Below are 144,179 nucleotides of genomic sequence, written 5' to 3'. Positions count from 1 at the left end.
CACTTATTTTTATCTTCAAATCGTTCAGAAGTGGTGTTTTCAATACAGAAGCCTTCGAATGAGCAACCTCGCTCGCTCATCTCGGTGCACGCCTAGCTGCGTGGGTGGCTCATAAGTGGCTACTACCTCTGTGAAGGTAGGAAATGGCGTTGGCCAGGAACTGGTTACCGCTGCTATTAAGCCTACACGTTCGTCAAGATATGTGTCCTGGAGGTGTGATAAATTGCAGTCTCTTTTCCTCAGCCTTTGTGGAAGAGCATGAGCTATTTTCCAGCCCCCCTTTTTTTAAAGCAACTATGTTGGTAGAGTGAGATTACTTTCGTAACATCTCTAGCTGCTCTGTATTTGCAGTTTGGGAAGGAGCCATAACTCCCGAAACATCCAATCAAGGAGCGGCCCGCTGACGTCACCTAAACCCAGCACCTTTCGCTAAAGCCTATGTAAAAACTATTATTGTACACTATTACATATACCAGTTAAATAAATATGATGCTGGGACAGTTAAGACCTGACTTCGAATAAAAAATCTAAAAGCCGTCCTTACACGATTCAATTATTACAATGAAACAGAATTTATGACCCAACAAAATCAACAATCGATAGCCGTTGGAGCAACGTTCTTATTGGAAATCTTGAAAGGTCTGGAATTATTATTGTGAGTCTCATTTATCGCACACCGTATTGAAAAACTTCGTCTGCTGACGTCACGATAAATGTTCCCGTTGTTAGGTTAGGCATATCAGGTTTGGTGTTTTAGCATTAATAATAACCTCTCTGGTCAAGCTAATACACTTAACCTAACATGCCTAACCTAACAACGAGAACATTTATCGTGACGTCAGCAGACGAAGTTGCTCAATACTGTGTGCGATAAGTGAGACCCAAAATGAAATAAGTAGATTAGAGGTAACAAAGACACGATAATTTTATTTCCAAAGGAAGATGTATGTCAGAAACTCAAATAATGTGATGTATTTTCTCGTTATTATAAACACAATCAGAGACACTACCACACAAAAACTGTGAGATCATAATGACAAAATAATTACACAAAATGAGATTTCCACAAGCATAGGGCAGGGCAGGTAGTTGTTTTTCATTTTGTTAATTTGTTTGAACTCCAATTTACGATCAACAAAAAAATATATACTACGGTTGGCTCGCAAATATAATTTATTAGCCTATCACCACTCGCTGCTGTATAAATTTACAAACCTTTTTTGTTGTATGATTGCAATTAAATAAATACAGACAAGAATGTTCCACCGCTCCTCATTTCTTTTTTTGGATGTTAAGCATGAATTCGAGAAGAAACATGACGTGTGCTCTGACGTCACTTCTTTTAAGCGTGGAATTCAGTGTGTTGTTCCTGGTTCATTTGATAATGTGCGACCAGCTTAACTCTCTTGCTCATGCAAGCAGGTTCGCTAGCTAAATTATCACAGTCAGATGGAGATGTTCCGAAAATATTTTGAACGCAAAGTAGCTGGAGAGGCGTTTTTTTATTATTATTACTTGACATCTCAAGGATAGATATTTAAGGACATGGGGTGCAGTTTCACATCAAAATGGCCGGGAGTATTGGGGAAATAAAAGAAAAGTCCAGTTCTAGTACTGTGTAATTTATACAGCGTAATTGTGATGCACTCGTTCTAATATTTTGTAGATTGAGAAAGCTTTCACTTTCACTTAATTAAACAAAGTAATAAAAAATCTACTCGAAAATAATGTCGGTCGAACTGCACCTTGGATAAAAATGCTGAATAAAGAATCTAATTTCCGCACTATAGAGTGAGACTACTGTACACTGGAATGCACAAGAATTGCTCGGCAAATTGTCCAAGACTGTTTTCATTAAGTTGCAGAGGTTGTCAGCAGCTTGTTGCGCGTTTTGTTTAATTTTTTTAAGCTCTCACTGCGTGAAACAAACAAATGAACATGGCGATGGACAATTTGCTTGGCAATATTTATGCATCCCACTCTACATGATTTCTCACGTTACAGATATAAGCGTATCTAAATTCGATTATTAAACTATCATAATCAGTACGGTACTTCAAAAATTTCCAGTAACGAATTATTTAGAATAAACATGGGCAAAGGAAGCTATTTCGGCCTTAAAAACCAGCTAAAATCCCAATACATAAAAAAGGAACACCAAAGTTAAACTCTAGAATACTGATGTGTGGCTCAGAATGCTGGACCTCTTTCTAAAGGGAAACAATCTATACTTTGAATCTTTGAAAGTTCTTAGAAGAGTAGATGGCCCATTTTGTGAGAACAGCGTAAGTTATAAGTAGACCTAGGATTTTTAGGTTCTAAAAATTGTGCTTTTAGGTTCCTAAAATAGGCTCTAAAAATCCGAAAATATGTTCTAAAAACCTTAAATTAGGTTCCAAAAATCCTGAAATAGGTTGCAAAAAGACTTAATTTGGTACAAAATTTCTGAAGAATTCTGATTAGATACAATCGTTAAAATAAAAAATCACAAGAACCGTAATAACCAAATATTAATTTTCTAAACAAATTCTCATTTCTTTACATCATTTTCAAAATTATCTACAAATTATTGTAATACTGCAGTTGTGCTGTTAGAAAATGTTACTTGTTGATATGAAAAATGAATTACGTATGTATAAGTTGCTGCACAATATCAGAGTGGCTACTCACTTGGAATTCCTCGAATTCCGGGAATTACACGTGAATTTGACTCCGGAAATTATGCGTGAATTATTGGCTCTGGAAATTGTTCATGAATTTTGGCGGCAAAACATGAAATAAAGTACAAGCGGATTTTTTCTCTATTCCAATTTTTTCTCCGTAGACGTGAAAAATTGCAACTTTTATTAATCCAAATCCCAGTAAATTTATATATGTTTATAAATGCCCTGAGGCAAGTTTCTCTCAGTTTAGCTTTTTTTAGGAAGAAAAAGAAAGCTAAATGGAAAATAAAACTAAATTTTCTCAATCCGTTTACTTTGTTAGTGTCTTTTACAGAACAATCTATCTGACAGACGGACGATTATTACAAAATAATATATCTTGAAGTTGATTAGGTAAATTTTTTGGTACATTGGAATCATACAAACCCTTTATATTGTCAAAATGTGTGTGAAAGGGAAGGTGAGAGTCGGTAATACGTAGGGTTGGAATAGAGAAAACATCTGCTTGTATTGACAGTTTACTTTATCTTAGTAGGCAAGACTTAGAATTAAGAGTCTATAGTGCAGGGGTAAAAAGTATGGGGGAACTGTCCTCTTTCTGATGCCACTGTTACCTGCAGATAAAACATGTTTCAAACACGCCAGTCGTTGAATTATTTCACCACCAAACCTCGTAGATATAAAAATCTGGTAAAACCTTAAAAAAGGTTTAATTTAGGCACATAAACCTAAAATAGGTTCAAACAAGCAAAATAGGTTATTTTAGACACTATAAAACTTCGTCAGTTGTTTCGTTTTTTAATGAAACTCTTATATAGCTTGTTATTTCTTATTTACGTGCAAATGGAAAAAGATAGGTTAAAAACCTGAAATCCGAGGTCTAGTTATAAATCATGAACTACAGAAGTGGTGAAAGAAATCAAATTAACAAGACTGAATTGGGTAGGACACATGTATCGAATGTTAGAGAGCTCAGTATGTAAAAACTGACATTTCCAGGACCTGTTGGAAGACCAGTAGACCACCTATGGATACACTGTGTTCAGGAAGACCTGTAAGTGTTAGCAGTTAGGAGCTGGAGAAGGACTGGTCCACAGTCAGGGTTCCCTCACACTTGGAAATCTCGGAGAAAATCATATAATATAATTGAATTGATCAATAAAGCACGTATGAAGGACTCATATATGCTCTTACCTACTGATAATAATAATTACAAGTAATATGCACTAATAATTACAACTTCAGTAACTTGCTTTACGCGAACCAACTCAAGCCGACCTCCGAAGCGAAGCGGAGTGGTTATCAGAGGGCGCTACGACGCCAGCGGTCCCGGATTGGAATCCCGGCTGGGTGATCTTTGTAAGTGTAATCAATTTCATCATATCATAACTCATCCTCTTCTTCGCGATTAGACAAAAGTAGCACGAAATCGAAGTAAAATAAACCCAACCAATAAATCAACACACCACCTCAAAGATATAGTGGATTGAACAGATTTCAATGTTTCATCTGACATAAAATTTGTTTCTGGACGCGGAACCCATAAATAACCGAGATATTTGATCCCACAGTATGGCACACATAAGTAAAAATAACCTCCTAACCCGGACTACTCATTATTTTTTATTCGAAAACACCGGTCATATGCACACTCAAAAGCAAAAACAACACGCAAGACCACCAAACTTACAACTCCTAACAAAACGCACGTCAAACCAAACAACCTAACAATGTAAGATAATTAACATCAAATCTGACACTCCTAACTAAAGAAAACAGATTATATCTGAAGAAAAATCATAGTCAAGAAATATACATACCTTGAAAATATGCTTGTCAAATGGCACAAGAATACGTCCTGTACGTACTATAAAACACAGCCACGGTCGTTTTCCAGAGCACTTTCTTTTCAGTCTTTTAATGAAATAAAGTTGTATGCAGACGCATAAAGCAAGAGAAAATGTGGAAATTCTAAGAGTATTGAACCTAACATTCCTAATCCAAGAAAACGTAAAATTACTGTGAACTCTACTCTGCAATCACTCACGTACGAAATTCACCTGCACGAAAGATTATTTTTCTTCTTCTTCTTCATGCCCCTCACCGCTTGTAGGTTAGCAGTCTTGGCCAAAGGTCTAAAAACATTGATGTCTTGAATATGAGCGCACTGTTATTAACATCACAATATTGTGTTTCACTTCACTTCACTTTCACTATAACACTCCAATGGTGGAGGGTAGTATCAAAAATAAAGCTCACACTGGCAGGGAAAACTATAGAGGAGCCACATAGTAGAAGGGGAAGGGAAGGAAAGCAAGAAGGGCAAACCTGCACGAAAGATAACAGCACCACAGCAAGGTCAATGATGTCAGGTCAGTACTGTCATCTGTTAGCATCTGATACCCAAAATAATCACTGTGTAATAGCTATAAACTCAAACAACATAACAACATGCAACTTGCTTTCCAATATATTTCTAATTTTATTGTAAGTCATGACGCACAAAACAAATAACATTTTATAAAAAAAACCTCCAAGTAACAATGTACAATACATAATTTCCCACATATAGCTCATATCACGTGGAATTGGCAACGACGTAATAAATAGTACACTCACCTCACTTAGTACTCCGGCAGTTTGTTTCTTTATAGTGTAGCATATTTGCAGAAAATACCGTTCAACCTACAAGTGTATCAATATATACTGTATAAAACTCAACTTATTACTAACTTCGTTGACCCTGTACCACATGAAAGCACCCATTACTTGGGTATTACTTACATCTTCGCGAGCTAAGAACAGAAAACGTTCATAAACAACGCAAAAAAAAATCAAATTTCTAGCGGGGGCATGGAAAGTCAGGAATACGTTTTAGATATATGTTTCTTATGATTACAGAATAATTGATATTGTAAATTATGTTTGTCGAAAGTATTGTACAGTTGTGTTTCAAATGATTCCGTGCGCGGTAATACAGTTTGAAAACTCCCACTAAAGCCTGTAACTTTATTTCAGTCCTTAATTATATGCCCAAAGATGTTATTATATTCTTGAGTTAGTTTTGTTATTGCTGTCAGAAAGTTGTTGTTGGGTTTGTTTTTAAGTCCACTTTTTGCACAGAAGCTAATCGGAATTGGTAACGTCTTCGCCTTGTAATCAAGGGGTCCCGGGTTCGATACAACTTGGAGGTAAAGTCCGCGCGTTCATTATATCCCAGCGGTTAACAAAGGGAGCGGTACTCTTTGTTAAAAGAAACACCCAAGTTGGCGGTTTTCTTTTGAAGTAGAAGCAACAAACTGGAGTAGGAAACCGATGTTGCCAAATTGAAGAGATAAAGAGGAAAAGAAGGAAATTGTAAGGAAAAAAAGAAAGAGAAACAAAATTAAAGAATATGGAAAGAGAAAATAAATACAGATAAAGATTAAAAAAGAAGTGTTTAAGGGTATTATCGAAGGGGGGGGGGGAGAAATATCCAACTCTTACATATTAGGCCTTAATTGACACCGGGGTTCTGGGGGATTCTGAATTAAACGTGGGGGGGGGGGGCAGTATACAACTCTAGGTCTTACATTATGGCTGGTATTTTAGTTAGAGGGGGATTGAACATTAAATTGAGGGGGAATATCCAATTCTTGTGTATTACTATTGTCTTAGACTGTTGCGGAAATTCTGGTGTGGAGACTGAGAATTAATTTTTTTGGAGGAAGCAATGCTGTCTAAAACTAGCATGGAAATTTTGGTGTATTGTATTAAATTTAAAGGAGGAAATAGGAAGCTCTTGATAAAGTGTTAAATCTTAGATTGTCGAGAGATTTCTGTAGTGGAGAGAGAGTTCGAACATTAAATTTTGGAGACTGTATTTAGCGATATTGTACGGTGCGTCCATTTCGATCTGCAGCCGAGAGATCGGGAGAAACGTGGCGGGCGGCGCTGACGGAGATGCCGACATTTGAGGCCTGTAATGCCCGCTTATTTTTGTGGACATCTTGCAAAACGAGCACTAACCTGTGTTATAACACGCAAAAGTTCTTCTGTAATTCTTCCAAGTTCCACCCTTATATACACAAATAAATACGCTGTTAAGTGCCAAAAGAATAATAGGGCCTATATTTTTTGAAGACACAATAAATTCAGAGAGGTACCGCACACAAATACTCGCGCCGTTTTTTCAGTTGTTATCAGATAATGAGAGACAATATGGGTATTTTCAACAAGATTCGGCCACAGCCCATACCGCCGCTGATTCTTTGGACGCTATAAGGGAGGTGTTTGATGACAGAATAATTTCAAGAGGTTTATGGCCTTCACGTTCGCCAGATCTTACCGTATGTGACTATTATTTGTGAAAAATAGAGTCTACCGAAATAACCCTCATAGCATCGACGAACTAAAAGACAATATAAGGGCAGAACTAGGAAGAATTACGGAAGAAGAACTTTTGCGTGTGAATCAAAATTTCATCAAACGATGCCAGGAATGTGTGAATGTAGGTGGACATCACTTTGAACAACTCTTATAACACAGGTTAGTGCTAGTTTTGCAATATTTATATAAATGTCTGCATATGTCCATAAAAATATGCGGGCATTACAGGCCGCAAATGTCGGCACCTCCGTCAGCGCCGCCCGCCACGTTTCTCCCGATCTCTCGGCTGCAGATCGAAATGGACGCACGGTATGTAGTACACGTTTTCGACGCCAAACGTGCCAAAGGAAGAGCTGGAAAAGACAAAATATCTCGGGATCTTAAGGAAGTATTGACACCCCATTAAATTAATATTCTTGAAAGCCTGCAAAGAAATGGGTGTAAACATTTTCTTGCTTGCTTCACACGCAACCATGTGTTGCGAGAATGCGTGTTGGCGCTTTACTGAGGTGAATGTGAAGTTTCATACTATAGCTGCATTACAAGACACAAGCGATATTCTCGATATTCATTAATAACATCACTTCTTAAAATATAATGCTTACTGTTGGTATACTGCTTAATGTAAAGCAGGTGCATCATTTGGGACAAAAATATGTCGAATCCGTATTTGTAACTTGTCACAGGAAAATTTTAAATTTTCACTGAAGATAAAATCCAAGTAATTATTGTTTTGCATTATGGTTTGTTACTAAAATAATTATATTTACCCGAGGAAAACTGGGGGTGAGTTCTTTGAAAGAGGAACCCTGTTATATTATCGCCCTGAGGTTAAGAATTTCTAGCTAGGGTTCTGTAATGTCTCGTGAAACAAATTGAATCTTCCATACGACTGGAGCATGTTATTTGGTTTGCCAAGGTTGAATTGTCTATCTTTATCTTAAGTTGTGTAACAATTTGTGTTAAATACTCAAATTGAGTTTTATTAACAAACTCAAAAATACTATTGATATGCATATTTACATATTTTAATTTACTACATTTAACCAATCAATGTGCTAGCTTTAAGTTTTTTCGAAAATCGAACAATCAAAAAATATGGACAATGTAACATGGTATTTCATTCAAATAGACATCAACTATTACACATTCATCCAAACTATTTTCGGGGGTTTATGAACGATTTTAGGGGTGGTCTTGAGTGATGGGCACCCCTGTTTAGGGAATAAGGACAGATCAAGTATAGTGTTCTGTAAAGCTAAGAAACAAGTTACTTTCGGTAGACACACTGTCGTAATTAAATACTTTGTGGGGATTACGATATGGTTTGAGGGCGCGAATGATGTTTTGGGGGGGGGCACATGATATAATCTGGGGGGACGCATGACATGATTTTTGGGGCGAATGCGCCATTGGCTTTTGAGGGGGTGGGCACCTCTGCTCTCCATGAAGGAAATAATATCCTGCAGTTTTGTCTTCATACTTAGGATTTTCACTAGCAGCCGTGAGTGATAACTTGCATTATGCAAAGTCTAAGGAAAAACTAAAAGCACAACACTATAACAAAGCAACAAAACAGAACAACACAACACAACTAGTTAAAAAATCAACCCCGCACGTGGTTATGGCGCAAAAATAACGAGAGCCGCCTTGCAACTACAAGAAATGTAAAGAAAATGTGGCAACAACGTCTGAGTGCATGCGCTTATCGGGAGCGGCTTGGCTATTGTTTGCTATTGTTGTCAGTGTTAAGTTTTATAAAAGGGTTGCCGATGGGGACATAATAAACGCGCGGACTATACAAAGTGGTTCTGGTCTCACTTTAAACTGCGTATGTGTAGAAGTGGAGTGTGTTTGGAGCCATTTGCATACGTTTTTTTTTATGGTTTTGATTATTGTTTGGCAATACGCATATGCTCCAACTTCTCAAGAAGAGCAGGTATTATTAACTTACGTATATTTCAATATATAAAATATTGTTTATCAATCTTGCCCCACCCTCCAAATATCTTTGAAAGTGACGCTAATAAGTAAACGAAATTGTTAGGAATTTATGACGTTTTATGAAACGTGATTGAGGGGAGGGGTACACCACACAGGTAAGCTCTCTGACTGTAAAACTTTGAATTGGTGTCTTGGCAAACGTAATGTATTTACTCGATCGGTGGGAAGTGTAACCCGCGTTCCAACCTCCCACAAACTGAATGAGGGATACCACCCCAATGGGCGTACCCACTGAAGCAGAATGAGGTAACCACCGCAGGTGGGGAGAAGGTGTCGGAATGCGACCTTGCCCAGGCGCGCCGTTTCTTCGGTTCAAGGTCACGCGCTGTTGCTGCCCACGGTCCCCCACACCCACAGACTGCCCTGCGCTGTCAACAAGTGTGCAGGCGGTGATTCTTTCCAGCCTGCGAGCTGCTACTTCTCCCATGTCAAGTGACGCACTCGGGTGTGATTCATAGCGAGAAGGAAAGAGTCTCAATGGAAGACCAATGTTCTTGGTTCTTGGGAGTTTTCGGCGGGGTCCTTTTCCAGGTATAGAGAAACTTCGCGAATCGCTGGGTAAGGGAAGATAACCAGGATGACGAATTGAAAGAAACATGATTTTTCCCTCTTAGTTTCCAGTAAAAATATCTTCCCGCAGTAGTTGGTTCTCCAGGTTAGTCTTCTATCCAGATTTTTTTTTTTAAATTTGTAAAGTTAGCTCCAAAATGACGACATATTAGATCTTTGAAAATGTTAGGGATGTCGCGAAAAATTTCGGCAGTGTTAGAACACTGGTCTGCCTTATTCAGCTAGTCAGTTTCATGTTCCTGATTCGAGTTAATTCAGATTAGCGGTGTTCAAAAATGCATGCGAGTGAAACATGAAATAAAGCATCTGGTTATTTACGCTTCAGTTTGGTAAAAATAACGTTTGAGGTAATTCATTTTTCAAGCAAAGCGTAAATTAATTAATAAACACACACTAACATACACGTTCAGGCCCTACTTCAAACTGTAGTTTCAGTCCCAATCCGCTTTAAGTGGATTTAAATACTTTTTCACTTCTGGTATAATTTTCACGGTAAACTTCGGTAAAATTATAATTATAATTTTATTCCCTCTTTGAAACCCAAACGATACTCGTTTCGATTCCGAATTACACTTTTTTTCTTCTTTTTTTAACATGGGCCTATAGCAATTCCGTTTCAAAGCTCTGTCCCAGCCGTTGCATCGACTATTGGTTAAAGTGTTTGTATGATAAATTTTTAGTCATTATTTTGCATCTCTATCCAGAATGATTTGGAGGGCCTCCCCGTAGTCGCCTTTTAATCAAGAGGTCTCGGGTTCGATGCCCGGTGGAGGCGCATAGTGTGGTTCTGATCCCACTTTAAACTCTAGGACCAGTCCCGATTATTCTTTCTGTGCAGAAAGTTGACTTAAATCACAAATTAATCAAGAAAGATTTCGCATTTCAGTGGCGAGTGGATAGCGGGAGGTTTAGGGTGTTTCGTTTCTCTCTGACTGGCCGACTCCCCCTCCTTTACCCACGGGGGTTCATTTTCAATTTACAGGTTTTAGAATTTCTCATTTGAATCGATCAACTTATAGCCCTTCCCCCTCTGAAAATAAGTTAGTTCTTGTTCTTGTTCTGTGGTTCTTAAACGATGTAGTACTGTATCATCATTGTAATATTGGTATAGACTTCAGTGAAGTAGGTATGCTTTTTAAAGACAATTTCATGCATGTAGGCTGTTCTGAGCTGGGCCTATAGCTGTCGGGGATCTAGCAGAGAAACCGGTCACTTTTAAATGTTAAAAATAGCAAAATTTTAATGTCTACAAGATTGTTCTGTTTTGGGGTGAAAATTCCCACTCTAAATATAAAGCCAAATAGAAAAAACAAAGCGAGTCTTTTTCTCCCTTTAAACCTTTCTTTAGAGGCTCATGGGGAGTAGTTGCCTTTTCTCAGTTTCCTGTCCCTTCCGACGGCAACTTTGAGGAGCACTTTCAAACATTTTGCCATCCCATCACAATTAACATACCGCCCGAAAGCGGTCTCCTACTTCCTTCCCAACAGGCATTCCTTCCAAGATTTGTATGGGAAAAGGCTTAGAGGAGTCCCAAAGGGTCCCTTTCCTGAAAAATAGAATCGTCCAAGCAACTATGTCACCTCAGTCACCTTCCCCGAAGCTAAAGAAACGGGGCTGCGCATGGAATCACCCAACATCACGCAATTTTCAAAATAAAAGGAATATTCTCTGCTTTGCAGCAGAGTTGCCAAACATCGTTATTTAGTCGGTCTTTACCAAGAGGAAAGCTAATACCCCCTCCCAAATTTTTAATACTTCAATTCGCTTATCAGACTCGTTATATAGATACGTACGACAGTGAAGAAAACATTGAAACCAGGTCCGAGAAATTAAGATATTTCTTTGCTTTTTCATGCATACGTAAATTCATCATTCGACCCTCCCCATGTTTTACGATCTTGCGTTGTAATCAAGGGGTCCCGGATTCGATTCCCGGTGGAGAGAGATACTGTTTCGGACACCACTTTAAACAGTAGTTCGTCCCGATTAGCCTTTCTGTGCATAAAGTGGGCTTAAAAACTCAACTACATGTAAGGGACTACAGCTCCTCCCGATTTTTTTAGAAAATACACATTTTTAAATGAAAGCAGTAAAAACCGGCCCCCGTGGCGGAGTGGTTAGTACATCACGCTACGACGCCAGGGGTCCAGCGTTCGAATTCCGGCCTGGGCATGGCTGTTTGTAAGTGTCCATTCATCAATTTCATCATATCATCACTCATCCTCATCTTCGCAATTAGCCCAAAGTGGCAGAAAAGCGAAGTAAAAAATAATCCAAGTCAATTAATTGAAAGCAGTAAAATAACTCATGAAAAATCAAAGTGTTGAATGCGAACCCGGTTGAAACAACCCCCCTAAATTCCATTTCTTCTTTGAACAACTTCTAAAACTAATGTTAATGGGCTTGCAATCAAGGGGTCCCTGTTCGATACCCGGTGGAGGCGCATAGTGGTTCGGATCTCACTTTAGAGTGTAGGCCTAGTCCCGATTAGCTTTACTGTGCATAAAGTAGACTTAACACACCAAATGAATCAATGAAAACGAATGTTAGAAATAGTAAAATGGTAATTACCAAATATTTTATTGTTCTCCCTATTCGCAGAATGAAGCTGTGATATCCACCTTTACAATTTCAGCCCCCTCCGAAGAAAAAAAAATCCTGCGTACGCCAGGATCGAAAAGTAGTTTCAGTGAAAGCTGCTTAAGACAATTCGAATACAATATAGTAAATGTTAGCATTCTTGTGTGTTAATGTGTAAAAGTTGATTCTTACATTTTGTTCAGCGTGTGTCCTGTGTTGGCAAAGGAGAAATACGGCAACCATTTTCCAGCTATAACACAGGAACCGTTTGTTTTCTTTATGTTAATGAATTTCTCATCATCGAAGAACGTGCTCACACAATCCGATTTTCCTAACTCCAGCGGTTTGACATTTTCAATGAATGAATCACGCTATGATGTCAAGGTTATGAAATTCATGTAAATATCGTGTGGGTTTTCCTCTTGCTTTGCATGACTAATTCAAAGTAATTCTTTCTAAATCCGTGGTTATAATCACAAATTAACAAACATGAGCTTCTGCGGTGAACGTCATAATTATGCTCACGCAACTAGAGTTTTTCAAAGTTGCATTGCACGGCATGCAACATTCATCCTCGTTTACGCCGTTGCCCTACAAGCTACGTACTTTTTAGCATCGCCTATAGGTGGCAGTATGTGCGCTGTGGCGATTCGGCCCAGGGACTTCATCAAATGGAACTCACGGATCCAGGTTGCGTGGGAACCAAGAAAGACTTGCCAGACTGAATTTAAAGTAGTTTCCGGCTCAGAACTTTCCCACTTTATCTTGGGAAGTTTAAATGTGTTATGCCTTGAATTAGTTTTAGTGATAAAATAAAGAGCTTCAAATAAGTCCAAGGATAAACTACAATAACCTGAATGCATATTCATGCAAGCAGTTCAGTAATTCACAATTAATGTGATTTATTCAATGCACCGATGTTAATTGATTAGAAGACGTTGACATCTTCGCCAGGGTATCTATTATGGCCCAATGAGGATCCACTGACATGAACACAGACCGGTTTCAGGAAAAGTCTCTTCTCTCTTGCTATTGACCTATTTCTCCAGAACCCATTGTCATGTCGGTTTTCCATTAGGACGCACGGACAGAGGGGGATGAATGAATAAAAATCTGTTTTTGTGGCAAGGGAATAAGTAGGACAGGACATTGTAGGTTCTGGGCTCGTGTTTTAGCCTGGTCAGGGTACGTAGATAGATAGAGCGTCCCTTTATCTAATCACCATTAATCGTCACGATCAGCGAAAATTGGCTGGGAGAAAACCAACGTCTAATAAGAAAATGTAAGTTACTAGAATATTTGGCAAGTCTCAATTTTTCAAGATTTTAAAATAATTTCAATTGGCATGATATGAATTATAATTAATAATTTTCTTCTCACAAATATTAGTCAGTTTTCTTGAAGTGGCAACATACCTAGTAAAAAAAATACGAAAGTGACTGACCTGGAAGTGATTATAATCCCTCGATGTAATCTGCTGCTGCGAGAACATGGTTCCAAGCATCGGGCAGGCGCTGAACACCGTTGACCACCAACAATCATATTGTTCCTGGTGCGTAAACATTATTAGGGCAATCAACAAACACACCAACCACATTTCAACTGCTTCCGATTCACCAACATGAATTAATGATCTGCAATACACGTAAACTCGTTCAAATAGCTCTCCAGAACACGTTCGTCCTCTGTCACACGACCACTAGACGAGAGTATTCTAATGTTGCCAGTTCACGAAAAAAGGCCTTCAAATAAAGGTTCAGTGTGATTTTGCGAAATATGGCTTTATTTAAGAGCTTCAAGAATGAAAAGAAAACTCACAACAAGCTGTTAACAACTTCTTCACCAGCATACATAAAAATCCATCACTTAAAAACACATAGGATGTAAGAGAAAAATTAATGAAATTAGTCATGGACAATTTGCACGGTAATGCTCATGGATCCCACTATACAACATATGTTTTACACATATGCAACATGGAGCGACGTAAAATAGGAAAAAACATACACAACATGCTAAAACTAAATTGTGTACGTATTCAAAGTTTATTCAATATATATACATATACAACATATATTATTTAAATACCTTACATTACAGAAAACAATCATATTGCGAGCAAGAAAATTTTTACATCCAATTTTTTGCAAACTGAAAACAATATTGATTTAATAGGGTGCAAATAATTTCACGGGGCGCCATAACATTATCTTTTTTACAACTTTTTTAATTTAGATCGTTCGGCGTTCGGCGTCCAGGACGTCGGGACCTCCAAGATACTTATAGTATACGGGCCTCACACCAGCTTCCGTGACGTCACAGGACTAGTCAACTATAGTCATTTTATAGCATTTAACAAAGTATATTATAAGAGTATAATATTTATTTTTCTGACTGAATCGTCCTTTCTTATTCCTTCAGAACGTTGCTTTCACATGAAGAACATTTTAAATGTTATACGCCAAACGGCATTACAAAATACGTGAATAATGTTGATAAAAGTAAAATCCATTCTTTACCGTTCTGCATAATGTACCTTCATTTTTCAAATTACCATGGTCAAAAATGCGATAAGAGATAAAATTTGATCCTACGTTGATACTTACTCTAATTTCGTAAAGAATTATCATCGTTAATATATAAATGCTGTGGAATAAACACTTACGATTCAACTTATGCATGCAAGATAATTTTGTAAAAGTTAGGTTGAGGAAAGAGCTTGTAAGATTGGAATTTGGTATTAAATAAACATACCAACTTTGGAAACTGAATTTCCGTGTGTAACTTGAATACATTTTTAATTTTCTATAAATCTGGTAAAAATTTGGCTGCACAAGTTTGACTGGTTTGGTTGAAGGTTAGGCTTCCAATTTCTTAAAATCATGTTTCGTATTTTACATCAAGCAAAGAGAGAAAGTGTGCACATACTAATGCAGCAAACGTACTAGCCTAACCTATTCGAAATACCTGGATGCTAAGAACACTAACCTTAAATGATCTAACAGTAATTAAAGCCTATGAAAATGGATTTACGATCACACGGAAAATGGGAATATTAATGCAAGCGACTTACTCTAATTAAGAAGTCCAAAGCAAAAAGCAGGAGAACGCAATAGACCTCATGATGTATCATGAGAATATTGGTAGAAGAAATTCGTATAATTTATAATTATATCCCTTTTCGGTAGACAAGCTAGATATGGTAAAAATCAAGAGACAAGTTGTTTTTCAGGATACGGGTAAGTTTTAGGAATATCAGCGTATATTTCATTCATCCCTAACAAGGACAATTCATTTGTAACTGTACCTGGACATGTATTGATATCGTACCATGCTGACATATAAGTTCATATTTATATTGCCCCTTGTACTTGGGATATTTAGAACAGGTTGAGATAAAATCTCACTCTTCTACTTTTATACAGAGTATAGGAGCAAATAGGTTACATGAAATCACAATGACTGACTGTGCAAGTGTACGAAACGAATCGTTATTCAGATTCTTTACAAAAAAATTTCACATTAGCAACTTCTCTACAGATTTTCGTCCTACATTTCAAATTACCTTAAATGTTGGTGACACCACTTACTGCATCGCAATAATCATAAAGATTTCTTCCTGTCTTCGACAGAAATAACCGACAAAGAGAAAATATAACATCCATTACTGAGTACAAAGGTATAAAATTATCCACAATGTATTTGTGAAATAAGTTATTACATAGAATTGAAAGAGGTCGTAAAATTCCATTGATGTAGGTATGTACATTATATTTCATTCACGTGATCTATAGCTATCATCAAGATTGTAATTTTTGTAAACTGGAACATAGCTTGAAGAAGTAAGTGAATACTCCTCTACTGTGACTAGATAGTAAATTAGATGATTAAGACGTGACTTTTGAACTACATAATTTCAGACAACTTATGAGCAATAATACGGACATATGAATAACTATCGACATTTTTCGTGTTGATTAAAATAATATAATTAGTAGTTACAAGTTCGGCATCTGTGTAATTAATATTACCATACACAAATTCTTAAATGTATTTCGCGCTGGTTGAACACACTTTTTTACTACCGTGTAATTAAATGTATTACATATAAACGCATACATTTACTTGTAACTGATCAGGACATAACTAAGTTTAATTTGCGATAATAAATTATCATTCTTACTGTGAAATAAATACATTTACAGGAACTCTTTTTAGAACAACTCGCACATTCAAATACACGTATTTCGCCAAAACACACGGCGAATCTTTTGACGTCATCAGGTTGCGGCCCGTATACGGAGTATACACGAAGTATACGCATCTCGGATGCCCCGGCTGACTCCCACCGGTCCCTAGCTACCGCCCTGAACTTGATAAGACCGAAAAAATCAAGGATTGCGAGCGAGAAAATTTTGCGAAATATATTTTAATTTGCATAAAATTTGAAATCGAGGGGGCAATTGCTCCTGTGCCCCCTGCACGTGCCCTTGGCTGTCAATGGTTGCGTCACTGGTCACAGAAGGCAGTTGCTTGACATTCTAATTTAAATGATTAACTTTCCAACTTTTCACCAATAGCTGGACAGGGGTATTGTTTTGTAATTGTGCTAAAAATGTGTTTAGCAATTTATTGTTTGTGAAAGATTAATATAATTGCAGTTATAATTCTTAATTTTCCGTAGCTTACGTGTTAAAAAGTTTTTTTTTTTCAATTTTATTTTAGTAGAGGTGTTTCCTATTAAGTTATGTTTTTTCCTTACAGAACAAATAAGTACCTGCAAAAGTCCTCCATTACCCGAGTGTGCGCCGTTGGAGGTTTCTTCGTATCAATTCCTGTCTTCTTAACTGGTAAGCGAAAGCGTTAAAAGTCAAGAATTTTAATAATTCATATTTTGTTTTTTTTAATTATCTTGACACAAACTGTCAAACTTACATGCAGTATAATATGTATCATCTGTAGACAGTAGTTCCATATTTTTAGGGGGAAATTTTGAGACAAAAATTTATTCATGTGTAAATCAATATTTTTGCATTTATGCATGGATACAGTGGCGGCGATTGAGTGCTAAAACGGGAGGAGGGGGCATGAACAGTTTAGTCTCTCTTGATAGACAAGGCCATGGGCGTAACTTGGAACTTAACTTTGGGAGGGCCACGAACTTCAGGCTTAACTTTTAAGGGGGCAGAGTCGAAAAGTTTTTCAGCCCATAAAAATAGTGTCCAGGATTATTTGCTAAATAACTGTTGCATTTGCAAAATCATAAATATTATTATTTATTACTTAGCTCCTCAGGTCTTAGGATGTTAACAAAAGTATCCTTAATGTTAAAAAAGTATCCTTAAACTTGTAAATTGTAACACCCCTCTTGCCCCCGCCAAGTTACGCCTATGGACAAGGCTTTATCATTAAGAGGACATAGTACAGTGGCAAAAAGTAGGGGTGCGGGCACCTGTCCTTCCCTTAGCGTCGCCACTGCATGGATACATCTATATGCAGTAATATTAGTTAGCTCTCCTATTGAGGGTAACTCACTTGCTTCTTATCTCTGTCGTCATTTGAATTGTTTATAAGAGAAACTGCATCTTAAATTGTACTTGTATCTTTTAATGTTGCTCATCATAATTGTTTCTGCAATAACAGACAGATAGGTGAAACCCAGTTTTGTTCTCAAGTGATTGATTTTAATTCCTGTGACTTCTTATGAAGCATTGCAATATTAAATATAGGACCCCCCCCCCCCCACAAAGCAAAAGGAGTGCAATCAGAAAAGGGGATGCAGCATTCAGAGGAATTGAATTACCCATCCCCCTCACATAAATAAAATACCCTATGTATGGTTAATTGATTGATTGATTAATTTGGTGTTTTAAGTCCACTTTGTGCACATTAAGGCTAATTGGGACTGGACCTACAGTTTAAAGTGGGATCAGAACCACTATGTGCCTCCACCGGGTATCGAACCCGGGACCCCTTGATTACAAGGCAACGACGCAACCACTGCACCATTGGGGAGGCCTATGTATGGTTAAGTCAATGAAAATGTTCCAAATGTTAAAATTATATATAATGGAGGATATTCAGCAAACAACTTCCCCAACAATTAATTGTGTGAAATCACATTCTGATTCCGCTGCCATATTTTAGACAAACAGATCAGATCCTGTGTTGAAAACATGCTGGGATGCATTGTGCATATGATTTTATCCGAAGTGATTCAAGGTATGATCATCATGATCATATGAGGAATGTGTACTTATAAAATGTAGCAAATTTCTCACTGTAAGAAGGTTTCTCAAACACTTTCCGTGACACATGTGAATCTGTTTGCCAGATTTCATGCTGTTTCTTCCCAAAGTGCACTGCGTGATGACATCAAGTTGAATAACATCCATTATCCTACAGATACATTTATGCTCACCCTCAAAAGGGTGAAGAAGAATTTGATGTAAACACAGCAACAGAAATCAATAAGTATTGCAAAGATGGCAGAAGCTATAGAATTTCATGTGCCATGTACAATTATTTTATGTTGAATATAATGTTCCACTTTTAATAGTCAATACAATATTATTAGTATGGATAATCGTCCTGTAGATACAAATGCAGCAGTGGTTAGTTAGAATGGCACAAGAGAAGGGGACTAGGAGTAAACTAAATATCGGCTAAACACCCTCCCCAAATGAATGTACATTTTTCTTGTGGTATTTATATAGGCTTTGAATAAATAGTACGACAATCTCCACCAGAACCATTTCATTTAAGGAAATCATAAGAATGAAAGAGTTGCAACTGTTAATCAAACAACTGAAAATAAATTAACTAGATGAAATCATCTGCTACTTGTAATCAGCTGTTAATTTAATCATGTGAATTCGTCCAACTGCACCTGATTTTAAACAATAAATTACTGGCTACAGACACAGAGATGTACTAAATGAAAGCTGATCTCAAATAGAACTTAACTTCAATAACTGGTACAAATTGGAACTGAATGGCCTACTACTTGTAATCATATAAATGTGATCAGATGAGGAACAATGTTCCATGTGTAAATAATTCCATCTGCTTCTTCTAATATTTATGTGAAAGGGATATGGTGCTAATCATATTACTTTGTAGAATTGGGGAATATGTCGACCTTTATCTCCATGTCCCCTGTGTGCATTCAGGTATGATGCAATGCATAGACAATAACTTTAATACCTCCTTTTGCTGCAGCTGACAGACTATTCACCTGGCTTTGTCTTGATTTTCATAGTTCACAGCAAATTACTAAGGAAGCTTTCAGACTAAATTGACAACTGACAAGCAACATGTCCAACCTGTCACTTGGGTAAGAAAGGTAGCAAATATTCCTGTAGGTGAGTGTTTAAGTGAGAACTGTCACTCGTCGCTTTGGTCTGAAATCTTCCTAAAACTGAATGTGCTTTTCTAATGTCCTTACTGTGTCTTTGTGCAGAAAGATATTGCCACCAGTAAAATCTATAATTACTCTTTTAATTGATAATATGGGTTTACTGTGAACATAAATAAACAACACCCCTGGTTTTAATTTTAAGAACATAAAATATATCTAAAAATCAATTGCCAATAGAAATGTCCCTACATAAATTCATGCTAAGTGATTATAATACATATATACATACTCCTGTGTCAACCTCCCTGGTGGAGTTGCTAGGATACCAGGGGTCTCCAGTTCGAATCCAAGCCTGGACATGGGTGTTCTTTGCGAGTGTCCCTTCATCATTTAGATCCTATCATCACTCATCCCCATCGTCGCGATTAGCTAAAATTGGCAGAAAAACTACAAATAACAAAATCCTAATCAAATATGTACTCCCAAGAGTTTATCTGGATTATATTTCAGGTTCATGAACATTTCAAACACTTATTATTTTCATTAGACAGTAGACATATTTATGAAATTGTAAGTTAGCATAAATAAATTATGGAATAAACAATTTACATTCTTCTGTTTTCTACATGATGTATACTTTTTTCATTGCAGGTATCATATTGTATACGTTCATACAGTTCCATTCTACACCCGCTATTATCACCAGTGTATTTATTGGTCTCGGTATTATATTCTGTGGATGTGCCATGGTCCATAACGTGTTTGTTTGGCAAAGGGTAAGTTATCCTAATTTTTTCAGCTACCAAATTTCCTCTGAAATGCTCTCTCTCCAAATGGCTCAAGATGCAGATCTTCTATTAAATCCATTTTCTTTTTTTACTTTAATTAAAATATAGCATCATCTATAATGTCACTAAAGCACTAACACCTAAACAAATATTGAACTTCCAAATCACTAGTGAGGAACAAGTCATCATTCACATGCATTCATTTCCCTGCAACAATCTTCTGTTACGTTCCTGGCTTACAATGAAATTCCCCATGTTGCGACCTCCTTGATAAAATAGGGTCATTCCATGGGGGTCCCTGCTCGACCATCTTCAATTTTGATGGAATTTCTACGGGTTGTGCATATGTATCCCACATGAAGACCTGTAAAGTTTTAGGTTCATAAGTAGTGTTATAATTTTTTTCAAGTAATTCATCGCAATATTCGTATTTGCTGTGGCACTGAAAAAGTGACCATCAGAGAAGCAGGCCTGGCACCCCAACCAAACTACTTATGAATCTGAAACTTTGCAGATCTCCATGTGGGATACATATGCACAACCTGTAGATGCTTCATCACAATCCAAGAGGGTCGAGACATATCTGAATTCAGGCTACTTGACATGGAATGACCCAATAGTTAACATATCACACACACTACTATACCAAAGGTTCTGTATGTTTGACTCCTGGGCAAGACATAGTTTTGTCATTGTGTTTGTTCCTTGTCTATGTCATTAATTCACTTTCATTCCCATTGTCGAAATTATAATCTAGAAGTAGAAAAGCAATGTAAAGTAACTAAAATAGAAATTTCCCTGGTGTCTTAACTTTTAAAAAATATTCAGTTCTCTAAAATAAGTTCTCTTACTGCTTCTGAAGTTTATAGAATATGAAATAATAACATATTTTTAATATAAGAGATGGAAATGTCAGTTTAATTACTTAAGCTTGGAAATCTAATTATTCAAATATGCTTTTTTGTTAATATTCAAGTTTTTAACTTTAAAAAAATGTACACTTTTTAACACAATTGTATTTTTATAGCAGAAATTTGTTGCATGCAAGTACAATGCATGTTGTTCAGATTTCAGTTTCTCACACAGTTTTATACAAATATCAAAGTATCTTTTTACATGTTTTCCCCCTGTGAATCCAGAATTTCCCCCTGTGAATCCAGAATTCCCAGTTTCTGGGAAATTTTCCTCCTGCAACAACACAGCCATTGGGGATATGGCAGAGGACAGTAAGAAGTCAATTGTCTTCAGCTGAGGGAATATCAAAGAATCTGTTGTAAAGGGTGTATTGTGCAGATGCTGTACAGTGGTATATCTATGGAAAGATTACCCTGACCACATAATTTAGCATGCTTGAGAAGCAGAGTTTAAAGGGAGCCAGGATCACCTCCCCCATCAGGGGATTAAACAAGCTAGGGAAAGCTTCTTACGCATTGATGGGCAAACAGTTCAACTATTTGCCAACTGAAAATAAAGAAATGCCTGAATCAAAGATTGATTTGGACTTCAAGAGAGAAAAATAAAACTTTCTAAAACTGTGGCTGGGTCATTTGTAATACCTTTGTCAGAAAAGTTCCAGGACTGAGCTCGTAAAAAATTATTTATTCAACTTAGGAACTAATGGTCCTAGGTGTTGTCAAAATAGTCCCCTCGGCTATCTATACACAGCTGCCACCGTTTCTGGACGTCATGGAAGCAAGCAGGGGAAGCTTCATCTAGGATGCTTCTCAGCACATCTGTCACAAAACTGTTTGGATTGCTACCAATATATTCATGACACTACCCTTTCAGCGGTGTTTGCACAGATGCAAATGTTTCAGGACGTCAATATAAAGGTTTTTGTTTATCGTTTATCCTTCAGGCAGATATTCATGGTGCACCAAACCTTTAGCATGAAAAAATGGGATGAACATTGTCTTTGGATCATCTTGCACTGAATCTTGGTCCTTCCGAAACCTTTTTGCCATTCAAAGATACGGCTTCTCAATAATGCCTTGTCACCAAATGCTTGCTGTATCATATTCCATGTTTTACTAGGGATTTCCCAGCTTAACACAAAACTTAATGTTAACTCTCTGCTCGGAATGCATGTCCATCACGGCACTTGTGTAACTTCCAACTAAATGCGCCAACAAACCAAACAGTGGGCTGCTAAGCACAGCCCTGCCACCTGGTGTGTTTACATGGAAACACTTCCAAGGTCATTTCTATTCAGAACACATACCAGGTGACTGAATAACACCCATTTCTTGTGTTTGAATATCGCAGGTAAAGAATAAATAAATCAGTCCTGGAACTTTTCTGACAAAGGTTGTATAATGAGAATTCTGCTACCAGAATATCTGCAGTCAGCAATGCCTTTTTTCTTTAATAGCAAATAGTGCAGGTTTCATTTCTTTCCCAACTCTTATATTGTGCACGTGTTGAAGAAAAATATTTTTATTAATTTTCTTTGTTTATAGTGAATATGAAAAAATAATGTTAATTCTTTCGATACTGGAATTAAGTTTGTGGAAAAATGTCACTGCAAAACAGAATGTTAATACCACTAATCAAATAGGTATCTGAATGTCATCTTTTATTGATTTTCTTTGTATGCATCAGTTTATCCTAAGATAACAAATTGTGTACATATTTGTTACCTTCTGGAACAAGCTCACGCAATTCACGCCTATTTGTTTTACTCATTTTTACTCTGGAATCTTCCACCTGCAATACAATATTCTTCCCAAAAAGTTGTCATCATGCATGCAGTGTTAGAAGTGGGACTTCATCTTATATAGCATTCTTACTTGGAAATGTGGGAATTAAGAATGGATGTTTGTATAAACATATTTTAATTTTATTATGTTATTAGTATTATGAACATATTCTATGCACACAGTTTTAGGAAAACAAATTTCTAAATATATTTATTTGTTCTAAGGCATGAAATATTTCTCATTTTATATCAAATCTGTACACTATTGTTTATTGTTATCAGTATTGGTAAATATATCATATCAACATGTCCTCACTACGAGTATTTTGTTCTTTCAGGAGAAGACAAATGCAGTACGATCCACCATGGTACAGCATTCAGGGAGTTCACCTCTGGAGATGAAGCCCAGTCATGCTCGAGATCCTAGTGGAAGCATCTCACCAGGAGTAGTCCCACCAGCGACGTTAGATCTAAGTTCTGTGTCCCCAACAACACCTCATGAACTTTCAACATTAGTGTGATAATTTTGGCACCTTAGATGCAGCACTGAATTATTTTTTAAAAAAATATAGTTATATGGCTTTTTTTTAAAAAAAATTAAGTGACAACATATATGCTGATACATCGTACAATTGTTAAACAAAATGTACATCTAAAATAACAATGTGCCAATATTCAGTTCTTTCCCTTCAATTTGTATAATGTGTGTCCAGATAGAAAATAGTATTACACTTAACCATGCTACAAAAAATAGCTAGGTATTATTAGAGCGGTACTGTGGACTTACTTATTTATAAAATTGGTGTATTTATTCAAGTAGTTTGCACCCTTTTTTGACTAAATTTATCGTAGCTAATTGAAGGTACTAAGTGAAATTTGTGGAAGATACATTTTTATCTTCTATTGCAAATCTAAGATGTACATCAACATCCCTTTCACTTTAAAATACCATCTGACACCAGTTAAGAGCTGGTAGTTGTGAAGTGTAGTGATAAAATTTCTGCCACAAAAGTGCAAGGCTGGTAACGGCATCTATTAAGTACATTTTTTAAATGTTCTTCCTTCAAACTCCAGGGGAACAGCCTATTTGGTGGCGCAAGGCACTTGAGTAAATACTGTATTTCTAAGAAATTTTGAAAATATACATTCCAAGGTTTCCACTTCACACTTTCCCACTGCTACTCACATTTTTGGTAATACATTTGACATAATATTTAACTTTAAAAATATAGATATATATTTTTGTGAGACTTCTTCAAGCTATCATTTTCATTTCCATGCTGCGTAAGAATGCTGGCATATATCTATTTACAATAGTGTAGTGGAAGGTTTCTTACAAGAAATTTAATAAATTACAGAAAGAGATCTTTACGAAAATTGGGAATGCTTTAACTGATGTGATATGTTTATTGATAAATATTAATCTGGTAGTTGAAGGAACTGTACTGTTTTCTTAAATTGTTCATGGGAATCACATCAGAATGATTTTTTGTTGTTTTCAGTTTCCTGACGTATGTTACTGTTACATGTCTCTTCAGAAACTTATTGGAATTAGGGCTGAGCTGAAATCATGTAGTCCCTGCCAACGCCACTTGAAAGCTGCAGAAATTTTAAATTATTCAGTATAATAGATTATATTGGAATCAACAGAATTCTTACACACACACACATGCTTAGATAATAATGTGTTCATTTATTAGCCCCCTCCCTCTAGTAAATGCTTATATCTGTACTTTTGAAAAATAGCATCCTAATGGCATTAGGCATGCAATGCAAAAAGACAGGTTTGAACCGGTTAACACAATAAACTGGACAATTTGAATACTGTCTGAGTATTCAAGTAGAGCATTTAAATCCCAGCTTGAGGGGTTAAAGCTGCCAATATTTATCAAGATGAAAATATCTTTGCTCCACACTTAACTGAAAACTCCATTTCAAAATTGGACTTGTGAAAGTATGAGTGGCATTTAAACCTATCCAGACTCTAAGATGTGTATAAGCTGGTATAAGTGATTACATTTGAACAGGTATTTTCTATGGCCGAGTCAATGGCAATGTATCTCAAAGTTAATCCTCATATTCTGGGGTCTGGGTAAGCCAAGTGACACTTTCACAGAGTATAATTATCTTGAAAATAAATCAAAATGCATTATTTTAATTAGTTTTGCACCAACATTGCATGTAAAAAGTGGATTTCACAATTAAATTACGGTTATTCCATTTGCCTCAAGTGTAATTCTTTGAATATTTTAAAGCAAAATCTAGTAGATAGATTTGGTATAATCTCAATGCAATGTTTATAAAATCATCTGAACAATTTGTAATTGTTACAATGTTCTATTGGTATTGGTATATATTTTTTAAAATTTTATGTTGCTTTTCTGCCACTTTTGGCTAATTGCATTGATAAGGATAAGGAATGATTAAGTGCAATTGATATAGGGACACTCACAAAGAATACTTACGACCAGGTTAGGACTTAAACCTGTGAACTTTCGTGGCAAGACCGAAAGTGGACCACTTAGCATGCATGCTTGGCCACCATCCCAGGTTGGTATTGATAAGAGAATATATATCATTTCAAAGGGATACCAACTCAGCCCTATTACTTTCCAATACACAACTCTACTATCATTGAAAATAGTTTTGCAATTATGTCGTACAATTTAACCTTTAAAGTCCCATGGTGCTTATGCAGTTTTTACCTCTGTCCCAGGCCATTTAAACAAGTTTTGTAAGGTTTAGCAAAAATCGTTATAGCTTCCTTCTTATGGCAGATAATTTAGTTATTTAGTTATCGCCTGGTCGATAACCCGAGAGAATCTATTCATCATTCGTCGCCAGGAAAGCTTCAAGTCTTACTTCAGATAATTTAGTGAAACAAGAAACATTTTACTAAAAATAAAATGTACTTTGACATAGAAAAGACGAAGTATTGCTATCTGTATGTATTTGTTATTATTCGTCGCTTCAAATGTGAAAATTGAAAAAAAGAAGACAAAATTTTGCCTCTCCCCCTTCCCTGTCGAGACATGGGACAAGAACAAATTCTTGTCCTATTTGCAACCACATGTCTACGTTATAATTCAATATTTATTTTGTTCCTAATGCCTTTTCCCATCCGAAGAAAAAAAAAATGAGAAAGAAAGAACTGTGGGACTGTAGGCCCCACACTGCCCGCTGCCATGTCTCTGGAAGAAGTTCTTCATCCTCTGAATCGCCAGTTGCTGCTGACGTCATTAGGGAGTTGAAAGAGCACCAGTATCGCTGTTGATGCATATCGACTCTTAGTTTCAAGTTCCATTCACTTCGAGTCATGAGCATAGACAATGAACAAGGTTGCAAGGCGATGAAAAAATGTTCTGTTCCATCGGTCAATGTATGACCGATCGGGACTGTGGTCAAAAATGCCATCAGTCAGCACATGACCGATCAGGACTGTAAAGGTTGATACTTGAATGCAATAAAACAAATAAATCCTGTCTGAATATCCATGCATCTATAGCACCTTCTATTGGGACACTGGGATGCAAATTTTTCACATAAAAAAATTGGAATGCATTATTTACTATTCCAAACAATTCCTTGATGTTTTTGTTTCACTTTATATGAATTTTCCCACTGAATGGAGTTTGATTTTATAGTATTAAAGAAAAAAGGAAAAAAAAAAAGGTAAAGTGTTCCCCTGTGCTTAGCACCACGCCATGAAGGCGTATAGGGGGTGTGGGGGTAACGCCCCACACTTTCTTGATCCGGTCGTGAGTGGAGGTGATGTGATCAGCATCACGCCCCTGACCGCCTTTAACTCCCAGGGTTTCCCCCAGGTACCCATGTTATTCGACGCTGGGTGGGTGCCGGGACCGCTTCCAGGTAGTAAATTTTATGACATAATTCAAAATATATTTCTGACTGTCACAAGAGTAACGTGAACATGTCCATATAGAACAATATCAAATACTTTAGTATTAGCTTTGCCCTACACTATATATTTTTCTTCTATTATCTGTCCACCTTTTAGAATAAATTTTATTGTCAAACAAATTTACACATTCTTATCAGAAACAGATATCTACAAATCTGTGTCAGCAAAGATGTTGTCATTTTGAACTTGTAAATTATATAAATATTGCTGTGTCTTTCAATACAGACAGCTGTGATGATTAATTGTGTGGTTTATTGGCTACACAATAGTTACAGAAACTTCCATAAACATCATTTGGCATGCAATGCCATTGGTTACTGGGGAAGAATGATGCTATGTGTTGTTTACAGCTTATGTACAGAAATCAATGTGACCAGCCACAAGTAAATGTACATAAAAATGTATGTGGCTATTTAGATTAAGTTACATATTTAAAACTGTGTAAAGAGCAACGTTATAAAACACCAAACTGAGAATTGTATGGAAAGTGGGACAAAATGAGGTCTGTTCTGGTAAATTATATTTTCAGACGTGTGTTTTATTGAAGCACAAGAATGTTATTTTTTTTAAAAAAAAACAGGATGCTTAATGGAAATATTAAAAAAATGCAAAAATTAAGTATTTGGATTTTTATCTTTTGCTAGTAGAATATCTCTTGCTATCCAATGAAAATATGCATGTCAAGCCCTGACCCCTCAGAGCTGCTGCACTATGGAGTTTAGCAACTATACTGCTCAAAAAAATTAGGAGATCAAAGGGAAACAGCCATGACCCCCTAATTGTTTTGAGCAGTGTAGTATAGTATTGTTATCACCTTTATATGTTGCATCTTTTCTGCTCAAATTTCTTATTATATATTTATGAAATTATGTAAGAAATTATATAATCCAAAACTAGCTGGTTTTGTAAATTAAAACTTAAGCTTCCTTGATTAAAGGTAGCAGCATTAACAATATATATAGTAATAATTTTATGTAGATCATTAAGTGTTCCAGTACATCATAAAAAAATATGATCATGTGGTAGAAAGTATTTCCCTTAAGCATCCTATTATATCAACCTAAAATTTGACAAAAAATATGTATGATCTGGCATGGAGAGCTACCTCACTCAAGATAGACATTAAGTATAAAATGTTGGTAACACTGCCAAGTCTTATTTCACTCAGAGAAAATAAACACTATTTTGTAATCCCAAATGTCTCCCTGGTAAAAAGTTGAGATTGGTTCTGATATGTAAGAGAAGTGTGATTATTTTGTAATTCTATGATATTTGTACATTAATTTTTAGTAATATATTTGTTCATTTTTAAATGTCTGCATTTTCAAATTTAATTTTTAATTTGTCATAAAATGTACATATTTCTACAAATTTCAAAAGTCATTTAAAAGCGACTGGGAAATTGCATTTGAATAAGTTTTATAGTTGAAACCCTAGCACTTCATGCAGCAGGTATCTTTGACAAACTGGCACAACCACAGGGGGGGGGGGGGGTGCAATCTATTTGGGGGGCAAACATTGATAGCCAAGGGCACCTGCAGGGGGCACAGAGGGGCGATTGCCCCCTCGATTTAAATTTTTATGCAATTAAAAATACATTTCGTAAAATGTTCTTGCTTGCTTTGCTCGCAATACCTGCTTTTCTTAGTAGGAGTAGGCCCTGGGAGTTGAACGATCTAAATAAATAAAGTAGTAAAAGAGAGAATGCCATGTCGTCCCGTGAAATTACTTACACCCTATTAAATCAATAGTTTTTTTCAGTTTGCAAAAAATTGGATCTAATAATTTTCTGCTTACTTCACTCACAATATAATTATTTTCTGAAATGCATTGTAATTTGCCACCGTAAGACCTCTATTAATTGATTTTGTCTTGAATGCACGAACAGTTGTTTGGAAGAAAAGGAACGGTCACATTTGAGATACTATTAACATAATTTTTGCTGTTGGTTTATTATGAACTTTGAATACATGCTCAATTTAGTGTTAACATGTTACACATTCATTTTCTTAATTTACGCCACTCCATGATGCATATGTGTAAAATATATGTTGTACATAAAGTTATATGTACAAAAATAATTATACTCAGAATGTATTCATGCATTTTCTGGCTTTCGAAAATACAGTTTGTGGGCTTATTTTCCATTATTAGTTTACGTGAAATTGAATTATGAAAAAATATTTAAAATCGTCTATTCCAACACAAATCCATTAGCTCCGGCTTCTACCCCCTTTTTGCGTAATATACGAGGATAATAATGTCTTTTGATACTACTACTACTAATAATAATAATAATTAAATTATTATTATTATTAGTACGTTTATCCTGGTACTTGCCCCCCCCCCCCCCAAGACAAAAAATTATGGTTGCGTCTCTGTTCACAAAAATATAATTCACAATACTACTAACTAAACCTGAACCTGTGAATACTCAGCAGTGCATAATTGCACCCTTTAGTGATATATAGGCTTAGACAGTACTCTTTTTCTAAATAATAATAATAAAAAAATGTTTGACTAAAGATGTTAACCATTACTTTGAGGTAATTATTTCACATATTTTTTTCTCTTGCAATTTAATTGAGTGAAAAGCTAAACTCTTATCTCACAGGTGGACCAAGTTTTTCAAATAAAATCTGCACATTCTAATAGTCATTACTAGTGTGAAGAATTTGGCGTATTTTATTACTTTGTAGTAAAACATAGGATTAAATGTTTCAAGTTCATTTCATGGAGTTTCTAGTACTAAAATGCATTTTTATAATGCCTAAAAATGCCTCTTCTGCAATTTTGCTTACTTCAGCTTTTTTTATGTGCCTTTGGCTTTCCCTATATTGAAGAAGGTAAGCCTTTGTTTATGTTGAACTGACTGAAATCTCATATTCGCAAGATTTGACGGTTGGAAAGGATGCCAGATCTTTGGAAACTCCAAATGTCACTTCATCAGGGTAAGCACACTTGTTAACTGGTCAGCAACTTGTACTTGGACAAGATGATTCATCTGCTTTGTTGTGTGTGGAATGAAATAAGGTAGTTATCTATGGAGATAATTGTGTGTTCCGAAAATATGCCAAAGGACAAGTTGACCAGACGTGAATTAATTAACCCTTAGTCGACGGGGCTAATTTCCCCAGTTTTGCCTTAACACTGGGAGTTTTTTCAAGCTGGGAAATTTGAAAATTGGCCAAGATTTGAATATTATTTTTTATCTTGGAAACTACCAATGCGAGTTATACAAATGATACCTTGTTTTGTCAGTAAACACTAGGCTACAATCCTATGGTCCAAAAACCTTAACTTTCCTTTACCAAATAGAAGAAAGTAAATAAATATTTTTTTTCCCATAAAATTTGAACTTCATCAGGCCCCCCACGTAGGCACACCGGGACATGAAGGTTCAAAACATTACCTGTACATTGCAGGGGCATGCCGTGACCTTTCATGCTAGGCAAGTGATGGGTTAATTTTTCTTTCGGTTAATTATAACAATTTTAAATATAATATAGGGCTGCACACATCCCTACTCACAATAATGTGCATAATGGTGAAATATCGGGCTTGAGTGTGTGAAGTGCATACATACAGTAAAATCAAATCTTCGCTGCATGGTTTATAAAGAAGAAAAACAGCCTCTCGATATAAACTTGTAAATTTCAACCATGAAGAAAATAATGATTTACTTGATATTTGAGGGCACCTGTAAATTAAATTCATTCTTTTTTTAACTCTGAAAATAATAAACATCCTACTAGCATAAAGTTTCGATCTTAAATAAACGGATGGATTTCGGTTTCTTACTAGGCAAGAATTATGAATTGTCTTCAGTTGGATGCAAGCACAGATGTGATTCTGGGAACATTCATGTCTTTGCACTGCATTATAAAAATTGCTCAAGTCACTGTAGCTTGTATAGTTCCATGTTTCTAAATTTGTATTGAACAAAACACATGGCCAACAAAATAATTTATTAAGATCATTGCTGCCACATAACCATATAATATTGTTGTACTGAGATGTTTTAAACTGCCTAATGAAAACTTTCCCATCTTTCTTAGTTGGTTTGGTTATGCACAGTTCAGGACATGGTTGCTCATGATTCACAATCACAAGCTCCAACTTTACACCATATGTTCTCGAACTGAATGGGTTTGAAAGAAGGTCCCTAATCAAGGCCTTACCTGCAGCACTGCAAACGATGGCTCTTCTGGTATGTCAACCATGGCAGAAATGTTCAATGTAGAATCATAGTTTTACACCAGGTACAAAAACACGACACAAAGAACAGGAAAAAACAGCACAATATCACAGTAAAAAACAACACGCATCCGCAGCACCCACGCTTCTATAAACCTTACTTTTCACCCTACCTGAAGTGTTACATACCCTACATATTTCCGAGTAACTGACCACATGACTGATATGTTCAAGTACCGGCTGTGATTTCATTTCTTATAAATAGCATACGACTGGTGATCACTGGCTAACTTCATCAAGTAATTTGTTGATTACTATAGAGTTTCAAACATGAAAATCGTACCGTGTTAGGTGGTGCTACGGATGCACAGAAAATTCTGTAAGTTAGCAACACTTGTGGCCTGTGTAGACGAATTCTTTCCAACACCCTTGCCAAAGACAGATGCGGTCCTGGTGTTGCTTGCTCTCGGCCTTTTTTCTTCGTAAACGGGGATGGACAGTGTCCATGCAAGAACTGCACAAGTCACTCGAAAAGCGGGGAGAAAGGCAAGCAGTCCTCTTCTTCTTACGTGGTCAGTCATGCCGCATTGCCCAGCGTCGTCAAGGGTGTAGTCGGTTTATGTTTCAAGCCAAAATAACAGAAAATAGAGGAAATGAAAATTCTGCAATATCTTATAGTAAATAAATTCCATTCTAATGTGTATAAAGGCATTGAAAAACTCGAACTTAAGATATCAAAAGTGTTTTAAAAAACAACGCAAGCGGCGCTTGCCCCGCCTTTCCTTACCGCACGCTTCTGGTACATTTAATATTAACTTACGTTTTGAGAGTATCGAGGTAACTCCTGCGATGTTTCGGGGTGCAACTGCTCCCTTCCTCAGGCTGCTCACGTTTAGGTTATGTATAAATCATAACCACGTCGAACTCTCCACAGGTTCAGGATATAGGATTGGTAAAAGGTGTATGGTTAAAAAACAGTAAAAATCTAAAACCCATTACAGGTACATGTCAAAATACCATGTCGTTTTCCAAATTAGAAATGTCCTGTGGGGGGAGCACGACAAGGATATAAGGGAGGGGGTTCCCAAGATGGGGCTCTCCGAACATATCCTTGACGAAGGCCATGTAATCGCCAAACGGAAAGTTCTTAGAGAAGAGGTAAAACCTATAAGAAGAAATGTATATGAAGGGTCGTACTATATATGAAGGGAAGAGAGAATAAATTAAACAGGGATGACGGGAATATCGATGAGATGTGGGGGAAGATGTTCAAGAAATGGGATAGGAAGGAATACATAAAAATAGGATTTAACGTAACCCCGGAAGAAGCACGGAAAGCTCAAACGGAAGTGGAATTCATGCTGGACTTGACGTGAACGGGAATGGAGGAGGGGAGAGGGAGGGGAAGTGTCCAACCTCGCGCTCTACGAGGAAACATTGGAGTATTGCAGTGCACGCGGACCGTGGCTATTCATAGTTTGAAAGTTTTAACATTACAAGGAGCAGTTTCTAATTGGGAAAACGACATGGTGTTTTGACGTATACCTAGGGTGACCAGACACATACATTCAAAACAGAGGACAGAGCATGGTGAAAAGGAGGACAAAGTCATAAAAAAGAGGACACCGCAAAAAATGGCAACTCATTTGCCATTACTCATAATTACATTAATAAATAAAGTACCAACAATTTGCTGACATATAATTCTGATGAATTTTTCAATAATTTGAAATTTCCACTTGCCTTTAAGCAACAAAAACAATCTCCAAATCTATTATTTAACACATGACAATCATAACTAAAATATCTATACTTTGAAGCACATAATTTTACACTTTTTCCAATTCTTGGATATTAGAATGCAATATTCCCATAAGTGAATGCAAATGTAACAAGTAAGCTTCGCTTAAACTTATTTCCAAGAACCTAATTTACATTTTAGGTAGTTTAGATTGGATCAAGAAATATGATATTAATAGCACGAACATTTCTAGTACTCTTTCCAGCAGCAGGTGATACTGACAGCCACCTTACACTTTACCTCATAATCGATTCTTCCATTCCTTAAAAACTGGATATTTTCTTGCAACACCATTGATGAATTTACACTTTCGGTTCGTTATCTCATAAAAATAAATATGACTTATTAATCAAAATTCTCACTACACGCTTCTGTATCGAGTATGTATGACTCAAAAATGCCCCCCGACCTCTGGCGGAGGGTCCCAGAGGTCCCGGGTTCAAATCTCAGCCTGGGCATGGGTATTCTTTGAGTCTTCCTTCATCAAAATCATCATATCATCGCTCATCCTCATCATCGCGATTAGCCAAAATGTCAGAAAAGCGAATTAAAATAAATCATATCAATCAACCGAAAAGGAACTGCTCAGATTACATGTGTTTCACAAGTTTCAGATTGCGAAGCAACGAGTTAGAATAATACGTACTAATGACTAGAGGTGTGCGGGACAGAACTTGGTTTGGTCGGGACGGGAAATTGTTTTAAATCCCGACTTCCGGGATGGGAAAAATTCGCAAATTCCCGATGAGGTCAGGAAATGTTCTGAACGAGGAAAAAAATTCCAACGCTGTGGAAATCACGAATTTTACACTTAATTCTTATTATTATTATTATTATTATTATTAAGCTAACAATTTCCGAGAAGTGTCAAGACACTTACAATGCTGAAAACATCAAGAATTAACCACTTTTATAAATTACCATTTGGAAGTTCTGGACTTCTCGGAATCCCGAAAAGTCTGGAAATCATTTCTGGAAGTCAGGATCGGGACGGCAGATTTTTTAAACTGATCCTGGTACCGACTTTTCTGGGTCCCACACACCCTTACTAATGACTCAGTCGGGAAAGTCATCGTGTTCAGCTCCTGTGCTAGGTGAGCATTGCTCGAATACTTAACGTGCCCCAAGTGATGTGATGATCGTTATGTGTGGAAACATTCCCTGTGGAGCACATTTGTTACGGTCGATTCTCTACTCTTTCCAAAAAAGGAGGACATTTACAGATTTCTAAAAAATCCGCCCGGACGCCGGACAGACACCTAAAAAGGAGGACATGTCCGGATAAAAGAGGACGTCTGGTCACCCACAATGTAATGGGTTTTAGATTTTTACTGTTTTTTAACCATACACCTTTTACCAATCCTATATCCTGAACCTATGGAGAGTTCGACGTGGTTATGATTTATACATACCCTAAACATGAGCAGTCCGAGGAAAGGAGCAGTTGTGCCCCGAAACATCGAAGGAGTTACCTCGATACTCGCAAAACGTAAGTTAATATTATTTGGCCTAGAAATTAATTTGTGCACCTGGACAAGAGATGGCGTAACGAGAGTATCATCCCACAGTTCCGTGTAGCCACACATGCGTTGAAAACTCCTGTCAGCGTGCATCGTTCGTAGTATAGGGCAGTTGATTGACGTGTCAACAACAGCATTTTGTAGTCAACTGAACATGGCGCAGTTCGTGCCAGATAAAGTGTTTTAGAGGGGTGTTCTGCTTCATTACTTTAACATGCAGAAAAGTGCTACCGAAAGTCATCGTATTTTGGTGGAAGTGTATGGTGACCATGTGCTAGCTGAGCGAACGTGTCAGAAGTGGTGATTTTGGCCTGGAAGACCAAGAGCGACCTGGACAGCCAAAAAAATTTGAAGACGAAGAATTGAGAGCATTGCTCGATCAGGATTTGTGTCAAACGCAGGAAGAACTTGCAGAAGCATTAGGCGTTGATCAAACAACAGTTTCCAAACGCCTCAAAGCCATGGGAATGATTCAAAAGATGTCACGTTGGGTTCCACATGATTTGAAAGACAGAGACGTTGAAAGACGAAAAACCATTTGCGAATTGCTGCTTCGAAGACAGAAAAGAAAGGGGTTTTTGCATCGCATTGTTACTGGCGATGAGAAGTGGATCCATTACGAGAACCCGAAACGAAAAAAGGCCTGGGTGAAGCCAGGTGAACCAGGTCCATCACAACCGAAACGAGATATTCACTGTGCAAAGGTTATGCTGTGCATATGGTGGGATATGAAAGCTGTGGTGTACTATGAGCTGCTGCAACCGGGTGAAACTATTAATGGAGAACGTTATCGACGACAATTAATGCGTTTGAAGCAAGCTCTGGCCAGGAAACGACCAGAATGGGAGAACAGACATGATAAACTTATTTTTCAACATGATAACGCTCGCCCACATGTCGCAAAACCGGTCAAAACCTATTTAGAAAATGTCGGATGGGAAGTTTTACCCCACCCGCTGTATTCACCAGACGTTGCTCCTTCGGACTACTACTTGTTTGATTGCATGAATAACGATTTGATTGGACAGCGGTTCACTTCTTCAGAAGATATCGAAAAATGGGTCTCTGACTGGATCGCTTCAAAGGATGAGGACTTCTTTCGCCACGGAATCTGTAACTTGCCTGACAGATGGGCGAAAGTGGTGGCTCGCGATGGACAATATTTTTCTTAAGGTATTTATGTATTTTGTGTTTGAACTACAGCTTCAATGTGTGCGTAACAACTGCACGAATTAATTCCTAGACCAAATATATATATATATATATATATATATATATATATATATATATTAAACTTGTGAGTAATTCGCACAACCTTCATCATGTTCTGGTACATTGCCTCATATATGTTCCATTCCCGTGGAAACAATTGTGCACTTGCTGCTGATAGTTTCGGAGGATAAAATTATATTATAAAAGTGTGCTTCTTTTTTGGCAGTAAATTAAAAACTCTTCATTATTTTCAATATCTCAGAAACTATGAATGCTCAAGTTGAAAATTATATCGTTTTCCTCAACACAGACTAGGTTAAAACCTATGGTTATGGGCATGCATATTTCATTTTTGACAAAAACACAAAATGTGAAATAACACATTCTAATTGGGGCTGAGCCGATACCAAGGGTATCGGTTGATATTTTTGCACCAATACTAGGTGATATCATTGTCTTTGAGTCGCTAGAAGTGTGGCGAAAACCAAAATTTGTTCCTTTTCAAAGGTTCATTCACCTTTTCCAACTTACCTTTGGCTTTGAAAAAATAAATGAAAAATATGTATTTGTGCATTTGTTAGTTGAACATGGACTCAAGTTCTGTGAACGGCAAGTACGTGATAAAGAATCCATACACAGATAAGACTCGCGGTCAAGTATCACGGGTAACGTGAAATTATCCCCATAGGAGTTCCTTTGAAGTCTACCAGGCTTTGTTCCCACAGATGCAGTCTCGTGTAACAATAAGGTCCCGGTGCCAACAACGCACCTGGTGTATTATGGATTATATCTCTCCTTAGATACCTCCCTCAGACAAACCAGTCATCTCCCACATGGTGGACGTGTCGCAGACATAGTACGTAGAATATTCCTGGAAATTCAAATGCCTGGGCTAATCCCCTTTTCCTTTCCAACTTTAGACTTTTGTTTGTCCCGACCTGGATAACTGGGTTTCAGCAGGCATGTTTCGACACAGGACGCGGCAGGGAAATAATGTTCTTTGAACGACAGATGATGGCAGGTACTTTCTGGAACGTGTAGTGGTGGGTTTGGATGTTCCTCCACGCCAATGGATAGAACTATGCAATTACTTTTTTCCTTTAGAAATGATTTGCCGAAAGTATATATGTCGAAAGTAAAGTCACGTCAGAATATCACTGTACTGAAGTCAATCACCTGTTATAGAAGCAAGAGACTGGTTAGTTATCATTTTCTCCTCACATTTCATTTACAAATTTTTATTCTTTGTTAAAGGACCAGAAAGAAACGAGATTGGTTTAACATTACAGCTTTATGGTTAGTTTTAGACTTCGGGTCCGGCCAGGGCTGGTAAATCGCCAATTATTCTTGTGTTCACGGATGATTTAATGTTAATTTGGGAAGAGTCATCCCTTAGTTATAGAGTAGGTCGAAGAGGCATGATCTCATTTTTCAACATTGGGGGGTAGTTCGACGACGACACGATTATCTCGCTCTTAGCTTCTTATAATATTTCTCTCATATTTGAAACATCTGATCGATTGTCACGGATCTAAAAAATACTGTAAACTTGAGATGCATCATTGCAACAGAGCACACACACAGATTATATATATATATTCTTTATTTTAAATTTGAATTATACAAGTATCAGTAATCGGTTCAAAGTGGTTCGGTTCTGAAAGGTGAGGTGCATTTTCCTACCCTGTTTTGTCATGAAATGATGTGAAATTAACGGCAAAATACGAAATAAGACTCTTAACCTTTAAACAGCCAAGCCAGTTTTCGAAAGTAACCCCTCTCTCACCGCAGCCTTTGTGTGCGATTTTCAAATTTTTACTTATTTCAGAAAAACGTTATATCTCGGAGACTATTTGAGCAATCTACTTCGGATAACTTTTGTTTGAAAGCAAAAACATCGGAGCACGCGACCGTGTACAATCCAGAAAGCCCAAGTGAGAAAAACTGGGTTGGGAGGGGTCAAGTCCCCAAATTTCAATGAAAAAAACAAACATCTGGCGTTCTCCCGTTATTTTGCAAAAAGGGCGCAAACTTTTGCATTGTTTTCAAAGAGTAGACCTTTTGCAACAAAGTGAAACTTGTTTCAAGTCCCTAGTTCTCATACAGGCTGAAATATGACACAATATGTACAATCCTGCATTTTGGCTAAAAATAGCTAATTTGCATATTAGAGAAAGGGGGGGTTTCTTCCACATGACATTTCAAACTCTTATCTCAACATCTGTCAGTGTTTGCACCCTCACATACAAGTATGAAGGTCCTAAAAGCACGTGAATGTTGTAATCGGCACTATGGGTCATATATGACTCATTGGCTGTTTTCACCTATACTTTCTATGGGTCATATATGACCCATTGGCTGTTTAAAGGTTAAACCCGAAAAATAATTTGTTTACCGACGCAACACTTTCTGAAGTTTGAATTATCCTGTGAGTTATGCAATTTACGGAAAATTGATAATTCTGCTGTAAATATTTGAGAAGCAAGAATGGGCCCCTTTATAAAGAATAAACTTAATACTCTGCTAACTACATAAATGTGGTATTAGAAGGGTTAAAATATAAAAAAAGAAAGTTAAAAATTGTACTTACGTATGTGAGTATATTGTTCCTCCTGTAGAACAACGTTTCAGAGATTGACTATCTCCTTCTTCAGGTTCATAAAAAAACTAGGTACTTGACATAGTACTGCGTCAAAAATGTAATATGAGGATTGTGGTTAAGGGTTGGTTTGGATACATTTAAAATATTATGTTTTTTTCTATTAGAAGTACGTAAAAAGCATGTCGTTCCCTAAGAAAACTTGTACAATAGACCTATTCACAGGTAAAAAGTTAAAAATCAAAAAAAAACCTGCTTGAAAAACAAAGCAACTTGCAGGTTCGGCCATTCCTACCCAACTGTGCATCCTAATCCACATGAAGGTCAATTCTCCACAAGTGTTCCCCTCCCCTTATTACGTCACAAATCCAACGTAAATTCACGTTCCTCCTGTGCAGCTTGCATAACTTCCGGAGTGACGTGGAAACCGATATTGGGTTCAATCTTCCAGGCTTTGTCCCATTTTTTGAGGAAATTGATCCACCCTTCTTCCAAATTTCCTTCGGATATACAAATAGAGAAATGGATAAGATCGCAGGGAGAGCACAGAAAATTATTAGGAAAGAAACCAAAAAAGAGGATGGGGATCAAAAAGAAAAGGAAAAAATCGAAAATAAGAAGGTAAAGTACGTTGGCATCCCTTACCATCAAATCGTATCGGGAAAAATCGGAAAAGTAACGAGAGATTTCGGAATCGTTTGTGGGATGAAAGCACCAAAGAATGTAGAAAAATACTTTACCGATTATAAGAAAGGAAAGACAACTAGGGAAATACCGGAAAAACAGAAGGGGGTTTATCGAATAGAATGTCAATGCGGAAAGGAGTACAGAGGACAGACGGGTAGAAATATGGGTAAAAGATGGAGCGAGCATGAAAAGGATACAAGGGAAAAAGTTCCCAAAACGGGTCTCTCAGAACACATTTTGGAAAGTGGGCATAGAATCGCAAAAAAAAGAGAGATAATTAGAAAAGAAGGGAGGAAGTTAGGAAGAAACGTGTATGAAACAGCGAATATTTGTAGGGGGGGAAGAATAATCTTAATAGGGAGGAAGGAAATTTGGAAGAAGGGTGGATCAATTTCCTCAAAAAATGGGACAAAGCCTGGAAGATTGAACCCAATATCGGTTTCCACGTCACTCCGGAAGTTATGCAAGCTACACAGGAGGAACGTGAATTTACGTTGGATTTGTGACGTAATAAGGGGAAACGAGAAAATTAAGGGGAGGGGAAACACTCTTGGAGAGAACTGACCTTCATGTGGATTAGGATGCACAGTTGGGTAGGAATGGCCGAACCTGCAAGTTGCTTTGTTTTTCAAGCAGGTTTTTTAGATTTTTAACTTTTTTACCTGTGAATAGGTCTATTGCACAAGTTTTCTTAGGGAACGACATGCTTTTTACGTACTTCTAATAGAAAAAAACATAATATTTTAAATGTATCCAAACCAACCCTTAACCACAATCCTCATATTACATTTTTGACGCAGTACTATGTCAAGTACCTAGTTTTTTATGAACCTGAAGAAGGAGATAGTCAATCTCTGAAACGTTGTTCTACAGGAGGAACAATATACTCACATACGTAAGTACAATTTTTAACTTTCCTTTTTTATATTTTGGATTTGTGAGTAACACGCGACCAACCTACAATATGTTAGAAGGGTTATGTTTCTTTTGTAATAAGTGGTTTTAAAATTTTGGATTATGTTCACAATTTTAAAACCAAAATATAATTTTGTATACCGCTTTTGGATCAGAAATTGACCGTTGTTGTAGGTTTTTTTTTTATGTATTTACCAAAAATATGTGACTCTACCTATGACCAAAGAAACCTACTTTTCATTTATCAAGTAGAAGAGGACAAAAATTTGATACTTTTAGAGAAAAGAAATATTCTAATGTAAAATGCGAGCTTGTTTTCAGTGGGAAATTTAAAATTTCCTCAAGTTTTTCCAAAAATAATTATATCTCTGAAACAATACATGCTAGAGTTACAAAATATAGCTTTTCTTTCCAGCATATATAAAAAAATAGATTTATCAAATAAAGATGGAATTTTATAGATCTACTTTTTTTAACAAAATTTCAACTATCAGGCCCCAGATGGGCAATGCCGGGATGTGAAGGTTCAAAATGGTACCTGCATATTACCTGCTATGTTTTCCATTCTTGTGGCAAGAATTGCACATTTGCTGCTGATACTTTCAGAGAAAAAAGATAATTTCTAATGTAAAAGCAAAGATTTTTTTGGAGGGAAATTGCCTCCCTACTCCTAAATCTAGTCAGAATGATATTAAACTTTACTAATTACTAACGAGATACATCAATTCTCAAATGGCACTCAAAACATGTATCTCCAAACGTTTTCTGATACACAGGGTATTCCCAATGTCACACAACACTGGTGTCCCAGCCAGCATTTAAGGATTAAACGCTAGATTGCTGCAGAAGATTGTTTTTCCACTGATATTCATGGTGTGAATCTTCGTGTGGTTTGCCTTCCCCGTTTTCTAGATATTATCAATAGTTTAATAGACTTTCATAGAAAGAAAAATATTGAGAATATCTATGCAACAGAGAAAGCAAACCACACAAATATTCACATGAATGCTCTAGAAGTAATCCTGAGTACTGTAATTTTTAAGACTTTGAAACATACCAGTTTTTTGAAAGGAGAGTAAAATTCAAAAACATCTGCCATGACAATTCCTAAGGGTCCAGTTGAGCCTTAAATGCCTAGAAAAATAAAATTGTTGAAATTTATCCTAGGTGTAGGTTAGTTAGTCTTTTCATATGACAGGTTTCAATTTTTTTCATGTGAGCATTGACTGCATAACATGGCCAGATGTTGGGCCCACCTGGTACTGCCCTCTGACATGACCAATGTTGCCAGTACACCTTGTAATTTTGGAAAAACACACATTTTTATTGCCATAACCCCATTAATCGTCTGTGATGATAAAATGTATAATAATTTATCATTATTTTTTAATTCTATAAATACCCAGAGACCAATGATACACATCAAAAATTATTGGAAGCGACTCCATAGTTGTCTTTTATCCATGTTTCTTTTTACTTCATACCAAAACTTTTTTACATCTCGGTAACTTTTCCTCATACTGAATGTTCATGTAGACAATAATTTCCTTGTTTAATGTTTAAAAATTATCCACATAGACAAAGTTAAGTTATGTTCTAAGACTTGGGGGGGGTTAAAAGCTGAGGCTGTAAAGGGGCACTCAGCACACATGAGGACAAAACACAGTGCAACACCACACACAGTCCTACAGAGGATTATACTTGCCGTAGGTCTATAGTTCAAATCACAAACCCTGACACCTTCTGTAAACAAAACCACCTGCATGCAGAAAGCATTGCAAACTCATAGAAGTAAAATAATCCACACGAAAATCCAGCGTTGTTACAGGATTCATTACGTAAGGTAAAACAATGGCAAATTTGTAGTATGGGATACGCTGCCGCAAATGACGTCTCACTTTAAACCCAATGCTCTTTCTTTTTTTACTTATTACTTCACCTTTATGGTTAACTCTTTGCACCATTAATCATTTCCCATAAATTTGGTTTCTTTCTTTGAATATATTTTACTTGCATTTTTTAGACAAAATGATATAACATGGTAATGTATATTTCTAAGGTTTGATATAGATAGGAGTGTATTTGAAATTTGTTTGTACATTTTATGTAAATTGTATCTTATGTAAATAAAATATATAATGGGCATAAACAGCCATATGCATTGCTGTAAGTCCAATAAATATATTGATGATGATCAAAACAAGACAAAAAGTTCGTAAATTTATTGCGGTTGGAAACTTTGACAAGCATCCTAATAACGATTTTTGTTCCGCCAAATATAGTGCACTTCGTAAAATAACTTGGTGACATGGCAAGGCAAGATAAGTGTGAACATTTTGTAGTAATATAACTTTCAATGAGCTTAGAGATTTGTGTACATAATGATATTTTATAACATTGGTTATTTTCTAAAAATAATCATGTGAACAGCAAGGAAGTAGTGCAACTTAGTAATATTGCTTGACTTAGCCTTAGAAAGATAACATGCCGAGTTCTATGTGTGAGGGAAAGTCTCCGTTTACTCAGAGCTTGTTTTCAAAACACCAGCAAGGACAGCCTTTGAAAAGGGGTGAGAAACAGATTCTACTCAATATACATGTAACGTTCTGTCAGTGGTATCCTGAGAAACCAGTAAATGAAGTGGTTAAGTTGGTGTGCAGTGGTGTGTCAGTGTCTGCAGTTTTAAGGGTTATGAAAGAGAGAATGACCGGGAGAGTAACAATGTATGCGGCTGCATATTCGTCTGATGTTTTGAGAGCGGGTTCTCACATTCAGAGGCTCTTATACAGTGTGTCCGTAAAGTCATGGTGCACTTTTGACCGGCCACAGGAAAGCAACAAAACAAGATAGAAATGTGAAATCTTCACCAAATAAAACAAAAACTCTCCAAGTTTCCGTACTATGATGCGCAAGCGTGTGCGCACACAGCTGATGACGCAACACCACGAACTGCGCAGCAGCGGATCTGCCCTCGGCCACGCCAGTCTAGATGTGGACTGTACAGAAGCGCTTCGTTGTACACGCGACGATATTTACGTTGCACTTTCCTCACGGATTCGAACTTCGCAAGCCACAGAACACACTGGACTTGCCTCTGTACCGTCCACATCTCGACTGGCGTGGGCTAGGGCTGATCCGCTGCTGCGCAGTTCGTGGTGTTGCGTCATCACCTGTGTGTGCACACACTTGCGCATCATAGTACGGAAACTTGGAGAGTTTTCCTTTTATTTGGTGAAGATTTCACATTTCTATCTTGTTTTGTTGCTTTCCTGTGACCGGTCAAAAGTGCACCATGACTTTACGGACACACTGTATAAAATGAATAGGTGCGGCGAACTATGAGTGTAACAGCAGATGATTGCGGTCATGGATCAGCTGACGCGGAGTGATACATCGAATCGGTGAGACAGTTTGTTTACAGAAGGTCTCAGGGATGGTGATTTAGACCTTAGATGCCAAGAGCCTTGCTTGTCTGCAGCAAAATGCAATCCAAGGTGTACCACATGGACCCTGTTGACAAATGAATTTGTCATTTGCAGATAAGCTTCCTTTTCTAACGGTGGAAGCTGCCCCGGCGCCCACCCAGCGTCGAATAACATGGGTACCTGGGGAAAACCTTGGGGGGGTAAAGGCGGTCAGGGGCATGATGCTGATCACATCACCCCCACTCACGACCGGATCAAGAAAAATGTGGGGCGTTACCCCCACACCCCCTATACGCCTTCATGGCGTGGTGCTATGCACAGGGGAACACTGTGACATCAGAGGTTTACAGGCTTGCGGAAAATGGAGGTGCTATGAAAAGATCTTCTCAAAGCCCTCACGGATCTTGGGTTGCATACTAGTTTTCTTTTGAGAGATCACAGTATCGAAGCATGGTCTCCTTTGGGCACACACATCCTGTATAAAGTAACACATTTGATACACTATTGTTATTTTGTTTTTTTAATATATTTCTCAATGTTAATCCCATTGCATTTGTATGTCAAACTATAGATATCTGATTTCATTACTGAATCTTTGTGTGCTTTGTATTCTTTTTCCTGGTTTGCATTCAGTCTCAATTAGAAGAGACCAGATCCGGATCATGAAATTCCTGGGTTACTGAAATCTATGTACCCAGTTCTGAAAACCTGATCCAGTCACCTGGTTCTCACCAGATTTGGAGAGTATTTTCAGAAGTGGGTAAGTTAGGTCCATACAATTTTGGCCAAACCTATATTCAACCTCCATTCACATCTTGCTGCTTTTTCTTGGGGATCAACTCTGTTCAACAAATTGTTCAGCCATAGCATCAAGACCAGGTTGTGTGCTTAGCCTTTGAAAAACTTGGAGAGTTACAAATAGTTCCTGTAACAGGAAGAATATGACATGTGATTTCACTTTACCATGAAACACTAGAGGTAGAATACATTCGCCAGCATATACATGATACACGGTAAGGAGCTTTGTTCAGAATGGAGGATATTTGGAATTTGTGACATGTTTGTTCTGCATATAGTGAACCTATATGAACTAAAGGATACGTAAAGAAGTTGGAAGTGTGATTGGATCAAAGCTTTTACCTATAACTGCGAGCATAAATGCATACACATTTGTACTGTAAAATAGCAAAATAATTTGCACCTCATTTTGTAACTGATCAGTTCCATCTAATTATTCTTCATAGTCACAACGTAAGTAACTCTACATCATATGGACTAAAGTTGGCCCCCGCATCTGGGATCTGGGGACGTGAATATACCATGAGATGTGCAATGTACAATTAATTGAAATAAAACAGCCATATTTATTTAATAGACCTACACTATGGTTTGGTCAGCTTATCATTATATGCAGTAGCATATACTGGGTTCAAAACTTGGGCTATCCAATCATATTATAGTGTTCAAATGGACAAATATTTGCAGGGGGGGGGGCTCTTTTTCGGTCATTCTTTGGTATTTTGTAGTGATGTGACATTGTGATTATAAATAAGCCAAGGAAAGTATTTCATGCTTATTTATAAAAAAAAATAGGGGCCCATATTGTGAAATATTTATGTAGGTCTTGAAGCCAGAATAATATATTAATATATAATAAACTTCTTACCTTTAAAACTTCATTTGAACAGGAACTCCATTCTTCTCCTCTTCTGGGTAAATTTCAGCATCATGCTTTTATAAAATGTATCTATAGATCGTTCATTATGTCACTCATTCTAGTTCACAACACAGCACATATGCCATTCACAAAAAATATCTATAATTCACGTACTAGCTCACCACAATGCACTCACGATCCACCTTTAAAAAAAAACCGTGCACTAAGGAATCAACCTTTCTTCAACATTCTCAAACGCGATTTCCATTCGAACTACTCTACTTGGTTATTTTTAAATGCAGTCACGAACCATTTCTGGTCAGCTAACACATCTCCAGAACTTTTCCTCACTTTCAGAGGTCAACGGTCTCTTGTTGTACCGTCTGCAAGTGTTCATTGGAAAGTTATGTTCTTGGCCCAGAGGGTAATTTCTTTAGAGGGAAATTTCTCTGTCATAAAAGCAACTCTTTTACTCTTTCCTCTAATAGTTTCGCTCCAAAATTCCCAATTACTACTTGGAAGATTCCACACTGGTAACAATGAGTTCGCAACACTAACGGCATCATAGAAGGAAGACTGCCATCTCACTCAACACACGCAGCACCTGAAGATTTCAAAGAGAGCGGGCAAGATTGTCAACTCCTAAGAAATTAGTGTAACAACTTGTAATAAATAAGTGTGCCAACTCCTGAAATGTCATCATCTTATTGAAATGAACAATTTTATGCACATTTTCCGATCGATTTTTTCTTCTCTTCTGAGCCTGGGCTTCGCAGGTAGCCTAGATAGTCTGGAATATACACCTCTGATTATATGCTTCATTCACTCACAATTCAAAACCAGAAAACATACTTGGTTTTTCTTTCTTTTTTTGTGTTCCAAAAATGGATGATAATAGGATGGAATTAATCAAGGAACATCCATGCCTAGGTTAGGACTCGAACCTGTAACATTTAGCACAACCATGAGTAGATCACTCAACATTTGACCAACTATCATGATGTGACATTTTATCCTGTTTGGTACAGATGTATAAGAATTTATCAAGATGAAGTGAATGAAAGAAAATTATTATATCACTGTTCACAGATTCTGTTTTTCAATTCCTGATACTTAATGTTGTGAAAAACAAACTAATGTTCCAACCTCAATTTTTTTCATCCATTTGAAGCAAGTCCATTCCTTTTCCTTTAGTTTCAGCATGCAAAACAAGTACCACATTGTTCAATGCAATGCAATGCGGGCTGAGTTTCAGCAAATGCTGCTGGTCTACCACATAGCCTACACTGCTCCACACAACTTAAGGAACACCAAGGGAAGAGAAGGAAACACACAAAATCAGGGTTCACCCTGTGTACCATTTTGCTGGTCATTTTCGTTAAAAAAAAAAAAAAAAAAACTTTTACCATTTTGCTGGTCATTTTCGTTGCATGTTGCATCTGTACCTTATTGGTGTTCATAAGCCCTGATCAAGAGCATCATCCCAAACATGCTCGATAGGATAAAGGTCCGGTGAGCATGCAGGCCTCTCAATATGGGTGATGTCTTCCGTTTCCATGAATTCCCAGACAGTATGTGCATGGTGCCTGCCGAGCATTGTCATCCATAAACAGAAACTCCTGATCAAATGCTCCATGGAAATTGTGAACATATGAACACAAAATGTTGTTTTTCTCAATTTCTGATGGGGCTGAACCATCATCAACCCCTCTCTGCGTATGTCAGTATAGCATGACAAAGCTTAAACAAACTTGGAATGATGATGGGCAAAATATATATTTTATTGTAATGTTATTCTCAAGATTTACAATATTCTCTAATACTCTACGTACTTGCTCTCATAATCCCTTGGTGTTCCTTAAGTTTTGTGGAGCAGTGTAATTTACACTTGTAGGACAAAATCTCTTGATGTAAGACTACTTGCAACAAAAAAGCACTGATAAATAAATGTTCACAAAACTTTTCTTAAAATGATAGAAACCTCTGAGTGACCTACTGTGCATGCACACGTCACCTTACTTGAGCCAAATCAGCTGAAAACTTCAAAATTTTTGGAATGCCAAAGCACTGTAAAACCGGATATTTCAGGGTTGATTCCATTGTACTTGACCAGATATGCAAACCCCCCATCCACTTTCAGTTTCTTCCCCCATTGCTGGAAACCAACATCAAGCCAAGGGAAAGTCATCTGGCAAGAGGAAAGATGTCACAAATGAAGTTCCAGAAGAGCCTGTGGCAACTGCAGTTGGAATATTTGGTAGTATTATGTTGCAGTGAAGATCAGATGCATGTTGACAATGTATTTCTAATGTTTTATGGTGCTTGTATTGGAATAGAAACACTACAATGGTTTTAATATGTTTCTGCCTATAATGTTTCATTGCCAGATCTTTGGAAATGATCAATCTAATGTACCCTTTATAGAAAATTCATACATCCACAACCTGAAATATGGGCAATCAGTTCTGGGTATTTTTGGAAATGGGTAACCAGATCTATAAATTGTTAGCCACCCCTAGTCTCAACTTCTCAGAATAGTCCTGAATATATAGGTCTATCTCTTGCTGGCCAGTTTTAGAATCTTTTCTTTATCATGCTGTTTTTGTATTGTGTTGAAACACAATGACCTTGGAGTATATACGTGGAGAATTATTGGGTTTCTTTTTATCACTGGAGAGGTGTATTGGGATTGGACCTACAGTTCAAAATGCCCTGCTGGGAAGAGAGAAGCTCTTTTGATTACAAAGCAATAACCACTAACATTTTAGACGATGGCAATTTGTGGGAAAGTATATTCAAAGCTTGTGCTCCACACACACTCATTTGCTGGAACACAGTTATAACACATGCACATTTATTTAGACTGACTCTTAAATGGTCCACCATTATGTATGATAACATAACACATAGACTACTTAGATGTGTTTTCTTTTATTCTATAAGGCTCGCTTATCCACAAAAATAAGAGCATTTCTCATGAACAGTACATGAAATAGTTTCCAACACACAGTTCACACATTTGGGTTTCCTTTATTATAATTTTTAAAAAAGCTTCTTTTCAAGAAAACAAAAACCTCAAAGGATGATAAAGGCATTTCAAATTGACATTCATGCTAAGGCATTCACTGTAGCGTGTGTACTTTTTATTTTCCATTAGACCCTTGTAACATAATTAAATGAATTCAGCACAATGCTTCGTTACATCACCCACTTGTTAATTTCACAGGCAGTTTTTAGGCATACAATTGTTGCTGATTTTGCACAGGAACCTCACATTACATAATAATTTCAACTGCAAATATAAGTCATGTAGTCAGCATCTAAGTTGGCCTATGTAATGAACAGAATATTATATATATCTTTGTATAATCAACTAAAAATGGATACGTGAAATGCAACAAAAGAAATGTTGTGCCAAAACTGAATAATACCAAGCTACAATATATGATGATGAAGATTCCAACATACATTAATTGTTTTTCAGGTGATGTTTTGGTATTCAATACTACGAAAAAGCATAAAAATCGCTGAATACTTTCTATACTTTAATATGGGAATAAAACATACTGCATGGATAATTTGTTGCCAATAATTTATGCCCTGTACATAGAAAATGATTTTTTTGAACCATGTAAGTTCATGCAAATGCTTGAATATTTGTTCCAAGAGAAACATTGACTATTTTTAAATATACTTTTAGAATCTTTTAAATGGAATGTTAAAAACATAAGCTGGGAGTATAAATTCTGATGTTCTGTACGTGACATACTTTAGTAATTAAGAGCATAATAAATGATATTATAACAAGCATTTTACATTAGGAGAACAGTTGCCAATGTCATTTGAAATACTGTAACAGAAGTTATACTGGGACGATATTCTAGGCAGACAAGTCAATAGGCTCGTAGGACCGTAATATCAAAGCAGCATAAATACAACAAATAAATAACACTAACCACCTCCTTCACACGGACCACCACAACCTAAACAAACAAAAAAACAGACAGGATTTCATCATGAAAAAGAGAGAATCTGAAAATCCAAGAAACACAACTCTACCAACAAAATGGTATATATCAATTTCAGTCCTTAAGTTGTAAAATACTCCCTCAGTTAAGTCGTACACAAAGATGTCATTATCGCAAAAGAGTGGCAACTGTTACATAAATACAAGAAAAATCATTCACAGTGTGTCAGCCAATCAGTGTCTGAGGATATTCACTTCATTGTTTTCTCTACTAAATCTTTCTTTATGAACATGACACAACATAAAAAAATGTCCCCAGATAAACAATTATTACATACCAATTTCACACAAGAATTTTGTATTTCACCTAACATGTGGTAACATGTAATACACTACATACTACATGGATATGATTTTGACCTCAAGTATATAAGGATATTTACACAGTGCATCGCAGTCATATGTGTATAGCAGCAGCAAATTGTCCTTTTTCTTTTGCAAGGTGAAACTGTAGCATCAAAAACACTCCCTGTATGTAGCAACTGATCTGAAAGGGTGTCTACACCAGTATTGTATTCAATAATACAGAAATTACTGAAAGAGATGCATAAGTTCTCTTTCACAGGAAACTTAAGGGGTGGAGAGGAAAACTGTACACAGGTTAACAAAGAGTCTGAGCTCACTAATTTGGTGTTAGCTTTGTGATGTTTGTCGATTCTGAAGTAACCTTTCCACTGCTGCATTAATATCTCCAAATGTTGCGATCAGTGCTGAAAAATGAAAAAAAAAAAATCACTTTTATGAACTTTATAATTTATAATAGGGCTGGGGCAAATTAATAGGTACTCTAGCAGTATTCGCTGCTACAGGTCAACTTTCCTTTTACCAATCAACCTATAATAAGTCTGTACTTTAGTATAAAATTCTATCATTTTTTTATGAATTTCATGGATAAAACATATATTTCATATGCCCTAGTTCTGCAAAGCAAATGTCTAAATAATATTTTCATTTTTAAAGCAAACCCATTACACTCATCCTCCTGCATCATGGATGTGCAGTCTAAGGCATCATTCTTTAGGCTCCAGCTACGGGATGCATGCAAGTTCGAGTCTCACAGGAGAACTATAACTTTTATAGAAGAGGTAAATGAACAAACAAGTCACGTTCTTCAGGGACATTTGACATTTCATGTTGGTACAAGCAAAAAAAATCATATTATTCCATTCCTAATTTATAATAATGCTAGTGTGGTTTTTAATTGCAAATGTTAATACTCTTACAAATTCTTGCCAATACGGATATCTGAACCTTGTTAAAAAAAATGGCATCGATTAAACAGTTATCTACCTAGTCGTGTCATAAATACTGACAGAAAGTTTGAGGCAGTGTGTACAACCGGTTTTCAAGGTTGCGGCCAACCTTCCTGTGCAAGAGGCTGGAGTGGGCCATTGTGAGTTGAGTTGTCATAGAGCAAGTGTGTTCGTAAAAGTGTAGCTTATGGAGTGGGGCGATTACGAAAATCGTGTGGCAGTAATAGCGCTTCATAAAGTGGGTCAAACAGCCCCCATGATATTCAGAACACTTAAAAAGTTGAATATCAGCAAATCTTTCGTGTATCGGACCATCAAGCGATTCACAGAGACTGGGACAGTTGATGATCGCCCAAGGCAAGGCCGCCCACGCAGCGTACAAACCAAAAAGTTAGTGCAAGCAGTGGCAGCCCGTATTTGGAGAAATCCTGTACGAAAGCAGGCAGTGCTTGCTCGTGAGCTGAACATTCCCAAAATGTCAGTGTCTCGTGTGTTAAGAAGTGATTTGGGGTTGAAGGCTTACCGGCAAAGTACAGGTCACTTCCTCAATGCACGTCTGAAAGAGCAGAGGGTGATAAAAGCAAAATGCCTCCTGCAGCGTTACGCCAACAATGGCCACAGGAAAATTCTTTTCACAGATGAAAAGATATTCAACATTGAGGAAACTTTCAATCGCCAAAATGACCGGGTGTATGCGTCAACATCCCACGAAGCTCGGGAGAAAGCCCCGAAGATCCAGAGGGGTCATCATCCGGCCTCAGTCATGGTTTGGTGGGGCATGGCGTATGATGGCACCACCAAGCTGCATTTTTGTGAAAAAGGGGTGAAAACATCAGCCAGAGTGTACGAAAATACTGTGTTGAACTCTGTTGTGAAGCCTTTGAGTGACACTTTGTTCAGGAACCAACATTGGACCTTCCAACAGGATTCCGCACCAGCCCATAAGGCACACTCTACCCAGGAGTGGCTCAAGAGCAATGTCCCGGACTTCATTGCTCCAGCTGATTGACCTGCTAGCAGCCCTGACCTCAACCCGTTAGACTACAAATTTTGGTCAGTGCTTGAGGGCAAGGTCAGAGACCTGCACAAGACCCGGAGAAAACCCGTCTGCGAGGAGGCGCGCCTACAATAATATGCAACATGCACATCAAGCCCAGGTGTTCGACATCGCGCAAGCGAGCTTCACGTCCCAGTTTTGCACAGGCATCAATGCCTGCCAGGTTTTTCTATTACCCGGGTCTTAAGAAGACCCGTGAGACTCGATGTAGTTCTTGCAAGTAGACGGCGAGCACTACTGTCCGTGTTGCCAACGGCCATTACATTTCACTATGCATGGAAATATTCGAATTTCTGCTAGGCGCAGGTGCCTTGAGGTTGTAGAATCATTGGCGTAGCAAGGGGTGAGCGAAGTGGGCGACCACCCTGGGCCTCGCGCATATAGGGGTCTCGCGTCCTATGAGGTTGATACGAAAAACGTAATAAATGGAAGTGAGAAAGATAGAAAAGGCTAATTTTTGTGAGCAATAAAATTTAGAACTTTTTATCTGGCTTTATATTCTAGTTTAACGTTATAATTTGAATGAATACGTCAAATCAGAGGCGGGCGGGAGCTCTAAGCCTAAGGGGCCCCGAAAAAGTCAAAATAATTCTCATTTCTCATGTTAAACATCAACGCAAAAATTGCTTGGACATTTTTATCCATTTTTCTTCTGTCTCGTGACCTTGCATAGCCTACCCGATTTTAATATGTTAATGGTAAAACACCTCAAACTGCCACGGAGCAAAGTATGGGGCATTTAAATGCTTCTGGTGTTTTAAACTGAAGAAGGGTATGGATAATATTAGCAGTTCTTCCTTCGTTCCTACAACTTCAGATGCAGCTATTGCTGTCTGTAACGGGCACGAAGATGATTTATCTTCCGAATTTCCTGATCAAGTTCTATGTTTCAGGAATGTGCTTAAATCTGAAATCAAGTGGTTTGGGAAAGTTTCTTCTCCTTGATAGCTCTACACTAGCTTCCTGTGTTCTCTGTATCCTGTACCGCCTTCTGTTTGGGGGAAGGGATAAGTAAGTATTTGTATTTTCTTCTTTTGAATACATAAATGTCAAAGAAAGATATGTTGTAATATGTGAAAATTCAGAGTTAGAGCATCGATTTGTATAGTTATTAATGTAAGTGCAGCCACAACCAGCCATTCTAAGCAATTACGTAAATTTCCTGGAAGAAGCTGACTGTACTTGAGGGACCCAAGTTTATTTCTTGCGGATACGTACTTTACGATTTTGTTACGCCACTGCGTCAAATATTTAATATTACAAGAACATTAAGACGTAACAACAAAATGAGATTCACAGTTATTATTATCATCAAAGTCATAAAATTCAAAGTTAACTGGTACAATTTATGTGCAACAAAGTCAAAATTGCTAATTAAAAAAAAGTCAAAATTGCTAATTAAAAAAAAGTCAAAATTGCTAATTTAAAAAAAAAGTCAAATTAGCTTTATCAGTTGATTACACCAAACACTTCACATTTATTGTGCAAATGACTATCGTTTTAAGATTTGCTGATGTTGAAACCGATTGTGTAGAAGAGCATGTTGTGGTTTAGCGCACTCCCTTCCCCCCGCTCTATCAAGCACTGACATTTTATGTGCGTCCTTCCATATTTTCTACTTAAGCCATGGTTTGTGACATTTACATCCTACAAACTTCGAAATGAGGAAACAAAGAACGACTCATTAAATAATATATAGGTTATATTTCAAGATTCTTACTTTGTATTTCTGATTTTTTTAAAAAAAGTTTAGCACATTTAAAGATATTTCAGTTATCTTACTGCCTAAAGAACATCTTAAAAAACGTACTATTACTACTACTTTGGTTAATGAAAATTCCAGCAGCGTGTTACTGTAGCTCTGCCAAGTGTAAATTTCTCTGTCGCGTACTATTAAATATAATTTTCGTCAGAAATTAATTATTATTGTAGGCTATTATATAAATATGATAATTTGCTGACGTTTCCTTGATGACTGTGTATCGATTTACATTGATATTTCAAACTTAAAGAACGATGGGGCCTTGCATTCAAATCTCGCCCAGGACCTCGCGATATGTTGCTAAGCCACTGCACTCCTAAGACTTTGAAACTTCTCAAATTAGTGTCATTATTATGTCAAACCAACTACCACATATTTTCTAAATTTGTTTCGATGGTCTTGAAATAGGTTTGTGTGTCTTGTTCATTTTATGTCACCTTTCTGGTCTTGAAATCGTAAATCTTCTCTTGGTTTCATTTTTACGTTGTTTGTTTGTTGAAATGTGTAAATAGCATTGCCTGTTATTTGCACCCGTGTAAAAATACAAGCTAACAATTATATTTTGTATCGTATTACTATCAATGCGGTCTGAGAACAAGATAACTAGCAACAACATGAGCGAACGACGATTTGTTGAAAGAGATGACAATATTCAAAAACCTTTTATAATGCAAATTCTGATTTCATGTTCCATTTTATGGATCATCGTGCCTTAGTGTTCAGGAGGGGGATCTTGAGCAACTATTTCGGATATTGAATTGGCAAAAGTACACCAGAGAGAAAATCTGTTTGATTGATTGATTCATTTATCATGGTCAATTTATGCACAATAAGGCTATCGGGACTGGACCTATAGTTTCAAGTGGGATCCGAACCATCATGTGCTTCCACCGGGTATCGAACCTGGTACCCTTTGATTACAAGGCGACGACACTACCACTGCACCATAGGGGAGCACCCCCAAAAAAGTATAATTTTACAACAACCACCAGTCACACAAAGTTCCAAAGTATTTACGATGGCACTTTTTGCGAAACTTGGTTCGTACTCCTGTACTGGTGTCAGCAGTGGCAGCAATTAGGGGCGAGGCCGAGAGAGTGCAGTTGCCCCCCCCCACACTTTTTGCTACTTTTGCACCACGCTAACCTCATGTACCAAGGGAAATTAAATTATCCTTGCCCCCCCCCCCCGTACATTTGCACTTTGGCCCTCTAGTTTTGGAACCCAATCGCCGCCACTGGGTGTGAGCGATACAAATGTTTTCTAGCAGGGAACAAATGTCTGCAATTTCAAATTGATAAAAGTGATGAACATTTTCAGTGCTCCTAGAACAGTTTAGAATCTAAAAGTTGGCAACGGTGACTGCGTGACTCATGTATCTGGAGACGTTGCAAAACCGGAATGAGCGTTCGCTGAAGATAAGCGTGCTTCGTCTTGCAAGGCCTTCCAGTTACCTGTGGGCTTTCGATGCCGTTATGCAGACCTCTGGGCATGGTCTGTATGAGGAGGCATGCCAATATTGACAGTCTGAAACGGTCCCTGGTGAAGGCAGTGGGGACTTTCCCTACGGAGACAGTGCGTAATGCTGTAGATGAGTGGCCGCAGAGACTTCAGGCCTGTGTGAAGGCCAAAGGCGGCCATTTTGAAAAATGATTGGTGTTATGTGTTCGTTAGACCTGTAAGTAACCTATACAATCAGGACATTAAAGTATCTTTAACACTTTCGTCATAATTCACTTTCAATGTTGTGTCAGTATTTATGATATGACTAGGTATTTGTAGAGTGCAAAAGATGAAAATTTCCGGAACAAAAACTGAATCCATTTAAGTTCTAAAAAAGGGATATATGATAATGATATAAATAAATTTCAAATTTGTTTAAAAAATCAAAATTATTTTTCTTGATTGAAATAGCAATTGGAAGACTTTCATGCATGAGAATTGCAATGAAGTAAAAAACTTTAGGTTCCCTCCTGTAGAACAGTATGCAGAAAATCTCTACTTAAAACGAATGTTAGACAGAGGGTTCTGCAATTAGCTCCTGCAGCACAAAATAAACTTTCACATTAATTTTATGCAAGTACAAAGACAGACAAATATTTTTGATGAGAGAATAAACTAAAATACATAATTTCTTGAGGTAAGATGGCATCGATGCATGTACTTTTACTACTGATTCCGGTCAACACGTGGAGCACAGTGAAAGAACCTTTGCCGCAAATGGCTACAGATGATATGGCCATGGCCAATTAAAAGATAATCATTGCCAATTCTTCTCGGCACGGAGGACAATTCAAGGAATGCCACACACCAATGCTTGGCTTGATTACCCAATCCACTCTTTCCTGCAGATTTCAGGAAGAACATGAGCTCAATTGTTGCCATGGATGACCACATTCCTTTGGAAGCACCAGAAGCAAACATCAATCCTGTTGTACAATAACACTAACCTGCAAATATATACATTGCCTGGAAAAGGAGCATTAATCTTCAGTCTTATCTTAGTACCAGATGTTCCAGAATCACCTGTTGGTTTGTAACAACTGAAATTTCACTTGTATAAATTTATTTTGTTGCATTCTGTAATAGGAGTAATGGAATGGTGAATATGAGAATTTTGATTGCGAAAAATCCTGCCGTGATGGGTAAAAATTGAAGTAATGTGCGTAATCAGCATTCAAAATGCTTCCAGAATCACTTATTGGTTTGTAAACAACCGAACTTTCCCCTGTATAAATTTATTTTGTTGTGTTCTGTAATAGGTGTAATGGAATGATAAATATGAGAATCTTGATTGTGAAAAATCCTGGCATGATGGGGAAAAAATGGATGTCATTTCCATGATCAGCATTCAAAATACTTTCAGAATCACGTATTGATTTGGAAACAACTGAAATTTCCCTAGCATAAATGTATTTTGTTGTGTTAGGTAATAGGTGTAATATATACATTGCCTGGAAAAGGAGCATTAATCTTCAGTCTTATCTCAGTACCAGATGTTCCAGAATCACCTGTTGGTTTGTAACAACTGAAATTTCACTTGTATAAATTTATTTTGTTGCATTCTGTAATAGGAGTAATGTAATGGTGAATACGAGTGTTTTGATTGTGAAATTGTGAAAAATCCTGACGTGATCGGCATTCAAAATACTTCCAGCATCACCAGCAATTAATACATCACTTGTCCGAAACTACAGATGATATATCAGTTCTGTCTTTGAATTACAATGCAATACAAGCATAGTATGAGTATGTATGTGAAAAGCTGTTTTATTTTTTTAATTAATATGTATTTCAAGCAAGGGTTTTTTTCGAATCTGCAGATATGTTTTTAAAAACCACAAAATGGGAACTATTCATCACAAGTGTTAAGTTTGTTTTATTTTGGATGAAATAGGCACAGCTTTCAGTGGGATTAAAATGACTGGAGGCACTGCAGATATTAGGGGTGAACTCGACGAAGGTAGATTTTTATTTTATTGTTGGATCATATACATTGGAGACTGTAGGAACTCATACAACGTGCGACAGGATCTACCTCACCTCTAATGCTCTGAAATTTGCTTTAGAATCGAACAGTGCACGTGCAACAAGATAGAAGTGGACACTTTTAAAAGGCTGATTCTCGCAACTTGTATTTTGTGAGTTTGTACCTGCCCTCATTTCCTCTCAACACAGGTGCTATTAGAAGAAGAGAAGGGTAATTTATTCAAGGGATATTTTTTTCAGAGCCTCCTGCATCCCCCTGTAAATAGAAAAAAATCCAAATTTAACACTGTTACGTACATGCAATCGTGTCACATGTAGGGCTCCTCAGATGCCCTTGATAACTGGGAAAAGGATAACACCGATGTGTACAGTGATTGTGTTGAAAAGCGACAGAAAAATATGATTTCAGACTTAACAACTTTGAGAGATTTGGCAAAATGGTACGGACTTTTGGTATGCACCTCGTAGAATGTTAAAAGTGTTATCAGTGCAATGCATATACAAAATATAAAACAATCCATTGCCGTTTAATATTATTTGCTTATTACAAGGTAAAACTTTTCAAGCAAAATGAAGGTCACATACCTTGAAGGTTCGCTTCTCTATTCATGAAACCCATTGCTGTTAGCTGCTCCAACTGTGCCTGGTATCTCTCTTCAGGAGGCTGGTTGGTTCCACCCCCAACACCTTGCGCTGCCATACTTGAAATCTAACACAAGATAGAGAATTTTATATGAAATGTAAAAATGTTTGTAACACCTATCACATAGTAATAATACAAAACTTGATAAGATTTTTCCTTTTATGTCTAATTATTCCTTGAATGTAAGTTGTAGTTTTTGTCTAAGAGTCCACTTTATGCTCAGATAGACTAATCGAGAATGTACCTACAGTTTAAAGTGGAATCAGAACAAATATGCAAGGTACCTCCATCGAACCTAGAACTATTTTTCTATATTTTTACTTCTTGCTAATTTCAAAAATAATGATGAATAATGATTAGATTAAATTGGTGAATGGAAACATCAAGAAACATCACGACTCATGCCTGGAACCTTTGTTGGTGAGACTGAACTGTCTATTGAATGTCCTTGGCCACGAAGGTAACATGTAACTCCTTCATTATAATATAAGAGAGTATCGAGGAGACCTTTACAGGTTACATTACATGTAAATCACAAGTTTATACACAATACTTCAACCAGTGTACTATGCATGAAAGGAAAAATTATTTAATAGTTTTGAAAAATGATAAAGTCTATTGTATCAATAAAAAAGTTCATTACTCAAAATACACATTTAAAAAATATCTTGGACAAGTCTATTACAGTTTATATAATTTATTTCACCACAATAAATTTTCTTTACAACAATTTAGTTAAATTAATGTAAATTTTGATAAATTTATTTTGTCTTCTTTTACATGGCGAAGTTAAGACTGTGGAGCCTTTTCTTCCACTTGATCATGCTTACAAAAATTTTTGAATGTGGAATATTGAAATATTGAAAAAAAATAATTGAAAAATGGAAGAAAAAATATATGAAAATTACAGATGAATAAAAAAATACAAAAAAAAATACAAGAATGACAATTTAACCTATAGATACGGGCACACATGCACATTTCATTTTTGGAGTAAATAAAAAAAGGCAGAAAACTGAAACTGCAAAAAAGGTAACATATACTGTAATTCAAACAATATCATTTCAAAAGTCCATGAAACATGGAATATTTCTTTCCTGGTTTCTTTATATATTTACTGAAAATGTGCAAGTGTCCTCAACTGTATATTTCATTCTGGAAAAAAAAAAAGCCCCAACCTTAGTGCCATACCAAAGTCTCTGATCCAATGTCTATGAACTCTACACAAAATATTACAGGGTTCCCTCCAAGTTTGAAAACCAAATTCCCTGACATTTTCATGTATTTTGAATTTAGTTCCCAAACCATTTTACATTTTAATGTTAAGTCTCCAATTTGCATACTAATTAAATTAGTTACTTTTATCAAATTTTTACACAAAATAATTTTGTTTTGAGAAAAAATGTGAAACAGTCTCTAATACAAACACAAAAATCAGCCAATTCCCCTAACATTACTTAGTTTTTGAATGCTTTTTCAAAGTTCCAATACTATTCAATGGTTTTTGCTCCTAAGCCAATTTCCAAGTCAGTAGTAAACTTGCATTGACACAGTGCACATGTTTGTGTGTTAACTGAACCGAAAGTGCACATTTTGATATTATAGTCTACACTAACAAAAACCCATACTCACCATCCTAGCCATGAACTGGGAGAAAACATCCCCCTCAGCTGTGTTCCCAGCAGGAGTCGAAGAAGTGGTGGTGGTTGTGGTTGTAGTTGCTGGGGTTGTGGTACTAGGTGTTGTAGTAGCATCAGCAGCAGCAGTAGTAGTTGTGGTACTGGTGGTGGTAGTGGCATTAGTAGTTGATGCTGTTTCTCCAACGGTGCCACCAAAAGGAGGTAGCGGTCCTAAGCCCATGCTGTAAAATTTAATAAACAGTCACGATTAACAGTTACAATCATTTTGCTTGGATTGTAGAATTATTTCTCTTGTAGTCTATGGTTGTTACAAACTTAAAAACAAACCATAGACTACAAGAGAAATAAATTTACATCAATACCACTCAGTCTAAGTGAGTAATGAATCAGCACAAGGTCATACATGCACACAGCATTGCAATATAAGCTCCATGAACTATCACACCCGGGTGCCTATGTACCCATATATTTCACCTTTCTTTCACTGTGCAGGCAGACTTATTTCCTAGTTAAATTTAGCAGCTCACATCTATACTTTTTGTTACTCAGCATCACTTTTCTGCCACTTTTGGCTAATCACGACCATGAGGATGAGTGATAATTAGATGAAATAGGTAAATGGACACACACAGACAGGGAATCGAGCATGGAAACTTTGGTTATGAGATTGAAAGTTGACCACCAAATATACTTTACTGAAGGGACTTTGAATAAAAAATGATTTGTACTGAAATGCTGAGAATGAGCTGGAGAATAGAAATAACTGAACTAAAAAGTACTATGTATTATTAAATATCAGATTAACAGAGTTTTCATGTGTCCTAATACACATCTTAGAAGTTGTGTGGGGGTGCCAAGTTATAGTGGAACCACAAGCAAAGAAACCTGCGCAGACGTGCGACTCCTGTGCACCGTACTCCCGCATGAAGGGGAGAGGGAGAGTGGACCATGCTTCCTTATGGCCCGAGCTGAACGGAAGAAGGGAAAGCTGCACGGAGACTTTTCGGCCAAGGTTTTTTTCCTTGTGGTTGATCTATAATACAGTCATTATTTATTCAATGCAAGTCATTGGAATATTAGAATACTCATGGTGGATGCCATAAATGCAGATTTATACACGCAAAGTTTCATGTTTCCACATTGCAGAATTGGATAGTTTTTTTCCTCCATTAATTTCGAAGGCTCACTACCTTCGTTCACTAAGGTTACGGCATCTTGAGCAGAGATGGATGCGCATCACTCTCTGTTCATTCCTGGACGGGAGAAGTTGCATTTTCTCCCATTTGGCAGTTGTGTTTCTTGGTTTGTGTCGTCTGCTGTCTGCAGCAGAGAGCGAGGCACCACCACACAGCAACGCCACCTGACAATGGAAAGCAGAAAGCACAGCAGATGACACAAACCAAGAAACACAGCAGCACTGCCAAACGGGAGAAAATGCAACTACAGCCACCGGGGAATGAACAAAGAAGTGACGCACTACCATCTCTGCTCCAGAAGCTGTACCCTTAGTGAATGAAGGGACTGAGCCTTTGAAATCCAGGTGTCTACCACAATAATAGATCCAAAATTCATGACCTATCTTTCTTAGCACTCTAGAATCGATTCAGCCTTTCGCTTTTACCTGGCCATAGTTTGTTACAGGGTTCCCTCATTACACAATTTTTCAACTCTTCATCTGTGTTGTTTTCTAAACTTACAGATTCCATATCAGTGCAGTTTGCTGAATGACTTCAATTATCTACACAAAATTCTCAAGGGCAAACATCCGTTGCAACACACTCCTTGAAGAATTCCACTTTCGAGTACCTATGCACTCAACACGAAACACAAACCCATTATACACAGACTAGAAATTCAAAAAAGTACTCTCTTCTACAGACTTCCCACAAAATATAATGACCCCCCTCATTTGTTGATATTTTATCCTCAGAGGATGCCTTACGGTTTTCCATCAGGGTTGCTAAGGATTTTAGATTATGAAATTCCAGGACATTTCCAGTCATGTTTATTATGATTTTTCCTTTTGAACCCTGTGTGTTTTCAATTAAATATACAGGTCCATTAATTATTATGAATATTCATTTTCACCACTGTTTAAAAGCAAATTTCATTCTACAAATTTCATTCTACATACACAAAACACACAAAAATTACAATCGGCATCAAACATGTCACGTGCTATAATCACTTGCATCTAGCTAAGGTAACAAAGGTACATTATTAAACCATACAAAATTTTTCACTTTGTAGCAGATTTGCTATACAATTCCTACATGCAACAAAAATTTCTCCAGATGCTGTGTGCTTATAAATGTAAACAAAAAGCAGCATTTTCTACGACACTATAATTGGTTTCTGCACTATTCATGTCACGTAAAAGTAAAGTAAAGTGCTCCCTGTGTTTTGCACCATGCCACGAAGGCGTATAGGGGGTGTGGAGTTAGGACCCCACACTTTTTTGATCACGCCCGAAGGTGGAGGACAATTATGCAGAATCAACAGATAACAGTCAGCTAACACTCATTAAGAAAAATTCTACTGTGTTATATTTTTGCTAACAAAATTTCTCTTCTTGCTACACCAAAACGTAAATGCCAACAAGACCAATATAATAGACAATAAAACCTCATCAACCTTTCCGGTAATTATGATCATATTGTCAACCTACTTTAGTTATCAATCAGTATAGCTGGATCATAACTTTTAATTTGATATTCTTTCTAAACCCAGTATACAAAAGTGAAAACTATATATTACGTACGAGTCTATGTAGAACCGAAATTCAAAGGAACCATAATTTTGTACCAGACACAATCATAAAGACGAGAGGAACAAGTTTCTGAACTGAATCCTTTTGGGGAATGGAATTACAAGAACCAAATACAGGGTTGCTACGATTTTTTGATTATGAAATTCCCTGACTTTTCCAGACCAGAAATTAAATTTTTCCAGACATGTTTGTTGTCATGATTTTTGCTTTTGAACCTCATGTTTTTCAATTAAATATGCAGGCACGTTAATTATTATGAATATGAATATACAGTTATTAGCTGAAAATTTGCCAAGTGATTATTAATACAATGCTATTCAATAAAAAAAAAAAATTGTACTTTCCCATTTTCACTAAGTCATTACAATTAAGGTGGTGTAAAAAAATCAATAAAAAAATGTGGCATATATCAAAGCTTTACAATGTAACCTGTATACAACCTCAATTATATCAATACAAATGAGAAACAACAGAAAATTAGGTCACGCACCTTTAGAAAATATGCAATAAGTTTAATGATTATATTTTTTTTAATTTTTGAAAATATTACATATTTCGGAAATTCAGAACATGAATGGGGCCGGTGACCCACCATACACCTAAAAAAATAGATAAAAGGGCCATACTTTTGAATCAAATATCTCCATTATTTGAGTTTTCCACGTGCTGGAACCAATTTTATATTATGGAAAACATCGAAATCTGTCTATTAAAAATGTAACAGTTCCGAATGTTTTATGATTTTTTTAAATTTTCCTAGAATGAAGACTAATAATCATAGAATTTTGGCAATCATTGTGACACGAAATTTGAACCTTCCTTAAAATAATGAGCCCTGTTCGGATTTGAAAAAAGTTATTTATGTTGAAAAAAAAAAAACCTTCAAAATGACCTTACGCAAGCATACATGCTTCCCACGGACAAGGTACTCTCCGGTTGACAAGCGACAGTAAATATAGTAAACTAGTGGGAATGAATGTAGAAATAAATCAGAACCTTAGTAGAGTGCATTCAGGGTCTTTATTTTAATTCTAAGACAACCAAACCTGACCTTCCTAACCTAACCACAAAAGCATGTATTGACAAAATCTTAAGTAATCGCTAAAACTCTGCAGTATGTGTTAACAGACATAAATCGAAATCGAATCATGTAAAAGTTGCATTTGTAGCATGATGAAATCGTAATAAAACAAACGGAACTTGGGCCCATTTTCACCACTTTTCAGCATAACTTCATTCTACATGCAAAAAATATGTAAAATTAAATTTGTATTGGCATCAAACCAACATTCCTAACCTAACAACGATGTGTGACCAGCGTATGTTTAATTCCTCTATTTCACACCAGTTTTTAAAAAATAAATTCGTTCTACATGCACAAAACACGTGCATACTCGAATAATGACGTCACTGATACTGCATACAATCACTAATTTCTCGGGTGTAACACATCTCTGCAATGTAAAAACTACGACAACGAGCAAATGAACTAGTTGCTTCTGAACGGATCGCAAACGAAGGACTCACATTCACAGAATGGGTTCAAGGGGAACTAAGTAGCGAGTCCCTTTGTTTTTACTCCACGTCCACACCCATCAACCACAGCCAGTTACGTGAAATTCTGCTCTTCAAGGCAGAAAGTATTACATTCTCTTTGGTTCAAGGAGTATACTGTTATTGCAGATCCAAAACCAATGAACTGTCCGAAAACCAAACTGCTCCGCTTCAAGTATCAAAAGAGAACGGGCGTGTTCTTGCAGAAAGGAAATTCGGCTCACCACACGAAGCTAAAGCAACTTTTTTCCGTAAGAAATTCTGAGGATGGCTGGTGCGTAGGTTTCGTCTTGAGTGGCTTGTTCTCTAAGGAAAAATTTCACGCCTCTCCAAATTCTGGTCTTGAACAGGTTCACAAGAACGAGTTGCCAAATGAACGGACAGTCATAACGAATCCAAGAACCTAGATCCGAGAGTGAATAAATATAGAATCATAATGCGAAGGAACCATAATTTTGTACGTAACAGACTAGAAGTCATAATGATGAGAGGAACAAGTTTCTGAACTGAATCTCTTGGGGGACTGGAATCACAAGAACCGAATTCAGAAGTGGAAATGAACCGTTCATTCATTTTGTAACTGGTTCTCCTGCAACTCCAAAATGAACGTAAATTCCGGAAAATATGCAAAAATTCCCTGCCTATTCCCAGTTTTCCAGTCACGTAGCAACATTGCAAATAAAGAAGCAGAAATGAACCACTTGTTCATTTGGCAACTTTTTCTCTTGCAGACTACAAAATGCACGTAAATTCCAGATGTTCTGAAAAATTCTGACATTTTGCTGTTTTCCAGGTTTTCCAGATGTGTAGCAACCATGATAATATCAAATAGTGCCATTTTTTACTCATATTTTGTTAATCATTTTTGTGTTAGTTTGTTATTAATTTTTTTGCTCTTTTCCTTGTAATTTCAGTGCAAAATGGTCATCTGTGCAGTATCTGAGATTCTCTCAATAAATGATTAAGTAATTTTATATAGAAAAGCAGAGCACCATCAAGATTTTTTCCAGGGGTGGTGCATTAAATAAAAAATGCATGTATTATTCCAACTTCACACACACACACACAACTTCACTTTGAAATTATCTTATCATATCAGTCGTTTGTTATAATTAACACTAATTGCTGCAACTGAAATATTTAATTTTAGACTGACTTTCATTTTCCAAGGACAGCAGCTATTCCACGCCCCTCTTCCCCTTCCAAACACCCACAAGGATGAGGAAAAATCATAAAGAATGAACAAGAGATAAGAACATACTGATCTCATTTAACATGATTTAAATGAACTTAGGTTGCTTCGAGCACTGAAATGGAAGATTAAGGTGTCAGATCTAAACCCTGCTTGAGAAACTATTTTCTATTTAATTTTCACTTCCCTAACCTTAGATTCTTTGCACTCAAAATTGGGGCAAAAATCAAAATTCTACAACTGAGACATTACTGACAAAACCAAACAAGAATGATACATTACCTATTTACAAGGCCAGGTGCAGCCTGCCGTAACTGCTCAATTCCCTGCTGAATCTGAACTATAGCTTGCAAGGCATTTGGATTTGACATTAGGTTATGGACTTCTGGGTTCTGTAACTGTTGCATAAAATTTGGTAACATCAAACGCATCTGCTCCTGAAAGGAGAAATTTGCTTATTAATAATCACAGAATTCGGAACAGTTAAAACATAAATATTATATTGCACCTACATAACACAAATTATGCATCAGCTTTGCTTAAAAATATTGATAAGGTGACCAGGGATTTGAATGTTGTTTACCAAAAATTAGTTTGAATTGCTGTTTTAAGTCCAATTTGTGCACAGATAGGCTAATCGGGACTGGACCTACAGTTTAAAGTGGGATCCAAACCACTGTACAACGTGCCTCCACTGGGTATCAAACATGGAACCTGTTCATTACAAGGTGATGGAGATACCAGTATGCCATCAGGTAGTCCAACCAAAAATTATTGTTAAAATTACTGTTCTCAAGAATAAACTTACTCTACATGAAAATGGTAAGATATTTATTCCATATTTTCTCTAAAACTTAGCAACAATTTTACATATCTGACATTTCTACGTCAAATTCCAGTTTAATTCGGCAAAAAAGTGTAGGGTCAACCAACACTCGCATCAGGTTTCTCGCATACTGTGCCATGCATGAACTTTCGTGTTTTACCTGTACACACGTGGAATTTTTTGGACAAGACCGACTGTAGTCACCTGATTACATACATTAAGGACTCTTGACGTTTGAAATTTCATATCAGAACCAACAAAATTTTGATATCAGTGTCTCCCTAATGAATATATTAAATTGATAACTTAATTCCATTCCTGATGGAGAAAAGTAGTTTTTGAAAATTTACAGATAGATGCAGTTTGTCCGGTATATGTCCATCTTATTCAAGACCCTTTGCAACTTTGCTGGCACTCACGTTGGATACAATAAAAATTCAACAAATAGTGTGAAGCTAGAATTGATGAAGAGCTACTTTAGACAACTCTGAAAAATACAGTAGGAACTACAAAATTTCTCATGTCTGTAAAGCAAATATGACAGAAAGAAATCTACACCTATTATCTAATATATTGTGATATAATCATTACCATTAAACCTAAACACTTGGAACCAACTTAAACAGAAAGAGAAATCTTCACAGAAAGTAGAAATAACAAAGGAATTTTCCTTTCTTCATGATTTGCATCGTAAAAGTAATATATCTCATAAAGTAGATTTTTGAACATTTTACCTTATTTTGTTAAATAATACAGTAACTAAGAACAAAATAAAAACACATATCCTTACAAGTACTTTGCACGTTATTTGAATAAATCACCTTTCATAGCAAGGAAGTTTCAGAAGTATAGAGGTAGATATCTCGCAAATTACACTTTTTGAACATTTGCATCATCTCTAGGTGGTTAGACAAATAAAAATAAAAAATTCTATGGGAATTTATGACAGGAACTGGATTATTTGAGAAGCAGCAACCAGGTACACTTTACAAAGGGCACATCTTCACGGAACAATGCAACAACAACAATGTTACCTGCAATGCAGGATTCCCAGCAAACATTGGATTTGAGTTCATTATCTGCGTAGCTACATCAGGATTGGCGGAAAAAGCCTGGAGCATGGCTTGCGTGTAGGGAGCATTGAGCATGTTCTGCATCAACTGTGGGTTCTCGGTCATTTGCTGCAGCAAACTCTGCATTCCTGGGGTGTTCATCAAACCAAAAGGTCCTCGTCCTCCGCTGGCTTGGTTTGCTGTGGAGTCTGTGCCTGCGGTTGTCGCTCCAGCAGTTGCTCCTCCTCCTGCTGCTGAGCCTGTTCTGCCACCTGGACCGGACCATGGATTGGGCAGAGGATCCCTGTTTTCTTGCCCTTGCTGAGGGTTGTTAGCATCAATACCTGCAAAGAGAAAATAGCATGTTATAGAGGGACCTCAAACAAAAGAAACTTTCTCAAAAATCCTTCGCACATCTTCCCCTCCATTTGTTCAACTTGCGCAAAAAAGTTAAAAAATGCCAAAATGCATGCATGCAGTTCATATTTCGCATCCCAAGGCGTGAACATATTTTACCTTCCCTAAATGATAAGAATATCCTGAATATATACCGTAGGCGACTACTGCATGCATATTGCCTTATTCATAAAATTATTACAACTGGCAAGCTGACGTAAATGGCAGACATGTTGATCCCTCGCACCAGTGTGCACAGCCACCGCACAAGAAACAATTCCAAATATAACCTTTCACACTGCAACACACAGGCATGTCAGTAGTCATTTTCATATTTAGCTGCAAAAACATGGAATGCCCCACCGAAGAGCACGTCGAGTATACCGAAAATCGAATCTTTCCAAAAAGGAAGTAAAGCAGCTTCCTTTAGCAGAGCAGAGATTGTGTTCAAATACTGTGATGTAACTTGAACGATTTTATGTTACGTATTTTTTGTCTTCTTTTTAATTTTTTTAATCACCTAACAATCATTCCCAATTTTGGTATCATGCCTGTGATATTTCTAAATATCCTGAAACTGGCTTCTCCATAAAAAAAAAAGAAGTTAAATACTCATTAGTAGACCCCAGATTTTTATGTAATATCAAAGTACAAAATAAGTACATAAATATGTGACAATAATTGATAAAATATGTACCTAATTTTTTATTATTAAAAGGATATGTAGTATCAAAGAATATGTAATATGAATAATAATAAAGAGTATCCCAGCAATTTCAAGAATTCTGCTAGATATTTATTTTATCTGAATATATTGAACATAATTTTAAGGACATAAGTTATCAGATTAAAATTTTATCAAATTTATGAACTCAAGAAAGCACAGCAACGTGCTATTTTGCCAACAATTAATTACTTTTCACATCACAAATTATTGTAGAATATGTAAATATCTAAGATAACTCTTTGTAACTTTCGAAACAAATTGTAAAAAAAAAAGGGGTCTACAGAAAGAACAATCAAATGAAAATGCATAGTTACTTTTGTATGTACTTTTGTACTGATGCCAAGTTTCTAGGTGCTTTGCCTAAACCTAAAAGTGAAACGAAAATATGTAACCAGAAGGGGAAAATTGGGGGGGGGGAGATTCCAGCTTCTTTCGATAAATAACAGTTCCAGTAATTTTTTCTTGCAGCCTGTCTTTCAATTTGGCAGTCAATTTTAGGTGACCGTAAGCACTATGTATCTCATTGATTAGAAAATATGACATCACATGAGCAACAAATTCTCTTCATCATGTTTCAGAGATTGAAAATATAGGAAAAAGGATCAAGATACAAAAATATTACCAAAATATGTTGTTTTATGTAAAGTAAATTAGCAAATATGTAATATCCTGGAAAATATGTAAAAATATGTAGATAATACTTATGCAAAATCATGTCAGTTATATAACTTGTTGACATTTTCCTGTTCAAGGCATATTATCTAGAAAGGAATAGAATATGTAATAACATACATATCCGAGCTCTACTTATTACTTATAGGAAGAGCAGTGCAATATGAATATTTTGTTTCTATTCACCTTACAGAAATGTATTTCCATTATAAGAATACATAATGAAATTTATCTTCTATTACACCAAGCACATTCTATTAAGCGTTAGAAATCCATTCCATATCCTACAAAAGCCTATCTTCCCTTATGTTTAAAACGCTAAGGGAAGGGTTTCAAAACGTACCTGGATTATTCACTAAAGACGCAAATGGATTTCTCCCAAACTGCTCAGTAGCCGCATTTAACATGGGTTCTTGTATGTCCCTGTACATTCGCTGTAGAGCATTATAACCTCCTGCAATTTGAAAAAAATAATAATGCTGCTTATTTGTATCACTTGTTTATTCTTATAAAACAAACACCATGAAGGTGTAAAGTTCCACCTCTGGTATTTTGTGAATAATCAAGAACCCTGGAGGTTATTTTTAATTAAAAAATGGTACTTTTGTACTTTTCAGTGTTGTAACAAAAGTTTAAACAAAAAATATTTATAACAGTAAAAAACTTCTTACGTCACGTGCCGGCAAACATACTTGTTAAAAACAACACAAAACATAATATGAACAGCTCGATAAAAAACACATTTAATAAGAGTCAGTCCAAGGTTTCAATTCCATCTTGGAACCATCATCAGGGCTGGTCGAGAGATAACGAAGAGTACGCGGTTAAGTTCCGCCGGCACTACTTGTTGTATCTTCCAGAAGATGTTGTTGCGGTCTTGCAGTGTTGGGAAGTTCTTGTTTGTTGAGATTGATGGCTGAAGGAGGTGGGTTTTTAAGTTTAACTGTATTATACCATAAATTGTTGACGAGATAATTTGTGTTTTTGATCATGTGTACACCTTCCTAAACATTCTCTTCTATTTGTCCTTTAGCCTGTGCCAAAAATGAAACGCAATCATGTGGTAATTGGTGGTTGGTTTCTGTGATATGTTTGGTCAACCCAGCTGAACTTTCTTTCCGGCATATGTATCCTATGTGGTCTGCGAATCTGTCTTTGATCGGTCTTTTGCATTCGCCTATGCATTTTCTGTTGCATTCACATTTAGAACCATGTCCCCTTGGTCATCTCTCGACCAGCCTTGATGATGATTATGAGATGGAATCGAAAGCTTGGACTAACTCTTAACAGTGTTTCTTATCGTGCTGTTTGTATGTTTTGTCTTGTTTTTAACAAGAAATGTTTAATACACTAAAAGGAAGTACTCACTTATCTGTGAAAATATTTGTGTCTGTGTGTGTGTGTGTGTGTGTGTGTGTGTGTGTTCTATCGATTTCAATGGGTACTGCCGCCATCCTCTCGGGAAGTTGTGCAATTCTTTTGTGAGCTCTATATGTGTTGTTGTTGCCTGGTATTAAGGAGCAACAGGTGACAACAGTGCACCTAGCAGTAATGTCACAAAACTATACACAACAAGAACTCGCCAAGAAATTGCACAAGTTCCTGAGAGGATGGTGGCATTAAAAAGAATAAATAAAAAATTTAAAAAACTCTTGTCAGAAATGTGGTGTAAATCCACCAGTTTCAGGGTAAGAAGTAATGTTTTGATGTTGCAAACTCAATACTGTACATGATTCTCTATAATAGAAGTAATATTAGTAGTGTTCTCAGAATGCAGTGTCCTACTGCATACCTGAACAACATAATGGCAACATAGAGCTATTTCTTTGGAAATATTTACCTGAAACACTAACATGGGACTGCAGCACTTATTGCAATGTAATTAGAAGGGACTTTAGCGTATCAAGATACCTTTCAATATCTTGTAGCCATTGTGAAGCCTTAAATGCAAGTGTGATATGAGTGGCAATGTGTTGCTCAAATAAAAAGTGAAAAATTTGAACAAATATCATGTTTTGAAACAATTGTACATACTGATACTTTATTATGCTGTCAAACTAGGGTTTCAAAATGTTTCAAAGATGGTCACATGCTGACCTTTCTTGTAAGATATCTCCTTGCACTACAGCATCCACTGATCATGTGCAACTGAGGTGATATTTTGCACACTAAAGAAAAATTCCACACGGGCATAAATTGTTACATTTGTTTCTTCGGATACATTTTCAAGTGACGGGTGGTCACTTATAACTTTAGTGTGCAATTTCCTGTAAATATAATTCTACTGAAGTAGTAATTGTTTTAGTTCTATCCCATGATCAGATACATCGGGGATCAAACCTGGGACTCCATTATTACAAGGTTGCAGTACTAAGGACCACATGATCAGAGAAAACCACTTACTGCATTAGTGACAGTGGTGATCAAGGTACCCTCAAAATCTTCTTGCAGGGTGGAAACCATTTAATCACATCTCACTCCATTCACTCCATTCAGTGATTCCTCATAACTGAATGAAGCTAAACAAATACTACAGGAAGTCTGCACTTACCGGGTATTGATTCCAAATTGGACATGGCACGATCATGACTTCTCATCAGTTCCTGAAGCATGGATGGATTTCTAGCTAGCTCCATAGTTTGACGAAGTAGTTCAGGATTATTTAATATATGGCTTATTTCAGGATTTCGCTGTAGAAGAGGAGAATGTATTTACTTCCATTGTTTACAGATATTTATAAATGTTAGAATTACACTGGCACTATACCATACCAATCTATGAGAGGTTTGCTTCAAGATATTCACAGACTGACAAGAAAACATAATAATGAAAAAATATTACTGACAGACCAATACTAAACTTTTGCCGATACCAATAATGTATGAATATTACATTTACCCATACCGATATTCTTACTGCTCCTATATTTTTTGCAAATGTCACATTTGGTTTCTTCAACTCCAATGGGTTTCGACTTAGAAAACGAAACTGCATGTTTACGCATTTTCCTTACAAAATCAGCATTATATTACCAAATTAACAGTGACAATTTTGCACACAATTGCAAATTATTTAGAGAAATATTAAAATAAGAATATTTAATCAGAATATGTTCCATAGTAACACAACGTTGGCATAAATTTAATGGAAATCGTGCATTTTCCACTGAACTTTGTGTAAGTGGTAGTCAATGTTTGTAGTGCTAAGTGGGAATACATGACCTCTGGTGAATTATGGGCTGGTATATTGATTAAACTCAAACTCATACACCATCGGTTCAGCTCTAGTTTTTAACGTACACAGAACAAATTAAATTAGTAAATCTTGGTGCGAAAATTTTTTACACAATGAGTTTAAATTTGCCATACAAAAATGACATTTTGGCATTATTATAGTGAACAAAATTCAAATTCTATTTTGAAGCTTTGCACTTACTTTACTACACAATATAAAAATTTACATCCAAAATTGGCAATTTATGATCATCATCTTCCTTTGTTTACATCAAATGTATGAAAGGAAACCCCACAGAAGACAAACACAAGCTATTAAAACCTTGCACACCTCTTAAATAACTATATATTTTCAAAAATAAATTATGCACATATTTACGGCACAGCAGACTCTTCCAGGGTTGGCATTTTGCACACGTTTTTTCAGTTTCTTTCAGATAAAACCTGGGCAAAACTTCTTTTTTTTTTCTTTTTAAGGTTACGTTTGAAAATGAAATACATTTTTCCTTGGTAGTAATGTATTGGGACATTCAATTTGTATTGATGTTATCACTGAAAACTATTTAATGTTTTCTGTTAACATATGTAGTTAAGAATTTATAATGAAAGTCTCACAGAATGATTAAAATAAAAACATACATAACCTGTGGTGCAACAGCCCACTGAGGGCCCAGGCCAACCTACCAACCGCCAGCCTCTCTCCCACCTGATCCTACTCAGAAGTGGGAGATCATCCAACAAGTTACGTGGTGAAGTGTGGTCAGCACGACGAACCCCCAGTTGTTGTTGTAGGTTTTCATGACCGGGTTATGCGGTTTGAGGACTTCGGAATCTGACCATGTATACCCGAGAAGCGGACATTTAAAATGGTGACTCATCTAGAAAATTGGTCAAGAGTAGAAGTGAGGCCAGTGGTGTGGTTCCTGTGGGCCAGAAACACTACACCTGCTGACATTCATAGGCAGATTGTGGAGATGTATGGGGAGGGGGCAATTTCAAGGAAACATGTAGCGAAGGACGGACCAGTATTGTTAATGACAACCCTGGACACAGCGGTAGACCTATTACCTATACCACTGCCGTAAACTGTGCTCTTGTGGATGAGTATATTCGTGCGGACAGAAGAAGAACATTACGCTCAATATCAGATGAGCTGGGACTACCATTTGGTTGACTGGCCACCATTATCTGACATGTGATGTCAAAAGAGCTGCCTCACGGTGGCTACGAGAACTTGACGCGGATATCTGTGCAACTGGTATGGAAAACCTCACCTACCGTTGCGACAAGTGCTTGAACAAAAAAGGTGATTACATTGAGGACTAGTATTAAGTGTCCTCCATCATCAGGTGTGTTGATCATCCAGCTATGTCTAACACATACGGCATAATAGGCTTTGTAACCTCTTTTTTTTTTTTTTTTTTCCGATCATCCCTCGTAGATGGCAGTGCGATCAGTATCGCTACTAATTTTCTTATGAAAGTAATGCGGCTTAGTTAGACTTTGGAACATATTGTGTAGATTTGTTTATCTTGAAAGGCGGTCACTGAATTGATGGAAACTGTTACATTTGTGGAGTGATTTGCAGTCACGAAATAGCATTCATTTGGAAAGAAAAGAAAAGAAAAGAAATAGCATGCGTAACACAAGAAGAAAAATTGCAATGTGATTTCGGGCGTCAGGTGTTGGATTGTGTACTCGAGTTTATTTTTCTATGTTATTACAATATAAATAGTATCCTGAGAGATATTTCACACCGAGGTGACAAACCACAAGTGAACCACAAGTGTCGCTTGGAAAAAAGTAGTCTGTAATCAATGCAGCCTTTCGAACCATAGGGTCACAAGCTCTGACTGCACAGATTCATCAAGCAGATATTTGACTAAAGCGGCATGCATTAAATGATATGGGGATGTCATACCAAAGCAACATGGGTTCTTCAGTCCAAGGCAGCTTTCAGACTGAAGCGACATGCGACACATGTCGCTTGGAAATGAGTCAATCAGGAGCAACATTTCAGACCGTAGCATCATGACAGGCAGCACAAGCCAGCGTTCGGTTGGTGAAACCCTTGAGCGGTAAGTGTCGCATGCTGCTTGTCGCTTTGGTGCGCAATCTCCCTAAAGCAAGACATTCATTGCATCGTGCATGCGCGAACAACAAACCATGGCAACACGTTGCAAGCTATTGAGGAAATATATCAGTTTGAGAGACACACAAGTCTCTCATAGCCAGGAGTAAATCACCCTTATTAAGGACTTATTGTAAAGCATGTTACAATTTCTACACCCACAACCTATTGTCTGAATATGCTAAATAATCTAACACAGTTATTTTTAGTGGTTTTAATTTGATTTTCTCTGCGACATTTCATTCTAGTTTCCCGGAACTTAAGTGTGTAGTGTGTGTAAAGAAGTGTCGAGTGACTAGCCATGTGAGGTTGTGTTGTTGTATGTGTAGCCTGAAAAAGTTCTGGGAAACTAGAACGAAAAGTCACAGACAAAATCAAATAACAACCACTAAAAATAACTGTGTTAGATTATAATGCATGTACAAAAAGTGGTTATGCGAACCTTTGTGAGGTTTTTTTATGCGAACTCGATTTTTAAGTACCGTATAATGTTAAAAATCCCGCATCGAATATCGTCACATTTCTCCTCATGTCATTCCGGTACGCTTCGCGTCTGTGTGTTTTCAAGATTAATGGATTGACCGCTAGAGGTCTCTAGTGCATTTCCCGGCTTACGAACTGCATCGACGAAATACAGCAGTTCCTTATCAGCTCGCGAGCCGCGAGGGATTTCTGACGTGACGTAGTGGACTACGAGAGAAGTAGCGGCTCGCGGAACTCAGTGTGCTTCTCTCCCTTTCTCTCTTCGATGGCAGTTTTGGTTTCGCCAAGTACTTAGTTTGTGAACATTACGAGAAAACGCTGGATTGTACGTGTTTAGTGCAATATGTCTGGAGATATTGGAGTCTTTTGGGAATAAACGAACGTCAAATTACGTGGGTGGCAAAAATGGAATTTACTTTGACCATTAACCATTTTTGACCGAGGACGACTTGCTAGTTTCGTCTGGTAAAAAGGCCGAAATACGAAGGACAATTGGATCGGTAACTGAGAAGGAAGGACGAGAGCGAATACACGACCATATTATTCGACGGACAAGAGAAAGCGGCCGATTTGACGACGTTCCAGTGTTCCCTTGATCCAGAGGAATTGTCCAGTTAACATGGGTGGATCGGTTGCAACGAGCTGAGGTATGTACCCAATGACTCATTTCATAAGTGAACTGTGAAAGTGTGTTTTTTGGACGAGAAGGCCACTTTGACTCTCTTGTCGTTCCTTTCGACGCAGAGTGATAAACTGAATCAATAAGTAAGCCACGAAGTACGAAGAACGAATTATAAGTAAAGCAACTACGAATTCTCTTTCCCTTTTTTGTGAGTAGACGTCGCAATGTTGCCGTGGATACAGTGAAGAAAGAAAGTGTCGTTGGACACGTCCCTCTCCTCCCCCCGTTTTTTGCATAAAGTAACAAAAAAGATTAATCATTCAATTTACCTTGCATGTGGGCAAGTCGGACAATGAGCTTAATGCGCCCCCCAAAAAACCAGAATCACGAGTTGACATAACTTTCGCGCAATATACCAAATGAGTTTAGCATGAGCACCAAAGTAATATGTAATGTCAAAATGGGTGGTTTTTTCTTTGGAGTAACTAGTAATTAATGAAAGAGTTGTACAAAAAAAATGCAATCATAGATTTGTCTTGACCTGTTTTAATATATTCCATTATTACGTCATTGGTAGTCACTGGGTTTTGTTCCCGGTTATATTTTCTTGTTGATCTACCAGTAACGAAGAATTGTTGGTACCTTTTTTAGTCAGTTATTGTTACAGGTGGAACGAAATAATTGTTGTGAATCATATATGTATATGTTACACTTGGAAAACGCCTGCCATTCTACGTTGCGAGGTAGTGCGTAATAAATTTTGACTTGAGTCAAGAAACCAAATTAAGTGTAAGTAATTATCCCTTAATCTGTTAAATTAGAATGCATTGCATTAAAACATTTTGATTAAAACGTGATCGGAAGACCATGCTTGGATGAACAGGCGATTACCTTCATTGATTGAGAAAGCGACTTAATTTGACTACGGTATTTTCAAGTTTGGTTATTGACAAATTGTTTTCTTTTTTTTTGTGTCAAGTTGGTTCTCAATAGAGACTGAGGCGACGGTCCAAAATACTGTCATTAGCCTCAACAAGCCCTCCTGACTATTGTAAGTGATAGTTTTCTTTACTTCTATTATCGTGCGAGTGATTGAATTTTCCACGGACCTCTGCACCTTCCTTTCAAATCTTGACCTTATTGTAACGACTATCACGTTACACCTTCAAGATGAACTATTATCTGAAACAACCATGCATTGTGTATTTCCTCTTGACTTCTACCATTATCTGAAAATCTAAATCATTCTGATAGTTTTGTAGTTTATCCATCTTGCAGACTCTCCACATATATTTTTTTTTATTCATCATGCCGTAATTCTACCATACGTATTCTGAACAACAGATCTCTGCATTGCTCAGATGCACGAAGTTTTACATTTTACGAAAAAAAAAGTACATGAGATAATGGATTCTAGTGTACAGTTTAAAATATAATACTCTCAATTTGCACCCCCAGCAACCTGGTGCCTATGATGTGGAAAACGAAAACTGAAAGAACATATCTTCATCATTTGACATGCTAACTGTCTTGACACTCCGCCCATGTCTGTTCCTCTGTCAGGCTGCCAGAGGGAAAGGACAGATCAACATGGTTCGATGTGTCTCAAGGAGCAAGACTAACATTTCACATCAAAGTGCGCAAACTAGGAAGTTTCTTTGCATTTATCAGTTGGGTAATCATTTCCTCAATTTCAGAAACTACTCACCACAATAACTCACTGAACTTGAAAACTTAAATACCAATCCAGATATCCAGATAATTTGATGCCAGAATTATCTGGATATTTGTGAATTTTGTATACATCACTACTTGAACCGACGCTGATACTCTTACAGACTTCCACTGATACTAACACCTGAAAATTGTAATATTTCAAAAGTAATTCAGAACATGTATCAATTTTAAGATTTTTTTTCTTCATAGGAACTATATCATGTCAATCTAAAAGAATTTTGCTTTGAAATATTTATAACATTCAATGACAAAATCCATTTCTCCCCACAATCTTGCAGCTTAAATAATGAAAATGAAACTTTGCATACTTTTCAGAATATATAATTCTTTGAAAAGTAACTAACTATCTAGCGTTCTTAAACCCTAAGGTTTATTGCTGAGCAACACAAGCCTTCGAAAATGTCACCGGCATTTTCACAAACTCTGCGGAAGTACAACAATATTAGTATTGATTCAGTCCTACTTTTCAACTCTCTCTCACCTTTTCACTAAAATACCAAAAACAGACATTGAGATATTAGTTTAATTTACCTCCATTAGCTGTTGCATTTGTGGATTAGAAGTAATAAGATGTCTCATGTAGTCTGGGTTATTTACAAGGCTCTGGACAAGAGGGTTATCCAACATCTGACGCAGTGTTTCTGGATTCCCCATAAGTTCTGACTGCATGCGCTGCTGCAATTCCATAAAATTTGCTGACCCTAGTCCCATATTGCCAAGTCCTACCAGACCACCTAAAGGGCCCAGACCAAAGGGAGTAGCACTCACATCGGCTGTAACAAAAAAAATATATTTACTTGTACAAGGTTGCAAGGATGCCAAATAATACATTTAGTCCACACCAAAAAATGATATTGCAGGGTGGCTACTCTAGGACCATGATAAAATTCAAGTATAATTCCCGGTTTTCAAGGCAAATTTTCAAAAAATTCAAGGCCACAAGCAATGTTTTCTCTCAATTTCAACCTTGCGTATTACCGCCTCTCAACAGACACACACATGCACCAGTACCAGGATAAACATAATAATAATAATAATAATAATAATAATGACATTATTATGACTATTATTAGTAGTAGTGGTATAGTGTCCAAGATGTTATCATCCTCGTAAATTACACAAAAAGGGGTAGAAGTTGGTGTTAAAGCATCTGTGTTGGAACATATTACTTTAAACTTTTTTTTCCCCAAAAAAAAAGTTCAATTTCACATTAATTAACAATGAAAACAAGTAAACAAACTGTATTTTTGAATGGCAGAAATGGCATGATAAATGCATTCCGAATATTATTCTTTTGGTACAGCCAACGGCAAATTAAATAGGAAAAAAATATTTTCCCGACGGAAAATAAGTTGGCAATGCTGCGAACACCGAGGCATTCTTGATAAGTTGCTTGAGGAGCGTCGAGCAAACTTTCCTGAAAAGCACAACTCCAGTATCGAAGGTCATGCTACACGTTGATTGGCAACTATAGGGACTTCACGATGACGTAGTGATAACGTCAAGCTTTGCAATCAAGGAGCCCTGGATTCCATACCCGGTGGAGACACATAATGGTTTGGATCCCACTTTAAACTGTAGACCCAGTTCCGATTAGCCTATCTGTGCATAAATTAATAACTTATCGCAAAATGTTGCCTATATCAAGAATGGTAAAAACGAAAATGATTTCGAAAAGCACCTCAAATCCCCACTGGCTTATAACATGATACTATTCGTCACATAAGAATTATTATTTTAGAGTTCAAATTATGACATTTGCAGATATTTGCAGCGTTCAAATTCATTGTTTCTATCAATGATTAAGTGCTTTCTTTGCTTACCATTGCTCTGGCTCGCTCATTTTGCTATCTTTGTGTGAACTTAGATTACATGTGATAGAATAACAAGGTCCAGGACAGTATTCAAACCTGGGACCTCTGACGTAAAAGCATCTAGCACTACCACTCAGTCAATTTTCACATAGAAACTTACACATGTCATCCTTACATATGTATTTTGTTTTACCTGCTGCACTTCTCTCATGGTGAATACTAACCCCTCATTTGAGATTTATCTAATGTTTATAGCTATTGCTTTGTAGTTAATGATAATCCTATTAAGCTTTGTGAATCTTATTCCAAAGAAAACCCTGTTAGAGGATTACGTGTGTAGTTGTTATTAATAATATATAATGAAGTCTGCTTTGGTCAGCATTTTTAGTGTATTGAATGAAAAATGCATTTTCATTTCGTGCTGAGGCATAATTTTGTCACCCAGATTTGCATTCAAAAAAAATGTAGGTCCAGTATATATTAGTCATTGTGAATTCGAGTCAATTCAAACATTTTGCGTTGTTGTGAGATTATCTGGATACAATTTGGACATAATGAATCTAAGTAGAGAAAATACAACTAGTATATCAGAATTGCCATATCCAAATGGTCTCCGAGAGTAGTGTTTAGCATGCCACATTTCAAGTATAGGTGTCGGCCCCTGTGGCAGAGTGGTTAGCACATCACGCTATGACGCCAGTGGTTCCAGGTTGGAATCCCGGCCTGGACATGGATGTTTGCGACTGTCCATTCATCAATTTCATCAAATCATCACTCATCCCATCTTCGCAAATTATCCAAAAGTGGCACAAGAAGCGAAAATAAAGCAATTGAATCAATCAATTCAAGTATAGGCCATGATTGTATCTGGTATATGAACGAGATGCGTCTCTCCTCTTAATGTCACTTATAAATTAAGTGTCCGAAAGCAGGTATTATACCTGCCGCAAAATTAGTTTGGTATTGAGAGCTGAAGGAACACGCGTCACGGTGTTGCCATATCATGCGGTACGGTACGCAGTGCAGCCTTCTGACGCTGTGTCGAGGAAAACGTGTTATAAAAAAGAACAACAATGATGAAATGTGTTGTTTTTCGAGGAAAACGGAATAACAATAATGACAACAATGATGAATGTGTTATTGTTTTCTCTCTTCATTTCCATCTCCCTTACAACATGAATGAATTAACGAAACGAGAATTGTTTACAGGTTACCTTTTCAATCCATTCTGAAAATATTGAATATATATATACTTTCAATAATCATTTCTTTCCGAGGTCGCCGTTAAAGTCTGCCCATCTTTCAATTATACCGCAACTGAATTGCACAAAGTCCAGTTGGTGAGGCGTCTGACTTTTACGCGGGAGACCCGCGGTGGTTTGGGGAACTCTTTCAAATATCCTTAGCAGGCCTCCCCGATGGGGTAGTGGTAACGTCGTCGCCTTGTAATCAAGGGGTTCGATACCCGGTGGAGGCACATGGCACAGTGGTTCGGATCCCACTTTAAACTGTAGGTCCAGTCCCGATTAGCCTTCCCGTGCATAGTGAACTTAAAACAACAAATGAATGAATCAATCAATCAATCAAATATCCCTAGCGACTCCGGAGTCGACTCAGCCCAAATGAGTACCTGGGGCAAACCTGGGGTAAAGGCTGTTGGTGAACCACATCACCGCATCACCTCCATAATATGGTCGAGGTCGAGAATGTGTGGAGCCCTACCTCCACATCCCCATATGCCTCCATACTTTACTTTATTTTGCGTCCATTATTTGTTTTTGTATGAGAATGCCAGAGATTTTATGACTGTCCTTAAAGATGTTTTCCCACCTTCAAAAGTCCCGAATCTTTCAACGAAATGCGCAGTTTCCCTACAGTGGGATGAACTTTCCTCCTATAATAAGAGTAAATATGGCGACGAATAGCGTCTTGCTGAAAGGTATCTAAATTTGTTACGCGTTTACTGATATTCCTCTTCTTTCCTGGGGTTTCCAGTTTTGAAGCCTCGCATTGATTTACTTCTACCACATTATATTCTTCTTTCCCTATGGTAACAATAGTGTTCTTAGACACGCCGACAGCAGCAGCAGTCCTGTCCAGAACTTTATTTACAGAAATGATTGGACCCCCATTGTTTCTCTCTTGCTCAAAATATTTGCGCACAGAACAAACGTTTTCCCGCGTTTGGCCTTTGAGAGGAATTCCTCGAGTATTACCTCCTGTGCTTAACATTCTTCACACAAGCACACGACACACTCAAGCAGAAAATTATGTACAAAAAAAACACACTAAAACAACACGCTATATACAACAAAGAATACTCTAAATTCAGTAAACACTAAACAAACGGACCGGTTAAAATATCACAGCAATGCAACAAACAACACGTTCTCTCCCAACAACATGAAAACTGATCGCAAGAACAATCGCCCGATAAGCGGCAACACCGTGATAAACGTTTTCTGTTGCTAGGTAACCAGAGCTTGGGTGAAGCACTGGGACGATTTTGATTGGCTCGCATGCCAGCAACCCACCCTGCCGCAGTAAATAATACCCACTTTCTCCACGTGCTTCCCAAGCGTCAATACCAAACTAATTTTGCGGCAGGTATAGGCATGAACAGAGCGAAAAATACGCCTGAGCAATTACAAGTATTATAAGACAGTTTGTAGCTGGAGTTATGGACGGTCTTCCCCAACCTATCCAAACTTAGGCTCTGGGTTCGAGTCCTGGTCTGGCAATCTCTTTTTTAAGTGTTCCTTCATCAATTTAATAGGATTATCATCAACCTTCATAGTTGTGATTAATTTTAAAGTGACATAAAAGCGAAGCAAAATAAAAATAATTGCAAAATGACTAGAATGTCAGAACTACATTTGAAAAATAAAATGCGTGCAGAATATTCATCTTCAAACAGGTATTTGGGGAGAACTGTGTAGACAAGACAGCATGCTCCTGATAGTTGCCAATCGACGTGTAGCATGACCTTTGATACTGGACTTGTGCTTTTCATGAAAGTTTGCTCGACGCTCCTCAAGCGTTTTATCAAGAATGCCTCGGTGTTTGCAGCATTGCCAACTTATTTTCCGCCGGGAAAATATTTTTTCTCCTATTTAATTTGCCGTTGGCTGTACATATAACATGTATAACTTTCATGTACAACATATGCTTTACACATATTCAAAATGGAGTGATGTAAAATATGAAAATTCATGCCAACACTAAATTGTGTACGTATTCAAAGTTTCTTTTATACATATATACAGGGTGTTTCTGGGCTGATGATACAAACTTTCATTGATGATGGAGAAGGGCACATGTATCAATTTGAGATAAGGAACCCTGGTCCAGAAATGACTTAGTCGAAAGTTATAAGTGAAAATAGGTGTATGAACATTTAATACTTTTATTACCTAAACAAGTTTCACAACCTGCTACATTCACAACAGTTGTTCAAAGTGGCATCCTCCAGCTTCACTGCAGGCATGACATCATTGCACAAAGTTCTGGCCTACCTGTTGGAACAACCCCGGGGTCGTTCGAAGAATGTCAGGCAGCGAGAATTCTTGCCAGGAGATCTTCTTCAGTCTCGACAGGTGTCTTGCCAGGAGATCCTCTTCAGTCTCGACAGGTGTCTCGTACACAAGACTTTTCACATGACCCCACAAGAAGAAATGAAGTAGGGCAGATCAGGTGACCGAGCTGGCCATGGAACAGGGGTTCACGGAACGTCTGACGCAGGTTTTCATGAACAGTTCATTCAAAGTGAGAAGGAGTCAAAGCATGCACTTTCCGACTATGGTAGGGGTGTAGCTGCTGTTCCCGTATTATTTTCCACACGGTACTGTGTGCGACACCCATTTCACATGCAACTGATCAGATACTTATTGAAGGCTCCTCATCCACATGTTCAAGCACTGCTTCTTCCAATTTGGGAGTCCGTACGTATCGTTGTCTTCCTCGGTCCTGGTATTGTGGTTCCACATGCCCTGTTTCCTTTAACCGTTGGAACAGTCTTGGAAACATGGTGTGGGTCGGATGTCTCCTACGTGGGTACTTGGCCTGATACAACCTTTCGGCCTCCCTACTGTTTCCATTTGCTTGTCCGTACACGGAAATGATGTCTGCAAAGTCTGATAGCATGTACTCCATTTCACTACTGCTGATCGACTGTTACATTTCAACTTGTAAACACAGACTGCAGTCGACCGCCTTCACATCGGGACGGACCATGTCTGAGACGTATACATCACGCAATCTGCAGTGCAGTAGTGGAGTTTTCTGTCCCCACCCCTCATGATTGTGTACGAGACACCTGTAGTAGACTGAAGAGGATCTCCTGGCAAGAATTCTCGCTGCCTGTGTCATTGTTTGAACGACTCTGGGGTTGTTCCAACGGGTACACCAGAACTTTGTGCGATGATGTCATGCCTGCAGCGAAGCTGGAGGACGTCACTTTGAACAGCTGTTGTGAATGTAGCAGCTTGTGAAACTTTTGTAGGTAAAAAAAAGTTACATCTTCATACACCGATTTTTGCTTAAAACTTTCAACTAAGTCGTTTCCGGACCAGGGTTCCTCATCTCAAATTGATACTTGTGCCCTTCTCCATCATCCCTGAAAGTTTGTATCATCAGCCCGGAAACACCCTGTATATATATACAAATGATGAAGGAGACAGTAAACACTTACCACACGAAGAGAAATAGTTCTATATTTCGCAATATATGTCGCATTTTCAACGTAGAAAATAGATATATCGGCGTCACATGGAGTAGAGGCACAGAATACAGACCGTAGCGTCTCTATGGTCAGTGTTGCCAGAAACAGTTGATAGAGAACAAAAAGTATTTTAACCAGTGTTTACTTTAAGGTGGGTGGGTAGTTTAGGGGAGGAAAGGAAAGGGTTACTGGTTGGCTAGTAACCGATTTCACAGCTGCCATCATCCATCTTTCAACCCCCCACTCTGACACATCTTTCCGCAGGCGATGGGAAAAGGCCTATAGCAGGCATGCACACCACTATACCCCCTGGAGTCAACCTAGCCAACCAGTAACCCTTTCCTCTCCTCCCCGAAACTACTCACCCACTAACAGTAAACACTGGTTAAAGTACTTCTTGTTCTCTATCAACTGTTTCTGGCAACACTGATCGTAGAAATGCTACGGTCAGTATTCTGTGCCTTTACTCCATGTGACGCCGATCTATCTATCTTCTACATTAAAAATGTGACATCTATCGTTAAATATAGAACTATTTCTCTTTGTGTGGTAAGTGTTTACTGTCTCCTTCATCATTTGTATTTATCCGCCCTTCTGGCACCTTTTCTGATCCTATTCCTGTATGTATGTATACATACATATACATACAGCATATAGGTCTATTATTTATATTCATTACATAATCAATTCATTCACCTCATAACAAACCAGCAGCAAAAATTATATAAATTGTCTAGCAAATGTGCACGCTCCTTTTCCTCCCAACAATTGTTCATGAATTTAAGCCAAAATGCATTAAGAGAAGTCTTATTTCTCTCTCCGATAATTTACAATGCATTACAGAAAACAAGCATACTGCGAGTGAAGTGAACAAGAACATTTTTAATCCATTTCTTTTGCAAACTGAAAACAATTTTGATTTAATAGGGTGCAAATAATTCCACGAGACACCATGGCATTCTCTCTTTTACTACTTTTATCATTTAGATTTTGTGGTGGCCAGGGCCGACTCCCGCTGTGACTCTGAACTTGAAGAGACTAAGAAAAGCAGGCATTGCGAGTGAGAAAATTTTATGAAATGTATTTTTATTTGCATAAAATTTGAAATCGAGGGGGATAATTGCCCCTTTGTGCCCACTGCAGGTGGCCTTGGCCATCAATGTTTGCGCTCTTGCCCTCCTTACAAATTATTTCAAATTCAAGGTTGGGGGAGATGCCCCCTCCCCCACTGTGGTTGCGCCACTCATATGCACACACAAATTTAGTAACATTATGAAGTGTCTGTGAGATTCCAATGTATCCAAAAATTCTAATTTAATTTAATTAAATGGTATATTTAAATCATTTAATTTGGGGTCCTTAGTTTACATTTGCCATTTCACATACTCAGATTCGAAATACATCTACAAACACAAGTCACACAAATGTTATGGTATATATTCTAACCTGCGAAAAATAGTCAATTGTGCAAGAATTTCAAACTCAAATTGACCTATTCATCTTCAAGAAATCTTATCTTGCAATAATCTTCCGTCTGTCAGATTGGTCTACAAAGGACAGTATCAAAGTAAACAGATCGAGAGAATTCTGTTTTATTTTTCACACAACATTATTTTCCATCCACGATTTTTTCACGTCTATGGAGAAAAATTCAAGCAGAATTCACACATAATTCCCGGAGCCAATAATTCACACAGAATTCCCAGGAAGTAGACACCCTGTATTGAAGTATAAATGTGTCTACTGCCACATGGACTTTTGTGACTGGTTGAGTTCATGTGGATCAGTTGGAGTTGCTTCCTATATCCTCGTAGTGTAAGCCTTACAAAATGAGTATAAGAGAAATAATTAACATTTCTTCTACACTTCACTGGTGTTGCAGTCATAAACCTCCTTGACAAAGCCAGAACACAAAATATATACTTCAATTATCATGTTAAAATACAGTTAATACAGAAGTTCATTTGGTACAGCGCATTCGGTTTAGCATGAGCTCTGTTTAACATTCAACGCAAGACCACTGTCAGCTTCTTTCTTCATAAACTTATGCACGTTGAGATAATTTCTCTACTCCAATCTTCTTTACAGTTTTCATTTTCACCTCAGCTTCCGTTGAATAAAAACACCCTAAGCAACATTGGATAACAATCGCCTTCCTGGTGGTAACACGATCTGTCCCCTCCCCCCTGGAGAGGAATGGGAGGAGAGGGAGAATGCCTCTTCTGCATAGGGGTTTCACGCTTACAAAGAATTCTGTTATTCTTCGAACTATCACCTTCTCAAACTGTCGCTTAAAAAAAAAAAAAAACTAGACACTAATAAGCTCTAAACTCAGATTATGGATATAGGTAATTGTTAAGATGGCTAGCAACTCTGACGTGAGTGGAACTCTCGTATCTAAGCTAAACTGAATGGCCTGTACCCTTGATCCTCTGTACCCGCTCAAGAAAGTGAAATAAATATTTTGCATGGTTTACGAAGAATATATTCTTTTTGAACGTTTTATGTTGTTTTTTAGCTTGTGGAAAAATGTTATTGTGAACTAAAGTATGTCTGTTAGCTCAGCATGAAGAAGAACAGCCTGAAAACACACAACACAACATTCCACAACAGCAGCAGTTGAGACGTTGCCTACAGTTTTATAAAGGTATTATAGAATAAAGTAAACCAAACCTGAAGAACTGAAAACTCAAGAAACCAAAATATAAATGAAATTATCGATAGAAGTGTTAGATTTATTTGTTTAGAATATTTTGTCATTAGGTTAGGACTGTTAGGTTTGGTGCTGATAGCAATTTTAGACTTTGTGTTAAGTTAGAAGTGCTAAGTTTGATGGTGTGGTCTCTTGCACTTGTTCTTTAGCTATTTGAGTGCGCATACAACCAGTTTTTACTAATAAAAAACAGTGAAAGTACTCAGAGATGGCAGGTTTTTACTTACGCAGGCCATACTTTGGGATCAAATATATGTTATTTGTGCTTTTGCATGTTGGAAACAATTATATATTACATAAAACATCGAAATCTGTAGATTCAAAAAATACAAACGTAATTCTCGAGGGGGTACAGTTGGTCAACGGCCCCATTCATTCCTGTCAATTTTATTAAGAAGTAGTAAAGACAATAGCATTTTAACATGTCTTAAAAAGAACAACTTCAATGTACATTAATTATAGTTATATATCTATAACAGGCATATCTGTATGCACATTACTCTAACGTCAAATTGATAAAACTAGCAATGAATAGATAAATACCTGGAGGTCGGTTGGAGGTTGTTGCACCCGCAGGTTGTTCTGATGTCCTAGTGCTCGATTTAATCACTAGGTGCACAGTTAATCCATCCTTGATATTGTGAGTTTTCAGGGTCTCATGATCTTTCATTATCTTCCCAGCAAATATCAAACATAACTGATCTGGTTGGGCTGAGAACTTCCTGGCAACTTCTTCCTTGAACTGAAAGTAACAAAGCAGATCAAACTAGAGCCTGGTGTTCTACACTGAGGTAAAAGGGACTTAAGACTCGACTGGACCTTTGGCCAACATGGATTTTCAAAAGGAGAGGAAAATCCTAAAAAGAACTGCCCTCGCATTGGCCAAAGATCCAACCGATCCTTAAACTCTCAACCAGTGTTGCCACTTGAAAGGAAATATCCTTTGTACAGGGAAATTCTGGTAAAATCTTTGATGAAAAGGTGAGAGAAATTTTATTTATAATATCACAATTACAGGTAAGTTTGAACATATCAGTATGGCACATTAGGGAGACTTCACACCAAAGCGACAAGCAACAGACTACACGAGTGTATCACACCGAAGCGACAATTGTTTTTCTGCTCAGTTCGCATTGGGCAATGATACCAATATAATTGTACTAATCAATTTATTAATCATCAGAACAAAATATAATAAAGAGATATTGCTATCTGTAAATCATGTTGCAAGTTATTTAAACTTGGGAGAGGCATGTTGTCCATGAGAAAATTAAGAAATCATGTGCACTGACCTTAAACTGTATACGCTAGACTTTTCACTTTCCTTTCCAGCCTGGATAACTTCAAAGACTAACACTAGATAATGTTAATAAAACATTAAAATGCTGACCAAGGCAAACTTTTATATATAATGTTTTACAGCATTTTAATGTTTTATAAATTCTAGCACAATCATAAAGAGTAGTCTATTCTTGATGAAAAATATGAAAAAATGGATGGCATAACGGTAACATCGTTGCATTGTAATCAATTGATCCTGGGTTGAAAACCGGGTGGAGGCACCTACAAGTGAAGATCCCAGTTTAGACTGTAGGTCCAGTCTTGATTAGTCTATTTGTGCATAAAGTGGACTCACAACTCAAATATGAAATTAGGATTATGTCATTTGCAAACCATTTTCAGCAGAACCTCTCCTTCCACAGTATAATTGACAGGTATCTGTTGGTTGTGGCCACGGTTGGGTGGTTGAAATACACTGCACAAGAGTATCCAAGCACATTGACTGTCACTACCCAAATAGCCAAAACACAGCTTCATTGCATGATGATGAAGGTAAATTACAGCCGATAACTAAATCATCAAACTTCACAAAACCAAAAGAACATTGTGTTCAAATCCTGAAACATTGTACATATTCTCTTTGACATTCTCAGGCAGCACAATGCACGGTATTGAAAAAAATGGCCCAGTATGAGTGACATGCAAGCAACAAATGGCATGTGCAGTTTGACATGTTGCTTCGGATCAAAAAGGTTCAATTGATTACTGACGGTTTGCTTCCAAGCGACATGTGTCTTGTCGCTTTGGTGTGAAATTTCCCTTAGAATTAAGCCCAGTCTTTCATGACTTTTTTATCCTAAGAACAATAATTTGATTTAAAATCTGGCTTAGAACAGACAATCAGTTCCCATTTTCCAACTTTTTAAAATACTGTAATAACACAGCTAGTATAAATTAAATGTTAACTGTTGCTGTGAATTTATTTTTCAAATTTTGCATATTTTCTTGCAAACTACAATTTTCTATCAACAAGCTTGATTATCTGTGATTTCCTCCCTATTTTCATTCATTCAAACATAATACAATGGACCTTCTCTGAAACAGATACCAATGGAGAATATAAAAATGCCCACTATTCGCAAATTAACTTTCAATGCTACAAGATGTTTGCACCAAAGTGTTTTGAATTTCTAAATTTAATCAACAAAATTTATCATGCATGTAAATTTTCCAAAATATTACTTAGTTTCTATTACTGACATTGTTGCATGTCTGCCATCGAAACACACACATCACAAAATAAAAATGGTATATTTATAAATGAGCTTTGACTCTTCATAGTCAAAACAAACAAACCAAAAAAAAACCACACATGCGTAAGACAAAACTGTCTAGCAGCAACAATCTGAAGTACATAGTTAGTCTTACTTCTCTCTCGTAATGCACGGTATTGAAAAAAATGGCCCAGTATGAGTGACATGCAAGCAACAAATGGCATGTGCAGTTTGACATGTTGCTTCGGATCAAAAAGGTTCAATTGATTACTGACGGTTTGCTTCCAAGCGACATGTGTCTTGTCGCTTTGGTGTGAAATTTCCCTTAGAATTAAGCCCAGTCTTTCATGACTTTTTTATCCTAAGAACAATAATTTGATTTAAAATCTGGCTTAGAACAGACAATCAGTTCCCATTTTCCAACTTTTTAAAATACTGTAATAACACAGCTAGTATAAATTAAATGTTAACTGTTGCTGTGAATTTATTTTTCAAATTTTGCATATTTTCTTGCAAACTACAATTTTCTATCAACAAGCTTGATTATCTGTGATTTCCTCCCTATTTTCATTCATTCAAACATAATACAATGGACCTTCTCTGAAACAGATACCAATGGAGAATATAAAAATGCCCACTATTCGCAAATTAACTTTCAATGCTACAAGATGTTTGCACCAAAGTGTTTTGAATTTCTAAATTTAATCAACAAAATTTATCATGCATGTAAATTTTCCAAAATATTACTTAGTTTCTATTACTGACATTGTTGCATGTCTGCCATCGAAACACACACATCACAAAATAAAAATGGTATATTTATAAATGAGCATTGACTCTTCATAGTCAAAACAAACAAACCAAAAAAAAACCACACATGCGTAAGACAAAACTGTCTAGCAGCAACAATCTGAAGTACATAGTTAGTCTTACTTCTCTCTCGTAAATTCCAATACATTACAGAAAAGTATCACATTGTGAGCGAAGCGATCAAGAAAATTTTTAGATCCAAATTTTTGCAAACTGAAAACAATATTGATTTAATAGGGTGCAAATAATTTTGTGGGGTGCCATGGCATTCTCTTTTACAATTTCTTTCATTTAGATTGCTCGACTACCACAACCCCCTAGCTCTGAACTTTACGAGACTGCAAGAAAAGCAGATATTGCATGCAAAGCGAGGAAGAAAATTTGATGTAATGTACTTTTATTTGTACAAAATTTGAAATAGAAGGGTGCAAATGCCCTTTTCTGCAGGTGGCCTTGTTCATCGGGAAGAAAAATGCAAGAATGGGAATGCGCCCCCCCCCCCCCTGTAGTAGTGCCACTGTTCTGGATGATTTGTTATCAGTTATCAGGGAGAATTTCCTGAGCAGGCACATATTTTGGTGTATCCAACAATCAGACGAGGGGGTCTACAAAATATGTTATAAAAAGTGCTTTTTTTTTTCCTCGGTACACAATGGTACTCCATACTGACACCTTATTATAAGTGAGGATAAAACTAGTAACATTTTATTTTAACAAGAGAAATGCATAGGTGTGTGTATACACTTGGACCCAGTAACATAACAAATCAACAATATATAGTGCTGGAACCTTTCTTCCCAGTAAAAAAGCAATAACTGTAACTTTTACAGTGAGACTTTTAATTATATCAATCAGCGATTTATCAACGATATAAAATTAAGTACGTTAAAGTATATATGTTTTTCACGATGCAGCACATTTTTAGCAAATTTAGTGAATAATCCATTCTGAACTTCAGTTTGTGAAAAATTATTTTGTGAATGCAGTGTTGTGCCTATTTTGGAATGAATTATGCTGCAGCTACAAACACATTTTTAATCACATTTCCTTATAAGCTGCCATAGGCCATTAAATAATCCAAAAATACTGTGCAATACAAGGTTTTAAATCTGATTCAGTACTGTTTGTTCCCAGTTTATCGGTTGTTTTCCAATTATTTTTCTGGATATTTCAAGCATAAATACCTCCTCCATGTATTAACCATGCGAAATTATAGTCTGCCACATTTAATTGTCTTGGCTGATTTCGCCCAAATCTTATCCCTCTTGCAAAATATCTGACTATGAGAATGGTAGTTCCCATGATCAAAACATTAGTGACTGAAATTTGGTCACCAACGCTACGAAAACATATTTCAAAACATTAATTGTCAAACTATAGGTGATGCCCTAAAATTCTTAAAAACAGTCTTTTCTTAATCTAAAAAAAAAAAATGTAGATTATGCAAACATTTGAAAATATCATCAGAATTTGGAATCTACCTCAGCATATGAAAAAATCTATTTTTCATCCACAATCTTGAAATGCTTCGAACAAATGCAAATGCATAACAAAATCATTCCCGAAGTGTATCTAGTTGTGATTAATTTAAGTTAAAAACATCTAAATTTGCTGCAGTTATTGTGGTCTCAAAAATGGAGCAACAACGAGTCACGTCACGAAAACATTAGTAAGGAATTGTGCATTGGATATATTTTCGTGAACCAACCTTCATTTTATAGAAAAAATCTTGCGATAGACATTTTTTGTGGTAATCGTCACGCCCAGTTGTTTTAATTTCGTGGTACCATTTATATTTATATATATATATATATATATATATATATATATATATATATATATATATATATATATATATATATATATTTGCATGACCAGTATTAATTTCGAAATAATTATGTAAGAAGTTTTTGATGTCAGTATGAACTGGAGATTGAACTTTGGCATTGAACCTTGAAACAACTAGATCCGATACACTTGCTGCAGTTTTCCGCACGAGCACGTGTCAACCAGGAAGCAACGGCGAAATTATTACGTAACCATAACGCTTAAATTTGACCGCATCAATTTGACGACTTGGATATTACGAACAGTCTGGCTAATTTGCAACTAGAACATTCGAAGGTATGTAAGAATGCGTGTGTTTATAGTGAATTGAACTTATGTAACAAAACTCAAATTCATACTTGCCTATTTACTGCAAAAAGGGGATATTTTCTGAATGGCACATACTTTACTATTAACGCGGATTCTTTTGAGAGTCGTGCCCATTTATCGCTGTTAAAAATTGTGAACCTTAATATATTGATGATTTGCGGAAGTGATTTTTGCTTTACTAAAAGACGTGATAACAGATGGGGATTTTGAATGCATCATGTGTATAAAATAAATGTCAGAAGTGAGAAATAGATATGTACTTGTGCGTGTACTAAGTAATAGTGTAGAACAGCGTCGCAACAGTAAGTCAAAAGTGCAAACCGATTTCACGTATGACCTAAGATTGCAATTCTGCGAATATTCATTCAACCTCAAGACATCGTAATGAAAGTCCCTTTTTACTTGCAACAACAAAAACGAGACGAATAATAACTAGCAGCGTATCTAGAATTTCATGAGCACCTAATTCTCTTAAAATGCAGGCGGAAATTTAAAATTTTAAATAATTACAATTTTATGTATTTTATAAATTAATAAAACTCGTGTGTTGAATGTTGAAATGCTAAAAACTTTTAAATGAAGTAAATTTTATCTGCAATATTGTTCGTAGGTAAAAAAGGCGTATTTTTAATTGGATTGTTATTTTTTGATTGTAATTTATTCTGGGTAGAAAATACCAAAAAAAAATTAGAATTGTCTGTTCGAACTTAAACTGGAATTTTATTGTGAAAGCTTATTAAAATTAGAACGAAATATTGAATGAATGTTGCTACAACTAAATTGTTAAATAAACATGTATAGTTAAATGTGATACTTTTTATTGGTGTGAGTCATGATTGGCGACGGAACTGATATAAAGGTTTGTTGTATAACTTACCGAATTTTGGAAGGGTAAAGAAGGGTGCGGTTATACGTCACGCATTTTTCAAACTGTTGTTATTGTGGGAATTATTCCGTATACATAGCGGCGAACCCCGTAACAAGTAAAAATTGTAATTGAGGTTCCTCGATTTTATATTGTCCACGCAAAAGATACCTCTGCGCGTATTGGTCTCTTTGTTTCATGCTTCCGTTTTTATGGGACATCGAGGAACGGCGTTACAAAGATTGGCAGTCAGAGCATGGCCATTTTCCCTTTTTCTTTCATTAAGTGAAGTTTGAAGTGAATAAATTTTTCCCACCTGCCCACCCTATTGGAATTTTGGATTTTGGCTTGGGATATTAAGTGATTTATTTGGTGTGTGACTATATGTACCTTTTGCTTTCAGCATAACATATTTACATTGTATTTTGAAATTTTTTTTCTTGATGCATTCCCCCCCCTTTTTTTCTTTCATATTTATTGGTTTTATTTTTATGCTAAGATTTTGTTGCAGTTACCTTATCTTACGTTCCTTCTCTTTTGAAATAAAAATTGACAGTTTTCAAATTTAACTTTGCAGTACATAAGTAGTGTGAATTGGTAGAGTGTACGTCATTTTTTGTAAATCGTTTAAAATTGGATTTACTTTGATTATTTTATCGTTGAAGGTTATATTTTTGGTTTTGTGCACTGGTTGGGTAAGGATGTCTGTGGTTTCACCAGTTATTAGGCCTTTTAGGTTGAATTTTTCACCACCATTATTGCATACCAGGCAGGTTAATAATAAGTTCAGTAATTTTTTGCTCCCTCCGGAAGAGACTCCTGTCACAAGTTACATTCGATATTCTTTAGCACATGAGATAATTTGTGATTTACCATGTATAGATGGAGTGGACCTCCATAGGGTGGTATTGTTTTTAACTACCTTGCATAAAGCATTTTCATTGCAACTACTCGACTTGGAATCACTGCTATTTATGGCATATAGTAAAACTTCGGGTAAAAGACACAGGCGGCAAATTTCTATGAAGAAGGTATACAAAAACTTGTGCCACACTATGACAAATGCCTGCACAATTTCGGCAGTTATGTGGAAAAGTAGTTTAAGAGTTGTAGAATTTTGTGCAATAAATAACTTTTCTGTATCTGTACACAATTTAATTTTATTACCAAACGGAACTTACTTTCTGGACGTGCCTTGTATCATAAATACAACATTTGTGATTTTACCACAAACTCTCCTAAACTATGAAATATGATGTTAAAAGTTTTACTGCAAAATTGCAGTTTTTCATCCACTATCTTCAAATGCATTGTCCAATTTCGCTCACACGTTTTCTAGCTGCACAAATAATTTTACCCAAGTGATTATAAATTCACAGCAATTATCATGACCAGTAAATAGATCCCTTTTAGACCATCCACCCTAACTCATGCTCCTATCAAATCATAGTGCAAGTAATTATGATATCATATGTTCCTATATTGTAAGTTTTGTGCTCAAAGCTCAAAACTGTAGTCTCGACAAGATTTCAAAATATGAAAGTATACATCTACACTGTATTTACAGTAATTCAATACCCGACACCATTAAAAAAAAACAAGAAAAAAAACTGATATTGTGTCACATTATGAAAGTGTATGACTTACATGTGTATAGACCTCCTAACCAAACATAAATAACATTTATCCTGAATAGGCAAGCAACCCATTACGATGAGAAATCATTTAAAGAGTGTTTCAATTTAATTATGTCTCAATCAACAAGATTTCAATAAAATGTACTCAATTATCCCTTGTAATGCTTTAAACATGCAAAAAATTATTGTATCAATTGATTGTCAGAGGTAAAACTATGATGTGCCACTATCGTTTCTCTCACATAAGGAAGTGACTGATAAAGTGCTACCACATTTCAAAATTATAAGCTTTGTTCAACTATGCTGCATCAATCAATGCAAACATTTTATCTAAAATATTCTGAATCTTTTTTGGTTCATGGATATCTAAAATATTCTGATTCTTTTTTGGTTCATGGATATATGCAGAGTACTGCAAAGTCTAGCTTTTGCCTACCCGTGCTTCTTGCCCCACGAGAACAGGTTTAACTGCTCGCCTGCCCACGGCAACGAGTCGACTTGCATCTTTACCCGGGATCCTCGTCTTCAAGGCTCTCTGCGCTTACAAGATACCTGGGCATTCAACAAGACCCGGGTGCCTGTAAAAGCTGCTGGAAGGAAACAGCCCTCCGGCAGCGTGTCGCTCCAGGCGTTTCTTCACCACGTTGACAGCTGCAGCCAGTGTTGCCTACTTACGTAGCTCCAAAATCCTACGAAGTCCTAGGAGGAGCTCTCTGGTCCAAGGAGAATTTATATACTTAGCGATTTCAGTTCATTGTAAGCAGTTTTTATCTTATTGCCAGGAAATGCACACAATATTACAGCTTCATTTATTTAAATGAATGATCAAGCAAACAAAACACTCCTCATCGAAAACTAATTGTTTTTCATTACACGGTGTCAACCAAACACACAGTGGCGCAACCACAGGGGGCAGGGGGAATTGCTCATTAACTTTCGACGAAAATGAAGTCTAGCGGGGTTGGGCAAGGGGGGCAAACTTAAAGTACAAGAAAAACTAGGCTAAAGGATACTCAAGATGGAATCATTTTTCATATTTTTCTTGTATTATTATTCCTTCCAGACGGAAAAGGGCACCTGCAGAGGGGAACGGAGGGGCAATTGCAACCCCTTGATTTCAAATTTTATGAAAGTAGAAATATATTATAGTCTCATCAAGTTCAATGCCGTAGCTAGGGGTAGCTGAGGTCGGCCCTGGGAACCGAACGATCTAAATGAAAAACGTTTTAAAACAGAGAATGCCATGGTGGCCCAATGCCAACATTGCTATCAATGTTGGTTTGTTATGAGATTGATTAATTGAATATGTAATGTATTTAAATATGCATTAAAGCAGCTTTGAATACGTACACAATTTAGTGTTAACATGTTGCATATATATTTTCTTATTTTACGTCGCTCCATGTTATATATGTGAAAAGAAAATATTGTACATGAAAATTTTACATGCCATATGAACATTCGGAATGCATTTTTCATACATTTTCTTCCTTTCAAAAACAGTTTGCGTGCTTGTTTTCCATTATTAGCTAATGTGAAATTAAAGTGTTGAAAAAATATTTCAAATCCTTTGTTTCAACACAAATGCATTAGCGACTTCTACACACCCCCTTTTTGCATGATGAGAATAATAATGCCATTGATGTTACTTTATTGTTATTGTTGTTGTGGTTGGCATGTTTATTAAGGTACTTGCCCCTCCAAAGGAACATTCGTGGCTGCGCCTCTGCAGGCCCGTAGCCAGAATTGATTGGCAGGGTGGGGTGGGTGCTCATGGGTTATCAGGGAGGGCTTCATAAACCAAGTCCATTTTCAAAGGTTTAATACGAGGGTCACTATTTATATTTTGAGCCTTGGCAACACTGATTGAAGTTAGGCACGATTTGACGTTTGCACGGAATTGTCTGGCATTATTGACCATAACGTACTTCAAATGTTTTGTCAATAGTTTCATTTGTGTTGTTTATGTTGCCTTGGAGATTGCGCGACAACAATAAAATGGAATTAACTCAGATTTTCGACGTGGATTATCAAGACAAGAGTGCATCAATCAACTTACTTCCACATTTGGCGATGAAGCCCCATCCTTTGCCACTGTGAAACGCTGGTATAACGAATTTAATCGTGGCCGCCATTCGCTCACCGACGATATTCGCAAAGGTCGTCCAAAATCAGAAAATCAAGAAAACATTGATGCTGTGCAAAACCTAATACTGCAAGATCGTCATGTGACATACTGTGAGATTGAGGCAACCATAGGCATTAGTTCCACCAGCATATATAAAATATTACATGATCATTTAGCTGTGAGAAAGGTATGTTCTCGTTGGATCCCACAGAATTTGACAAAAACTAAAAAAGACGCTCGCATCAATTGGTGCAAACAAATGCTCAATAAATACAATCGTGGTGCTTCAAAAGACCTATATAACATTGTAACAGGTGACGAATCATGGATATATGCATATGAGCCGGAACGTAAACAGCAGTCGACTGTATGTGTGTTTCAAGATGAACCCAATCCAACAAAAGTTGTTCGTGCTCGAAGCACATCGAAACAAATGGTTGCCTGTTTTTTCGGGAAAACTGTTCATGTTGCAACTGTGCCTTTAGAGGAACGTAGAATGGTCAACTCTGAATGGTACACAACAATTTGTTTGCCAGAGGTCTTTGGTCAAATACGGAAAACAAACAAACGCCGTCGGATCATTCTTCATCAAGACAATGCCAGCTGTCACACATCTCGTCTAACAACCGACTTTATGAACAGTCAAAAAATCGAATTGATGGGTCATCCGCCGTACAGTCCTGATTTGGCACCCAATGACTTCTTGTTCCCGAATGTCAAGAATAAATTGTGTGGACAACGATTTTCGTCAGCGGAAGACGGCGTTGATGCGTCCAAAAACCATATTAAGGAGGTGTCTCAAGAAGATTGGAAAAACTGCTTTGACAAATGGTTCGAACGAATGCAAAAGTGTATTGACCATAAAGGAGTTTTCAATGCCAAATTCCTGTTTTTTCATTGTTAGGCTCAAAATATAAATAGTGACCCTCGTAGTATTATATGAAAGTAAATTATATGTGTGTGTTGTGTGTGTAGCCTGATCATTAAGTTAATATAGGACAAAGAAAATCTAGAAATATTGTTCAAATACTTACAATATATTTTCAATATCTTCCCATTGATAGCTGAAGCCGAGAGAAAATATTCTAATTACTACCTGCTACTTTGACTTCGGCTCATAAATCAAATGAAATAATTTTACGCCTATCTGTCCCTTGTATTCTGTGAATTTAACCTTTATCAAGTTTTGAGTAAAATAATATCTGCAGTCTACATTTTCACTCGTCACTGCAAACAAATTTTACCAAGTAGTTTACCAAACTTCAGAAGGGGGGGGGGGGGGGGATAACGGCAATGCCCCTGGATCCTGCCTGGCTACGGCTCTGGTGTTCGCAGTATCACAGTGTGTTGCTCTACTCGTGACCTCGGCGTCGAACGTGACATGTTAGAGTAGTGCCCTGGATTATTGGTTGTTTACGACATATTCTTATGGAGCCTATGCCACGGAAAACCTATTTCAATGTGTGTGGGGGCAAAGTAGCAACATTCTTAAATCTCATTTCATTGGCGATGTGGCTCTGAGTTCTCTTTCTAAGTAGTGGAAATCTATTGCAGTTGGGAACACTGCAGACAGGTGTGCAACCGGTGGTTTCTACACAAAGCAACTACGTCATGCTGAGGGAGGGACATGCAGATGATTAAAAGAACGAACTGAGACCTACTAGGTATCGTAAGACTGCGGGTACCAGGCGGGTCGACAATGCCTGCCAGGAACGATCTGGGCAGACAAGCTGCTTAAGCGAGGGTTTTGCGCAGGTTGCATGGCATTTTAGGAGCTATGTTTCGCGAACGGGTCTGCTCCAGGTCTTGTGCAGGTCTATGGATAATGTTCTTTTTATTTCTGTTAAACGTACATGATTTGAGGAAAATATCCTGAAAACCCCACTGGCTTGTAGTACATTAAATATTTTTAGTATTATAACATCCGCTAAACCTTTTCCTCACAAGTTTTCAAAAGCGTTTTGACTCGTAGAACGCCAAAAGAATTTAAAGCAATAATTTACATTTTCTGGAGGAAAATGACTGGGTTTTTCCGGAGGGAGAAAAAAATAGTGTATGGCTGGGCTCACCCGGGCCAACCATGCTTATTTATGCTAATTGTGACAATGAAATGAAAGATAATTAGATAAAATTTATGGAAAATAAATGATAGATAAAATTTGTGAATGGAAGCTATCAAAGGAACACCCATATCAATGACAGGAGCTGAACATAGCACCATCAGTGACAGAATGTGAGTCAGCAACTCTAGGTGCTCAGCTAAGGATGTCGCTGGCACATTTCTGCTCTAGAAAAAAGGAAACTGAAAATCAACAAGTTATGCTGGCTGCAGCAAGTTTGAGACCGTACTGTAGAGCAAAACTTTTTTAAATTTCACCTCAAACACAATCAGGTGTGCCCATCACCCCCAAATCATATTATTATCAAACCATATCATAATTCCCACAAAGTATTTAATTACGACAGCGTGTCTACCGAAAGCAATAATTTTCTTAGCGTTACTGAACAATACTTCAATTGCCCATCCTCCCCAAACAGGGGTGCCCATCACCCAAGGCCATCATAAGCTCCCCAAAATAGTTTGGATGAATATGTAACAATTGATGTCTATTTGAATGAAATACCATGTTAAACTGTCCACATTTTTTAATTGTTCGATTAATTTATATGTGAAATTTTCCTGTGACAAAAAGTTAGAAATTAGGATTCGATATATTTTTGATCCAAATGGTGCACCTGCTTTAAATTAAGCAATATACTAACACTAAGTATTATATTTTAAGAAGTGATGTTAGTAATGAATATCCCTTCATGTCTTGCAATGCAGCTATAGTATAAAACTTGACATTCACTTCAGTAACGAGCCAAACCCGCTTTCTATGAACACATCAATGCGAGTGAAGCGAGCAAGAAAATTTTTACATCCATTTCTTTGAAGGATTTCAAGAATATTATTTTAATGGGGTGTCAATACTTTCTTAGGATCCCAAGATATTTAGTATTTTTCCAGCTTCTCTTTTGTCACGTTCAGGATCGAAAATGTGTGGATACCATATCGCTAAATACAGTCTCCAAAATTTAATGTTCGAACTCTCTCTCCACTACAGAAATCCCTTGACAATCTAAGATTTAACACTTTATCAAGAGCTATCTCCCCCTTCAAATTTAATACTCAATCCAACCACCAAAATTTACATCCCAATTTTAGACATATTGTTGATATTGCCTTCTCCAAAAAAATAATTATCAGTCTCCAGACCGGAACTTCCGCAACAGTCTAAGACAATAGTAATACACAAGAATTGGATACCCCCTCAATTTAATACTCAATATCCCTCTAACTATAACTTGACAAGTTTAAAAACAAGACGCTGCAATCCATTGTTTGCGCACCTCGCATCACATTTCCCCACCCCATTGTCTGCAGCGACGTTAGTTCGCAGTGTTGCAAACCTGGAGGGAGAGGAATCGTCTGGGAATGTTCAACGAAATTTGAATGTGAAAGGCATGAATTAGTATCCCCTCACCTACGCTACCTATTGATTACGCTAAATTCTAAATACATTTTGATATTTTCCCTTTAAACCTTAAATGAATTAAGTTATATTAGGAATATTTCTTACCAGCATAAGAAATGTAAGAAATAAAATGATAGAAAAATCAAAAAATATATAAACGATAGAACTGAGCTCACTTTCTAAATGTTTTCCAGTTCTCCTTCTTCAGTTTCACTCTCCCACTCATCCGATTCTGTGTCTACCGATGAATCTGTGTCCGTGTCTGAATCGGCTTCACCAAGTCTAATTATCAGTTCATCTACACGCTCGTCCTTAAGTCCATCTCTTTCAAAGTAAGAATCTTCAATTTTTTTCACGTGTTCACAACATTTAATCCATTTCTGTAGAGAATATTCACTAAATAATTTTCCCAGCAATTCTTTCTTTGCGTCCAGTGAATCCGAAATGAATTCCCTTGCCTTACCCTTGATTCCCCCCCCCCCCACAAGCTCAATGGGATTTAAGTCTGCGTGGTAAGGCGGAAGTCGTATTATGGTGTGCCCCGCGTTTCTAAATTTCGTGTCAATCGCATACTGTTTCACATAAGGTACACTTTGAATTTTTAAGTACAATTGCCTTTTGTTCATTGTTCACAATGCTTTCACTCTATTCTCCGCATCAATTTCAGTTTCGTTTGCAGGTTTGTCTGTCGCTGAGAGCCACTGTACCATGAAAATCGTCATATTTGTTTTAGCTTAATTTTGCTGAGTTGGCACCACTGGTACTCTCAACGCCAGACCTGTGAGTAGAAGAGTGGTGGGGAGGATGACGTAATAGGAAATGCTCCGCAGCGATCTGCGCATATCGGGACTTAACTTGTCAGGCTATAAAATACCTGCCATAATCTAAGACCTAGAATTGGATACTGTCCCCCCCAAACATTTAATTAAGAATCCCTCCCAGAATCCACCTATCAATTAAGGCCTAATATGTTCGAGTTGGATATTCCCCCCCCCCCCCCCCCGACCTTCGATAATGGACTTAAACACTTTCTTTTGTTCATCTAATAGATTAAATATGATGCATTTAAAGTGTAAAACATTTATGTATATTTTGGAAAATATATAAATGGTGAATTTTATATTATTTGAAGGGAAAAAATGCCCCCCAAAAATCTCAATGATGCAACTTGCACCATAGTCACCCGTGTGGGCACCCCTGAACACAATTCATGTTTCTTTTTAATAAAACTAGTTTTCACTTCTTTTGCATGAGAGCTGGTCAAGTTTAAGAATATTTTCAATTCAGAATGGTCTTGATAATGTAAGGTAACTTCCATATGAAGGCAAGAAATGGCGAGCACTGCAATTTAAAATAAAGTGGATAAGGAAACCTAATTCTCAAGCTTTTTAGTACTTTATTTTCAGAGATATTTTGGATGGCTGCACTTCTCACAACCCCTTTGCAGGCACAGATCGATTGCCCATCCCAACTGCAAAAATTTTGGATATATTATTGTGCTTATTATTTTTGCAGATTCGAATGATGTCTTTTATCACCAAGTTTAAAAGGCTATAGCCTTCATTATTATTAACAATTTAGTATATTGTTTTCAAGTTTGATTAATGTTCACTTTATGCTCAAGGTATGCTGATCAGAACTGGGCCCACAGTTTAAATTTGTAGCTGAACCACTGCAATATGCATCAGAAACAGATCAAACACAAGACTCCAATAACTTGAGAGAATAGTTTTTTGGTGGTTATTCACTGTACTCTTCGTATGATCGTTCAGTTTACCATGGTAATGGGAAGAATATGATAATTACATATAATGATAACTAGCCCTGAATCCCGATTTTAGAAGACAATACATATCTCTACAACATGGAAGTTAGCTGAGCTCCTATCTACAATATTATGTACTCTTTACATAATAGGTTAGGTTAGAACTGATTCTGGGTGAGGTGAGCTACCCGACCAAAACTCACCCATCCCCTGTGTAACTTCTGGATCTGCCACTGGCCCTTTGTTGCAAATATTGACAGCCTTGTCTTTAAAATTCCTGCATCGTAAGAATTAACCTGCTAGATCACAAATAGAAATATTAAAGACAAAGGTAATGGTTCAGATTGTTTTATGATCTTTTTCAAATTCTCCTAGCAGAAAGACTAATTATATTGTAGACTTTTGGAAATCGTTGTCACATGAAATTTCAAGCTTCCTTGAAGTAATGAGCACTGTTTGGATTTGAAAAAAGCTATCTATGTTGAAAAAAAAAACTTCCACCATGGTGTAAGACGTATCTTGACAGTGATGTCAGCTTGGACATCACTACAACTTGATGTATCACTCCGCGCCAAGTATGAAAACTTTTCTCTGTCACATCTGCATCTCAAGATTCTGCAGAGAAAGCACAAGAGAGGAGCAGAATGTTCTTGTGTGATAATGATCCTCATGCAGAGAAATGTCAATGCTTGGCGCTAACGAAATACAAACACAAAAAGATAAACAAATTACAAAGTTAAAATATATTTGGATTGAGAAACTACGGTTTTTTTAATGTTTTGAATATGTGTTATAAACGAAGTGATGATATTAAGTAAACTTTGTTCTTACCAGTCTTCCACAAAAGCCACTCTTGATGTAATTTCTTTCTCGAAGCATTGTTTGGCACATTCTCATTGCAAACAGAATGATACGGATTATCCATTATAACTATGCTATTTGATTGAAGTTTGGGTAGAAAATCGATGAACCACGTCTCAAAATGCTGTCTCAACACATTTTCTCAAACAAAACAACAAACAAACACTTTCCAAAAAAAAACATATTTGCTTCCCACATACACAACAATGAACCTTCCTTTTCTTTTTTACCTAAGGATGAAACTCTGAGCCTAGAAGGAAAGCATACCAATTCGACAGCCTAGCCACACATCTAGAAATACATTTCAGGGTGTGGGGTTCGACTAAGTATCTCAATAATAATATAATTATAATGAATCAAAATGCTATTAACTAAATACATAAATTAATTAATATTGCAATGTAATTATTACATGAATTGGTAAAAAATGGTAAAAGAATAGATAGCCTATATAACAACATCTATTCATTCTGTAACTTACGTGTAGTTAAGATCGCCAAAATTTGTGTAAATGCAACTGCTCTGACAAGGAAATTAATGTCAATAATCATATTGTAATAAGCAAAAATAATTGTACGGTTATTGCTATTAATTGCCTATTGGAATTGACGAAAAGTAAATTTGGTGATTACTTCTTATTGTAAGTAGTATTGTGCATAAATCTTTGGAAGCCGTATGAGCCAAATTCCTTACCTTTCAATAAGTTTATCGGAAATATATAACCATCGATTATACAAAAAGTGGTAAAAAAATTATATTTTGAATATTTAATTTTTGTACTTTCCAAGTCTTTCGGGAAAGAACCCCTCCCCCACCCAATACATCCTTGGGAGCGAATTTACAATACCGAACCCCTCCCAAATTTTTGTAATATTTCGCATACTCACTAATTGAGGCCTCCTAATCACAAATTTGAAGTTAAAATTTGGGGGTCACGTGTAGAAATTGCAAAATAAGCTAAATTGAGTGGTCTGCAATCGGAACAGAAACCCTGGATTTCTCAACCAAAACAATGATTATTTCGATATTTTACGTTTTAGAATGAAATTTTAACTATGTTTGCCTAACCTAACCATGCATGGTTTGTGGGGCACCGTAAAAAAATGTCAGTTTCGTAGCACTTGAGCGACAAATTTTAACTACACAATCGTGATCAAGTGTCCTAAATTATTGACTATGCAAAATATGAACGAATGCCCTGTATTATTAATACGTAACCAACTAAAAGTTACTAATAAAAAAACTTACGAACGAAAGAACTTTATTTCCTACCTTCAAAGTCGCCAGCTTCCTCACATCACGCAGATTACTGAACAAGTGAACGCTACGTTGAACAAACATGGTTTCCATGCTTGCATACAGAGAACGATTGCGGTAATTGAAAAGCTTATTTTACAACTTCTACACATCAATTAACAATTTCAACATGTCACCCCCACATGTTAACCTCAGATACTTCATCGGGACCACGTATTTTGTGAGTATAAGAACTAGGATAGAAATTACGGAAGGGTCCGGTATTGTAAATTCTTACCCATCCTTGCAATGTGAAGCAACTGTTGTGTCCTCCCAAGTCTTGTTTACAGAATGACTGAAGCCCAACATTAACTCATGCCTTATACCAGGGCGCCAAATTTCCGGTCGCCATTGGCGACCAAAAGTTTGGGGCTGGCGACTAAAATTTTGTTGTTTCAAATGTGTGTCAAACATGCCCGAACATCTCAATCCAACATTCATACATGGTTTTGGAATGCGAGCCGATTGAAAACCCCCTGTCCACTCAATGCCGACCCCATCTTACAAATTTATTTAATGTAGTATACTATGTAGCTAAATATGAGAAGCCATTTAAATACTTTGCAGATCTGCTGTGTTTGGCAGGAAAATTAAGTGTGAGTGTTTTACCTAAGTATGGCAATAAAAAACAATGCAGAGAATTTATTCATTTCATAGCTGAAACTTTGAAGTTAGATCTAGTGGAGAAAATAAAGAAAAGTACATACATCAGACTTCTGATTGATGGATCCACAGATCGATAGTCAGTCGCGCATGCAAATGTGTATGTTCGATACGTGGATGCAATTGATGGTCACATCAGAGAGGACATTTTAGAAGTAATAGAGCTCCCAAATGCTACTTCTGCTGGTCACTTCACAGCCATATCAGATTATTTAGATTGGGCAATAGGTTCAAATAAATACAGAAATAAGTATTACATTGTAGGCTTGGGTACTGATGGTGCAGCAAATATGGTCGGGCACAAATCAGGATTGGGTGTGCAAATGAAAGATATTTGTAATAAAATTATAAATATTCAGGCCTTGCGCACCCTTTGCAGTTAGCTGTGTTGGAGTTAAATATCTTAGAGCATTTTATTCTGTGATTAGGAATATTTTTCAGTTTTATCATGGCTCTGCTAAAGACTTCACCTCTTGAGAGAAACGGCAGAAGTTATAGGAGAAGAAATTCTAAAACTTAGTGATATCCACACTATTAGGTGGTTAGCAAGCAAAGAAAGTGCTGTAAGAGATCTCTTGCAATCATGGAAAGCTGTTGTGACCCATGGAAAAGACAATGATAGTACTAAACATAAGGGTTTGCTGAAAAGTTTGAAGCAATTTAAATTTGTTAAGCTTCTGTACTTCCTTTTGGATTTTTACAGGAAACTGAACTCTTTAAGCGTGGCCCTACAAAATAAGAGTCTTTTGATTTCATCTCTGAAAATAAGAATTGAACACTGTATTTCAGTTTTGGCTGACCTGGAATCTAATGTTGGACCAAGCGAACAAGATTTCTTTCAGACTGTTACAGGAAACTTAATTAACAATGCGAAGGTGTACATCACAGAAAGATTGCAATCTATATCAACACATGTGATTGCATCTCTGCATGTTTTCGACATCTTGGGTTGGCCTCCCAAACAAAATATTCTTCAGTTTGGGATAGAAGAAATAAAGAAGCTCTACATGTACTTGAACCCGAGCCTTTATAATGAGAAAATGGATATTCTGTTAGCAGAGTGGACAGAATACAAACTTTTGTTTCCTTCTCTGACTTTGGATCAGATGCTGGAGAAGATTCACAGTGAGGAGTGTTCAGCAAGATTCCCCAATTTGCTCCAGATTTTGACAGTTTGTGCTGTTTACCAGTGAGCACAGCTTCATGTGAGAGAGGTTTCAGCTGTCACAACAGACTCAAGACTATTTACAGGAACTCTCTAAAGACTGAGACACTGGATGATTTGCTCAGAGTTTCCGTAAATGAACCACCCCCCCCCCCCCCCCCCCGTCAGTGTTTGACCCAGCAGTTGCGATTGATACTTCAGTGCAGAACGACAGCGCTACATAAACATTAATTCCTAAGGTATGTTCTTTTTAATAATTGCTCATATTATTATTATTTATCAATATAAAATAGTGGCGACCAAAGATTTTAGTCCGGCGACTGACTTCAAACAAATTTCATGCCCTGCCTTATACATGTAATGAAGATGTTTTTTCCACAGAGATCCGGTAACACTTTATTGGTGCAGATATTGGTGGAGCCAATACAAACCCTTGTTGTATAAAATATACCTAAATGTTGATGTGCTTATGAATCAGGATCTCAATCAATTGCAGCAGCCACTTTTCCCACTGTTGGAAATTTTGTTTTTCACATTTTTCTCCCACATGACTATTCAAAGTTTTCCCTTTGCAATCAGGTCCGGATTTCCCAATATGCCTCATAGGCCCGGGCCTGGAGCGGCAGCACGTTTGTTTGTTTTAAATTCATAAGGAATACCTAATTCTCGGATTGCCTCTTTTTTTCCTCCGGACACACAAATGGAATGACTTAATGTAGTTGTATTGTAAATATAAGTTAACGAAGAATATTTCTTAAGAGATAGGCTAGCAGGGCTTGGAACTAGTTTACTAATTTGTTGTTTTAATTACAGACGTCGTTGTTTCGAATGTACGTACAGTATTGTGCTGAGCCGGGCCGATGATTGTGGCAAGAGCGTGGAGTCTGTCACTTGCTTTTGAAAGACAACACCAGCTTGGCTGCATTCCAGGAACACCGTTCCTTGTTACTACCTTGTCATTCCATTCGTGTCTCCAGAGAAAAAAAGAAGCAAAAGCTGCATATAAAATGCATGAGATTCGCCTTGAATTGTTGAGAATTAAACTGTCGGTGCAAGCATTATTAAAGGAATTTCGCATTGTACTATTCTACTGTTAGTTGCTCGAGAATATTATTCAAGAAGTAGGTGGTGTGTAGTGTCTCGATTGTGTCAGCTGTGTTACATTGTTTGTACGATGGTATATACCTATCACTTAAATAAAGTAAAAATAAAAGTCTTCTCTGAAAAACAAGATAAATGCTAAAAATAGTAATACAGAAAATAATGGGTTATTTCATTCCTGATAAACTGTATGGGGGGTGGCAGAGCTTGTTTGGCCTAGGGGCAGCAAAGAGGTAAATTCGGTCCTGTTTGCAATGCGATTTAAAGTAACACGCAAGCGAAACACCTGTTCGGATCTCGCTCACTGTGGAGTCACCCTTACCCCCACATCGCAATCAGCTTGGAGATTCAGGTCAATGAACTCACACATAATTTTTTCAGCTTTGACTTGCAGCAAAACAATCATACCGAATACTCTTCATTTCAACAGTTTTTTTTTTCTTTTTTTTCAGAATCTAATATGTGTAATACATTTCTACGTACTGTATACGACGCAACGTGCTTTGAGCAAGGAACTATATTTTTGTGCTCAAGTCTCGCGAACTTGCCTTTCGAAGGCACATTGCCATCCCGTATTCATTATCTGAATGCAAATCAGTTTCGTACAGTTTATTATAATTATGTATCATGCTCAATTTAATTATTATATTTATTCTACAAGAATACTCACATTGTGACATTTTGAATTCCCTTCCCTTGTATCTTTATCTATTGAATTTCAATCCCTTGTTTTTCCTTTCTTCTGAGTGCAGACAGTGAAACTATGAATGGTTTAAGTTTGCAATGCTGTTACGACGTCACTGTCAAGATAACTTGCACCCGAGTGTAGGGATTTTAATGCTAAGAGAAAAAAACCTGACCTGCCTAACCTAACCATGAAAGCATATATTGAACAAAATCTTAAGTAATCGCTAAAACTCCGCAGTATGTGTTAACCGACGTAAATCGAAATTGAACCATGTAAAAATTGCATTCGTAGCATGATGAAATCGCAATCAAACAAAAGGAACTTTGGCCAAGACAAATATTGTTCTTCCATCCAGATACCTAGGCAAGGTTACCTGGCCTGGGTATTCCAAAAATCTCTCAAAGTCTGAATTCATATCCCTTGAGAAGGTACAGCAGTGTAAAAATAATCAGCGATATGAATCACCACAGCAGGAGCACACCTTCTATTCAATTTGGCACAGCACCATGTGATGGAATTTCCCACAAATGCTGGCCTTTCCAAGAAAGGCTCTCCTGCTACATTTCATAACAATAAAGGGAACGAGTTTACAATACCGGACCACTCTTCAATTTCTATGAAATTTCACCTACTCACTAATTGTGAACTCCTAATCACGAATCTGCATGTAATAATTGGAGGTCGAGTATGGAAATAGAGAAAAAAACTAAATAAACTATGTTTTCTTAACGTAACCCTACCATAAGAACAGTAGCTCCACGGGAGATGCCATTTCCCCCCGAATGGTGTCACTTATCACACAACACTTTAGCAACATAGTGTTCTGTCACAGGAGAGAGTTTTTACATGTTAGGCAAGACAAGGTATAGTTCTCTTAGCCTTTCTTTGTATTTATGCTAATGGAACCTAACCTAACCTCGTAGGCATTCCTCGTCTGACGTCAATATTCAAGGTAGCAAGATTGTTGTGCGTAAAGTAAGACCATTAACGAATTGCGAAAGAAAGATGGTTCCGAATTGCTGTGTATGGACAATGACCGTGGTAAATCGCAAGGTTATTTTACAAGTTCTACACGTAAATGTACAATTTTAACAAGTGACCACCAAATATGAACTACAGATACGTCATCAGGACACCGAAAGTAGGTAGGTAGGCGAAACTTTATAGAAATTGGAGTGGTCCGGTATTGTAAACTCATGCCACAATAAAGTCTCAACTTCAGTAGCTCGTGGCTCGCCTCAAATGAGACCCGCTCATTTCAGAGGAATTAGGGGTGGGGTTACAGAACAATGGAAATCTAGTTCTTGATGAATACACATTGAGTCACTTTCATCTGATAACAATTGTATCAGTTGCAATGCAGTAGATATTGCAGTGATCCATTTTAGCATTAATAAAAAGTGTACTGTGATAAAGTTCAATGCCAGAATCTGTATATGTATTGACTATTTACTATTTCAATAAGAGGATACACAGATCAGCAATCACTATGTTTTAGCAGATCATTCTGATGTATTTAAGAAAAAACTAGGCCTGCAGTAGAAAATGTAACCTGCCTGTCGAGTTGCAGTGTTATAATAATTCCACCAAAGCTAACAAATTCAAATATTTTTTTAAATGATTAACCTCCACCCAAATTTTGAATAGGCTCACATTTCCATTTATGAAATTTAGCCTATATTAAGTTTTTCCTTCATACTGAGGTTTTCTTTTTTCTTTTAAAAATTTGCAAGAAAACTTCAGAAATAGCACCTCGTTTCTAGTGTATATTATTTTGAAGATGAGGAAAATGACTTAATAAATATGTAATATTGCCATACCGGACATTACATAAAAATTGATGTGTTGCATGTCATTCTAACTAGATGTAACTAAATATCCGAAATAAATTTTCATAGTGGAAAATATAATATTTGTACATTTAGTTTGGTACTTCTATTAATTGATTATGAAGAATATTTCCGTGAAATTTCAAGTTGTGTAATAAAACTGCTTTGTAATACAGGGAGCGGAAATACTCCATCCAAGATTGGTGACACGACAATTTACTTCTCTTGATGTTTATAACAACTCAAAATGTGGCATTTAAAAGAAAAACATATCTTCTTGTTATTAATAACAGTGTGTAATAAACTAAAACAACTACAGCTTAAAATTACATAAATATAGAATAAATCTCGTGTAGAACACACTGGACAAAAACAAGAAACGATCGCTTCCCGTACTCCCTAAATGGATATTGCCAGACATCTCGTCTGTCACATTCAATATTTACGTACTGTCGCGTAAATTACAATACCAATTAATATGCATTAAATACTCACGTCTTTAATGGAAGCATCTTCGTCTACTTCAACTGTTTGTTTTTCTTTAGGTGTTTTAATTGTAACTGTAATTTTCTTACTCCCTTCCTGGCCTTCCGCCATCTTGGACAGTTGGATGACTCTGATTATTTCTCACACGCGCCACAAGATGTCCTTTGGTTGGAGCGCTGCGAAATACCGTAACAGATGAAAGTTTTGTGCAACACGGAAGTACGCTGTTTATGCTTGTGTAACATGCCCAAAAGAATAATTAACCTTAAACAAGAAAGCAGTTATGCTATCAAGGTCTTACGCAACAAAAATATATTTAATAAGATATCCAAATTAAATTAACTTATGATCTTGTACAATGTGCAAAACCAGTGTGGTAGTTGAAATAAATGTAGGGATGAGGTTCCAATAATTTCAAATGTAAATGTTACTTATGGTATGCCTCTAAGGTCGGGACAAAACATGCAACCAGAAGGATTAATTCCTCCTCCCTACGTGAAACGATTATGATGAAAAAAAAAACGGGACTTTGAAGGGGGCGCAAAGGGGCAATGGCCCCAACAGTCATGTGCTGAATATGGTTGGTATGGGTTATGGCCCCTCTTTTGGATGCTAAAATGTAACATTGACTACTAAAAAAAAATAAGCCAACTTTCATGAAATTTCTGTCGCAGCCTGCCTCCAAAATTCTTTAACCTAACAAAAATCGCCAAATAACATGCGAGTAATTAACAATCGCCTTGCTCTTTTGATGTTGAAAGAGCCATTTGACATCTATTCAGTAGTCACCATAAAAGTACATAATCTACTCTCCTCTAGAACAAAAATGATCCTTCACGTCTAAAAATTACAAGTCTTTATTGAACCAAGTGAGGACTCGATAAAAGAAAGTTATCCATAATCCCAAAATGATTATATATCATTATGATGCCATGGCTAATAGGTAGAAAGTGCCAGTGTTCAACCTCAATTTATTTCAAGCACTGTTTGACAAGTTAAAAATGGGCCAATATATTAGAGAGATCTGGAGAGTATACAAATCACTACAGTTTGCTACATCAATGTGTTTGTTCATCATTAAGCATTAGATGTTGTCACCATTGGTCATCATGCCATCTCTATCTAGCATCCATATTTTTGAGACATCTATAACAGATATGAATAAAACAGATGATTCAATGGTCGAGTCCAAAAGGTCCAAGACCATACTTGAAGTGAACATCCTCCAAGAATGGTCTCGCAGTTCAGTTTTGAATACTTGGACTGGAAGGAAAGTTCTCTCGAATTACACTTTGAGTGCAGTGCTCAGGCTCGTATCCAGGAATTCCTTTCGGGGGGGGCTCAACACCATTTTTTTAAGGAGTATAGTAAGAACCTCACAATTGTATGTTCAAGACCAGTGGTGGCACTTGTTTTCCAAGATGGGGGGGGAGGGTGCAGAGGACGTTGCAAGGAAAGTTTACTTTCTCTTGGTAGACAAGAGGCCGTAATGTTGAGGCAAGAAAATAAAAAATGGGGAACAACTATCCCTTAAATCGTCGCCACTGTAAGGCTGTCATTTTAATCAGAACGTGAAATCGGAACATTTTTTACCACTCGACTCCTCTGTTTCCATGCATTAACATTGTGTGCCGGAACCATCTCAGTATGTGTGTTTGTCCATTTCTTCTCACCTGGCATAAAAACATCTATGGTGTCTTTGAGTGTTTTTACGAAGCTGTTACACATGCACGGGATGGACAATCCACTCGACAACGCGAGATTCAATCTGTGGGTTGTGAACTGGACGCAGACAGTTCTCGAGTATTTCTCTCTGATTCGAGCCTGAACACCACTAACTTGTCTTGTCCTCCCATGTTTGCAGCTCGTATAAAAGCCAAAACCCACGAAATTGTTCAGATTCAGGCCTTAGCACTCACAAGTGTTCAAAAATGCCTGTCACAGCTTCCGCTGTCTTGTCATATATCGACACGAAACAAAGGAAGTCTGCTCGAATACAGGTGGATAACGAAACAATTAATGCACAGTGAAAACCCTTCCGTTCCCAACACATCTAATGTTTCGTCTCCCAGTATGATGAAATGCTTACTTATTTATCTCCAGTGACGTGTCCAAGGGAGGGTTGGTGAGGTCATAACCCCTTTTGACCAAGTATTCCTTTTTTAAAAAAAAAAAGAAAAAAGAGGAACGTCAAAGACAGGGAAAAAATGTCAAAATCAGTACTGACCACCAAAAATAGTATGCGTAACCCCCCTCCCTTCCGAAAATCCTGGGCACGCCTGCCTCTCTTTATCTCGGACACATTTTATAAAATCAACTCACCAGAAGTTTTTATTATTCCGTATTGGAGATTCAAGTAAGATACGTTCTTCCTGCGGTTTTGGATGTGATCCTTTAGGGTGCTGTCGTCTGCCTGCCTTCACGCCTAACATTAACAAGGCCCTAATTTTCCATCCTTGTGACTTGGATTTTCAAGACTTAGGAAGGTTTCAGACTGAAGGGACACGCAATACACGTCACTTGGAATGTGCCAATCAACAGCAACGTTTCGCACCGTAGCGACACAAAAGGCCGCAAAAACCTAATCTTCAGGCGACACGGTGTGAAATCTCCCTTATTAGGCCACTGTCATTGTCACCTCGAAGCGAAGTAGTAGCTCTTGTTGACCACAGAAAAAATTCTCCTCAACCGGTGGGAATGCTCCTCAGTTTTCTTCTCTCCTATATTTTCTGTGCTTGTTCACTATACAGGCAACACTTTACGATTTGATATACACAGGACATGTACTATGTAGACATTTTAATGAAAAATCGGTTGAAGTCAAGGATGGTTAGGTGGCTCAGTTGGTAGAGCCCTGATTTGGGTCCTGGTAGAGCCTGCAATTTCCGCCTAAAAATGTCTACATATGCAACATCTTCTTCCTTTCTCTTCTCGACATTCATAAAATTTTTGGCTGTCTCTTTATGGTAGTTAAGTGTTTGAATGTGTTTCGAACCCAGTAGGCTTGAACAAAAGTTGTTTTTCTTTACCATGAAATTCTCGGACTGCATATACGAAATTTAGTTCTGGGAAAACTAAATCATCACTCAAAACTTTGATTTTCAGTTGATCTATGCAGCTTATTTCTGTTTTAATAAACCACTCCAATATCCAGTACTGCTGAAATAGAGAGACAGAGAGAGGCCTTGACCTCTTTGGCCCTCAAACCGAACTAGCACTACACTGAGGTCCCGGAAGTTCTGCTGTCGTCAATGTCTTAATTTTCGAATCACTATATATAAAGCAACCAGAGGACTCTGACTGATCTGATCACCAATCGACTGTATGAATTGTCTTACCTCTGAAATCTCATTAACCGATTCTTTGTACAGATCAACCGAAAAATTGAATCCACGTATTTATATCCTCATTACATTCTACAACGTTCCGCAGATAAAACGATTCGTTAATATTGCCAGTAGTTGACTCCTTCTCTCATTCAAGAACGTACCCTCTCCCGCCTTCCAGAGATTAGAAATTACAACGAATCGCCATACGTGTGGCACTACCTTTGATGTGCAGCTTCCAAATGCTGACAAGTCTCTACATAGTGCTCAAGTGCGCTGCAACAACACCGAAAGCGTAAGAAAAGTTTACGTGCAATATTATCAACAACAGGGTTATAGAATATTCTCCGTCTTGCCTCGATAATTTTCTCTCTCTTTAAATCATCGTCACATTATTCAAAAAGCCAAAAACCTAATTTTAATTACCGTGGAATTTCTCTACTCTCAACAACATATAAAATATTATCTAACATTCTTTTAACAAGACTATCCCCATATGCTAATGAAATTATAGGTGATTATCAATGTGGATTTAAACGCAACAGATCAACTACAGATCAAATTTTTCACATCAGACAGACACTTGAAAAAAAGTGGGAATATAATCAAAATGTCCATCAGCTATTCATTGATTTCAAAAAAGCATATGATTTGGTCAAAAGAGATAAATTATATAATATATTAGTAGAGTTTGGAATACCTAAGAAGCTTGCTAGTATGATAAAAATATGCACCAGTGAAACAGAAAGTAAAATTCGTGTGGGTATTAATATGTCTGACAAATTTACAATTCATGATGGGTTAAAACAAGGAGATGCATTATCTCCATTGCTCTTTAATTTTGCCTTAGAATATGCTGTTAGGAAGGTAAACGAAACTAAAGAAGGACTAAAATTAAATGGTGTGACTCAGTTGTTAGCATATGCAGATGATGTAGACTTACTGGGGGATGATGTGAATACAATTAGGAGTGGTGCTGAAATATTTTTCAAAACCGCTAAAGATATGGGTTTGGAAGTTAACAAAGAGAAAACTAAATATATGCTTACAGACCGAAACCAAGTGTTAGGTAATAATCAAAATCTAATTATTGATAACAACTCGTTTGAAACAGTTTCCAAATTCAAATACTTAGGAATAATATTAACAAATGAAAATTATATTAAAGAGGAAATAAAAAGTAGGCTTAATTCAGGAAATGCATGTTACTTCTCTCTTCATAAACTTTTGTCTTCTCGTTTAATATCTAAGAATATAAAAGTTAAATATAAACTTTAGGCTAAAAGATTAAAAATCGGCAACTTACGTGTGTGAGTATGAGATTTTTCGTACTACGTTTCGGAGGTTACACTACCTCCTTCTTCAGGTTGAAACGAAGTTATTCAGACACCTGACATGGTGCCTCGTCGTGAAAGTGAAGGTTAAGGATTTAGGTTAAAAAGTTGCTTGAAGGACACTTTCTAAAAATGAATATAAATTACACATCTAAAACCGCGCAATACTATAAAAACAAAAGAACATCCAAAAGCTGAAGTCGGCGAACTGCCGACCAATGCTCAGGGTAGGCGAGCATATAGTATTGCGCGGTTTTAGATGTGTAATTTATATTCATTTTTAGAAAGTGTCCTTCAAGCAACTTTTTAACCTAAATCCTTAACCTTCACTTTCACGACGAGGCACCATGTCAGGTGTCTGAATAACTTCGTTTCAACCTGAAGAAGGAGGTAGTGTAACCTCCGAAACGTAGTACGAAAAATCTCATACTCACACACGTAAGTTGCCGATTTTTAATCTTTTAGCCTAAAGTTTATATTTAATTGTGAGTAATTCGCACATTACCAGTATGTTAAATAAAAGTTAAAATATACAAAACCGTAATTTTGCCTGTAGTATTATATGGGTGTGAAACTTGGTCCCTTACATTGAAAGAGGAACATAAATTGAGAGTATTTGAAAATAGGATCCTTAGGAAAATATTTGGACCTAAAAGGGATGAGGAGACAGGTGAGTGGAGAAGGTTACATAATTTAGAACTACATAATTTGTATTCATGTCCAGACATTATTAGAATAATTAAATCAAGAAGACTTAGGTGGGCAGGCCATGTGGCACGAATGGGAGAGGAAAGAGGAGTTTTCAGGATTCTTGTTGGGAAACCTGATGGTAAGAGACCAGTAGGAAGGCCAAGACGAAGATGGAGGGACAACGTCGAGATGGACCTAAGGGAAATCGATAGGGATGGAAAAGAGTATATAGATCTTGCTCAAGATAGGGACAGATGGAAGGCCTGTGTTGCTGCAGCCATGAACCTTCGGGTTTAAGAAGGCTAGAGAGTTAGTTAGTTAGTTAAAAACCTAATTTTATCTAGTGTAAAATAGAAAATTTCCTGGGGGGGGGGGCTCGACCACCCCACCTTGGATACGTGCTATTAACAATAACAGGGTTATAGAACATTCTTCGTCTTGTCTCGATAATTATTTCTCCCAAATTATCATCACATTATTCAAGAAGCCAAAATCCTAATTTTATCTAGTGTAAACAGAAAAAAATCCTGAAGGGGGGCTCGAGCCTCCTGATTCCCACCTTGGATACGTGCTATTAACAATAACAGGGTTATAGAACATTCTCCGTCTTGCCTCGATAATTATTTCTCTCCTTAAATTATTGTCACATTATTTTATTTCACACCACAAGAAACCAAAAATCTCATTTTATCTAGTATAAACCTAAAACTTTCGGGGGGAGCTCGAGCCCCCTAAGCCCCCCCTCTGGATACGTGCCTGGCAGTGCTAAATATGATCAGTAGATAAAACTAAAAATACATTGGTTTTCCCACGTTATAAACAATTGTTTTTCACCATATAAATCAGCATTTTTAAATATACTTACATTTCCACACATTAGAAGGACTAGAACCAACATCTGGCTGACTTTCGACCTTGATTTGAAACAAATTAACAATTGCAGGAGTAAAGTATTCAAGCCTGCAACAATCCGTGCTCCATTCTAATAGTCTCGATTGCTTAATGGTGCTTTCAATCTGCACTAGATGACATCACTTCTGACAAGACCGTACTTCAAACTTGCTTTTTGGGCCATTCGGACAGAACCAACCAATGACATGTTCAAGCAATACTGGGAACTAACATCACGGGTTCACTTCAGAGTCCCGCTGTACAAGCTGTCTAGGTGTTGCAGGTTGTCACTGCACTTTCACTTTGAAACTGCAATAGTGATGTCTCTTATAAGTGGATCATATTTAACATGTCCACTGTTTGTCACTGGTAGCAAATATTAATCATGGATTCCGATAATGACTTTATTCCCACCTATACACGTCACATGTCCTAGTTCCACAGATTGACAAGTGGCAGCAGCACTGTGCTGACTGTAGCCATATTGAGCAGTGCACTCTAGAACAATATTCTCACAAAAAGAACAATTTGTGTTCATCAAAATTCAAGTTACGCATGAAAGAAATGCTGTTAAGTGTCACAGAGAACTTGTGCAAGCTTGTTGTGGTGATGAGGCACTTCCAGGGCTGAAGCATGGTCTTAAGAAGAAGCCAAGTAGTGCATGCAGTACTCCAAAAATGAGGGGTGGGCGGTTAAACTAAATTATACAGCCCATTGCTTCAGTTTTCCTTGGAAAGAAAGGGCATTTCAAATAATAATAATATCCCTCAACTCCTCTCTCAACGGACATGCTTCTTATTTCATAATTCTTGGTCACGTTATTGATATAATAAAATACTTGCTATTACTTACAACTTTCCCATATACAATTTGAAATATCCAAGTTTGTTTAGGTAAATTTGCAACACACCAAAAAAAGAGAACACTCACTTCCACACAAATGGAAGATATTCCGAAACTAACAGAAAAGTGATAACAACCAACCTGGTTGTAATAATTATTGTTCACTGGAGAGTAAAATAACTGACTTGAGACTTAAAATTAAATTAAGCTTTGGATACATAGGTCATTACAACAGGAAGAAAATGCACCTGTTCATTTTCTGATAATGTATCACACTGATAAAATAGCATAGGGTTATTCCATGTGAAATCACCTCTGCCTTACACATCTTTTCATTCATAATAGCTACTAACAGACTTACTATGCCATTTGCATGATGTGATTAATAACTACAATAATTTTAGTTGGATGAGAGTTCATTAAAAGGAAATATTTATTTGTAACCAACAATACAAATTTACCTTTTTTGCTCAAATTCCCAGTTATCCATGAAATATCAATCTCAATGTTTTTTACAGTTACCTCTCCGAGTATTCTTTGTGCTTTAAATATCAAATTTCTATTAGGTCCCCACCAGAGATATAGGGGCTCAAAATTTGAAAAAAAAAAAAAAAAATCTAAACCATAACTAAAAAGAGCAGAGCTCAAATATTTTCTGCTAAAACTTTGAATGTACAAGGTAGAATCAAAAAGTAAGGTAACAAGTTTTTTTCCACAGAAACCTTTATGTCGTGGTTGCCTAAACTCTGACAGGGTATACATGACACTGCACACTAACATTCCACATAGTCACCATATTTGTCTAAGCACGTGTTCCAGTGGGTGACCAATGCATCAATGCCACGAGTGAAGAAATCAGTGTCAAGGCTGTCCAACCAGGTTTTCACTGCATCCTGTGCCTCTTGCACTGTGTTGAAGCGTCGTCCTCGAAGAAGCTTCTTCATTGGTCCGAACAGATGGAAATCGCTGGGTGCAAGATCAGGGCTGTATGTGGGGTGTTCCAAAACCTCCCAGTGGAAACGTGTGACATGGTCACGGGTGAGCTGCGCTGTGTGAGGTCGAGCGTTGTCGTGTAACAACAATACACCCTCCCCGAGTGCTCCAGGTTGTTTCCGACGTATGGCCTCTTTCAATCTGTCCAATGTCTGGCAGTAGGTCACAGCATTGACAGTGGTACCACGTGGAAGGAATTCCAGGTGAATCACACCAAGGTGGTCCCAAAAGATCGTGGCCATTGTTTTCCTTGCACATGTTACTGTTTTAAACTTTTTAGATGGGGGCAATGATGGATGTTTCCACAACATGGAGGAGCGTTTGGATTCCGGTGTCCACAATGGCACAGGTGTCTCATCACCCGTAATGATGAGATACAGAAATGACGACCCTTCTTGTTGATAACGGATCAGGTGGTTCAGACTCATGCCCATTCATCTGCCTTTGTCATAATCAGTGAGATTTCTTGGTACCCAATGTGCACACACTTTGCGGTAGCCAAGCGTGTTGTGCACAGAACCATACGAAATGTTCAGTGCATCTGCAATGTGTGACAGTGTGATTCGCCTATCCTCCCTAATCATTCCCTCCACTTGACAAATGTTCTGGTCGGTAGCTGAAGTTGACGGTCTGCCACTTCGCTGATCATCATTAATGTCAGTCCTACCATTTTCAAACTCCTTACACCAACACCACACTTGTTTCCTGGATAACACTTTGTTTCCATACACCTCCACAAGTTCCCGATGGATCTCGGCTGGTTTCTTCCCCTTCGCATGCAAAAACCTGATCACACTTCGCACTTCCACATTTGACCATGTTTCCAGTAACCCTGCCATCTTCGAACTGCGATTCTCTGCAACTGTGTCACCGTGCTGCTCTCTAGCGGTCACCAGGAATACTATCCATCAATACCTACAACACACACACAAAAAAAAAACAGTTACTAGCATATCGTTGTACATTTTCAGGGCACTTGTTACCTTACTTTTTGATTCTACCTTGTATATGTTTCCTCTAAAAAAAATTACAGTTCTGATGTGACATTACTTCCCTACTAAAGAAAATCCCTTAACATTGATTTTTGTTCAAAATTGAACATCAGTTTTGGCCTTTATTTTCGGCCTTTTGCATTTGAGATTGTGAAAAAAGGTACATTACATAAAATAAAGCTTGAAATGTACTGAAAACATTTTTTTTAACACAGCTTTCTATCATTTTTCTTAGCTGAGTTTTTCTAATTATCACAACTGTCTGCAAAGGCAAAAAATACAGGAAGTCATGAAATAAAAAATGACCAACATTTTTAAACGAAGTCAAGTTTTAGGAAACTAATGCCTGCTTTGAACTACCCTTACATAGGGGTTAGAACAACAAAAATATGAAAATTTTTAAAAATGGTCAAGCAGCCAGTGATGGACCATGCGGTATTAACTGACCCATACACATTCTAGACAAAAACTCTGGCCTTAGTATAAACATCACAGTAATGCTTCTCCCACGTATTCAACATTTCTAATAATATTATGTGTATTCATATTAGTGGTAAATTGCTAGCGTTTTAGGGGCATTTTTCAAATATACAGCTGTGTGCCAGTGGAAACAATGGTTCATGCATTGAATTCTGAAACCTGTCATTTTTATTATGAACAATATTACCTTTCCGATTTTTTATATTATGTTGAACATGTATTGAATGCTGTATAACAATTTTCATTGTGGTAAAGGCTGGGACTCCCTATCAAACAAATTACACAAAATGGAGTGTTTTTTTATCACAAGATATTACTTTATTTAAATATTTTTCTACTTTCTGAGCATGTAAGAATGGTAACACCGGTACTTTCTATTATGACTGTCCTCCTTTCCAGCAATACCTAAATCGTCACAATATTCCACATAGTTTCAGAGATATGGCATATTTTGTGTCATGTTTATTCAACCAGCCAAATTAATGAAAATATTCACATTTTCAAAAATTTGTAACTTTCAACATATTTGTTGGCAAAGTCTAATAAATATTGGGCCAAGTATCTATCAGTAAAAAAAATTCAAGCAAATCCTTGACTATGAAGCAACTTTTTGTCTTTCAATTGGGTGATTTCATGTGGAATGACCCACACCGAATTTTATAGCATTTAGGATTTAACATTTTTACTATTTGCTGGTCTCAGAAGAGAATTTCATTGCATTCTTCAGATCCAATTTTATCCAAAAACCACCAGTTTATTGAACTTGTTTACATGGAAATTCATGATAAATGTCCTGTAAATTATTTGGTAGTTATTAACACTAGCATTATAATTTGAGATGAGCGAGGCCTGAGGTGGACAACAGTCAGCTGTTCTGGAGTTCTTCAAATTCCAGCACTCTCCAGTGCCAGGAACATTCGTCTTAACCCCGAACGTTGACATTATTGACACATTTTACAAATTGTTAAACTTCAAGTAATACTTTGATATTTGTCTACATGGAATTTGGAACAGTTATAATAATTTATTTCAATAATTCTGTGTTTTAAATAAAGCAAATGTTCATCTTTGAGATTGTGTTAACACTTATATGCTTTCTGCTAGTAGTCTCTTCCTTCGTTCAGCTGGGCTTGGCAGAAGCGGAGCTTTTATTTGTGGGTTGGGGACCATACCTTCTCCAGCATTCACCCTTCACCATATGAGCCTTCGGGAGCATTGGTTTCCAGTGTAGGCAGCCACAACAAGGGGATCTGGTGCTTTCTAACGGCTTGCTGAGGGAGTTTGCGGCTGTAAAATTTCACGAAATCGAGGCGATAGAAACTAAATACGGCAATCAACATTAAGTGCATTAAAAATATTTTAATAGTGCAAGCAGTGCTTACATTGCTTGTACTATATCTTCGCCACTGGGCACTTCAATATCACACAGTTGTTAAGTGGTTTACCATACTGATTCGTCAAGACCACGAAAGTTCCAATGAGCACCCAGCAACATTAAAGTGTTTGCAGCTTATTGCTGTATACAGTCCTTTAGTAAATTGCACAAGAATAAATCAAGTCTGAATATTTTGGAAGCTACATATTCGGTTCTCAAATTAATATAATTTTTCGCACGCTGACATTCAATGTGTGGCACGTCATACCATCTTGTTGTTGATAATATTTACGTTAACTCACTATCTTAAATAACTCTCAAATTTACTAGATATGTTCAAGTACACCTCCATAGTAAGGAGGTTGAAAAATATGGGGCAGATGTCGAACAAGGCACACTGAGCCCCAATTTTATCTGAACGTAAAGACTCTGTAAATATTATCATGTGGGTTTTCTCATGTTCATACATTATATATTAATAGTGACAACCAACATACATGAAATTAAAAAAAAAAATCCTGAAATATTCCCAGGAACGATGGATGCATACACAGTATGAGAGGAAAAATAAATGCTTAGAACAATTTATTATTGATTTACTTTATTTCTTAATAATTTGTGCAGAGATTCCTTAAAATATGTTTTACAACTTAGTTTCAAGTTTTGATGTTAAAATATAATTTCCCCTTCTGTAATATTATTACCCCACAAATCAAAAAAGTGCATAACACAAATTAAATTATCATTTATATACACTTGCACATAAATATGGAAGTAAAATTTGTGATTGTTCACATTTCTGTACTTTGATATGAACTCTCACTTCCCACAATCACAGTAACCCTTTAAGATGAACATATTTAGGTTCAAATATTCTCAAGGAAGTAAATATTTTTGGCTTCATAAATATTGTAAATAGAGTACAAAAATAAAAATACCTACGTATAATAAGTTTAGCAGCCTTTTCAAGCAACTGCATTCAGCTTTGCATTTTCTTGTTTTTGTTGGAACGCTGTCAATCACAGCACAAAAACAAAGTAATATCAGTGTGATCTTTTTTTGTTCATTTGGAAATTTATGAGATATATTTATAGTATTGAGTATATACCAGCAGTATGACTGTGTGTATATGTGTTTGTGCCCTTACACTGCATAGTAGTGATGTATTTTGCTATTTTTTATTGCATACAAGAATACTTTGTGTCCAACCCATAACATGCAAAAACATACAAGAGCTGTACCAAACATAATGTAAAAGTGGGACTATTCTCTTTTTATTAATTGACACAGGTCATTCAAATTTCACATGTTGGTAGAGAGTGCTCTTCCTTGCTGGTAAAATAATGGGTTCGAAGCAGCAGCATCATTGAGATCTTGACAAAGGAAGGGTACAAGCTGTCTGACATCCACAGAAGGGTACAGAATGTTTATGGAGATGACACACTAATAACACCAATGTGCGTAGACAGATGAAGTTTAAGAAGCACTGAAGACCAAGTGGTGGGAGACCTCAATTGCAACATTAATCATCAGAAAGTGGATAAATTGATTCTCCTAGACAGAGAAGTCACAATCCTTGAATTATTTTCCTGTAATTTACGGTTATTACAAGCATAAGAAAACAGTTTTTCATTGTGACATTTCAGGAGAACACACGCTCCTTCATCAGACATTTATTTTCATTTTGACTAAAGATACAGTTATAACAATGGTTAGCAATTTTTTAAACAAAAAGAATCCATTATATAATAGATGTTGTCAATGTTACATTGTTGTAACATAGCAACTTAACTGTGAAAAGAAGCAGTCTGTTTTATTTTTATTTCAGATAAAAAAATTTTGATCACATTATTTTTTTTATTTAAAATTATGAATCCCAAATATCATCAGGTAATTCAAAGTCATCACTGTTTTCACAAAATCTCTTGACGTTTTCTGTTACATTAAATTTTAAACATGGTGGCTTACTCCATTTGTGGAAAAGAAAACTCCATACTGGATCTATGTTACCATTTTCATTATTTAATTTATTCCAGTGTTCTTCTGCAATGAACGAAGCTTCCCAGACATTCGACTCTATGTTTCCCATCAATCTTTTTAAAACCCTTCTCTTTTTAATCAAATCCTTCTCTTCGATGATGTGAGCTGACAAACCTGTTCTTGCCATCTTATTGCCATTTTCCTTGCTGTTTGTCACAACGAAAAACTGTTTTCTTATGCTTGTAATAACTGTAAACTACAGGAAAATAATTCTACAATGCAAGCAATGCGTACATACAAGAAAAACAATCCTTGAAACTGCTGTATAATTGGACTGTCGTCACAATGCCAGGCAGAAGGTGGTGGAAGACTTTGGGTATCAAAAGTAAGTGCAAAGAGAGTACTTCAGTCGTTGACATTTGATATGAAGGAGAGAAGGGTGGAAGTCTGCTATGATCTGCTGGAAATGTTTGAAGGCAATGGAAACTTTTTTTTGTCTTCCCCCCCTCCCTCCACGATCTGGTGACGGGAAATGGAACATCAGCATATCATTATGATCTGAAAATGAAAAGTCAGTCCCCTGAATGGTGTCACAGCCAGTAGCGGCTTCTGCCTATTCACACGTGCACACCCAAATAAATCTGTAATGCAAATCATTATTATTATACTTATTTATTGAACTCTATCTCCTTCGAAACATCAAGTGTTCTCAGACCGCTCCACCAACAAGAGAGATGGTGGAGAAGCCTGTGATCAGTGATATCAACCTGCATAGACCGAGCCGCGCTAGGGGCTTGGAACACAATGTTAGTTTCGCACCCAATGACACTGTTGCAGCAGTCACGTAGAAGATGCTGATTTGAGTCTTTTGGCTTGGACCAAGAGGGGAGGTTGCATCATTTAGGAAAGCCGTGAACGCAGCAATCGGTGTGTTAGCAAATGTAGTGTTGCAAACCCATTCCATTGGAGATCCTGTGACTGAGTCGAGGCAACCCATACATCATTGCAAATTGAGGGATTTTTTTTAGAAAAGGGAAAATTTGATGGTATATTGTCCCTCTCATTCTGTCCCGAGCATGATAGGGAGGGAGGAAAGGGGGGAGGGGCAACTGAAACCGAAACGGGTGTTTTAAGCATGCCTTTGCTTAGTGCATCTTGGCCAAAATAAATGGTCTCTGTGGTTCAGTAGCCGAATTATCAACCCACGCGGAGGAAGTGTGCATCAATCAGTCAGCTGTTTTGATTGTATGTCGTCTGTTACTGCGTTGCAAAATTGTTTAGCGCTGTCAAAAGGTCATACCTGTTTCATTGCAAAGTGTTTGATTTCATGATGAATAGGGAAACTATACATAGCAAAAGCAGAGACTTAATATTTAACGTTGTTGAATTTTTGAAGGGAAGTTAGCTACAAAGTCTGTAGCAACTGAAGTAATATATGGATATGGTGGAAGGGAAGGACATTCTGAAGTACGAAGCAGAGCAGTGTGGACTGAGTGAGTACTGTAATTTTCTTTAAGATTTATTATTCTCTTGATTTTGCTTGATTTGATCAGTCTCTCATTAGAAATAAACAACGGCTAGATAGATCACAACTGATTTCCTCCATGTGGTAGTTGGATTGGCTTCTTTGTTGTACGCTAATTCTCCTTGTTCATTAATATCAGCAGAGTGGAGGAGGAAGTTTTTACGAAATATTTTGCAAATCGACAATAGTATTGATATACTATGTATATTTCTATGTTTTGAGTAATTTTATCAGGTTATCGAATGCGGAATTACATATTGCACAATAACACCACTCTTCTCATGATTGGCTGGATAATTTCTGAAATATTTTAAATTTGTAAAAAAAATCATGAAATATAACTGTCATAGCCTCATTTTCAGTGAAAGGTGATCAAAACTTGGGTTGGCAATATATTAAGCATCATTATGTATGCAAAAACAGGTGCAAGTATTTCATAGGGGTGGTGTAACACTTCTGGATGCGAGCCTGAAGTCCACACCCATAGAACCAGACCACGAGCCGCCACTGGTGACAGCTATTCTCCAAGATCTAAGAAGGCTGTGAAGAAGTGGGTACAACAGTGAACACCTGAATTTTTTCGAAGAAGATTCAACAGTTGACTTCGCTTGTGATGGAAAACATGTTGAGTAATACCTCAGTACAGAGAAAGACTCACTCTACCAACAAGTGCAAATTTGAATGACCTCTGTCAGTTAATGAAAAAGTTATACCCACATTTGTATTACTTTTGGTACAGCCCTCAAATTTTAGTTAACAAAATAATAATTTGAGCTACTTTTCAAGGTCCTGTCAATTTCCAGGATTTGGCAATGGCTCTTTGTAGCATCTAGGTTTCTGGACATCTGGATCAAGAAACAAGACTCCACATACAACTGAGAATCCAATAAGCACAGTCAACAACTTAAGCAATCTATCATGTCCATGGTTCAATTCATGAGGAAGCACCTCAAAAAAAGTTACATACAAAAATGTTCCACACGCAAGCCCTTGCAGTATGCCATTGATAGCAGAAGAGTGCACATTGTGTCCAAATTCTTCGACTCCCATTGCAATTCCAAGACCTATTGGTGATGTCACGCAGAAGAGAAGATTTGATTTCAATATAGCTCCAATGGAGAGTTTGCTCTGGACTAGATTCAATCCCAAACTAAATGCAATTATTGTTTTGTGTAGCACAACAGCTGCACACACCTGTAGAACGGCATCCACGGTAGGCTGCAGCCCTATGGCGAGTCCTTCAAATGTTGAGTGCAACGAGAGAGACATTAATAAAAGAAGCGACCTAAAGCTGGAATGTGGAATTTCAGTCTCGATGCCGTGGCTCTGACTATGTCCCATGACATATTCCTGACTTGACTCAAGTTGAGGTTGATCGCTGATGCCTTCTATGCTGTTGTGTCTCTGAAATGGCCGAGGAACTTCCGATGCATCGACAAGATGTGGTCCTTCTAATGTCTGCGTTGTCTCCTTAAAATCTAAAACTATTTGCTCGGTAATCAATACCAAGAAAAATCCAAATACAACAACAAACTCTGGTACAGGAAATGAAATATTCACGTTCCCTGCATCCAGTGCCTGAAATACAGAAATAAAGGCAATTAATATAACATGAAGAGAGATACAGGGTAAAGAACTTCAAAAGAGTTAACCTAACATTCATACTTTATACTTTCATCTCATTTAGATGAAATGGCAGATGTGACTTATTATGAACATCTTATTCAAGGATGTTACCATGGCAATATTAATACATTTGGAACCTTAAATGCACTTATGTTTTATGAGATGTGTTTCTACTAGTTTTTCTGTATTGTTCAGTTTTAAAACTCAAAGTAATTATATTATGAAATATTAAGAAAACAACGTTTATTTGTTCTGCTATGTTTCAGTTCCATGCATCTTGTCAAGCTCCCAGACTGTCTAAATATACTCTATGTGATCAGAAGTATCCGGACACCCACCTCAAAATAAAGTACAAGTTTGGGCAACCCTACATTGGGAACACTGACAGTCAATACAGTGGGGGCCCACCCTTAGCCTTGATGACAGCGTTCACTCTCACAGGCATACTTTCAATCAGGTGCCGGAAGGTTTCCTGAGGAATGGCAGCCCATTCCTCGCAGAGCGCCAAAATGAGAAGAGGTATTGATGTGGACCGGTGTGGACTAGCACGAAGTCTGCATTCCAAAACATCCCAGAGATGTTCTATGGGTTTCAAATCAGGACTCTGCGCAGGCCAGTCCATTAGTGGGTCGTTGTTGTTGTCAAACCACTCCCCCACAAGCCCTGCAGTATGGACGGGTGCTCGGTAATGTTGAAAGACACAATGGTGATCCCCGAACTGGACTTCGACGATAGGCAGCATGAAAGCTGTTAAAATGTTAACGTAAGCTTGTGCCGTGACATTGCCATGTAAAGCAACAAGGGGGCCAAGCCGCCTCCAGGAGAAACATGACCACACTGTAACCCGCCACCTCAGAATTTCACTGTCGGCACTATACAGACTGGTAGATGTCGTTCACCAGGCATTCGCCACACCCACACCCTACCATCGGATAGCCACATTGTGTACTGTGATTCATCACTCCACAGAACGGTTTTCCACTGTTCTATGGTCCAGTTTCGACGCTCTTTGCATCACACGAGGCGGCCTTTTTCGATTTGTCTGTGTGATGTTTGACTTATGGCCAGCTGCTCGGCCATGGAAACCAAGTTGCCACACCTTGCGCCAAACAATAATGGTGCTTGGAGTAGATCCTGATGCAGTTCGGAATTCCTGTGTGACGGTGGCGATGGATGATTGACGATAATGCTGTACGACCCTCTTTAACACTCGATGGTCTCTGGAAGTCAACATGGGAGATTGTCCTGCACGCTTTTGGATTGTACACATCCCTTCACTATAACATTGGAAACAGTGGACAGAGGGATGTGGAAATCTCACACACAGACTTCCTACACAAGTGGCACCCAACCAACTGACCACGTTGAAAGTCTGTGAGTTCCTCAGACCATACCATACTGCTGTCTCACACTGTCTGCAGACTACTGAGTTCGCTGACTATGTGTTCCACGCGGTAGATGGCAGTACTGTGTCGCCCTCTATGATAAACATACGTTTCGCAGTGTGTCCGGATACTTTTGATCACATAGAGTATCTCATCTCAGATCAATGTACATTCTCCGAACTCTTTGAGAGCCTCGTCTGGAATTCTGAAAGTTATGTGGTAACAGCGGCACTTGGGGTAGCAACTGATTATGGGTAAATCTTTAAAATATTGTGCAAGTGCCCCCTCCCTTTACACACACAAATAGCGTAGACTGCAATAAAAATTTCGATGGAAGTGATAATTTGGCACAAAGTCTGACTTTTATCTATCTGTATCTGCAAATTGCTGAATCCTCTATGAAGTTTCACTTAAAAAATTAAACATCATTTGCATCTAACTTTATAGTAGATACTATCAAATATGATTGATTGATTTAGTTTATTTTACTTTGCGTTTTGTGCCTCTGGGCTAATTTGAGAAGATGGGGATGAGTGATGAAATTGATGAATGGACATTCACAAACAAACCAAGCCCGAGCGGGATTCGAACCCGGGACCCTTGGCATCGTAGCACGATGTGCTAACCACTTGGCCACAGGGTCCGGCCCTATCAAATATGAGTCCTCCTCATCACAATTAAAGAGGTGCTAAATAAACAAATACAAACTTTAGGCTTGTGCTTTGGATGACTGAAAACCTTGTCATTGCACTCAAACATATAAGCATCAAAGGTTCACCAAAGGGAATTATGTGGGTCAGAACCATTCTTTGAATCTAATATTTTTGAAAAGCGTAAGTCACTACAATTATTCTGCTTGATTTTCGTACTCATAATGACATTCAAAGTAGTTTTTCAGCAAGCTAACTCCCCCCTCCCTTTCTGGTTGCACCTATGCAGCTTTTTTTTTTTTAAAGCACTTTTTGAAAACAATAAACACTTCCAAGAAGTGCCTTGGATTCAAATTCCAAGTACAGCATGAATGTTTGTTATTTACTAGAGTACCTTCCTTACTGGGAAAAGAAAAAGAAAAGATATTTCCAGTAATTTATCTGCACTCAAAATATGTACTTTCCCATTTCATGCATATAACACTTGAAGCCATTTGAGCGTATCATGATATAATGCATAAATATAATGTGTAAAATTTGTGGTGTAAATATTGTAATTACTCCACTGCCCAAGTCCCTGAAAGGGAATCTGGAGAAATCAATTTGCTGTCAGTCTATACTGGACTACATGAAAGCATGGCCTTTGAACCATTGCATAGGCCAGTGTGTTGGAGGCACGGGGGTGAGGAAGTAGAAATATAAATCTTCTGTTTTCCTTTCAATGGCAGTCTCTGCCTGAAACTGGTTGAGAGCTCAAGAAGTTTGTTGGAAGAGTGCTCTTTCTAGACTGTCTGCATGGGTGTCGCCAAAACGTTTTGCAGGGGGAGGGGGGGGGTTGGGTAAATGATAAAAGTTGAATTGTAGAAAAATAATAAGTATTATTACCACGGTTATGAATGTTATTATACAATCATAAATATTATAAACTAAAAAAAAAATAATTATTATACAAATGGGGAGACTCGATCCACCAAACAAGTATATACCAGCACAACTATTTTCTATTATTACTTTTGCATTTTATGCAGTTGGTATCTGAAATGCATTTTGATATTAACTCTTGCACGTCTCATTCAAGAAAAGCTTTAATTGTTAGGGTGATCTTTTTTTTTAATAAAGTTTGTTGTGTGACCTCTCACCTACAACTGTAATTATTACAATTTTGAAAACTGTGGGACCATTTGTTCTTTGGATGAAATGGTAGACTATAACCTTGTTCCTGTATTTTCACTCAATGTTTTCGATCCAATGCATCTTTACTTTCATTTGTCTGTTTGAATACTAACTAAATGAACTTTATTTCTATTCTTAACAATAAGAGTAAAAAACTTTCGCCTTTCTTGTATCTTTAAATGAACGATGTCAATTTCCACCGGCCCGTTCGACATGCAAAGAAACAAACTAAAGAATTTCGTAAAATAAACTACATTAATTCACTAACAAATATGTTCTCTGGAAAAGCAAACAATACTAACAACATAGTGCATTGCAATGTATAGGGGACATCTTTCCTACTTTTTAACTAGATATACAGTAAAACCTCATTAATCAGGACTAATGGGGGGATAAGATGACTGGTTTAACGAAAGTCCGGATTAACTGAAATAACCTAAACGAACAGTAGAAAGTGCATTAAAACTCAGTTTATAGCAACAAAACACGTCTATTATGGTGTATTTAAAGGGCATAGACCTAAATACAAGTCTGCAGGAAACAGAATTTCATTCGTTGGGAAGTTCTCCCCTGGACGTTGGATGTACGTATTCTTAGCCATTACGGAGCAATATGACGAATGCGATTGTTGACTTCTAGCCACATTTAAAACCTTGTTTTTTTTTGCCTGTCCAGATTAAGCAAAGTCCAGCTTATCGGGGTCCATATTAACGAGGTTTTACTGTAATAACTTCTTATAAAATAAAACACTTCATAATCAGATGCATAATCATTGCTAGTTTTAAAACAAGTCTTGGCTAGCTGTGGATCGAGGCTTTAAAATAAAGAAAGTGGTAGTGCAAATGTTGATATTTTGTAATATATTATTGCAAAATACAAGATTTCAAGGTTTTATTTTCTAAATGCTTCCTTTTTCTCTTTACCATTTCATACACATATACATACAACAAACAAACTAGAGGAAGGAAAAACATCATTTGTGGAGAGGAGGTAACAAAGAAATATCCACACCATAACCCAAGCACAGGATTTGTTTTTCTGCTTTTATGTTCTATATTTATGTAATTTTTCAATATTTCTTAATCAATGAGGACATGGATAAGACTCTTTCTATTTCTGTGATTTTACATCACGTTTCTACATCTTAGATTAGTGGTGACAAAATGAGAATGAATGATGGGAGAAAAACAATGATATAATCAATCAATTATTTATTTGAACATGTCTGTGACATAAAATTTTAAAGAAATACATGTAAACGAGTTACTAGCGTTACCCACAAGACTTACTTTTCAAGATTATGTTTAGAGACTAGATTTTAAAGGGAAGTCCTTTGTTATTTTTCAACACGGATCATGGAATAAAATAACAACAGTGTTGATAATTCCAACATATAAATAACAACAGTGTTGATAATTCCAACAAAACATTCAACTACATTCTACCATACCTTCCCTCAATGAGTGTTGGGAGCATGTTGCATGATTGTTGCAACAATACGATCTGGGCTTAAGCAGTAACAAACGCATTGTAAGTGGCATGCCTGTTGAGTTGAAAGTGTATTTATCTGCTAGATTTAGACTTATATTGTGAAGTATTTTTAGAATAGTTTTAACTTTACTGTGTGACAGTGACAACAGTATTGAGTGTCAGTGAAATGGCAAAGTCAGGTACAAGTAGCAGAAAGCTACAGGGAGGTTATTTCAGTCGTTCACCGCCAGAGTGACGGCCGTTCGTCGGACTCTTCATGCAACAGGTCCCGGCAAATTGCGTTCAGGAAGTCCGTAACAGAAACAGCTTGTTTTCTAATGTTTCCACTTTTCACAATTACAGTTACAATTACAATTGAAATAAGCACGTACCTTGTCGCAAGTATGCTGGAAAAGGTGTCCTCTCAAATACAAATATTTCTGACATCTAATCTTAGATTAGTCATCGCTACTTTATCCTCAGTTGTCGCGACAGCGCCGGCAGCTTATCGGGGGTTGGGTGAGTTGTCAGCCGCGAGAGGGCGCTTCATACTGCACGTGTCGGCAGTGATGCCAACCGTAGGGACATGTCCCTAAGCATAGGGACTTTTCACTAAATTTCGCCCGCGTAGGAACGTAGGGACAGATTTTGCCAAATGAGGGAAAACGTAGGTACTTTTTTCAATCTCGGTAAATGACATTTTATGAATTAGTTTATCTGGATACTTTAGCGAAGAGGAGAAAAAAGAACTAACTAACAAATCTCCATCAGAATTTTGGAACATGTTATCGGTTACCAAAAACTTTCAAGGCAAGTTCCTTTTTGAAAACATTTCCACTCTCGCGAAAATAGTGCTAACATTGCCACATTCTAAAGCGGAAACGGAAAGAATATTTTCAATGTTAAGTGATACAAAAACAAAAAAGGGAAATAAAATGGGACCAGAATCGTTAAAGACTGCAGGAAATACAGCATCACCAACCAACATCTATCTCTGCACAGCAGCAGCATGTATGACTTCAAATAACATAATCAACAGTAAACAACTCAACGTTATTCATTAGGGGTGTGCGGGATCCTTTACTTTAAAAAGTCGTTAATTCTCGACGTTTTCTGCCTTGTAAGTTTCTGGAACTTATCGAAAATTGTAAGTTTTTATTCTAGAAATGCAAAAACAATCACTTAAAGTGAAAATGACTTGTAAAATTCGAGATTTCCAGTGCTTCGGGAAATTTCGAACATTTCCCGTCCCGAAAATTTTCCGACTTGGTCGGGAAATTGCAAATTTTTCAGTCCCGAATGTCGGGATTTAAAAAAATTACCGTCCCGATCCCGTCCCGACCCAAAAAATTCTGTCCCGCACACTCCTATTATTCATTAAGGCAAGAATTTACAATACCGGACCCTTCTGTAATTTCTATGCTACGTCTTATACTCAAAAAAGGTAAAGTGCTCCCCTGTGCTTAGCACCACGCCATGAAGGCGTATAGGGGGTGTGGGGGTAACGCCCCACACTTTCTTGATCCGGTCGTGATTGGGGGTGATGTGATCAGCATGACGCCCCTGACCGCCTTTACCCCCCAGGGTTTCCCCCAGGTACCCATGTTATTCGACGCTGGGTGGGCGCCGGGGCCGCTTCCATCGTTAGAAAAGTTCCCACGAAATAATTATTCGTGATGATTTATCTCAAGTTAACATGTTGGGGTGAGGGGAAAAAAATGTTAATTAACGTGTAGAAGTTGTAAAATAAGCATTTCAATTCTCGCAATGATTCTCCGTATACAAGTATGGTAGCCATATTTGTTGATATGAACAAATTACAATTAGTTACGCTGTCTACAGCGTTGCCACACTGTTGATTTCATACTTGGAGAGCATGGATTGTGTAAGAATAGCGGAAGAGAACAGTAAAAAAGTTGTTAATGTTATACAGATTGTTAGGTGGAGTGTGCAGGAGGGCTAATTAATAAACTTATTCATTTCAGTATATTGCCCAAAGAACGTGCTTACATGTGACAGCGACAATCACGATGTAGAAGAACTGATTTGATTACAGGTAAATTTGGCAACATTACATCAATCATAAAATTGCAGGATACTAAAATGGCGTCTTCGATGATGTTAAAGTGCTACGAAAAAAATATTTTTTATCGGTTCGTAATCACAATTACCGCAAAACCATTCAGGAATAGCCCCACTGAGCATTCTCGGTAAGGTTAGGTTAAGTTAGGTTAGGCAAGGCAAACATAGTTAAAATTTGGGCTCGAAAAACGGGTAGCCCAACAAACCATTGACGGATAGCCCCACGAACCATTCAGGTACAAAAAAGGTAAAGTGTTCCCCTGTGCATAGCACCACGCCATGAAGGCGTATAGGGGGTGTGAGGGTAACGCCCCACACTTTCTTGATCCGGTCGTGAGTGGGGGTGATGTGATCAGCATCACGCCCCTGACCGCCTTTACCCCCCAGGGTTTCCCCCAGGTACCCATGTTATTCGACGCTGGGTAGGCGCCGGGGCCGCTTCCAGGTACGGTTAGGTTAAGTTAGGATAGGCAAATGTAAATTCGCTCCTTCATTAATTGTGGAAGCACCGAGCAGAAAGATTTGGTAAGTAAATGTGTATATTTTATCTTCTGTTTTGCATGCTCATGAGGTGATAATTTTTTTAGTCGCTTTACTTGGCGTAGGGACATTTGGTCAGTTGTAGGGACATTTTGACTACGTCTGTAGGGACATTGCCGAAAAATGGTTAGCAACACTGTCGGCTACCAGACGTCAGTGTACGTTCATGTTCACTTCTGTTTGCGTTTATCAGTACACGTGTTGCTTATACTGTGTTATTGTAATGTGCTACTCATGGCCAGTGCTTTATTGTGTGTTAATTGTTATTCATTCATTAGTTATGTCGTTAAACAAATATAGTCTTGAACAGAGAGTTTTTATGTACGATAATTACGTAAAAACGAATTCTTGCAGAAAAGTGGTCAGGGAATTACGATAGACAGGATCTCTTGAACCTAAGAAACGTGTTGTATTGCTGTTAAAGGAGGTCATTTTCAACATCTCTTATAACACAGGAGGTTAGTGATCATCATTATTATTACTTTTAAATATAATTTTACGCTTTCGGTTTGCTTTATGCGCCGGGATGCTGTCTTCCCTTTCTGACAACTGACGATAAAGTAACGATGTCTAATCTAAGATTTTCTGTCAGAAATAAGGTGCCAGAAATATTTGTATTTGGGAGGACACCTTTTCCACACACACACACAGCATCCTTGCGACAAGGTACGTGCTTATTTCAATTGTAATTGTGAAAAGTGGAAACATTACAAAACAAGCTGTTTCTGTTACGGACTTCCTGAACGCAATTTGCCGGGACCTGTTGCATGAAGAGTCCGACGAACGGCCGTCACTCTGGCGGTGAACGACTGAAATAACCTCCCTGTATTTAATGTGGTAAGCTGTTGCAAGGATGATAAGATTATTCGCTGTACTTTACCTTCAAAAAAAGAACATGAGAAATAACTATGTTTATTTTTTGCACCCTACTATAAATACTATTTTCAATGAAAGCTCAAAATATACCACTCCTATATAAAAAGGGATACATTAAATTTCGTATTAATGTATCCCTTTTTATATATGAATGGTATATATTGTGTTTTCATTTAAAATAATATTTTTAGTGGAAAGCAAAAATAAACTATAGTCCTTTTTTCCCCCTTTTTTGGCAATAATTTTCCCTTTTTTAGAGGAAAAATTTTCCCTTTAAAATCTGGTCTCTAGTTATAATAATTTCGGTGGCCCCTAGCACCATCCACTTGGGAACTTGTTGCTTCACTGCTGGGCCAGAACCGTTAAAAGTAATTCTTGGGGATAAAGTTAGTAACTCATTTACATATATTTATTACACAACCACAAACATGAATAAAATTTTATTATCCTACTAAATAGACCACAAAGGCTGGCACTTTGTTTTGGGTGCAGGTGTGTGGGTGTGTTAAATGATTAATGTTAAATTATTATCCCACTGTCCCACTGCTGCATATCTCTAAAAATTTCAGTAAAATCATTACGTAATTTATTTCAAATTTAAATTAATTTGGAATATTTTCACAACTTTTTTTTCTAAATAACACCATGTGCAAATCTATCCATTTTACATAACATTTATGAATTAATAAAATGGTGTGCTTGCATTCCCACGAAAGCAAAAACATATGGCCAGAAAAATACCAAGATGCTAAGGTGATGATGCATACAGCACCCTGCCACGAAGGCACATTTAGGGGTTGGGGAGGTAAGGCCCCACACACTCTTGATCTCATCCATTTTGGAGGTGATGTGATCAGCACCATGCTCCGGCCACCTTTACTCCCCCTCAGATATCCATTGATTTCAGGCTGGGTGAGCCCCCGAGCTGCTTTATACAGCTACAAGGCTGGACTTAGATTGCCCACCCTGGGAATCGAACGTGGCAGTCAGATGCCCTACTGACTAGCCCACCGCAACCAAAATGTTATAATCTCAACAATGACAATTATTTGAAAGTCTTTCAAGAAGTAGAAATCTGACTTATTAACAGAAACAGATAAGTTAAAGAATATTTCATCGTATTTTTAGATCATCTTACATCATTCAAAGTGTCGTCAACTTCTGGAAACAGGTCCAGCAAGGCTGTAGCCATAAACACGCCGCCTGCAAAACAGCTCAAGAGACTTATGACTCTTGCATACCTAGAGAAAAAAAAGAACACATTATTCAGTTCTTGGTTTAGATTTCAATACATTGGGTGAGGAAATGGTTAAATGTAACGTAGTGTGTTAGTTGGTTTGGGCAAGTACATCTGCAAATTACAATTTTAAAATGTGGGCAAACACAGCCACGAAAGTGTCATGCAGTCCACTGTCTAGTGCAGATGTTTGGCAGCATGTTTTGGAATGTAGGCTGAACCTGCTGGTGTGCAATATCAACAATTACAGATGAGATTTTAGTTTCAAGCACATCAATACTTCTAGGGTTACTTAGATTTCAATGCACCCTGGGGAAAGAAGTTGAACACTTTTGAAAGAAAAAAACATGGCTTCTTTTCATTGAATTGAATTGAATTTTTGTTATAAGTCAATTCTATAGACAGATAGACTAATTGGGATCCAAACCACTATGTGCTTCCACCAGGCATCAAACTTGAGACCCCTTTATTACAACATTACCACCATGCCATCAGGTAGGCCCTGGCTTCTCTTCTCAGTTAGCTGATTGACAAATGGATGGAACATTTCTTGCACATATCCTTTGGAGTTTACAGTTGGCTGACAACAAAAACAAAACATGGCACTCAAGAGGTCCCTGACAACAAAGAATTCAGATGATAAAAAAAACTGCGTTACCACCACCTTTGTTTTGGGTATAATGTTATTTGGGCTACCCAGTACAATGCAGATCTCTGAAAAAAGGAAATAAAAATGTAGGCATGTGAAAAGAATGCAGTTCACAAATCAAAACAAGTGGTCAATAAAACTGGTCTGTATTTATTCATACTTTAACTAACAGTAACTAAATATCTTCCCAAGTATTGAATTGTCCCCTTTAAAGAAATCAAGCATGCTCGAGAACCTTTATCTTGCATTCGTAAACTCCAGCCATGTCAGCCAAAGCTGGCTACATCTGTTCAAGAACTCAAGCTTGATTGCTTGATTAGTTGTTTCAAGTCCACTTTATGCACAGAAAGGCTAATCGGGACTGTACCTACAGTTTAAATTTGAATTTGAACCATGTGTCTTCACCAGGTATTGAACCTGGGAGAACTGAAGTCAAGTCCGGCTAGCTCTGCCCACTTTCACTTTTTTTTCACAATGCACCCTTTTATTTATTTATTTCAGAAATTGAACGCAACAGGTATCCGTGATGTATCCGGCTTACTTGGCTTGTGTGATTAGAAAGCCATTCTCGGTGTGGTTGAGTTCACTGACCGAGACAAAAACTGGCAGAAAACGTGATGCAGCAGCTTTCTTTCAATTAACAGGCTGGCAATCATTTATTTGATGCCTTCGTATGTCAGAAGTCAATTGAAGGAAAATATTAAGTTAATGCTATTTTTATTTTATAATTCTTTTCATGGATGTCTTATGTCTGTATGGAACACCTGGTATTTGAAGAGAAAAATATATAAAAAAATTAAGAAATAATCGTGGTTAACTGGAATCTTACCTGGCTTTCTTTGTAGGGTCATTTGTATGCCTTAAAGTGGAAACAAGGCGAAGAGGAAGCATGCTGAAGCAGAATGTTAAGAGAAAGAGTCCAACAAGGACAATCCCCTTGGCTACATTGATGTCCATTGTTCAATACTTGTACCTGTATGAAAAAAAAAAGGGACTGTATGAAGGTAGAAAACAAAGCAACAGAAACAATAGGATAAAACTAGTAATATTACTACACCTATGATAGCTATTCATTTCTGAAATACAAAATAATTTGTTCACTTATTTACATATTTTCTCGACATCTGTGCAAATAACAATTGAGTATTGAGTTATGTGTAACTGTTCAACAGTTTTATATTCCAATACGAATAAGAACAATTTCTGTGCTCTGGATATACATAAAAAATGTTTTTAAAAAAATGGCAAACCACTATCGAAAACATTCTATAAAGTAAATCAAAATATTTTACCTCCTCTAGAATACCTACCTATTTAAATTCACTCTCTCCTTCAGTCTGCCTGTCTGTATAAGTTTGCACACAAGCATGTGTGTAGACATATATTTTAATTTGATTTTTGATATTTAGTGTCGACTTTCTGACACTTTTGAAATTGCGACAATATGATGAATGATGATACAATGAAATTGATGAAGGGACACTCACAAAGAACACCCATACTTAGGTCAGCATTCAAGCCCAGGACCCCTGGAGTTGTAGTGTGCTGTGTTAATCACTCTGCCACGGAGGTCGGCATCAGTGGCGAAGCGTGACATTTTTACGTAGTCATCGCAAGACTTGTCAAACGTCAGGGTCGATCTTTCCAACCTGGAAGGGGGTGGGGGGACAATATTTCTCCTTCGGTAAACGCCAAAAATATTCCAAGCTTTCAATAGCTAGCGTCACTCACTACTACACCGAAGATGAGAGTGACGTTAGCTCTCGAAAGCTTGGAATCTTCTCCACAACTCACCTAGTTGATAACCCGAGAGAATCTTTTCATCAAAGGAGAAAATGTCTTCAGTAAAAATATTGTTTGAAAGCATTGCAAAAAGTGCACAAATCCATACGCTGTGCACAACTGCCCGGTTGTTATCAAATATTAGAAAAAACGTCAATCATTGGCTCCCTGTACTGTTCAACTGTGTTAACTAAGCGTGAATTATAATACCACCTTGATTGTGAAAATGGCGGGATGGTTTTTCTTTCAAAGTTCTTGTGTGGCAAAGTGGATAAGAATACATGGTATTTATTTCATTCCCAGGGACAGCACTAAATCTATACTTGAGCATTGTAATGTGTAACTAACGCCTGTGGGTACCCGTCCAGGACCTTCTTTTGCAAATCCGCTAAATGGCACAACATAACTGTCGATCCGTCATAAGTTTGACCAATAATAAATTTATCATCCAGTCTCTACTTATTGACAATTTTTACATGAACAAATAACCCGTCAGATATACAATTGGTACTCACATCTGTAAAACAAATAAACTCTACTCCTTATGCACAGATCTCAAGACAGTTGACAATTGAGACCTAATGTTAACGTTAGATGGTTCGTCTAACATAATTGAAAGAAAGTCTAATTTTTTAGTTTATTTAAATTATTTTTTTTCACTCACGACATCAATAATTGGGTGTATTAGATCATTGTATTGCATGCTTTACAATGATGGAAATAGCACTCGGAAAAATTTTAATCCTGATGACGTCAGAGAAACCCTGCCGTAAACATGGGAGCTGAAAAAAAAAGGCCTTTTATGACCAGACCTTCAAGCGGTCGTCGAGTGTCTTCCGAGCAGGTAGAGGGATTTGCACATTTTCTGCGATGACCTGGCCCAGTGAACACCATTGCCTTCAATTGGAAACATAGTGCGAGTGTTGCCCACGGGGAATAGTACTGGGCTCTCATTCCGATGTGCTAAACTTAGCGAATCCCTTGCATATTTCTAGTCGTTTCATGCTGTCGCTTGGCATATTTCGCACAAATATGAGAATATTCTGACTTATTTTTACTTCTTCTCAAAAATATTTAAAATGCAGTATTTTTATTATTTTGCTAAGTCATGGTAAGTCTGCCGATGACCGGACATGTACTCACTCGCACATGTGAAATCTTTTTCTGTACGCACATTGAATTATCAGGAAAAAAAGCTCACATTATATATTTCTGTTTAAAAAATTACACAAGTACAAATTTCCAAGCATCTGACGTTTACTGTTAAATTCACTCACAGCATTTTCCACAAAACTATTTGCACATACATGTTTTGTGACTTGGAAAAAACCAAAATACCTCACCACTTTGGTGAAACCAATCTTCTGATGACTTCACCACAACAGCAGAAATGTAACGAGCACCATTTCTGGTCTGCGCATGATTCATTTTAGATGAAACTAAGTGGAATAAGTAAGCAATAAGGTGAAAATTATTTTATGTTCCCTGTATTACAATAAATTTTAACTTAAAAGTAATTACTAATTAAGTTAACATTAACAAGTAAGGATAATAGTAGTGCATATTGATTGTTTCAACGCAATACTTGGTACGAGTTTTTTTGTAGCCTTTTTTTTATCAATTGAAAATCAGTTTTTGACATATAATGACAATTTTTTGTCATGTTTTGTCGATGTTTTAGCGCTTAGCGATGTTTTAGCAAAATTTCCTATTTTTCTCTTTTTTTTTCGCACTCATACTTGGTACGAACGCCACGATCTTATGTGATATAACTTAACCTATTTATATTTTTTTACGTATAGGTGTACATGATGAATCCCCAAACAGATTTTTCCTAAGTTTTACGGTTTCCAAGATAATCCCACTTCCGGTTGCCATTTTGGATTTCCGAGAATAGGTTTTATTCATATTTTACTTACATATAGGCGTACGTGACGAATCTGCAAACAGATTTTTTCTAAGTCTTGCTGTTTCCAAGATAACCCCACTTCCGGTCGCCATTTTGGATTTCCGTGCATAGGTTCTATTCATATTTTACTTACATATAGGCGTACATGACGAACTCGCAAACAGATTTTTCCTAAGTCTTACTGCTTCCAAGATAACCCCACTTCCGGTTGCCATTTTGGATTTCCGAACATAGGTTCTATTCATATTTTACTTACATATAGGCGTACGTGACGAATCCGCAAACAGATTTTTTCTAAGTCTTACCGTTTCAAAGATAACCCCACTTCCGGTCGCCATTTTGAATTTCCGAGCATAGGTTCTATTCATATTTTACTTACATATAGGCGTACATGACGAATCCGCAAACAGATTTTTCCTAAGTCTTACCGTTTCCAAGATAACCCTACTTCCGGTCGCCATTTTGGATTTCCGAACATAGGTTCTATTCATATTTTACTTACATATAGGCGTACATGACGAATCCGCAAACAGATTTTTCCTAAGTCTTACCGTTTCTAAGATAACTAGTAGAGGAAGTGCCCGGGTTCTGCAACATCTTGTGGTGAGCTGAAGTGGTGAGCTTGCCTTAATGGATTTCTCGCGTAAGGCATGAGCTCTATTTGATGGCGCAGTGTTGCTAGCTTCTTACTCGAAAAAATCATTTTCTCTCCACGTTCCGCGCCTTATTTATTGCGCTGACGATGTTTCACAGCGTAGAAAACAGCACCAAAACATTAAAAACTCATTTTGATTATTTGGAGCTCACCAAAACCTCAAAAACTTATTTTTATTAATTGAGGTTCACCAAACCTCAAAAACTCTCATTTTCTCTCTATGTTCAGCGCCTCATTTATTGCGCTGACACAACGTGATGAGTAAATAATGCAGTTTCTTATTCTTGAAGGATGAATGTACCTTATCATAATTTTCCAAGCCCCGGTCAAATGTTTGTATATCGTGATTTTTGTAAACCTCTCTGTTGGGAACGATGTACCACACACATACACACACACTTTCTCTCCATGTTCCGTGCCTCATTTATTGCGCTGACGATGTTTCATAGTGTAGAAAACAGCACCAAAACATCAAAAACTCATTTTGATTATTTGGAGCTCACCAAAACCTCAAAAAACTTATTTTTATTAATTGAGGTTCACCAAACCTCAAAAACTCCTATTTTCTCTCTACGTTCAGCGCTTTTATTTATTGCGCTGACACAACGTGATGAGTAAATAATGCAGTTTCTCATCCTTGAAGGTTGAATGCACCTTATTGTAATTTTCCAAGTCCCGGTCAAATGTTTGTATATCGTGACTTTTGTAAACCTTTTTCTCTCGGGAACGATGTGATCTCTCTGCCACACACACACACACACGCCTCTTATTATTTCTGTATTGTGACGTGTTTATTTTGGTATGGGAGGACAGAGGACACCGAGACTCGGTCGACACACTAAACCCAACCTCTCTACGCGTATTCTACGTCACCAAAAAAAGGTTAAAGGTTCCAAATAACAATAGTTAAGAGTTTCGCCAATCTAGTAAAGTGGATTGGTTGAAATCTCCAAGGCGTATTTTTGCATTTTTTTTTCAAATATGAACACGTTAAAACTGAACTGTCTTGGATTTTTGAGTTTTGTATTCGCCCCTGAGAAAATTCTATATAAAATAACATACCTGAAAATTATATTTGCAGTAGATTGATTTTTTTTGAGTTTTGTAATCACCTCAAGAAATTCTATATAAAATAACATACCTGAAAATTGTATTCACAGTAGATTGAATTCTTGAGTTTTTTGTATTCGCACACAAGAAATTATATATAAATAACATACCCGAAATTCTATTTACAGTAGATTGAATTTTTGAGTTTTGTAATCACTCTAAGAAATTCTATATAAAATAACATACCTGAAAATTGTATCGCTAGACATTTTTTGATTTCTGTGATTTTTTGGAGAAAGCATAATGGCATCCACCACCAGTTTTAATCGAAAAAATGATAAAACTGAATGTGTTACTTGCGAAAAATTAATATCTAAAACTAATATTAGCAAGCACAGGGCAAGATGTAGCGAAACAGATTCGAGAATTAATCGTTTGTTACCTTCTAAGTCTTGTGCTCGATGTGGAAAGATGATCAGTATTGCAAATTTAAGTAAACACCTCAAAATTTGCAAACCATCGATCGAACAAGGAACATTGAAAAGGAAAATCGATAATGCAGATACGGAAGCTTCCACTTCCAAGCAAATTAAATTATCTAATGAACGCAAACCAATTAGATCTGCATTCAACGACCAACTCCAGGATTTTTCAATTAGGTCAGAACCAGGCCGTGACATCCTTAGTTTCTTGGACGAAACGAAAACATCTGTACTAAATATTCTAAAAAATAAACTTGAAAACAACTCTATAAAAGTATATGTTGTTCTGTTTTCTGAATACGAGAAAGTTGATGGCACAACGAGTATTTTTTATCATTGTACAAAAAACCAGACTCTTCATTTGGCGGACGTCGAAAATTTGGACAACTTCTATTATAAAGTTACCAATGAGCTGGTTAAGAAACATGACGATTTCGAGGCTAAAGGGTCGGGATGGTCTCTGTGTGGAAGTCCTCACACGTTAACCGTTTACGTGAACCGATTCTCGCCTCTTCGCGCTTCCAGCTACGTTCCTCTTCCACCGAACATTCAACACAAGAGGGCTGTGTTAAATATACAGAACAGCGATAACAAGTGTTTTCTCTGGTGTATATTGGCTGCACTGCATCCTGTTCATTGGTTAAATCATCCAGAACAGGTTTCTCATTACAAGCAATACGAGTCCGAGTTTGAAAGTGTAATGTCTGGCATCAAATACCCAGTGACATTGTCGGATATAACAAAGTTCGAAAATCGTGCGGGAAAACGCATCGCTATTAATGTATATTCCTTCACGTCAGATAAATATCTCGTGCATCCCGTCAGGATAAGCGATATCGACGATGACGATGCTCGTGTGATTAATCTTCTTCTTATTTCAAACGAGGATGTTCATCATTACACGCTAATTCGTTCTCTATCACGTTTGGTCAGAAGTCAAACTACCAAGTATGCAAACAACATCGAAGTTTGCCCGAGATGCCTAACCACGTTCGACGATCGAAAACAACTCAATTATCGAAATTACACCGGACGTCAAATTGCTATCGAGAAACTTGCAGAACATAAAATTTATTGCGGCGACAACAGACCGGCTAGAATGTTGATGCCCGAAACGAACGAAGTCGAAGAATTCAAAATGCACAAGGCATTGTTGGAACATCCGGCCATCATCGTTGCTGATTTCGAGGCGTTCCTGAAACCACTCTCCTACTGCGAACCGGATCCTGAAATTTCCTCCACAACGCCGTACCAGCTTCATCAACCAAACAGTTTCGGCTATGTTGTTGTGCGACGTGATAAAATAAATGAGGCATATATATACCGCGGGCCAAATGTAATCGAACACTTCCTGGAAAAAATGGTGGAGGAGGTTGAGGTAATTGGTAGCGTATTGTTTACATCAAAACCGATGGCACCTTTAACTGAAAATGAACTTCAAGATTACAATTCCACTGAGGTGTGTCCGGTATGTGATCAAAGTTTCACTGATGAGAACAAAAAAGTATTCCACCACGATCATTTCAGCGGAAACTACATAGGTGGAATTTGCAATACGTGCAATCTTAAAATCCAGAAACCTAAATTCATCCCCATATTCTTTCACAACGGAAGCGGATATGATTTTCACCACCTGGTGAGACATCTTGGCTACGATCCGAAACGTATAGGTGTCTTGGCCGAGAATGAGGAACGCTACATTAGTCTCAGCAAGCAAGTCTCGATTCCGGGAACGAAAAATACAATCGAGATGCGCTTCCTGGATTCGTATAGATTTCTCTCTGCAAGTCTGGATGCTTTAGCGAACAAACTCACCGACGATCAATTCAAAATAACTAGAGCTAGTTTTCCCAACGTGGACATAGAACTCGTTAGACGTAAAGGGATTTATCCTTACGAATACGTCAGTGATGATTCTAAATTTAACGACGACGTTCTCCCACCTCCAAGGGAATTTTACAGCAGACTCAGAGAGAAAGGAATCACGGACGAAGAATACCAACACGCGCAACTCATGTGGGAGAAATTAGAATGTAGGACACTCGGAGACTACCACGACGCATACTTAAAATTAGACGTGACGATACTCGCGGATGTTTTTCAAGCGTTCAGGAAAACGGCAACGAATATTTATAAATTAGATCCAGCGTATTTCTACAGTCTACCGGGATTAGCGTGGTCGGCAATGTTATTCCAGACAAAGGTCAAGCTGGAACTGATATCGGACGTTGACATGTTGCTATTTATCGAAAGAGGGATACGAGGTGGAATGGTGCAATGCGTACAGAGACATGCGAAAGCTAATAACGTACACATGAAAGAAGATTACGATTCAAATCGAGCATCGAATTACATCTTCTACGCCGACGTTAATAATCTCTACGGACATGCCATGGTTCAGAAACTTCCTTACGGGGGATTCGAATGGTTAGATCCCACTTCGATAGACATTATTCATTTCGACGATAGCGAGTGTGGTTTCTTCGCAGAGGTAGATCTCCAATTCTCCGACCACCTGCACGACACGTTTTCGGATTTGCCTCCGACTCCCGAAATCAAATGTCCACCCGACTCGGTTCAAGACAAGCTTTTGTTAACATTGAACCGTAAACAGAGATACGTCGTCCACTACAAGAATCTCCGGTTTTTGATTGGGAAGGGTGTTGAGATAGTAAATGTTAGAAGAATACTAAAGTTTAAACATTCCACGTGGTTAAGACCTTACATAGAAACTAACACACAACATAGAACAGCTGCCACTTCCGATTTAGACAAGGACTTCTTTAAATTAATGAACAATGCGGTGTACGGAAAGACTATGGAGAATGTTAGAAAGCACGTAGACGTGAAATTAATTTCCGATAAGAATAAATGTCGGAAGTGGATAGCCGATCCTAGATTCAAGTCGAGAAAAATTTACAACGAGAATTTGGCACTTTTCAATCTAGATATAAAATTGATGAAATTCAGAAAGCCAATTTACGTTGGCGCAACGGTTCTCGACTTGTCGAAACTTTACATGTTCGAATTTCATTACGACGTGATGAAGCCCTTCTACAAAGATAAAATATCACTTTTGTACACGGACACCGACAGCTTCATTTACAGCATACAAACACCTAACCTATACGAAGACATAAAAAATCCTTCCATGCTCGAGTATTTCGATACGTCTGCGTAT

At 37.2% G+C, this 144,179-nt stretch overlaps 5 protein-coding genes across 7 annotated transcripts in view; 1 reads left to right on the top strand and 4 right to left on the bottom strand.

The window, feature by feature from the left end:
- Positions 1–13,664, bottom strand: part of LOC145985027 (furin-like protease 1) — an 844,450-nt gene extending 830,786 nt beyond the window's left edge. Inside the window, exon 1 of the mRNA XM_083118535.1 lies at positions 13,630–13,664. The gene's annotated coding sequence lies outside the window, so the exon portion shown is untranslated. The remainder of the gene's footprint in view (positions 1–13,629) is intronic.
- LOC145985030 (uncharacterized) overlaps positions 1–27,516 on the top strand; it is a 98,745-nt gene extending 71,229 nt beyond the window's left edge. Inside the window, exons 3-5 of the mRNA XM_083118539.1 lie at positions 16,950–17,035; positions 20,197–20,321; positions 23,370–27,516. Coding sequence (XP_082974665.1) covers positions 16,950–17,035; positions 20,197–20,321; positions 23,370–23,552 — 394 coding nt within the window. The 3' untranslated portion in view covers positions 23,553–27,516. The remainder of the gene's footprint in view (positions 1–16,949; positions 17,036–20,196; positions 20,322–23,369) is intronic.
- A 20,365-nt stretch (positions 27,517–47,881) lies between these two features.
- Ubqn (ubiquilin) lies at positions 47,882–109,140 on the bottom strand. The gene is made up of 10 exons (XM_083118534.1): positions 109,013–109,140; positions 86,023–86,221; positions 76,764–77,005; positions 70,578–70,716; positions 68,370–68,480; positions 66,214–66,575; positions 64,636–64,790; positions 58,830–59,058; positions 57,140–57,263; positions 47,882–49,703 (listed from the first exon to the last, which is right to left on the bottom strand). Exons 1-10 carry the CDS (start codon positions 109,112–109,114, stop codon positions 49,627–49,629), a joined length of 1,740 nt encoding a protein of 579 aa, XP_082974660.1. The 5' UTR covers positions 109,115–109,140; the 3' UTR covers positions 47,882–49,626.
- Positions 109,141–117,514: 8,374 nt separating this feature from the next.
- LOC145985534 (protein GVQW3-like) lies at positions 117,515–117,919 on the bottom strand. The gene has a single exon (XM_083119604.1). The coding sequence runs from the start codon at positions 117,917–117,919 to the stop codon at positions 117,515–117,517; it is 405 nt and encodes a 134-aa protein (XP_082975730.1).
- Positions 117,920–120,522: 2,603 nt separating this feature from the next.
- Positions 120,523–144,179, bottom strand: part of LOC145985025 (zinc transporter ZIP1-like) — a 41,095-nt gene continuing 17,438 nt past the window's right edge. For 2 of the 3 annotated variants that reach the window (XM_083118533.1, XM_083118532.1), the window contains exons 2-4: positions 135,950–136,093; positions 134,373–134,475; positions 120,523–125,010 (exon numbers count right to left, since the gene is read on the bottom strand). In XM_083118533.1, coding sequence (XP_082974659.1) covers positions 124,225–125,010; positions 134,373–134,475; positions 135,950–136,077 — 1,017 coding nt within the window. In that variant the 5' untranslated portion in view covers positions 136,078–136,093 and the 3' untranslated portion in view covers positions 120,523–124,224. The remainder of the gene's footprint in view (positions 125,011–134,372; positions 134,476–135,949; positions 136,094–144,179) is intronic. The other variant, XR_014441385.1, reaches the window with a different exon arrangement.

Source organism: Lepisma saccharinum, chromosome 3 (assembly GCF_977018435.1).
Source record: "Lepisma saccharinum chromosome 3, izLepSacc3.1, whole genome shotgun sequence".
Classification (NCBI taxonomy): domain Eukaryota; kingdom Metazoa; phylum Arthropoda; class Insecta; order Zygentoma; family Lepismatidae; genus Lepisma; species Lepisma saccharinum.
The sequence above is the reverse complement of the archived record's forward strand: the minus strand, read 5'-3'. Positions and strand labels throughout refer to the sequence as shown.

What these genes read in the sequence shown, in the direction of transcription:
- LOC145985534 (XM_083119604.1), bottom strand. Translation starts at nt 117,919, where the DNA reads ATGGCAGGGTTACTGGAAACATGGTCAAATGTGGAAGTGCGAAGTGTG.
- Ubqn (XM_083118534.1), bottom strand. Translation starts at nt 109,114, where the DNA reads ATGGCGGAAGGCCAGGAAGGGAGTAAGAAAATTACAGTTACAATTAAA. An exon ending in AAATGCAACAGCTAATGGAG is followed by an intron (nt 70,717 to 76,763) that starts GTAAATTAAACT and finishes CCTCTTCTACAG; the next exon opens with CGAAATCCTGAAATAAGCCA. An exon ending in CTGGGAATCCTGCATTGCAG is followed by an intron (nt 64,791 to 66,213) that starts GTAACATTGTTG and finishes TTCTCCTTTCAG; the next exon opens with GAGCAGATGCGTTTGATGTT.